Here is a 121,896-nt window from a genome sequence, read left to right as displayed (position 1 = left end):
AAAAATCACTTACCTTGGGACTTTTTTGGCGATTTCCAGCCACTCATTCCAGTTTTGGGGCTTTTTCAGGCACTCACTCCATTTCCAGGGCGGTCTAAAATCACTTACCCCTTTCTTTGCGTTTAAAATGATTTATGATGGGGTTTTTTTGGCTGTTCAAACCACCCATCCCACTCTGGGGGTATCGAAAACCCTAAACCCCATTTTTGGGGCTTTTCAGAGGATTTTCCTGGGGTTTCAATTGTTTGTAAAAGCACTTTGCCTCTTTTTCCTTTTTTTTTTTTTTTTTTTCTTTTAAAATGTCTTATCCCATTTTATTTTGCTTTTAAAACCACTTACCGCGGAGTTTTGGGTTTGTTACAGCCGCCGACGCCTCCTTTGTGCCTTTTTCACCCAATTTCCCTTTTCGGGGTTTTTAACCCCTTCACCCCGGGTTCGGAGGGAGGGGCGGTGGATGCGTTGCCATGGGAACGGGATGCAGCCGTGGAGTTTTTTGGGGGGGGGGGGGGGGGTGTCCAAGACCCCTTTCCATGCGGATCCGGGGGTCGGCGCCCCGTTCCCATGGCGACGGGCGGGCCGGGGACGCGTTGCCATGGGGACGGGATGCGGCCGTGGGATGGAGGCCGCGGGTCCGTTTCCCTGCGGGTTTTTTTGGGGGTGGGGGCGTCGGGGGCGCTGCTGGGAGCCCGAGGGGCTCCGGGGGGGGGCTCGGAGCGCCCCCGGCCCGCCCCACACCCCGCGGCTCCCGCGGCATCTCCCGGAATTCGATCGCTCCGAGCGGGGGGACAACGACCGGGCGGCCCCGGTGATCATTAACCCGCGGAGGGCGGGGCCGGACCGGGGTCGGTACCGGGGGTCCCTCCCGCGCCCCCCCGGCGATGCGGCGGAGAGAGCGAAGGTGCGGATTGGGGGTGCGGGGGACACAGCCCTGCAGGGACAGCGGGGACAGCGGGGACAGCGGGGACACGGCCCTGCCGGTGGCCTTGACCCCGGGCCGGCTCGGGGGGCGGGGAGGGGGTGGGGAGGGGGCGTCAGTGCCCCTGGGGGCGGGGAGGGGGGGTCAGTGCCCCAGAGGGGGGGACAGAGCCGCAGGGCTCGGCACAGAGCGGCAGCGCTGCTCGCACGGGGCGGCAGAGCCAGCGCGGGTGAGTGGGGGGCGCGGGGGGCTCCCTAAGGTGGGGGGGCCCCGACATTGGGGGTTCAGCAGCCGCAATGAGAGGGGGTTTGGGGGTGCTGAGGGGCTCCGGGCTGGGGGGAGGTTTTTTGAAGTCACCCCATGGTGTCCTCAGTTCCCCCGGGGTCACCCCATAGTGCGCCGTTTTTCGGGGTTCACTCCATGGTATCCTCAGGTTTTTGGGAGTCACTCCATGGTGTCCCCAGTTTTTTGAGGGTCACCCCATGGTGTCCCCATTTTTTGGGGGGGGTCACCCCAAGGTGTCCCCATTTCCCCTGGGGACATCCCACGGTGTCCCCAGTTTTTCGGGGATCATCCCATAGTGTCCTCAGTTTTTTGGGAGTCACCCTATGGTGTCCCAGTTTTTCGGGTGTCACCCCATGACGTCCCCAGTTTCTCGGGGTTCACCCCACGGTGTCCCCATTTCCCCATGGGACATCCATGGTGTCTCTGGTTTCCCTGGGGGTCACCCCAGGGCCCGCCTGTTTTTTCTGGGAGCTCTGCTCCTCCCCGCGGTGGTTCCAGTTGTGCTGGGGATCCCGCCTTGGCCCCCCCGGTTCTCCTGGGGGTCACCCCGCGGTCTCCCCGCTTTGCTGGGATCGCGGCACTGCTGGAGCGGGGGCGATGTGCTGACCGGCGCTGACCCCTGTCCCCGTGTCCCCAGGATGTGGCTGCCGGGGCTCCCCTGGGCTCTGGCCCTGCTGCTCACCGCGGCCGCCTCCGGCCCCTCGGCGGAGCCCGCGGACCCCGCGTCCATCTTCGCCGACCTGTCCCCGGCGGAGCTGCGGGCCGTGCGCGCCTTCCTGATGGAGCGGCCGGAGCTGGGGCTGTCCCCGAGCCGGGGGGGCCCCCTGGCCAAGAACTCGCTGTTCCTGGTGGAGCTGCTGCCGCCGCCCAAGCGCTCGGCGCTGCGCTTCCTGGAGCACGGCGGGGCGCGCCCGCGGCGCGAGGCCCGGGCCGTCATCTTCTTCGGGGCGCAGGCGGAGCCCAACGTGACCGAGCTGGCCGTGGGGCCGCTGCCGCGCCCCGCCTCCTACCGGGCGCTGCCGCCGCGGGGCGGCCGGGCCGTGCCCTTCTGGGCGCGCCCCATGACCCGCCTGGAGTACGAGCTGCTGCACCGGGCGCTGGTGGCCGCGCTGGCCCCGCTGGAGCCGCTGCTGCGCGAGGCCACCGGCTTCGGCTTCCAGAACTGCTCGGAGCGCTGCCTGACCTTCTCGGATGTGGCCCCGCGCGGGCTGGGCCCCGGCGAGCGCCGCACGTGGCTGGTGATCCAGCGCTTCGTCGAGGGCTTCTTCCTGCACCCCGCGGGGCTGGAGGTGCTGCTGGACCACCGGGACCGCGACCCGCGGCGCTGGGCCGTGCTGCGGCTCTGGTACAACGGGCGCTACTTCGGCAGCGTGCGGGAGCTGGCCGAGAGCCACGCGCGGGGCGCGCTGCCCCTGGCCCGCCTGCCCGAGCCCCCCGCCCGCCAGCTCTTCTCCAGCTACGAGCCCCGCGGGCGCTTCTCCGCCGGGACGCCCACGGACGCGCACGGCGCCAAGGTGTGCGAGCCGCAGGGCCGGCGCTACCGCCTGCGCGGCAACCGGCTGGAGTACGGCGGCTGGAGCCTGGCCTTCCGCCTGCGCTCCTCGGCCGGCCTGCAGCTCTTCGACGTGCGCTTCGACGGCGAGCGCGTGGCCTACGAGCTGAGCGTGCAGGAGGCCGTCGCCTTCTACGGCGGCCACTCGCCCGCCGCCATGCAGACCAAGTACATGGACGCGGGCTGGGCCATGGGCGCCTCCAGCTACGAGCTGGCCCGCGGCGTGGACTGCCCCGAGACCGCGGCCTTCCTGGACGCCCACCACCTGCTGGACGCCGACGGGCCCGTGCGCTTCCGCCGCGCCCTGTGCGTGTTCGAGCTGCCCACGGGCGTGCCCCTGCGCCGCCACTTCGACAGCGACTTCCAGGGCGGCTTCCACTTCTACGCGGGGCTGGAGGGGCGGGCGCTGGTGCTCAGGACCACCTCCACCGTCTACAACTACGACTACATCTGGGACTTCCTGCTCTACCCCAACGGCGTGCTGGAGAGCAAGGTGCACGCCACCGGCTACATCCACGCCACCTTCTACACGCCCGAGGGCCGGCGCTACGGCAGCCGCGTGCACAGCCACCTCCTGGGCAACGTCCACACGCACCTGGTGCACTACAAGGTGGACCTGGATGTCGCAGGTGAAGGCTCCCGGCGGCCCCTGGCCGTGGGAGGGTGATGGGAGAGGGCTGGACCCGCGGGGGGCTCCGGGGGCTCGGGTGCTTTGTTTCTGGAAGGGTGGTGTCACCTGGGTGTCACCCGCACCCCGAGATGGTGATCCCCTCCATGGTGGCATCTCTGCAGGGTCACACCCCTCCACGGTGGTGGGATCTCCCAGCCCTGGTGACATCTGGGGGGCTTCAGCCCTCTATGGCGTCTCTGCAGGGTCCCAGCCCCTCATGGGTGGTGGCATCTGCGTGGGGTCCCAGCCCCTCATGGGTGGTGGCATCTGCCTGGGGTCCCAGCCCCTCATGGGTGGTGGCATCTGCGTGGGGTCCCAGCCCCTCATGGTGGCATCTCTGTGGAGTCCCAGTCCCCCAGGGTGATATTTCCCGGGCCACATCCACGGTAGCATCTCCTGGTGCCTCAGTCCCTTGTGGTGGTGGTGGTGGTGGTGGCATCTCCAAGGTGTCTCCAGCCCACCATGGTGGCATCTCCAAGGTGTCCCCAGCCCACCATGGTGGCATCTCCTCAAAGGCCCTCCTCTCCATGCTGGTGTACCAAACTGGACCCCAACCCACCACGATGGCTTGGTTGTGGGGTCACAGCCTTCCATGGGGGTGGCATCTCAGCCCTCCATGTTGGTATCTCCATGAGGTCCCTATCCATGTCCATGGTGTCCCCCCTGATGTGTCCCACCCCTCCATGGTGACATGCCTGCTGTGTCCCACCATGGTGACACCTTGGCAGTGTCCCATCCCTCCATGGTGTCACCCCTGATGTGTCCCATTCCTCCACGGTGACACGCCTGTGGTGTCCCATCCCTCCATGGTGTCACCCCTGATGTGTCCCATTCCTCCACGGTGACACCCCTGTGGTGTCCCATCCCCCCATGGTGACATCCCTGCAGTGTCCCACCACGGTGACACCTTGGCAGTGTCCCATCCCTCCATGGTGTCACTCCTGCTGTGTCCCACCACGATGACACCTTGGCAGTGTCCCATCCCTCCATGGTGTCACCCCTCATGTGTCCCACCACGCTGACACCTCGGCGGTCCCACCCTCACCCCGGGTCGGGGCCGTGCCGCCGTGTCCCCCGCACCGACGCGCGGTCCCCGCAGGCTCCGGGAACAGCTTCGAGACGATGGACATCCGCTTCGAGAACATCTCGAGCCCCTGGAGCGCGGGCGCGCGCGTGGTGCAGCCGTGGCTGCACCGGGAGCCGCGGCGGCGGGAGCGCGAGGCCGCGCTGCCGCTGCACCGGCCCGCGCCGCGCTACCTGCTCTTCTCCAACCCGCGCCGGCGGAACCGCTGGGGCCACCGCCGCACCTTCCGCCTGCAGCTCAGCTCGCACGCCGGGCCCGTGCTGCCCCGCGGCTGGCAGGAGGAGCGCGGCGTCACCTGGGCCAGGTGAATGGGGGTGCGGTGCCACCAGGGTGTCACCTGCGGGGGCGCGGGGTCCCTGCCCTGGGCACACCGTCCTGGGGTGGCGCCTCGCCCTGCTGGCACCTCCCCGTGCTGCGCTGGAGATGGAGGGGGTTCCTGGGAGCTGGGGAACATCCAGAGCTGGGAGATCCTCCGGAGCAGCCCATGGGAGTTTGGGAAACTTCAGGGCTGAGGGAGCTGTTTGAGCTGGGGAACCCCTTTGGGAATTCGGGACACCCCGAGGCTGAGGGAGCTGTCAGAGATGGGGAACCCCTTTGGGAATTCGGGACACCCCAGGGCTGAGGGGGCTGTCAGAGATGGGGAACCCCTTTGGGAATTCGGGACACCCCAGGGCTGAGGGGGCTGTCAGAGATGGGGAACCCCTTTGGGAATTCGGGACACCCCGAGGCTGAGGGAGCTGTCAGAGATGGGGAACCCCTTTGGGGATTCGGGACACCCCAGGGCTGAGGGGGCTGTTGGAGCTGGGGAACCCCTTTGGGAATTCGGGACACCCTGGGGCTGAGGGAGCTGCTGGAGCTGGAGCAGCCCATGGCGGTTTGGGACACCGAGGGCTGAGGGGGCTGTCGGAGCTGGAGAACCCCCATGGGGGTTTGGGACACCCGGGGCTGTCGGAGCTGGAGAAACCCTGGAAGCCGAAGAGTCTCCAGGAGCTGTAAAACACCCTGAGAGATGAGGAAGCCCTGGAAATTGGAACCCCTCGAGATCTGGGGATCCTCGAGGATTGGGAAGGCCCTCAGGAGCTGGGGAGTCCCTCTGGGGACCTGGGGAGTCCCCCTGGACGTGGGGAACCCCTCAGGAGCTGAGGAGAGCACAAAGCTGGGGACCCCCGTGCCCCTTGCCAGCCCTGTGGGTGGCACCGGGAAGGGACCAGGGCAGGGGCGGGACAGGAACCCCCCGCCCCCAGGCTGACCCCACCCCTCACCTGCGGCAGGTACCACCTGGCCGTGACACGGCGCCACGAGAACGAGCCCAGCAGCAGCAGCATCTACACCCAGAACAACCCCTGGGACCCGCCGGTCACCTTCGAGAGCTTCATCCGTGACAACGAGACCATCGAGGACCAGGTGACACGCGGGGGGACCCTGGGCACGCGGGGCTGGTGGCTGCTGGGGGGTTCCATCCCCAGAGCGGGCCCATCTCCGGGGGTTCCCCAGCTCCCAGGGTCACCCCAGCTCCCACGGGGCACCCACGGTGCCGCTGACACCGCGCTGTGTCCCCCCCGTCCCCCCAGGACCTGGTGGCCTGGGTGACCGTGGGCTTCCTGCACGTGCCCCACGCCGAGGACATCCCCAACACGGCCACCCCCGGCAACGCCGTCGGCTTCTTCCTGCGCCCCTTCAACTTCTTCGGCGAGGACCCGTCGGTGGCGTCGCGGGCGCCGGTGATCGTGCGGCCCCTGGACCCGCCCGCCTGCTCCCGCCTGCACATCCAGCGCTGGACCCCGGCCAGCCCCGGGCCCTGCGTGGACCCCGAGCCCTTCACCTACAACGGCACCTACCGCGAGGTGTGACAGGACAGGGACAGGGGACACCGGCCAGCCCCGAGCCCTGTGTGCACCCCGGGCCCTTCACCTACAATGGCACCTACCGCGAGGTGTGACAGGACAGGGACACCGGCCAGCCCCGGGCCCTGTGTGCACCCTGAGCCCTTCACCCACAACGGCACCTACCGCGAGGTGGGACAGGGACAGGGACAGGGGACACCGGCAGGGCCGGGCCGTGCGCCGCAGGACAGAGGCGGCACAGGCGGTGTCACCTCCCCAGCCCCGGCACCACGGGGACGCGGTGCCACCGGGGCGTGGGACATGTCACACCGTGTCACACGCTGCCACGGGCCAGGCCCAGCACAGGCGGTGTCACCTCCTCTGGCCCCGGAACCGTGTGGCACCCGAGGGACACTGGGACACTGCGGTGCGGGATGTGTCACACTGTGCCACCTGTCAGGATCAGTAAAGGCCATGCCAACCTTTCCACCACCATGCGGGTCATTGGTGCCACCAGGACACCGGGCTTTGGGACACTGCACAGCGTCACACACAATGTCACAGTGTCACACAGTGCCAGTAAAGGCAATGTCACCTCCTCTGTTGGCACTGGCACCATGAGGACACTGGTGCCACCAGGACACCATGGCACAGCTCACGTCACATTGTGACATATGGTACCCTCCACTGGGCCCAGTAAAGGTGATGCCACCCCTTCTGCCACCACAGTGTCACAGGGACGCCACGGTGTGGGACATGTCACACGATGCCGTGTGCTGGGCTCAGTAAAGGTGATGTCACCTCCCCTGTCCCCGTGTCTCTGCCAGTGCTGTGGCCCAACCCGTCCCCAGTGTCACAGCGTTCAACCACGGTGACACCCGAGGCCACTGTCCCTCCCGCCAGCCCGCAGGAGGTGACACACAGAGCCGGGGGTCTCTGTCTGGTTTATTGGGGGCACCTACGCGGGGGTGACATGCAGGGGTGACACGGGACAAACACAGCACACGCTACGGGGCGGCCGGGCCATGCGGCCCCTGAGCCCTGCGTCCCCTCCCTGGGAGGGGTGACACTGCCGTGTGTCCCCTCGCTGTGCGGGGTGACACTGCCGTGTGTCCTCTCCCTATGCGGGGGTGACACTGCCATGTGTCCCCTCCCTGTGCGGGGTGACACTGCCGTGTGTCCCCTCGCTGTGAGGGGGTGACACTGCCGTGTGTCCCCTCGCTGTGCGGGGTGACACTGCCGTGTGTCCCCTCCCTATGCGGGGGGGGTGACACTGCCGTGTGTCCCCTCGCTGTGCGGGGTGACACTGCCGTGTGTCCCCTCCCTATGCGGGGGGGTGACACTGCCGTGTGTCCCCTCGCTGTGCGGGGTGACACTGCCGTGTGTCCCCTCCCTATGCGGGGGGGGTGACACTGCCGTGTGTCCCCTCGCTGTGCAGGGTGGGGGCTCGGGGACGCACGGCCCGGCCGGACGGGGGTGGGGGGCACACGGAGGGTCCCGACCCTCCCTCAGCCGGGCCGTCCCTGGGGACACGGGGGGCACACACGGAGCCACCGGGCCCCGCAGCCACCGGGGGGACACGGCGGGGACACGGGGGCACACACACACACACACACACACACACACGGACGGGGGGGCAACACGCGTGTCCCAGCGCAGCGGGACCCCCCCAACACACGCGTGACATCCTGGGACAGGAGCCGGGGACACAACTGTGCACACCTGTACACGCACACACCTGTGCACGCCTGTGCACACACACACCTGTGCACGCACACACCTGTGCACGCCTGTGCACACACACACCTGTGCACACCTGTGCACGCACACACTTGTGCACACCTGTGCACACACACACCTGTGCACACCTGTGCACGCACACACCTGTGCACGCCTGTGCACACACACACCTGTTCACGCACACACCTGTGCACGCCTGTGCACACACACACCTGTGCACACCTGTGCACGCACACACTTGTGCACGCCTGTGCACACACACACCTGTGCACGCACACACCTGTGCACCCCCCCGCCGCCCCGGGGCTCGGGGAGCAGCACGAGGAGGAGGAGGAGGAGGAGGAAGAGCAGCACAGTCTGACAGCCCGGGGCAGGGCCCGGGTGAGGCGGGGATCGGGGGGGTCCCCGAGCTCCCCCCCGGCCGCCGGTACCGAGGGCAGTGTCCGTGGGGCCGGAGCCCCGGTGGGCCGGGCCCGGGAGGGCTCTGGGCACCCTGGGCTGGGGGCTCTGTGTGCCCCCATTGCGGGCTCAGGGGTCCCAGGGCTGGGGGCTCTGTGTGCCCCCATTGCGGGCTCAGGGGTCCCAGGGCTGGGGGCTCTGTGTGCCCCCATTGCGGGCTCAGGGGTCCCAGGGCTGGGGGCTCTGTGTGCCCCCATTGCGGGCTCAGGGGTCCCAGGGCTGGGGGCTCTGTGTGCCCCCATTGCGGGCTCAGGGGTCCCAGGGCTGGGGGCTCTGTGTGCCCCCATTGCGGGCTCAGGGGTCCCAGGGCTCTGCACGTCCCACGGCCTGGGCTCTGGGGGTCCCACATGCTGGGGACAGGGGTCCTGTGGCTCCGGGGGTCCCACGTTCCGGGGCTGGGGGTCCCAGGGCTCCGGGGGTCCCGGGCGGAGGCGTCCTGGGCTCTGGAGGTCCGGGGGTCCGGGGGTCCCCCGTCCTGGGCTCGGGGGTCGCACACTCCGGGGCTCCGGGGGTCCCCCGTTCTGGGCTCGGGGGTCGCACACTCCGGGGCTCCGGGGGTCCCCCGTTCTGGGCTCGGGGGTCGCACACTCCGGGGCCGGGGTCCCCCGTCCCGGGCTCGGGGGTCCCGTCTCTCGCGCTCTGGGGGCTCCAGGGCTGCCCCGCCCTGGGCTCCGGGGGCCGCGGGGGTCCCGTGGCTCGGGGGTCCCGCCGCGCCCCGTCGCTCCCATTAGCTGCCGGGGTCGGAGCAGTGTCTCTGCAGCGGGGGCGTGCCCGGGGGGGTCCCCGCGGGCGGGGGCAGCGCCCCGGGCAGGGAGCGGCGCCGCGGGGGGGGCGGCTCCAGCAGCAGCACCACGTCCGGGGGGTCGGGGGCGCGCGGGGGGCGCGGGACCTGCGGAACGGGCGAGGGGTCAGTGGCGGGGGGGGGGACACCGGCACGGGGGGGGGCTCGGGGTGCGCCCCCCTCCCAATACCGGGGGCAGGGGGACACAGGAGAGCGGCACCCCCAGGCCGGGGGGCTCCGGGGTGACCCCAGCCCCCAGAGCGGGACAGTGGAGCCCCCCCCAGCCCAGGTGTGCCCCCGGTGCCTCACCTGAGCGAGCGGGCGGATGGGGGTGATGGGCAGGGTGGGGGGCAGCGGCCCCGGGGGGGGCTGGTGCGGGGAGGTCACGGCGCTGTAGGCGGGGGGCACCAGCACCTGGCGCTGCAGCAGGTGCACGATGGACGAGATGTCCGAGCTCAGCCGCGACTCCAGCCTGCGGGACGGCGGGGTGAGAGGGGAGAGCCCCAGCCCATCCTTCCCATTGTCCCCACGACCCCCAGCCCATCCCTCCCCTCGCCCTCAGCACCCCCGGCATCCCCAGCCCATCCCGCCCCTGCCCTCAGGACCCCCAGCACTGCCCCTGTCCCACCCCTCTCTCAGCTGGCTCGGGGGGCTCAGCTTGGCCTGGGGGTCTCCCCTTCTTTTCCTGCTCGTGGTTCTCCAGATCCCTTTGGCCATGGGGGCGCTCCCAGAGGTCCCAGCGGCCCCCCTCGGGTGCCCCCCGACCCCCCGATTTACCTGTTGAGCTGTTTCTGCAGCAGGTCCAGGCGGGATTCCAGGTCGGAGCGCTGGCGGCGGGTCAGGGTCGGGGTGGGGTTTGGGGGGCCCCCGTGGGAACAGCGGGGCAGCTCCTGGTACTGGCGGCCCCGGGCGTCACCCCAAAAACTGAAGATGTTGGAGACCCCCGAGAAGGCGCCTGGAACAGGAGGGGGGGCGAACGGGTTTGGAGGGTGGGGAAATGAGGGGGGAGGTTTGGGGGTCCAGGGGCCTGGGGGAGGGGTGGGGAGAGGGGGCTGGGGCTTTTGGGGGGGCTTCATAGCCTTAAACAGGGAGGGGAAGATTGGGACCCCCTGCCCAACCAGAGACCCCCATCCCCACCTGAGGGGGTGCAGGGGCACTGGGGGGGCGGGCTGAGAATGGAGGGGGGGGATTAAAGGTTTGGGGGGCAGCTCTGGAACCCTGAGTGAGGGGAGCAGGAGAGGGGAACCCCCACCCCACCCCAACTTTCACCCGGAGGGCTCCCGGGGTGCGGGGGCGGTGTGAGAGGGGGGTCAGGGCTGGGTGTGCTGCAGCTTTGGGGGGTCTGCAGGACCCCGAGCGGGCAGGGAAGGAATGGGGGACTCCCCAACCCCAGCTGAGGGGGGCACAGGGGATGGGGCAGGGGCAGGACTGGGGACAGCAGTGCCACGGTTTGGGGGATCCAGGGGCAGGGGGGGATGGCTGTCGGGGTTTGGGGGTGTCCTCTGAGCCCCGAGTGAGCAGTGGGGAAGGGGCCGCCCCCCGGAGCCCCCCGACCCACCTGAGAGCGGGTTGCAGGTGTCGCTGCCGCCGCGCTCCTCGGGCTCGGGGGGCGCGGGGGGCGCGCTGCGGAACGGGGACAGCGCGGTGGCGCCCGGGGGGGGCGCGGGCGGCTCCTCCTCGTCGCTGGAGCCGCAGCTGGAGGGGCTGGGGGGGGGGTCCCACTCGGCCGGGCCGGGGGGCGCTCCGGGCGCTTGGCCGTCCCCGCGCATCGCCCGGGGCTCGCCGGGGCTGGCGGCGTCTGCGGGGCACGGAGCGGGCTCAGGGCCGGGCCGGGACACCCCGGGGGTCCCGGCCGCCCCCCCGAGCCCCCGCACCTTTCTCGGGGCGCCGGCGGAAGGAGAGCTTGCGGCGCCGCAGCCGGGAGAAGCCGTCGTCCAGCTCGTCGCTGCCCGGGGAGCCGGGGATCATGTTGGTCTGCGGGGCGCGGGGGGCACCGTCGGGGGCTGCGGACCCTCCCCGAGCTCGGGACCCCCCCAGAGCTCCCCCAGCTCCTCACAGCTGGCTCAGCGTCCCCTCCCTTGCTCAGGACCCCCACCCAAAACTGCACAGAATCCCCCAGCCTGCTCAGGACCCCCCAGCCTGTTCAGGACCCCCCACCCAAAACTGCACAGAATCCCCCAGCCTGCTCAGGACCCCCAACCTAATCAGGACCCTCCCCAAGCTGCTCAGGACCCCCCCCCCCAACCTGATCAGGACCCCCCAATCTGCTCAGGACCCTCAGCCTGCTCAGGATCCCCAACCTGCTCAGGAACCCCAGCCTCTCTCGGGGCTCTCCTGGCTTGCTCAGAACCCCCCAAGACCCCTTGAAACCCCCCAACAACCTGCTCCCAACTCCCTCAACTCCCTCAAGACCCCCAGTTCGCTCAGGACCCCCCTCAGCTTGCTCTGAACCCCCTTACTGGTTCAGGACCCCCCATTTCCAGGACCCCCCTGTTCACTGGGACCCCCCGGCTCGCTCGGCTCTCCCCTCCCCCCCATTTTTGGAGCCGCCCTCACGTCGCGCAGGTTGAAGGTGATCTCGAGGGTGCCCCAGAAGCGGTCGGAGAACTCGGGGTACATGTCGAGCACCTCGAGCAGGTCCTCGCGCAGGATCTTGTGCAGGTCGCAGTAGGTGAGAGCGCGCACGTCCGCCCGCGACTTCCCGGGCCGGGCGTGCAGGTGCAGCGGCTCCCCGAAGGTGTCGTTCTTACCTGGGGGCACGGGGGGAAAACGGGGATCAGAGCTGCCCCCGGCACCCTAGGGTGTCGTTCTTACCTGGGGGGGGGGGGGGTACGGGGGGGGAACGGGGATCAGAGCTGCCCCCGGCACCCTAGGGTGTCGTTCTTACCTGGGGGGCACGGGGGGGACCGGGGGGACATGCAGGGTGTGCACAGGGCTGGGGGGGCCTCGGGGGAAGGGGGTCCCCAAGAGGGGGGGGTCAGTCTGGGCTTTGGGGATCCCCAAGAGGGGGGGTCAGTCTGGGCTTTGGGGGTCCCCAGGAGATGGGGGTCAGTCTGGGCTTTGGGGGGTCCCCAAGACGGGGGAGGGTCCGTTTGGGCTTTCCCCAGCACTGGGGGTCCCCAAGAGGGGGGGGGTCAGTCTGGGCTTTGGGAATCCCCAAGAGAGGAGGTCAGCCTGGCCTTTGGGGGATCCCCAAAAGGGGGAGGTCAGTCTGGGCTTTGGGGGTCCCCAAGAGGGGGGGTCAGTCTGGCCTTTGGGGGATCCCCAGAAGGGGGAGGTCAGTCTGGGCTTTGGGGGTCCCCAGGAGATGGGGGTCAGTCTGGCCTTTCCCCAGCACTGGGGGGGTCCCAGGATGGGGGGAATCCCTCGGGAGGCACCCGAGGAGCACCGGGGGTCTCCAGGACACGGGCTGTCACCCTGGGGGCACCCGGCACCCCCAAAGGCAGCGGCTGCTGCCCCACAGGCACTGCGGGACCCCCGGGTTCCTTCTGGGGGGCTCACCCAGGATGGCGACCACGACGTCGCCGCGCAGGATCTCGATGGAGCCGCGGGAGATGAAGTAGAGCGCGGTGAGCACGTCCCCGGCGTGCACCAGCGTGTCCCCGGGGGGCGCGTGGGTGGTCTTGAACTTCATGGCCAGGGCGCGCAGGCAGCCCTTGGTGGCGCCGCGGAACGGGGCGCAGTTCTGCAGCAGGCTGCGGTTCAGGTGCAGGCAGATGTCGGCCTGCAGGCACTCGGGGAACCCCTTCAGCACCTGCGGGGAGCGGGGGGTCACGGGGGCACGGGGGTGGGGGGTACCAGGGGTCAGGGCGGGTTTTAGGGGTCCCGGAGGGTCTCGCTGCGGTCACGCCAATGCTGCTGGTGCTGGAAACGCTCCCTGAGGAGGGGGGCTGAGGGCCAGGGGAGGTCGGGGTGTTTTTGGGACTTTTTGGGAGTCTCACTGTGTTCATGTTGGTGTAGGACCAAGTGTGCTGAAAGAGGGGCTGAGGGCCAGAGGGGTTTAGGGGTCCCATGGGGGTTTGGGGTGTTTCTGGGGTTTCTCAGGGTCTCACTGCGTTCATGTCGATGCCGTTGGTGTAGGGCCAGGTGTGCTGGAAGTGCTCCCTGAGGAGGGGGAGCTGAGGGCCAGGGGAGGTTTGGGGGTCTCAGGGGGCTTTTGGGGTGTTTGGGGATTTCTCGGGGGTCACACCATGGTCATGCCGATGCCACTGGTGTAGGACCAGGCATGCTGGAAGTGCTCCCTGAGGAGGGGGGCTGAGGGCCAGGTGGGGTTTGGGGTGTTTCTGGGGTTTTTGGGGGGGTCTCTCCATGTTCATGTTTGTGCCATTGATGTAGGACCAGGCATGCTGGAAATGCTCCTGAGGAGGGGGAGCTGAGGGCTGGAGGGGCTTGGGGGTCCCAGGGGGTTTGGGGTGTTTCTGGGTTGTTTCTGGGTGTTTTTGGGGTCTCACCGCGTTCATGTCGATGCCGTTGGTGCAGGACCAGGTGTGCTGGAAGAGGGGCTGAGGGCTGGGGGGTTTGGGTGGTTTTGGTGTGTTTTGGGGTGTTTTGGGCTCTCACCGCGTTCATGTCGATGCCGTTGGTGTAGGACCAGGCGTGCTGGAAGTACTCCTCGAGGCGCTGGCGCAGCGGGTTGGGGATCTGGTGGAAGCGGATGAACTCGCGCACGCGCAGCATCTGCGTGTGGTAGCGCGCCGTGCCCGAGTACAGCCGCTGGATGATGGCCGACACGTTCCCGAAGATGCTGGCGTACATCAGCGCTGGGGGGACAGCGTCAGGATGGCACCCCCGAGCCCCAGAGCCCAACTGACACCCCCCGGGCTGGGGGACAGGGTCCCTGTGTCCCTGTGTCCCCAAGAATGAGCACCGGGTGATGACCAAGGTGCTCCCAAGGATGCTGCCCCACATCGGTGTTGGGGGGACTTGTTGGGGGGCTCAGCACCCCCAAACCTCCACTGCTGCCAGGGCTGTAGTGTGGGGTACCCATTATTGGGCAGGGTGCCCATTGTCATGGGGTCCCCACTGTCACTGGGGGTCCCCACTGTCACAGGGGGGTGTCTGTCACCACAGAGTGCCCTTTGTCACAGGGGTCCCATCAGCACAGGAGTGTCCCCATCACCACAGAGTGCCCATTGTCACAGCAGTCCCCATCACCACACGGGTTCCCACTGTCACCAGACCCCATAGTTGTGAGGGTCCCCATTGTCATGGAGGTCCCCATGGTCACGGAGGGGCGTCATTGTCAGTGCCAAGAGTCATCCAGGGAGTTCTCAGGTGCCTGAGCCCACCTGTCCCCCAGCAGTGCCAAGGCCACCATTGACCATGTCCCCAAGTGCCACATCCACTTTTAAATCCCTCCAGTGATGGAGACTCCACCATGCCCTGGGCAGCTGGGCCAGGGCTGGGCAGACTTTTTGGGGAAGGAATTTTCCCAATATCCAACCTGAGCCTGCCCTGGCCCAGCCTGGAGCCGTTCCCTCTGCTCCTGTCCCTGTTCCCTGGGATAAGATCCCAAATCCCCCCGGCTGTGCCCTCCTGGCAGGAGCTGTGCAGAGCCACAAGGGCCCCTGAGCCTCCTTTGCTCCAGCTGAGCCCCTGCCCAGCTCCTCAGGGATTCTGCAGCCCCTGCCCAGCTCCCTCAGGGATTCTGCAGCCCCTGCCCAGCTCCTCAGGGATTCTGCAGCCCCTGCCCAGCTCCCTCAGGGATTCTGCAGCCCCTGCCCAGCTCCTCAGGGATTCTGCAGCCCCTGCCCAGCTCCATTCCCTGGACTCTCTCCAGCCCCTCCAGGTCTCTCCTGCTGGAGGGGCCCAGAGCTGCCCCCAGGATTCCAGGGGGTCCCTCAGCAGGGCCAGCACAGGGGACAATCCCTGCCCTGGGCTGTGCCCACCTGGGCACCCCTGGGCTCGTGTCCAGCCGCCGTCACCATCAGCCCAAGGACCTGTCCCAGGTTTCCAGCCTCTGTGCCCAGCCTGGATGTTCCATGGGGCTGGTGTGACCCACAGGTGTCCCCAGCCCGTGGATCTCTGCAGAGCCTCCTGTCCCCAGCAGAGCCACCTCCCACCCAGCTGTGTCACCTGAGGACAGGCCACGAGGGGCCACCAATCCCCAGAGCATCAGTGAAGGTGTCAAACAGGGACAGCCCCAAAACTGAGCCTGGGGGTGATCCTGCACCCCCCGTGTGTGTGGGTGCAGATACAGGTGTCACACACAGGTGTGACGATACACACTCACGGGTGATCACACACACACAGGTGTGCAGACTCACAGGTGTGTGGATATACACACAGGTCTGCACACACAGGGGAGTGTGCACACACACACACACAGGTTTGCATACTTACAGGGGTGCACACTCACAGGTATGAGGGTACACACATAGCTCTGCACACTCACGGGTGCTCTCACGCCCCATGGCCGCTCACACCCAGTCAGCCCGATGCAGACAGAGATCTCCTGGAGCTGGTGTTGGGGGACAGGTTGCCAAAGCCCCCGGGGCTCTCACACACACCTGGCTGCACACGCAGGTGCTCACACACACCAGGTGTGCAGCACACACTCACACAGCTCTCACACACAGGTGCTCACACACACACCCAGGTGTGCAGCACACACTCACACAGCTCTCACACACAGGTGCCCATGCACACCCAGGTGTGCAGCACACACAGCTCTCACACCCGCTCACAGCCGGGGCACTCACATCCGATGAGCATATACAGATGGAGAAGATCTCGGAGTTGGTGTTGGGGGACACGCTGCCGAAGCCCCAAGGGCTCTCACACACACCTGGCTGCACACACACAGGTGCTCACACACACCTGGGTGTGCAGCACTCACACAGCTCTGACACACACACAGGTTCTCACACACACACAGAGCTGTGCAGGCACACACTCACACAGCTCTCACACACACCCGGGTGTGCAGCACTCACACAGCTCTCACACACACCCCCAGGTGTGCAGCACACACCGAGGTGTGCAGCACACACTCACACACAGGTGCTCTCACACACCCCCAGGTGTGCAGCACACACTCACACAGCTCTGACACACATCCAGGTGTGCAGCACTCACACAGCTCTCACACACACCCGGGTGCGCAGCACTCACACAGCTCTCACACCCTGGGGCTCTCACACACACCCAGGTGTGCAGCACACACAGCTCTCACACCCGCTCACACCCGGGGCACTCACATCCGATGAGCATGACGCAGATGGAGAAGATCTTCTCGGAGTTGGTGTTGGGGGACACGTTGCCGAAGCCCACGCTGGTGAGGCTGCTGAAGGTGAAGTAGAGCGCCGTGACGTACTTGTCCTTGATGGAGGGCCCGAAGCTGCCGTTGAGGGGCTTGCCGATCTGCTGGCCCAGCGCGTGCAGCCAGCCCGTGCGCTGCCCCTCCACGTTGCCGATGGCGTACCAGATGCAGGCCAGCCAGTGCGCGATCAGCGCGAAGGTGCACATCAGCAGGAACAGCACGGCCGCGCCGTACTCCGAGTAGCGGTCCAGCTTCCTGGCCACCCGCACCAGCCGCAGCAGCCGCGCCGTCTTCAGCAGCCCGATCAGCGTCGTGGTCTGGGGACGGCAGGGAAAGGGTTACAGGGGGTGGGGATACCCTGGGGACACACACAGGGGTGAGATTGCATTCGGCAGGGAAAGGGTTACGGGGGATGGGGACACACAGAGGGCTGAGGTTCCATCCTCTCTACCCGATCAGTGTTGTGGTCTGGGAACGGCAGGGAAAGGGTTACGGGGGTGGGGATACCCTGGGGACCCTGGAGTGAGGAGGGGTGTGGGGTTCCATCCTCTCTCCCCATATCAGCAGCCCGATCAGCGTTGTGGTCTGGAGAACAGCAGGGAAAGGGTTACGAGGGGCGGGAATACCCCAGGAAAACCCCAAAGGGCTGAGGTTCCATCCTCTCTCCCCACAACAGCAGCCCCAGCAGCGTCATGGTCTGGGGAACGGCACAGAAAGGGTTACAGGGGTGGGGATATGCCAGGGACCCCCAGAACAGAGAGGGGGGCTCCATGCTGTCTCCCCATATCAGCAGCCCCACTAGTGTTGTTGTCTGGGGAACGGCAGGGAAAGGGTTATGAGGGTGGGGATACCCCGGGGACCCCCAAAAGGGAGAGAGAGGTTCCACATCAGCAGCCCGATGAGTGTCATTGCCTGGGGAGCGGCACAGAAAGGGTTACGGGGGTGGGGATAGCCCGGGGACCCCCAGAACAGAGAGGGGGGCTCCATCCTCTCTCCCCCCATCAGCAGTCCCAGCAGTGTCATGGCCTGGGGGACAGGAAAAAGTGGGGGGTCAACAATGAAAAGATGCCCTCAGAACCCCAAAAGTGTGGGGGGCCCTCGCCCCAAGGCAGGCACCTCCATTCTGGGGTCTCCCCCTGCCCCAGGTACCCCCAGGCTGAGGGTGGAGGGAGGAAAGGGGGCTCAGCAGAGCCAGAGAGCCCCCCAGACCCCTAGCAGGGCACAGGGGGCCGTGAGCCCCTGGACCCCTCCCCACACCAGCCCCAGTGTCCCTGCTGTCCCACCCAGAGCACAGGGGGTCAGGGCAGGGGTTCAGGGGGGTCTGGGCAGGAGGATCAGGGGGTTCTGGGCAGGGGATTTCAGGGGGGTCTGGGCAGGGGGTTCAGGGGGGTCTGGAAAGGAGGTTCAGGGGGGGTCTGGGAAGGAGGTTTGGGGTGGTCTGGGAAGGAGGTTCACAGGGGTCACCAGGGGCACTGTGGTGTCTTTGTATGGGAGGGCATGTGGGACCCCCAGGCACTCCCCACGGGCAGACCCAGCACCCAGGAACAGCCCCCACCACTCCAACACCCACCCCAGCACTGCGGGCATGGGTGGGACCCCCAGACACAGCGCAGACCCCCAGAGCAGCACTGCCCAGCCGCGGGGCTGGCACCCCGTGTCCCCACGTCCCCGCGTCCCCTGTCACCTCCTCGGAGCCGGAGCCGAAGATGAGCAGGTCGAAGGGGATGGCGGCCACCATGTCGATGAGGAACCAGCCCTTGAAGTAGTGGATGGCGATCTTGGCGGGGTGGCTGACCACCTCCTCGTTGGAGTTGACGTAGGTGGTGCGGAAGTTGATGAGGATGTCGATGATGAACATGATGTCCACGATGAGGTCCACCACGTTGAGCGGGCTGCACGAGTAGCCGCAGTGGTGCCGCTGCGCCTCCTCCGAGTCGCTGAGCAGGAAGGCGGCCGAGTAGGGCGTGAAGATGGCCGTGTAGATGACCAGCAGCAGGATCAGCCAGTCCCACACGGCCTTGAAGGGGCTGTAGTGCAGGATGGTCCAGCGGTGGATGCGCGGCGCCTGCAGCTTGTACTCGGGGAGCACGTCGGCGCCCAGGGACAGCACCTGGGACGGGGGGGGACACGGGGCTCAGCCGGCAGCCCAGCACCCCACAGCACCCCACAGCACCCCGCCCCTGCCACCCCACAGCACCCCAGAGCACCTCACAGCACCCCAGCACCCCACAGCACCCCACAGCACCCCACAGCACCCCGCCCCTGCCACCCCAACCCCAACCAATGTGGTGCCTGGGCTGTGGGATGGTGCCCTTGGCCATGGTGGGTCAGTGCTGGACCTTGGCCAGGGTGGGTCAGGGCTGGACCCAGGGGTTCTGGGGAGCCTTCACAGCCTCAGCAGCGCTGTGACACTCTGGGGTGAGGTGTGACCCCCAACAAGGGCATGTGGGGGGCTGCAGGCCTCACACCTCCAGCCTGGGGAGGGGTGGGCACCTGGGTCAGGAGCCTCCTGCCCAGACCCTCTGAACCCCCTGCCCAGACCCCCCTGAACCCCTGCCCAGACCCCCTGAACCCCCTGCCCTGCCCAGACCCCCCTGAACTTTCTGCCCAGACCCCCTGAACCCCCTGCCCAGGCCCCCTCTGCTCTGGGTGCCCATCACTGGACCTCGTGCTTTCAAAGGTCCTTCCCAAACCCAACATTCTGTGACTCTGGGGGTGCAGAGGGAGCCCAGCACAGGCAATGGGGGGTGCAGGGACACCACCACGTGTGACCAGGGGTGCCAGGAGGGGACAAAGCCCCCTGACACCACAGAGCCCCACAACCCCCTCCTGCCCCACAAATACCAGCAGGGCAGCTCCCACCCTCCGATGCTGCCCTGTGCCCCAGATCTGTGTCCCCAGCCATTGCCATCCCACCGAGGGGCACGGCCTCCCCCTGGCATTCCCACCTGGAGGGCACAGCCCCCTCCCCAGTGCCAGTCCCTGTGCACAGCACCCGGGGGCACAACCCCAGGGGTCCTTGTGGGGTCCTGGTCACCCTTGGGGGTGCCTGGGGGGGCCCACAGGGTCCCTCACCCCGCACAGCCCCACGGCAGGGGTGAGAGGTGACAGGGCTGACCCAGGGCCCCCCGCCCTGTGCCCCACAGGGGTCGCAGCCCCCGTTCTGCCCCACAGGGGTCGCAGCCCCCGTTCTGCCCCACAGGGGGTCACGGCGCCCCTGCCCCCCCCGGGGGTCCCCCTTGCCCCCCGAGGCCCATCGTGGGGCTCCATCTGGTGCCGCAGCCCCGGGAGGGGATGGGTGCCATCCCCCTGCCCCCGAGGGGACGCTGGGGGTCCGGGTGCCCCCGTCACGCAGAGCCAGAGCTTTATGTAAGCCCCGAACCCCCCCGAACCACGCCGAGGACACGGACGCGGCCCCCGCAGCCGCCGCCAGGGCTCGGGTGGGCGCAGAGCCCCCCTCCCCCCCCGCGGCACCCCCGCCGCACCGGCCGGGTCGGGGGCGCGGGGAGGGCGGTGCCGGTACCTGCTCCTGCTGTCGGCGCCCGGTGCCGTCGCGGCGGAGCCCCAGACAGGCGCTGCAGAGCGGGACCCCGGGCATGGGGCAGGGCCCGGGGGGCGGCCCGGCCCGGGGGGGCGCGGGGGACGCGCCCGGCAGCTCCTGCAGCAGCCGCAGGAGCGCGGGCAGCATCCTCGGGATGGGAGGGGATGGGATGGGGGCGGCGGGGTCAGCCCGCGCCGGCCCGGGGCTGCCGGGGACCCCCCCGGGCCGGCCCCGCGCCCATGGCGTGCCCCGGGACCCCCGGCGGGAGCGGGGACCCCCGGCGGCGATGGGGACCCCCGGCGGCGATGGGGACCCCCGGCGCCGTGCGCCAGCCGCGCTCCGCCGGAGCCGACAGGAATTATTGGGGCGGAAATTTTCCCAGGCTGCTCCGCTGCCGCCGCCACGGCCACGGCCAGGGCTGCCCCCCCGGCCCCCCAGCGCCCCCCCAGCGCCCCCCGGGCCCCCTGCCCGCGGGGACAGCGCCGCGGCCGGGCGTGCCCTCGGGCGGCACGGCACCGGGTGCGGCAGTCACAGCCCCTGGGCACCCCTGGGCACCCCCAGGGCACCCCCAGGGCACCCCCACCTGGCCAGGTGTGCGGGACAGCGCTGCCCGTGGCAACCAGCAGGGCGTCACGGGCCACACCCGTGCCAGGGACCACACTCGCGACAGGGACACGGCGGGGATGTCCCTCACCCATGCGGTGCCCACAGGCCGGGATGCGGGACCCATTCCAGCCAGAACATGTCCCCCACTGCCACAGCCCCCCAGGACACAGGCCCCGTCACCTCTGTCCCCAGGGCCACCAGCCGCGGTGGCCTCGTGGGGAACAGCCACGGGTGATGGGAGACGCGGTGCTGGGAACACACGGCGACACTGCGGGGACACGGGGTGATGGCACTGGGACACGCGGTGACACGCAGTGACACAGGCACACAGTGCCGGGCACACAGAGCGATGGTACCGGGACCCGCGGTGACACGCAGTGACACGCAGTGACACAGGCACACAGAGCGATGGCACTGGGACACGCGGCGGTGACAGCGCCGGGACACGCGGTGACACGCGATGACAGCACTGGGACACACGGCAGCTCCTGCGTCACAGCCGCCACCCCCACGCGGGGGATTCCCGCTGCCACCCGTGTCCCCGCGCACCGTGTGACAGAGGAACGAGGCCACCCGTGCCCTGCGTGCGGGGGTCCCCGCTGCCACCCCCTCCTGGGGGGCTGCACCCCGACACCCCCCGAGCCCCGGGGGTGGGACGGGTGCCACGGGGCCCTGGGGACACGGGGGGTGGCAGGTACGGGGACACGGTGGGTGACAGGTACCGGGGCACAGAGCCCCCCATCCCGGTGTCAGCAGGGAGCCCAGGGGTGTCCTCAGGGGGGGACCCCAATCCCGAGTGCCCCCCCGGCTGTGCCGGCCCGGAGGGAGGGGGAGGGCACGGGGTGGGGGGGCACAGCGGGGGAGGGGCTGGCACGGGGGGGGGGGCACACACAGCGGGGGAGGGGCGGGGGGCGTTCCCAGCCACCAGCCGCTCCTGCCGCTAAATTTATCGCAGCTGCCGCGGCAAAGTGGGACAAATCCCGGCCTGCGGCGCGGGGGGCGGGAGCCGCGCAAGGCCCCGGGGCCGGGGGAGGGTCCCGCCGTCTGCGGGGAGAGACCCCGGGACCCCCCGCTCCATCCCCGAGCCTGTGGCCCTCATGGGCTGGGGGTAGCCCAGAGCCCCCCAAATATACCCCCAGGCACGGGCCCCACAGGCACACCTGGAACCCCCCCAGAATGCGCCCTCCGCCCCAGCACCGGGCAGAGCAGCCCGCGCCCCTTCCCGGGGGTCCCGGCGAGGCCGAGGCACCGTCCTGGCACCCCCTTCCCCGTGCCAGCCCCCCGGACACATGGGGGACACGCGGGGTCCCCCTGACCCCAGCCGTGGGGTCCGCAGCCCCCCAAATGGCGGGGCAGCCCCCAGCCCAGCGTGTCCCCATGCACAGGGACAGCCCCCAGCCCAGCGTGTCCCCCCACCACGGGGACAATCCCCAGCCCAGCGTGTCCCCCAGCCCAGCGTGTCCCCATGCACAGGGACAGCCCCCAGCCCAGCGTGTCCCCCCGCCACGGGGACAGCCCCCAGCCCCTCCCCTGCCAGCAGGGTCGGGAGTACCATGAAGAGGGGTCGGGGACACCCCAAGCCCAGGTGGGTCCCCAGCCCCGGTGCGTATGTCGGGACAGAGCCGATTTGCGGCGAAATCCCGAGCGCCCCGGCCCGGTGCCACCCCTCGCCCCACAGCCGTCAGTCACGGTGACACAGATGGCGGCGGCGCCGGTGACACGTTCGGCAACACGCGGCGACACGTCCCGCCCCGGTGACGCGTCCCCGACACCTGCGGTGACACCGCCGCCCCCCGGGACAGCCGGCACCGCACCTGCCGCGACCCAGACACCTGCGCCCACGGGCACCCCAAATACGGGCCGGGACAGGGCGGGGGCAGGCGGCACCCCAAATACCGAATGGGACAGAAACAGGGGCAGGCTGCACCCCAAATACCCAACGGGACAGGGGCAGGGGCAGGCTGCACCCCAAATACCCAACGGGACAGAAACAGGGGCAGGCTGCACCCCAAATACCCAACGGGACAGGGGCAGGGGCAGGCGGCACCCCAAATACCCAACGGGACAGAAACAGGGGCAGGCTGCACCCCAAATACCCAACGGGACAGAAACAGGGGCAGGCGGCACCCCCGAGAGCCCCCCGAGACCGTGAGTGAGCCCCCTGCGCCCCCCAGGGCACCGACACCCCCTCTGTCACTGCCCTGTCCCTGCTCCCCCCCGGGCCCCCCCAGCAGGGACCCCCAGCACCCGGCAGGGACCCCAACACCTGCTCCGAGGGGTACCTGACAGTCCCAGAGCCCCAAATCCTGCCCCAGTGAGTGCCCCTCAGCCACAGAGTCCCAAATCCTGCCCCAGTGAGTGCCCCACAGCCACAGAGCCCCAAATCCTGCCCCAGCAGGGACCCCACAGCCACAGAGCCCCAAATCCTGCCCCAGTGAGTGCCCCTCAGCCACAGAACCCCAAATCCTGCCCCAGTGAGTGCCCCACAGTCCCAGAGCCCCAAATCCTGCCCCAGTGAGTGCCCCTCAGCCACAGAGCCCCAAATCCTGCCCCAGCAGGGACCCCACAGCCACAGAGTCCCAAATCCTGCCCCAGCAAGTACCAGCACCCACAGGCACCCAACACCAGCCCTGGCAGGCACCCCACACCTCCCCGGGTACCCCATACCTGCCCTAAGCAGGCCCTGGCACCCACCCAATGCCCGCGTCCAAGACCCCCAGACGTCCCCTGGGGCCCCGGGACACCCCCAGGCAGGGGGACACTGACCCCCATGACATCCCTGCCCCCTGGCAGCTGTCACCCGGGGTGGGCACGGCCAGGGCAGTGCCAGCCATCGCCAGGTGACACCAGAGCAGTGTGGGGACACCCCACACAGGAGACACCCCGACACAGACACCCCGCGCTGGGGACCCCCCCATCCCATCCCATCCCCGGTGCCACGGGGTACTCACGGCGCCGAGCTGCGGCGTCGCAGCCCCCTCGGGACCCCTCGACATGGACACGGGGCACACGGAGCCGCCCGGGCGGGCAGCGACACCGGCACCCGCAGCCTCCGGCACCCGCGGCACGGCGGGGGACGGGCCCGTGACAGGGGGACGGCCCGGGGGGACGGGGGGACGGCCCGGGGGGCGGCGCGCCCGCCCCGGCCCCGACCCCGGCCCGGTGACGCTGGCACTGACCCACACCCGCGCCAAAAGGGAACGGCTGCCAGGACCTGGGACACACGCTGGGGACAACCTGGGACACCTGGAGACCGCCTGGGACACCCTGGCGACCCCCTGGGACACGCTGGGGACCAATGGGAACACTCTGAGGACCGCCTGGGACACCTGGGGACCAACGGGAACACTCTGGAGACCGCCAGGGACACCTGGGGACCACCCGGGACACGCTGGGGACCGCCAGGGACACTCTGGGGACCAACGGGAACACGCTGGGGACCGCCAGGGACACTCTGGGGACCGCCTGGGACACCTGGGGACCAACGGGAACACTCTGGGGACCGCCAGGGACACCCTGGGGACCGCCAGGGACACACTGGGGACCAACGGGAACACTCTGGGGACCGCCAGGGACACTCTGGGGACCAACGGGAACACGCTGGGGACCACCAGGGACACGCTGGGGACCGCCAGGGACACTCTGGGGACCCCCAGGGACACGCTGGGGACCAACGGGAACACTCTGGGGACCGTCTGAGACACGCTGGGGACCAACGGGAACACGCTGGGGACCACCCGGGACACCTGGGGACCGCCCCGGACACAGCAGAGGCCATGGGACCCACGAGCCGGGACCCCTCGGCACACCACAGCCACCACGGCACAGCGGGACACAGCTCCGAGCCCGGCCGAGGCACCAGGTGGGCAGTGGGGACCCATGGGGGGTTATGGCCCCAACCCCCGGGGGGCACTGGGGGGCCTCAGATCGCCCTGGACCCCCAGAGCCGCCCTCCAGAACCGCCAGTGCCCCCCACTGCAAGCAGGGGGGCACCCCCGGTACCCCGCAGCCCCTGAGGGCGGGATGAGCCACAGGAGCCACTTCCCCAGGCCCCCTCGGGACCCCCAGCCCCCCGCAGCCCCTCAGAGCCGCTGCTGCGACCCCCAGCCCCTGCTCCGTGTCCCCCAGCCCGGCGTGGGGACACCCCGCACCCCCCATGGCAGGATAAATTGCGGGGCCCCGTTCCCACCGCGGGGGGACCCCCGGAGCCCCCCGGAGCCCCCGGAGCCGCCCGCAGCGCCCACCGCTGTGCCAGCGCTCCGTGCCCTCCATCCCGGCATGGGGACAGCCCCGCGCCCGCGCACGGGGAAGCGACAACGGCACCGCGATACCCCGGGGGGAGAGGGACCCTCCTCAGAGCCCCCCGATCCCCCCGGCGCCCCCCAGAGCCGCCCCCCAGGACCCCCGGTGCCCCCCGGCCCCGGCCCCCGAGCCCACGTGCGCCGGTACAAAGCGGGGGTCCCGCTCTCCCCCCGGTGAGACCCCCGCCCCCCGGCCGTACCTCCTGTGCCACCAGGCTGGAGACGCGCACGGCGCGGCGGACCCGCTCCCGCCGCTCCCCGTCGGGGCGCTCGGGGCGCTCCCCGCTGTCGCGCCGCGCCGGGGCCATGGCCGCGCTCGGGGGTCCCCGCGCCCCCCCGGCCCCGCGCGCGGCAGATGGAGCGGGGCGGGACCCCCCGAGCCCCCCCCGCCGCTCGCCCCCGCCGGGCCCCCCCGGCGCGGCCCTCGCCACTCCCCGGGGGAGGGACCGGGAGCGCCCGGAACGGCCCCGCGGGGGCTCCGGGGCGCGGCGGGGCACGGGGGGGGGCCCGCGGAACCGGCGCGCTCCCCGCCCGCCGCACCGGCACCCCCTGCGGGACCCCGGGATCCGGGAGGGATCCCCCAAGTGTGACCGGCACGGCGCTGGCACGGGGGATGGGGACGGGGACGGAGGATGACGGGCACGGGGACAGCGGTGGGGGGGACATGGACAGTGACGGTAGCGGTGAGCTGGCCCTGGCAGCCCCGGCTGATTCACGGTGTCCCCGCGTCCCCGTGTCCCTGGCCACTGCCCAGCCCTGGCACTGCCCCACGGCTGCGCACCCCCAGCCCCGACGAGAGGGAGCTGGGGGGCAGCGGGGCCGGGGTCGGCAGGACTCGTCCCGCACTGGGGGTCCCCGGTGTCCCCAGCCCGCTGTCCCCAAGAGCCAGCGATGCCCCAGTGACATGTCCTGGCTGGTGGCACCGCCGGCTCCCCACTCCCCCTGAGTGGGGCTGGGGTCCCCCCGCCCGATCGTGCCCCACGCAGGGATCCCCCCCAGAACGGAGCAGGAGTTCCCGAGGGTCCCATGAGCCCTAGGGGTGTCACGGCCACACCAGGCCTCTGTCACTGTCACCCAGAGCGCGGTGACCTTGACGGGCGCTTGGCTCCGGCCCCGCGGGTGAATCACGGTGCCGCTGCAGGGACACCCTGTCCCCAGCGCCACCGACCCGAGGTGCCGAGCCGGGGACAGCCCCACGTCCTCTGCGTCCGTGTCCCCTGTGTCCGTGTCCCCCCGTTACCCCGAGGCTCCCCCAGCCGGGACACCCCGAGGCTCCCCCGCCGTGCTGGGCGCACAGCCCGGCCCGGTGACCGCAGCCGTGTCCCCTCCTGGCCCCGTGGCAGCGGCGGCGAAGCGAGAGCGCAGCGTCACCCTGGCGGCACAATTAACCACGGCCGGGGCAACCGAGAGGTTCCGTCAGGAGCTGGGGGGGCGGGGATGCGGAGTGAGGGGTGTGCCACCCCCAGAAGGGTCCCTGCAGCCCCCAGAAAGGTCCCTGCAGCCCCCAGAGGGTCCCTGCAGCCCCCACAGGGTCCCTGCAGCCCACCGAGGGCCCTGCGGCTGCCCCAGGGCCCGGCCTGGAGCTCGGGGTGGGAGCGGGGGTCCCCAAGGGGCCCCTCACGTGTGCGGGCAGGTGCGGGGCCGGGGGGCCCGGGGGGGGCCGGGCAGACGCGCCGGGGCCGCTCCGTCCCCCGGCAGCTGCCGGGGAGCCCGGGGACACCGCGGGGCGGGACACGCGGCGGTGCCCACCCCGCACGGCCCTCCGGGGATGCCCGGGCCCGCCGCCCCCCCGGATCATTAGCGGAGGGAAATGAGGGTGTAATTAAGCGGCGCCTCCCGCTCCCGCGGCAGATGGCGGTTACACAACGGGCCGCGGATTAGCGGCGGCCGCCAGCGCCCGGCACCCGGCAGGCACGGCACCGGGGCCGGGGGCAGCGCGGTGAGGGGCACAACGGCACCGGGGTCAGGGGCACAGAGGTACCGGGGCCGGGGGGTACAACGGCACCAGGGCAAGGGGGTACAACGGCACCGGAGCCGGGAGCAGCGCGGTGAGGGGCACAACGGCACCAGGGCAAGGGGGTACAACGGCACAACGGCACTGGGGAGTGTCTGCCCCCTGCATCCCGCTGGGAGCGCCCCAGGGGCTGTCCCAGACCCGGCTGTCCCCGGGCACGGCATCCACCGGCCCAGAACACCATGGTCACGACCCCCGGCCAGTCCCCCCAGCACCACTGAGCCACCTTGGCACTGCCCGGTCACCTTGGCACCATCCCGACACTTTGGCACCACCCGGACGCTTCTGGCACCACCCGGACACTTTGGCACCACCCGGACGCTTCTGGCATCACTCGGCCACCTCCAGCACTGCCTGCACATTTTGTCACAGCTCGGACACTTTGTCACTGCTGGGCCATGCTGGCACAGCCTGGCCACGCCATCACTGAAACCGCCCGGACGCCTCGGTACAGCCCAGCCGTGTCTGCACCACGTGCCTGCCACCTCTGGCACGTCCCGGGCACCTGGTGGCACCTGGTGGCACCTGGCCACCTCCAGCAGCACCTGGCCACCGTGGCATTCCCCACTAACCTTTGTCACCACCTGGCCACCTCTGGCATCACCTCCAGCATCACCCAGTCAGCTCCCCTCCACAGCCCGCGGGGCTCACCGTGTCACCGTGTCACCTGTGTCACCTGTGTCACCTGTCCCCCGTGCGGGTCTCACCTGTGTGACCTTCTCGGTGACGTTGTGGGTGCGGTCGCGCAGCTTGGTGGGGGCGATGATGGGCCGGGGGGCGGGGGGCGGTGCCAGGAGCGCCCCCGGCTGCAGGTCCATGAAGTTGAGGGTGATCTGCGGGATGCGGCCGATGGCCCGGAACCGCGCCAGGTCCGAGTCCGACGTGGAGTTGAGCAGCGCGCTGCGCACGGCGGCCACGGCGCCTGCAGGGGGACACGCGGGCACCGTGCTGTCACACGGCGGGGGGACCGTCACACGGCACGGAGCCGGGATCCGCGGGGCAGCGGTCCCACAACTCCCAGGGCAGGGGTCCCACAGCTCCCCTGGGATCCTGGGGCAGGGGTCCCACAGCTCCCCTGGGATCCTGGGGTTCCACAGCTCCCAGGGCAGGGGTCCCACAGCTCCCAGGGCGGGGGTCCCAGGGCAGGTGAAGGGAATGTGGAGCCCCAGGGCGGGGACAGACCCCCAGCCCCTGTGCCACCAGCCCGTGTGCCACCGCCCCCCCAGGGGCCTGCAGAGCTGCTCTCAGTTACCTTTAATGGCATTACAATAATTGTCCCTTATCCTATTACCCTTAACGAGCTCTGGGGCCAACGAGGTGACTCCCGAGGGGATTCCCAGGGTGACCGCACCCTGTGGCTCAGGGGGCTGCGGGATGGGCCAGGAGGGTCTGGGGTCATGGGGGGGGGGTCCCCAGCCCCTGCTGTGGGGCGGTGGGATGGGGGTCACCAGCCCCCGATGGCTGTGGCTGTCCCCATGTCCCCAGCCCCGCTGGCCGCTCCATGTCCCCAGTCCCGATGGCTGTGTCTCCATGTCCCTAGCCCGATGGCTGTCCCCGTGTCCCCAGCCCCGATGGCTGCGGCTGTTCCCATGTCCCTAGCCCGATGGCTGTCCCCGTGTCCCCTCCCCGATGGCTGCCCCGTGTCCCCAGCCCCGATGGCTGTCCCCATGTCCCCACCCCGATGGCTGCCCCGTGTCCCGTGCCCCTCTGGCTGTCCCCGTGTCCCCTCCCCGATGGCTGCCCCGTGTCCCGTGCCCCTCTGGCAGTCCCCGTGTCCCCAGCCCCGATGGCTGTGGCTGTTCCCGTGTCCCCTCCCCTCTGGCTGTCCCCGTGTCCCCAGCCCCTCTGGCTGTCCCCGTGTCCCCTCCCCGATGGCTGCCCCGTGTCCCCAGCCCCGATGGCTGTCCCCATGTCCCCACCCCGATGGCTGCCCCGTGTCCCGTGCCCCTCTGGCTGTCCCCGTATCCCCTCCCCGATGGCTGCCCCGTGTCCCGTGCCCCTCTGGCTGTCCCCGTGTCCCCAGCCCCGATGGCTGTGGCTGTTCCCGTGTCCCCTCCCCTCTGGCTGTCCCCGTGTCCCCAGCCCCTCTGGCTGTCCCCGTGTCCCCTCCCCGATGGCTGCCCCGTGCCCCCATCCCCGATGGCTGTGGCTGTTCCCATGTCCCCTCCCCTCTGGCTGTCCCCGTGTCCCCGTGTCCCGTGCCCGTACCGGTGCTGGAGCCGCGGTGCAGGCCGGTGCCGGCGCTGGCGCTGGCGTGGCGGCTGTGGCAGCGCTTGTCCCCGTCGCCCTTCATGGCCTCGATGTCATCGACGGACGAGGCGCGGCGGAGGCTGCGGAGGCTCTCTCGGGACCGGCGCTCCCGGGAGCGGCTCCGGGCCAGGCTGTGGTTGGCGAAGGCCAGCGCCAGGCGCTCGGCCCGCGGCGACGGCGGCGGCACCGGCGGCTCGGGGTCCCCCATCAGCGCCGCCTCGTCCTCGGCGCGGTCCCCGGCCTCCAGCGACGAGGAGGCGTCCTCGGGGCCCGAATCGCTGCCAGGCGGGCCGGGCTCCGGGGCCGGCGGGTCCGCGAGCCCCGGGTCCACGACCACCACGTCCGGGGGCTCCGGGGGCTCGGGGGGCAGCGACTGGCGGCTGCCCGTGAGCGCCAGCAGCTTCAGCCGCAGGGAGCGGCTGCGACCTGGGGGGGACAGGGCCGGGTCACACCGGGGCTGGGACAGGGACAGGGGCAGCTCCACAGCCCCACATGGTGCTGCTCCAGCCGCAGGGACCGGCTGCGCCCCGAGGGCAGGGCTGGGGCCGGGGGCAGCGTCTGACCCCTCCTCACAGTGCTGCCACTGTCCCCATGTGCCCCAAAGCAACACCTGGGACGTGGGGGCCGCAGGACATGGGCTGACACCAGCCTGGTGGCACTGACCCCATTGCCCCTGCAGGAACCCAGGAGGAGGGTGTGACCCCGGTGTCCCTGCCCCTTCACACCTGGGGCTGACCCGGTGTCCCCGTCCCCATACCTGGGGTGACCCGGTGTCCCTGTGTCCCCTGCTACCTGGGGTGACCTGGTGTCCCTGTCCCCCACACCTGGCGTGACCCGGTGTCCCTGCCCCCTCACACCTGGGGCTGACCCGGTGTCCCTGTCCCCATACCTGGGGTGACCCCGTGTTCCTGTTCCCCACAACTGGATGTGACCCGGTGTCCCTGTGTCCCCCGCTACCTGGGGGTGACCCAGTGTCCCTGTCCCCATAGCTGGGATGACCCGGTGTCCCTGTCCCCATACCTGAGGTGACCCAGTGTCCCTGTCCCCATAGCTGGGGTGACCCGGTGTCCCTGTCCCCCATACCTGGGGTGACCCAGTGTCCCTGTGTCCCCGTACCTGGGGTGATCCTGTGTCCCTGTCCCCCTACCTGGGGTGACCCGGTGTCCCTGTCCCCATAGCTGGGCTGACCCGGTGTCCCTGTCCCCGGTGTCCCTGTCCCCGTACCTGGGGGTGACCCCGTGTTCCTGTTCCCCACAACTGGATGTGACCCGGTGTCCCTGTGTCCCCCGCTACCTGGGGGTGACCCGGTGTCCCTGTCCCCATAGCTGGGGTGACCCGGTGTCCCTGTCCCCCATACCTGGGGTGACCCGGTGTCCCTGTCCCCGTACCTGGGGTGACCCAGTGTCCCTGTGTCCCCGTACCTGGGGTGATCCTGTGTCCCTGTCCCCCACACCTGAGGTGACCCGGTGTCCCTGTCCCCATACCTGAGGTGACCCGGTGTCCCTGTCCCCATAGCTGGGCTGACCCGGTGTCCCTGTCCCCGGTGTCCCTGTCCCCGTACCTGGGGGTGACCCCGTGTTCCTGTTCCCCACAACTGGATGTGACCCAGTGTCCCTGTGTCCCCATACCTGGGCTGACCCGGTGTCTCTGTCCCCGGTGTCCCTGTCCCCGTACCTGCAGGCCCCCAGGGGGCCGGGGTGACCCAGTGGTTGGTGCTGGGGGCCGGGGCCTCCCCGGGCTCGGGCTCCCTCACGGCCTCGAAGTTGAGGATGAACATGATGACGGTGCCATCCTCGTTCTTCACCGGCACCACGTCCACCAGGCACGGGAAGGAGCTGCCTGCGGGGAGGGGGGACAGCGACATGGGGGGGTGGCACTGCCACCCGGGAGGGCACCCCGCCTGGCCCCGGACATCCCTGCTGGGCACCCCCTCCCTCCTGCCCCCCCGGTATCAGCCCCGCCTGCCCCCAACGCTGACCCCACCGCGGGGGAAACTGAGGCACGGGAGGGCGGGGGTGCCCCTTTCTCCCCCCAACGCCGTGGCGCGTCTGTGCGTGGGCAGCGGCGCCGGGGGGGCTCCGGGGGTGCCGGGCAGGGTTAATCCGCTCAGAACTCGTTAACAGCTGTGGCGTTAATCCGGTGCCGCAGCTGGAGGCGGGGGGGGAATTGGGGGTGCTCGGGGCAGCCCGGGGCACCCTCTGGGGGACGGGGGGGCATCCTGCTGCCCCCGGCACCCCTCACTGAGTGGACACGGGCGGAGGCGCCAGGGGACGCGCGGGTGGCGCCGAGCACCGAGTCCCGCAGACGGTGTCCCCCCGGCTGGCACCGGGCCCGGCCGCCTGGCACGGCGGGTGCCAGCTGGCACCGTCCCCGCTCCCGTGCCCGCGGCGGGGGGATTCCCTGACGCACGCGGGGCCGCGGGCCAGCACGGGGCGGCACGGGGCGGCACGGGGCGGCACGGGGCGGCCGCGGGGTCCTGGCAGAGCCGGCGCTGTGAGGGGATCAGCGCCACCGAACTGGGATCGCTGCGGCTCCATCCGTCCCCCCGGGAGCCTTGGGGCCCCGGGCCGAGAGCTCCGGTCCAGCTGCCCGTGAGGGGGGCACAGGGGGCACGGGGGGACCGCAGGGGCACGGGGGTACCCCCCTGCAATGGGAACCGTCCCCCTTGCCCCCCTCACCCTAAGTGCACTGCCGACCTCCAGAGCTGTACCCCAAATCCCCTCGCACCCCCACACTGCACCCCCTGCACCCACACTGTTCCCCGTGACCCCCAAAGCGGAGGGACCCCCCTGGCCCCCCATCCCTGCTCCCCCCACTGCACCCCTGCCCTGGGACCCGCACCCCCGCACCAGGAGCCAGCTGCACCCCCAGGCCCGCAGCCAGGCTGGGGACACCCCCATGGCACAGGGGGACCCCGCATCCCGGGGTGTCACAGCGACAGGGCCCCGTTCAGCCCCTGCTGCTCCCGCCCCGCACCGACACCGGGGCCACGCACGGGGTGGGGGTCCCCAAAGGCCACCGGGGGTGTCTGTGCCCTGTCCCCACCCCGCCCCGGGTCCCTGCGGTGTCCCTGCGGGGACACAGGTGCCCCACGGGCGCCGAGACCTCGGCGCGTCCCCGGCACCGTAAACAACCCGTCCGCAAGACAAATGGCTGCAGCAGCAGCAGCGCGGAGCCGCGGCGGCTCCGGGGCTCCAGCGCGGCCCCAGCGCGGCCCCGGCCAGCAGCGCACGGCACCGGCACTGTCCGGGGGCGCGGGGCGGGGGCGGCAGGCCGCCGGTGGGCACCGCCGCACGGCCCCGAGGGACGGCAGCGACACCGCGGGCACCGGAGCCACGGCAGCAACGCCCCTGCCCCACCGAGCCTGGGGGCCCAGTGCAGTGAGGGGAGCACCCAGCACCCCCACACCGGGGCTGGCACCATGGGGAGGAGACCCCTGTGGTGGCACCACTGCACCCCCAGGGCTGGCACCCCCACACCGGGGCTGGTACCATGGGGAGGAGACCCCCGTGGTGGCACCACTGCACCCCCAGGGCCGGCACCCCTGCAGCACCAGAACCCCCCAGACCCAACTCGCTGCCGAGGGTCCCTCCCCATCCCGAGGGACAGCCGGACCCCATGGACTGCCCCTGTCCCGGTGGGGGCTCCCAGAGCCCCCCAGACCCCCACCACACCTCCCCATGGGCCCCACAGAGGGTGCCAAGGGCTGGCAGGGGCAAGGACCCCTCACCACTCCTGGGAACCCCCTGTCCCTCCTCTCCCTGGCAGCACAGGGGCGCTGGTGAGGGGTAAGACCCCCACGCTGCTCAGGGGATGTCGAGGTCTCTGGGCACCCAGGGAAGGCCCCCGGCAGGCGCCCCCTTTCCCCCAGCCCTGTGGCACCCGGCAGGCCGAGCAGCGTCACCCTAACGAGGGCACAACGCGGCTCCAGGGGGGCACCGCGTCCCCCCGTGCCCCAGAGCCCTGGCACCGCACAGTCCGAGGGGCACGGGGCCGCGCCGGGCACAGCCACGCAGCAGGGTGGGGGTGCCAGGGCCGGGGGGGAGCCTCTGCCCCCAGCCCAGCCCACAGGGCACCCGGGGCCACGCCGGCAGCTGGCACCGGCTTTGTTTACTCCAGCACCGGAACCGGGGCCGTGTGCCCGGAGCCGGGACAGCTGCGGTGACAGCCGGGACACCTGGCACTGGCACGGGGCCACGCCGAGGGAAAGCACCGGCACTAGCAAGGCGGGGAGCCAGCCCTGCCCGGGTTCTGCGGGCACAGGGACCGGGGATGGCACCTGCCAGGGTGCTCCACACAACACAGGGACCCGGGATGGCACAGGGACTCCGGGATGGCACCTGCCAGGGCGTTCCACACAACCCCGCGGGGATGGTGGCACTGTGACACCAGCTCAGCCCCCTCCAGGTGACACAGCCCCCTGCATCCCCGTTTGTGGGGATCACTGCACCCCACAACCCCGCACCCACGACACGTGGTGGCTCCCTGGGCCCACCTGGCGGCCACCGTGGCACCAGGAGGGGCTGAGGGCTCACAGGGGGCTGGTGCCCATCTGGAGCCACCAGTGCCAGGCTCGCACCCTGGGGCTGGAGAGCGTTGCGAGCCCGCGGGGCTGCCAGGGTCTGCTGGGTCCCCATGTGTGCCAACAGCCCCTGCCACCCAGCCATGTCCCTGTGCCCACAGACCCTGCCACCCAACCGTGTCCCTGTGCCAACAGCCCCTGCCACCCAGCCGTGTCCCTGTGCCCACAGCCCCTGCCACCCAGCCGGGTCCCTGTGCCCACAGCCCCTGCCACCCAGCCAGGTCCCTGTGCCCACAGCTCCTGCCACCCAGCCGTGTCCCTGTGCCCACAGCCCCTGCCACCCAGCCGTGTCCCTGTGCCCCTGTCCCAGCGTAGGCCTCCGGGGTGTCAGTGCCCCCCTTGCCGCGGTGCCCAGCGCAGCCCCCTGTCCTGCTGTCCCGCTGTCCCCGCTGTCCCCCTATCCCCGCTGTCCCCCTGTCCCGCTGTCCCCCTATCCCCGGTGTCCCTGCTGTCCCCCTGTCCCCGCTGTCCCCCTGTCCGTACCATCCTTGCGGTAGAAGCAGATCTCCACCTTGCGCTCCTCGGCGCCCAGCAGCGCCTGTGCGATCTGGGCGGCGGCGCGGCGCTGCGTGCGGGGCCCGTGCAGGAAGTCGCAGGTGCTGGGCTGCTGCATCACCTCGGCCCGCGAGTAGCCGCAGAGCCGGCAGAAGCCCTCGTTGCAGTAGATCACGGCGCAGTTCTCCACTCGCGCGTTGCCGATGATGAACTTGCGGCCTGCGGGGACAGGGGGGCGCGGGTCAGCCCGGAGCGGGGGTCCCTCCACCCACCCATTCACGCGCGGCTCCGGGTTTCCCAGGGACACCAGGCCGTGAATCATCCTGCTCGCTCCCCAGGGACCCCCCCAGGCTGGTGCCATCACCACCGTGGGGACCCCAGAACCGCTGGGATCCCTGCGTCACAGGGACCCCAGAACCACAGGGACCCAGGGGCTCCCAGCACGGCAGGGACCCCCCAAGAGCAGGGACCCCCCAAGAGCAGGGACCCCCCAAGAGCTACAGACACCTCACAGGAACCCCCAAGAGCTACAGACACCTCTTAGGGACCCCCCCCCAACAGCAGGGAACCCCCAACAGCAGGGACCCTACAACAGCTACAGACACCTCACAGGAACCCCCAAGAGCTACAGACACCTCACAGGGACCCCCAAGAGCAGGGACCCTACAACAGCTACAGACACCTCACAGGAACCCCCAAGAGCTACAGACACCTCACAGGAACCCCCAAGAGCAGGGACTCTGGGACCCCCTCATCACCACAGGGACCCCCACAACTGCAGAGACCCCTCGGGGACACCACTACCACGGGGACCCTGGGACCCCCAGCACCCCACCGTGAGGGCAGCGGCTCAGCCAGGCCAGCCCCCCGAGCACAGCCTGTCCCCAGCAGGTGACACCCCCAGCCCGACCAAGGGGCAGCATCCCCCCCCACATCCCTGCCCTGTCTCCAGCCCGGGGGTGCCCAGGGCCTGACCCCAGAGGAACTCCCCGATTTTCAGTGTCCCGGAGCCCCCGCTCTGCCAGGCCGCCCTGCAGTAGCTGCTGGGCAGTGTGGGGGGCACAGCCAGGGGAACCCCCAGCCCCACAGCAGCCTGAGCGGGTGCTGGGGGCTCCATGCCTCGGGGACTGGGCAAGGCCCAATTCTGGCAGCGCAGAGCCGGGGCTGCCGGGGGTCAGGGCGGGCAGGAACCCCCCGCCAGCCGGGCTGTCCCTGTCACCCCAAGCCCACCCGAGCTGGGGACTCGCCAGGGCGAGCAGGGTCCCTCCTGCCGGGCTGGTTCCCGCCGCCTCAAACCCACGCAGGGCCCCCGTGCCGGGTGCTCCCCGGTGTCTCCCGGTGTCTCCCATCCCCTCCCCCGCGCGGATCCCGCTCGGGCCCCCCCAGCCCCGCTCCCGGTGCCCCCGGCGCCCCTCACTCACTCTGCCCCTCGAACTTGCGGATGATGGTGTCCAGGAAGGTGTTCTGGGGGGCGACGTGCCCCCGCCGCACCGGCATCGTGCCGGGCCCATGGGCAGCGCCGGCGGGGCGGGGGGGCCGGGCCCGGGGTGGCCCCGCGCCGCGGGGGGTCCCGCTGCCCTTGAGCCAAGGACGGCGCCGCTCCGGGGGGCCCCGGCACCGGCACCGGCACCGGGGGGGCCCTCCCGGCCCGCGGCCGGCCCCCGCCCGCCCCGGTGCGGCTGCGCTGCGCGGCCGGGGGGGTCCGGGGCGGGAGCCGGAGGGGGCGGCGGGGCCGAGCCCCCCCGCGCTACCCGCCCGGTGCGCGCCGCGCCATCGGCCTTATTTAGTCACGGAGCGGCCGGGGGGGACCGGGACCCGCCCCGCGCGCTCGCCGCCGCTCGGAACAGGTCGCAACGGCTCGGCTCCGCTCGGAACGGCCGGGCTGAGCCGGGCTCGGCCGGTTCGGTGCGGCGGGGTTCGGCCCGCTCCGCTCCGGTTCGGTTCGGTTCGGGTCGGGTCGGTTCGGCTGGGTCGGCTCGGCCCGGCCCGGTTCGGCTGAGCTCGGGAGGGCTCGGCTGGGTTCGGCCGGGTTCGGCTGTGCTCGGCTGCACTGGGTTCGGCCGGGCTCGGCTCGGCTCGGCCCCGTTCGGCTGCGCTCGGGCGCGGCGCGGCCCGGCTCGGGCGGGCCGAGCTCGGCTCGGTTCGGCTCGGCTCGGTTCGGCTCGGCTCGGCTCGGCTCGGGCTGGTCCCTGCGCTCGGCCCGGCCCGGCCCGGCCCCGCGGGCGCGGCGGGCGCTGCGTGTTGACAGCGGGGCCGGGGCGGGGCCAGCGCGGGCGCAGCCAATGGCCGCGGGGGGGCCCGGGACCCCCGCCCCGCCCCGCCCGGGGGCGCCCAGCGCGCCCTTGGCCACGCCCCGCCTCGGCCACGCCCACCGGCACCGGGCCACGCCCCCTCCCGGATCCCCGCAACGCCCCGCGACCCCCGTGGGACGCTCCGGTCACAGCCACGCTCTACAACGGGGCCGCGCTCCCGGACAGGTGGGACACGGGGACACCGGGACACGGGGACACCGGGATACCGGGACACGGGGACATGGGGACACCTGAGGACACCGGGACACAGGGACACAAGGACATGGGGACACTGGGTCACCAGGACATCGGGACGCTGGGACACACGGACATGGGTACATTTAGACACCAAGATACCAGAATAAAGCACAGTGGGACACCGTGACACTGGGAGAGCTGGATATGGGGACACTGGCCCACCAGGACAGTGGGACACAGGGACAAGGGCCATGTGGGGCAGCAGCAGAGCATCCAGGCGCAGCCCCAGCTGGGTCCTGGGGGAGCCTCCCTGCCCCAGTCCTGCCATCCTGGCCCAGCCTAACCCTCTTCCCAGGCTGGTTCCAGCATCAGCCCCAGACCAGCCCTTGCCCTAGGCCCGATCCCAGCCTAATCCTGATCCCTATCCAACCCTAATTCTAGTCTCTGTCGCAGTCCTAGTTCTGCCCCACTCACAGTCCTGTCCCATCCCAGTCTCACCCCAGACCTCATCCAGTCCCTGTCCTGTCCAGTTGTGGTCCCAGTCCCAGTCTAGTCACAGTCCCGGTTAAATCCTAATCCCAGTCTCCTTTCTAGGCCAGACCCAGTGCAGTCTGGTCCCTGTACCAGTCTCTACTCAGTCCAAATCTCAGTTCCAGTCCAGTCCAAGTCCCAGTCCCAGTTCAAACCCCAGCCCTGTCCACTTCCAGACCAGCCCAGTTCCTTCACAGACCAGTGCAATCCCAGTTCACTCCCAGTCCGTTTCTGGCCCAGGCCCGATCCCAGTCGCAGTCAGAGATCAGCCCCAGCCCAGTCTGGGTCTCAGCTCTGTCCCAGTCCTGACCAATCCCAGTCCCAGCCACGGTTCTGGTCCCGGTGCCGATCCCAGTCCCATGTCAGCCCAATCCGGTCCCAGTTCTGTTCCAGCCCTGGTGTCGGTCCCGGTCAGAGCCCCGTCCAGCCCCGGTTCCGTACCGGTTCCGCGCCGTTCCAGCCCGGTCCCGGTGCCGGTTGCGGTGCCGGTTCCACGCCGTTCCAGCCCCGGTTCCGGTGCCTGTTCCGCGCCGTTCCAGCCCGGTCCCGGTCTCCTCCCAGCCCGGCGCTGCCCGGGATGCTCCCGGTCTCTGTCCCAGGTGCTGAAAATGGCTCCGCCCCGGGGCTGCGACCGCCGGGACCGGCCGGGGTGACCGGACCCGAACGGACCAACCGGACCCGAGCGGGCCCGAACAGACCGACGGAACCGGCTGGGCTGGCTCCGCCAACCGGACCCGACCGGATCCAGCCAGTCCCGACCCGACCGGCTGGACCGACCGGCTGCGAGCGGCTCCCAGTGGCCTCAAACGGACCCGAACGGACCCGAGCGGGCGTGAATGGACCCGAACGGACCGACCGGGACCGACCGGACCCGAACGGGCGTGAATGGACCCGAACGGACCGACCGGGACCGACCGGACCGACCGGACACAAATGGATCCACTGGACTGACCAGACCGAGCAAGTCTGACCAGACGTGACCGGACAGAGCAGAACAAACGGGGCTGAGCCGAGCCGGGCGGGAGTCTGTGGGGTACGGGGGGCTGTGGGGTACGGGGGGCTCTGTGGGGTACGGAGGGGTTTGTGGGGTGAGGAGGGGTTTGTGGGGTGCGGGAGGCTGTGGGGTACGGGGGATCTGTGAGGTTCGGGGGGCTGTGAGGTACGGGGGGGTCTGTGAGGCACGGGGGGTCTGTGGGGTGCGGGGGTCTTTGGGGTGTGGGAGGGCTGTGGGGTGCGGGAGGGCTGTGGGGTACGGGGGTCTTTGGGGTGCGGGGGGCTGTGGGGTACGGGGGGTCTGTGGGGTATGGGGGGTCTGCGAGGTAGGGGGGTCTGCGAGGTACGGGGGGCTGTGGGGTACGGGGGTCTGTGGGGTGCGGGGGTCTTTGGGGTGCGGGAGGGCTGTGGGGTGCGGGGGGCTGTGGGGTGCGGGGGTGCTGTGGGGTACGGGGGTCTGTGAGGTGCGGGGGTCTGTGGGATGAGGGGGTCTGTGAGGTGCGGGGGTGCTGTGGGGTGCGGGGGTCTGTGGGGTGCGGGGGTGCTGTGGGGTGCGGGGGGCGTTGTGGGATACGGAGGGACTGTAGGGTCTGTGGGGTACTGGGGGGCTCTGGGGCTGGACGAGGCCGAGGCACGGGGGACGCTGTGGATTTGGAGGGGCTGTGGGGCGGGGGGAGCTGGGGGGGTCAAGGCCTGACCCCCATCACCCCCGCCCACCCGTGACCGAGTCCCGCCCCCGGGCAGGGCGGGCGATCCGGTCGGTGGGCGCTCCGCCGTGACCGACAGGCCCGGCCCGCCCCGCGGTGATGGACCCGCGCCCCGCGTGGGTCCCCGCGGCGCCCCGGGCCCGGCCGTGCCCCCGCGCCGTGCCCCGGTGCCGCCCCGCGGTGCCCCCGCCCCGCTCTCCCCCGCAGGAAGGAACCGCCGGGCCGGCACCGGGCGCGGTTTCCCGTCGCTGCGTGAGCCGCGGGCTGCGCCCCTCCGCGGCCTCCGGGGGTCTCACCCGCCGGGATTCGGGGGACCCGGTACCCCCCGCACCCCCGCACCCCAACAGCGCCCCCGTCCCGGACCCCCACCCCCCGCGACCCCCGCGACCCCCGCCCCGCTCCGGGGTCACCGCAGGACCCTCCCCGCCCGCAGCTGGGGTGAGCCCCCCCCACCCCGCGCGGGTTCCCAGGGCCCCCCGAGGGTCGCGAGGTGCAGCCCCCCCCCGGCATGGCTTCCCCAGGGACGCTGACCCGGGGGTCCCCGCAGCGCCCAGCGCGTCAATGGCCGGAACTGGGTGGAAGCAGCGGGAAGTGGGGGGGTCCCGCAGGACATCCGCCCCACGGCCGGGGGGCTGGGGGCGGCCCGGGAGCCCCCCGAGGCACCCGATCGCCCGGTGAAAAGGTGAGAGGAGGGTACAGTGTCCTACAGCGGCCAGGGTGGGGGTCCCTGCCACCACCGCGGCCCCCCAGGTGCTGCTGTGTGTCCCCCATGAGCGCTGTGTCCTCCCTGTGGTGCCATCGCACGCCACGTGTGAGTCCCCAGTTCCATGTCCCCATGGGTGCCGTGTCCTCTTCAGTGCTGTGTCCCCCCCTAGGTGCCATGTGTCCCCCAGGGCCATATATCCCCCCCAGTGCCATATATCCCCCCCAGCTCCATATATCCCCCCCCAGTTCCATATATCCCCCCAGTGCCATATATCCCCCCCAGTGCCATATATCCCCCCAGTTCCATATATCCCCCTCAGTTCCATATATCCCCCCCAGCTCCATATATCCCCCCAGTTCCATATATCCCCCCAGCTCCATATATCCCCCCAAGGGCCATATATCCCCCCCAGCTCCATATATTCCCCCAGTTCCATATATCCCCCCCAGCTCCATATAGTCCCCCAGTTCCATATATCCCCCCCAGCTCCATATATCCCCCCCAGTTCCATGTCCCCCCCAGGGCTGTGTCCCACCCGGGTGCCATGTGTGTTCCCAAGCCCCCCCAAGGCCATGTCCCCTCTCCGGGTGCCATCGCTCCCTCCCCACGGCCACATGCCGGGGCCCGCGGGGCAGATCGGGCTCCAGTGCCCCCGCGGGGTTCCCGGTGTGTCCCGGTGCCGGTGACGGTGGCGATGTCGGTGGCGGTGCCCATTGTGTGCGGGGCGGGGGCGTCGCGGCCTCGTCACCACTTCCCCGGGCGGTAGGAAGCGGGAAGCGGCCGCTCCCGGCTCAGAGGGGCCGCGATGGGGAACCTGCCGGGGGTCCTGCCCGGAGCCCCCCGCGCCTGCCCCGGCCTCGGCCTCTGCTCGCGCCCGCGCGGCCCCGCACCCGAGGACCCCCCCGGCCCCGCCGCGCCCGCCGCCGTCACCGAGCCCCCCAGGTAGGAGCCCGGGCGGGACGGGGAGAGCGGGCTGGGAAGGACGGACGGGGCGGCGGGGCACCGGCACTCACCTGCCGCAGCCCCGAGCCTCGGCGGGGACCCCTCCTCGCTCGCGGGCACCTTCGCACATGGCCCGAGCCCACCGGAGACGTGTCCCGGCCGTGGGGGTGGAGGTGTCCCCGCTGTAGGGGTGTCCCGGCCGCGGAGGTGTCCCCGCCATGGAGGTGTCCCGGCCGCGGAGGTGTCCCCACGGTGGAGGTGTCCCCACGGTGGAGGAGTCCCCGCCATGGAGGTGTCCCCGATTCCCCGATGGGGTGGCTGGCGTGGGGCACTGGGGCAGAACACGGAGCCCGCCGGCGGCAGAGCGCTGTGCCCGCTGCCCGTGGCGTCGTGACAGTGTCCCCTGTCCCACGGCATGGCCCGGGGACCCGCGGGGCTGCGCTGGCCCGAGCGGCATCTGGGGGCCCATGGGGGACATTTGGGGAGGGGTCTGTGGGGCGCAGTGGGGATGGAGGCGCGGGGACCCCACGCCTCGGAGGGGCTTGGAAGGGACGGGCATGGGCCGGGGGCGTGTCGTGTCCCCCCCCCGCGGTGGCCCGGAGCCCGCTGTGACTCATGGCCATTGTTCCACTCACACGAGGGCCAGGAACGCCCCGCGCCCCCTCCGCCCTCTGACCCCTCAACTCCTGACCCCTCCGACTCAGACCCCATATCCTGATCCCCCATTTCGGCACTTCCCAGCTCAGCCCCCATCCCCTGATCCCCGCACCCCCTGACCCCCCCAGCTCAGCCCCCCATATCCTGATCGCCCATCCCCTGATCCCCACTGAGACAGAGTAAAAATCTGTCTATATCTCCGCAAAACACCACATCCCCTGATCCCACATCCCCTGATCCCCCGTCCCCTGATCCCCTGCCCCCTGATCCCCACATCCCCTGATCCCCGCACCCCCTGATCCCCCATCCCCTGATCCCTGCACCCCCTGACGCCCCCAGCTCAGCCCCCCAGCCTGTGTCCCCCGCTCCGAGGCCCCCCCATCCTCTGAGCCTCCCCATCGCCTGCCCTCCATCCCCTGCCGCTCCCCATCCCCCGGGGGTGCATCGGGACCCCCAGCAGCAGCAGATGTTGGGGGAGCCCCTGGCCCTGCCCCGCTGTCCCCGCCACAGCCCGGGCCCGCTCCCCTCCCCGGTGCCCTCCTGTCCCGCACCGAGGGGTCCCGGTGCCCGAGCCGCGGGAGCAAGTACGGAGGGGGGCACGCGTTGTTCCCCAAGCCCCCCGGGACCCCCGGCTGGGCCCCCCGTGCCCGGGCAGCTCTCAGGGGTGCCCCGTGTCCCCCCCCAGCCCGGTGCCCTCTTCCCCGGCCGAGCCGCCCCGCTTCGCCCGCCTGAAGAACTGGGAGACCGGGAGCATCAGCTACGACACGCTCTGTGCCACGGCCGGGCAGGTACGGGCGGGGGAGCGGCTGGGGGGCACGGGAGAGGGGGCACGGGAGAGGGGGCATGGGCATGGAGGGCACGGGGGCACGGGGGCACGGGGGCACGGGAGTGGGGTGTGCGGCTGGGGGGCACAGGAGCGGGGACATGGGCGCGGGGGCATAGGGGCACGGGAGTGGTGGCACGGGAGTGGGGGAACGGGAACCGGGACATGGGCATGGGAGGCATGGGGGCACGGGAGTGGGGACACGGGCACGGGGACACGGGAGCAGCGTGTAAGGCTGAAGGGAAAAGGCGGCCGGAGGGCAGGGAGAGCGGCAGGGGATGGCGGTGCAGGTTGGATTTGCAGACGGGGGGCTGCAGGACAGGAGGCAGATGGGGGGCAGTCAGCGGCAGGGCGGGGGTGCGGGTTTGTGGGTGACAGGCGTGGGCGGGGCAGGGTGCGGGAGGGGACACAGGGACGGGGGCTCACCCGGTGCCCCCAGGAGCTGCCCTGCTCGGGGCTGCGCTGCCTGGGCTCGCTGGTGCTGCCGCGGCCGCTGCCCGCGCCCACCCCCGAGGGGACGCGACCGCCCGAGGAGCTGCTGGAGCTGGCCCGGGACTTCATCACCCAGTACTACGTGTCCCTGCGGCGGTGAGCGCGGGCGGGACCCCGCAGCGGGCACGGGCACCCCCAGAGCGGGCACGGGCACACACAGCCCGGCCCCAGCCCTGCCCCATCTCCGCCCCAGAGCACCCCACAGCCTGGACCTCCCCTGAGCCTGGGCACACCACAGCCCCACCCCTGCCCAAAACACCTCCATATCCCTATCCTTGTGCTGGGACACCCCCAAACCCACCCCACAGCCCCAGGGCACCCCACAGCCCCACCCCTGCCCAAAACACCTCCCATCCCTATCCCTGTCCTGGGACACCCCCAAACCCACCCCTGCCGCAGAGCACCCCCAGCCCCATCGCTGCCCAGGGCACTCCACATCCCCACCTGCAGGCCAGGGTACCCCCCCCATAGCTCCCGAGGTGCCCTGGGGTGCCCCACGTCCCCACCTCTCCCCCAAAGCACCCCCAGATCCCCCATCCCTGCCTGGGCCATCCCGTATCCCCATCCTCACCCCAGAGCACCCACACCCGGGTCACCGCTCGGCCCCCCGACCCCCGGGGGTGCCCGCGTCTAGGGGTGCCGGGGGTGCTCCCGGCGGGTGCTGAGGGTGCCCCCGCAGGGAGAACTCGGCGGCGCACACGCAGCGGCTGCGGGAGGTGGCGGCGGACATCGCGGCCTCGGGCTCGTACCGGCTGCGGGAGCCCGAGCTGGCCTTCGGCGCCAAGCAGGCCTGGCGGAACGCGGCGCGCTGCGTGGGCCGCATCCAGTGGAACAAGCTGCAGGTGCGGGAGCCTCGGCCAGCGCAGCCACGGGGACAGCGCGCGCCTCAAACCCCCGGGGACACCTCAAACCCCCGGGGACACCGCACACATCAGCCTCCCGGGGACACCGCGCACCTCAAACCCCTGGGGACACCTCTCACATCAAACCCCCGGGGACACCAAAGCAGAGACAGCCCAACTCACCCCACCCCAGCTCACCCCACAGGCGCCAACACCCCCATGGTCACCCCCACACCGCGGGGACCCCCATCCCAAGTCCCGTGTCCCGTTGTGACCCCCGCCCCACCCCACGGAGACCCTGCCTCGCACCTGTAGCCCGGGACCCTGACTCATGGAACCCCATCCTACGGGACCCCGGTTCCACAGGGAGCTCCCGCCCCTACAAAGACCCCACGGCGCCCCCGCCCCATGGGGACCCCTCCCAAAGGATGGGAGCCGCAGATTCCTCCCAGGGGGCTCTCCCATCCCAGCTGTCCCCCACCCCTGTCCCCCGCAGGTGTTCGATGCCCGGGACTGCGCGGGGCTGCCGGAGATGTTCAGCCTCCTCTGCTCGCACATCCAGTTCGCCACCAACCGCGGCAACATCCGGTGAGCGTCCCCCGGCCCCTCCCGGCCCCCCCGGCCCCCGCGGCCGCAGGGTGTCCCTGACGGCCCCCCCGGCCCCCCCAGGTCCGCCATCACCATCTTCCCCCCGCGGGCTCCGGGCCGCGGCGATTTCCGCATCTGGAACCCGCAGCTGATCCGCTACGCGGGCTACCGGCAGCCCGACGGCTCCGTGATGGGAGACCCTGCCAACGTGGACATCACCGAGGTGGGGGCACCCCTGCGCCCGCAGAACCCCTCAGCGCCTCCTCACCCTCCTCTCTTCCCTCTCCATCCCCACCTCAGTGCTCCCTGCACGCCGCCCTCCATTCCCACTCCATCTCTCCCTTCTCCCCCCTCATACTGCTCCATCCCCCTCCATCCCCCCATCCCTTCATCTCCCCCCAATCCCCGCGCCCCCAACACCTCCTGGAGCCCTCCCTGACGCTGTCCCCCCCCAGCTCTGCATCCAACACGGCTGGACCCCCGGCGGGGGCCGCTTCGACGTGCTGCCGCTGCTGCTGCAGGGCCCCGACGAGTCCCCCGAGCTGTTCCCGCTGCCGCCGGAGCTGGTGCTCGAGGTGCCGCTGCACCACCCCACGTGAGTGCGGCTGCGACCCCCGGAACCCCCCGGGCCGAGGGACTGCCCCGGTGACCGGGCTGGGGTCCCAGGGGTCACCCTTGGGGAGGGGATGGAGAGGGGATGAAGTGGGGATGAGGGTGGGGATGAGGGTGGGGATGAGGTTGGGGATGAGGGTGGGGATGAGGGTGGAGAAGAGCGCTGGGGACAGGGAGCAACTGTGGGGTCTGGAGAGGGGAAGGAGGGGGGGACAAGGATGGGACACCGTGCTGGGGACGCGGAACAGCCGCGGGGCTTGGAGAGGGGATGGAGGATGGGACGCCGCGCTGGGGACAGGGAGCAGCCGCGGGTCCGATCCCGTCCCTGACGGGCACTGGAAAGCCGGCTCCTTCCCGGGCTGGGGTACCGGGTTGTTGAGCCCCTCCTGGGCCGGATGCTGGAGTACCGGGGTGCTGATCCCCCCTGAGGAGCCGTGGGTGTGTGACCCTCCCCGGGCGGGGTGCGGGGATGGGACGCAGGCCGGGTGCCCGCTCGGGGGGCTCCGGGGCAGCGTGGGTGTGCGGGAAACCTGACCGTGCCCGCAGGCTGGAGTGGTTCTCGGAGCTGGGGCTGCGCTGGCACGCCCTGCCGGCCGTGGCCAACCTGCTGCTGGAGATCGGGGGGCTCGAGTTCCCCGCCGCGCCCTTCAACGGCTGGTACATGGGCACCGAGATCGGCTCCCGCAACCTCTGCGACCGACACCGCTACGACGTGCTACCCGTGAGCCGCGCGGGGACCGCGGGGCTGCGCTGGGACCCCGGGGCTGCGCTGGGACCCCGGGGCTGTGCTGGGACCCCTGGGATGGCTCTGGGACCCCGGGGCTGTGCTGGGATCCTGGGGCTGAACTGGGACCCCACAGGGACCCCGGGACAGCGCTGGGACCACACAGGGATGGCCCTGGACCCCCCCTGGGACTCCACTGGGGTCCCCCCAGGACCCCTCCTGGGAGCCCCCAGTAGTCCCCAGTATTTCCCTTGGAACCCACATTGAGCCCCCCCGAGACTCTCCTGAGACCCCCACTGGGACCACTCTGGGCCCCCCTTCAGGCCCATCCAGGGACCCTCATCAGAACCCCCTAGACCCCCACCAGGACAATGCTTGGATCACTCCTGGGAGCCCCCCAGGATTCCCCCCAGAGCCCCCTGGTACCCCGAACAGGACCCCACTGGGACCCCTCGGGGACCCCCTGGCCGAGCCTGCCCTGCTGCCCCCGCAGGAGGTGGCCCGGCGCATGGGGCTGGACACGGGCACCAGCTCGTCCCTCTGGAAGGACCGGGCGGCTGTGGAGGTGAACGTGGCCGTGCTGCACAGCTTCCAGGTGGGACCCCCGTGGGACCCCCAGCGCCGGGACCCCCGCATTGCTGAGACCCCCAGCGCCGGGACCCCCACACTGCCGGGACCCCCTGTGCCGGGACCCCCACACTGCTGGGACCCCCACACTGCTGGGACCCCCAGAACCAGGACTCCCACACTGCTGGGACCCCCACCCTGCTGGGACCCCCAGCGCCGGGACCCCCGCATTGCTGAGACCCCCTGTGCCGAGACCCCCGCATTGCCGAGACCCCCTGTGCCGGGACCCCCACACTGCTGGGACCCCCACACTGCTGGGATCATCCTTTCTGGGACCCCCACACTGCTGGGACCCCCACACTGCTGGAATCACCCTTTCTGGGACCCCCACACTGCTGGGACCCCCTGTGCCAGGACCCCCACACTGCTGGGACCCCCACACTGCTGGAATCACCCTTTCTGGGACCCCCACACTGCTGGGACCCCCTGTGCCAGGACCCCCACACTGCTGGGACCCCCACACTGCTGGGATCCCCCTAATGGGACACTCTCAGGGCCACGGGATCCCCCCCATCCCTGTGCCCCCGTCCCCAGAGCAGCCCCCGTGCCCACGGCCCCTGTCCCCGCAGGTGGCCCAGGTGACCATCGTGGACCACCACGCGGCCACCGAGTCGTTCATGAAGCACCTGGCGGCGGAGGGGCGGGCGCGGGGCGGGTGTCCCGCGGACTGGGCCTGGATCGTGCCGCCGCTCTCGGGCAGCCTCACGCCCGTGTTCCACCAGGAGATGGTCAACTACCAGCTGAGCCCCGCCTTCCGCTACCAGGTGGGACCCCGCCCCGCAGGTGTGCCCCAGAGATCTGCCCTGCAGATCTGCCCCACGGATCTGCCCCACGGATCTGCCCCACGGATCTGCCCCTCAGATCTGCCCCACAGCTCCTGCCCCACAGCCCCCTCCTGCTGCGGGGTGTGGGGTTGGACCCACAGAACCTCCGTGCCCCCCCAGCCCCCGTGCCCCCTGCCAGGGCTGGAGGTGCAGCCCCAGGGCGCTGCGCCCCCCGGGCAGCTGGCACTGAGCCTCCTGGAGCCCCCAGGACCCTCTGGGACTGCCCAGATGGGCACTGCTGATCCCTGCGGGACCCCCAACCCTCTGCATCCCCCTGCACTGGCATCCACCCCACAGGGGCACTGGGGCACCCCCAGCAGCCCCTGAGCCCCCCCTGAGCCAGGCCAGCCCCAGCTGGGCTCTCCCTCAGCCCCTTCCAGACCCCCAGGAGCCCTCACGACCCCCAGGACCCCTATTTCACATCCTGGTGCCAGGTGGGTCCAGCCCCTCACGACCCACGACCCCTGTTCCCCACAGCCAACCCCTAATCCCCAATCCCACAGACCCCAATCCCTCCCCTCACAATGCCCCTCCAGACCCCCTGCCCCACAACCGCCCCCTCCTGCCCCACAACCGCCCCCTCCTGCCCCACAACTGCCCCGTCCTGCCCCACAACCGCCCCGTCCTGCCCCACAACTGCCCCGTCCTGCCCCACAACCGCCCCGTCCTGCCCCACAACCACCCCTCCTGCCCCACAAACGCCCCCTCCTGCCCCACAACCACCCCTCCTGCCCCACAATCTCCCCGTCCTGCCCCACAACCGCCCTGTCCTGCCCCACAACTGCAGTGTCCTGCCCCACAACCGCCCTGTCCTGCCCCACAACTGCCCCGTCCTGCCCCACAACCGCCCCATCCTGCCCCACAACCGCCCCATCGTGCCCCACAACCGCCCTGTCCCGCCCCCAGCCCGACGCCTGGAAGGTTTACGTGTCCAAGGGCACCACTGTCACCCGGAGGAAGACCTTCAAGGAGGTGGCCAAGTAGGTGCACCCCAGGGTTCTGGGGATCCCATGGGAATTCTGGGGTCTCGGGGGTCCCATGGGAATCCTGGGGTCCTGGGGGTCCCGTGGGAGTTCTGGGGTCCCGGGGACCCCGTGCTGACCCCGCGGCGCCCCGCAGCGCCGTCAAGATCTCGGCCAAGCTGATGGGGCAGGTGATGGCGCGGCGCGTCAAGGCCACCGTCCTGTACGGCACCGAGACCGGCAAGTCGCGCACCTACGCCTGGAACCTGTGCCAGCTCTTCCGCCGCGCCTTCGACCCCAAGGTCTGCACAGAGGGCACGGGGGGCAGGGCCGGGGCGGCTCCCCTCGCCCACCGCCCCACAAAGGGCCCAGGGGGCTTTGGGTGAGGGGAGGAGCGGCGCTGGGGGGGATCCTGACCCTGCCGTGCCATCAAGGTGCTGTGCATGGATGAGTACGACGTGGTGGCCCTGGAGCACGAGAGCCTGGTCTTGGTGGTCACCAGCACGTTTGGGAATGGGGACCCTCCAGAGTGTGCTGAGGTACGGGTGGGAGGGGATAATGGGATGGGATGGGATAATGGGATGGGATAATGAGATACTGGGATGGGATGGGATGGGATAATGGGATGGGATGGGATAATGGGATATTGGGATACTGGGATACTGGGATACTGGGATACTGGGATAATGGGATACTGGGATGGGATGGGAATGCGGATGGGATAATGGGATTGGATGGGATGGGATGGGATGGGATGGGATAATGGGATGGGATAATGGGATGGGATGGGATGGGATGGGATAATGGGATGGGATAATGGGATTGGATGGGATGGGATAATGGGATATTGGGATACTGGGATGGGATGGGATAATGGGATATTGGGATACTGGGATACTGGGATACTGGGATACTGGGATGGGATAATGGGATGGGATGCGATAATGGGATAATGGGATACTGGGATACTGGGATACTGGGATACTGGGATGGGATGGGATGGGAATGGGGATAGGGATAAGGATGAGGATGGGGATGTGCTGGGGCTGTGATAGGGATGGGATCGAGGTTGGAGATGAGATGGGGCTGGGGATGGAGATGGGATGAAGATGGCATGGGGTTGTGGATGAGGATGGGGATGGGATGGGATGGGGATATGATTGGGATGTGACAGGATGGGGTTGAGGTTGAAGATGGAATAGGTTTGGGGATAGAATGGGATGAGGATGGGACGTGGGGATGGGACACGGGGGTGACATCCTGCCCCCACAGAGCTTCTCCAAGGCGCTGATGGAGATGACATCGCCCTACACTGGCACCTCCCAGGCAGAGCCGCCCATGTGAGCACCCCGGGGGTCCCGGGGGTCCCTGCTGGGCCCGGGCAGGACCCCCCGACCCCCCTGACCCTGCTCACACCCCCAGGAGCTACAAGCTGCGCTTCAACAGCGTCTCCCAGTCCGACCAGCTCGTGTCCTCCTGGAAGAAGAAGCGGCGGCAGCTGAGCAACACAGACAGTGCAGGACACCTGGGAGCCCTGCGGTACGGAGGGCATGGGATGGGCATGGGAGTGGGCACAGGGTGTGCACGGGGTGGGCATGGAGTGGTCACGGGATGGGCACAGGATGGGCACGGGATGGGCATGGGAATGGGCACGGGGTGGGCATGGGGTGGGCATGGCCACAGGGATGGGCACGGGATGGGCATGTCTGCCCTGCAGGTGTGGGTGGGGGCAGGAGCTGCCCCGAGGTGCCCCCTCGACCCCCTCATGTAACGGCCTGATAATGGCCAGAGCCCTTTGGGGATCCCCCCTAGTTCATCCCCGCCCAGGTTGGTGGTGCCCAGACTGGGGTCCCGGGCACACCCCACACCCTGGGCACCCCCCATTCCCCAGGTTCGCGGTGTTCGGGCTGGGCTCCCGGGCGTACCCCCACTTCTGCGCCTTCGCGCGGGCCGTGGACACGCGGCTGGAGGAGCTGGGCGGGGAGCGGCTGCTGCCCCTGGGCGAGGGCGACGAGCTGTGCGCGCAGGAGGAGTCGTTCCGCACCTGGGCCCGCCAGGTGTTCCAGGTACGGGGGCCGCTCCGCCCCTGGGCACCCCCGCTCCTCCAGGGACCGGGCTGGGGGCACGCACCGTCCCCCGCCCGGCACCCACGGCCCCCCGTTCCCCCAGGCCGCCTGCGAGACGTTCTGCGTGGGGGACGGGGCGGGGGGCGCCGAGGAGCTGTTCGCGCCCCCCCAGGGCTGGAAGCGCCAGAGGCACCGGCTGGTGCCGCAGCCCCAGGCCACCGAGACCCTGGCCGGTACCGACTGCCCCGGGACCCCCCAGACCCTGCGGGACCCCCGGCTGCCCGTGCCACCCCCACCGAGCACCGACCCCTGCCCCGGGGCACCCCCGAGCACCCTGGGGATCCCCTCGCACCCCACAGCTCTGTGGGGTCGGCCCCCAGACCCTCCGGGACTCCTCCGGCCCCCTCATGCCCTCCTCAAGACCTTTGGTTCCCCCCAGCCTTCTCATGACCCCATAACTCCCAGCCCCCCTGACCCCTCCGTGTCCCCCCAAACCCCTGTCCCACCCCAGCCCCCCATGCCCCCCAAACCCCTGTCCCACCCCAGCCCCTCTGAGTCCCCTCAGCACCATCCAGTCCCACGATGTCCCCCAGCCCCACATGTCCCCCTGTGTCCCCCCCGTGTCCCCCAACCCTCCGTGCCTCCCCGCGCGTTCCGTGCCCCCCGTGACCCCCCTGACCCCCTCACGCCCCCCAGGGCTGTCCCAGCTGCACAAGCGCCAGGTGTTCCCCTGCTCGGTGCTGTCCGTGGAGAACCTGCAGAGTGAGGAGTCCAGGTGAGGTCTCCCCGCTATCACGGGGATCCCCCCCTGCCCGCCCCCGGGATCTCCCGTCCCCCTCCGCTCTCCCGGCACCCCGGGGTCCCCAAATCCGCAGGGCGCCCCCATTGCCGGGACCCCCGGGGCGCTTTCCCCCGTGCCCCCATCCCGTGTCTGCCCCTGCCCCGTGCTCCCCTGACCGCTCCTTCACCCCGCCCCTGGCACCCCCCTTGCCCCCCTGAGCCCTCCCTCATCCCCCTGGCACCCCCCGTGCCCCCCGTGCCCGCTGACCGCTGCCCGCAGCCGGCAGACGCTGCTGGTGCGGGTGGGCTGCGCGGAGCAGGCGGGGCCGCCGCACCTGCCCGGGGACCACCTGGGCGTGTTCCCCGCCAACCGCGAGGAGCTGGTGCGGGCCGTGCTGGACAGGGTGGAGGATGCGCCGGGCCCCGAGCAGCCCCTGGGCCTGGAGAGCCGCGACGGGGACCCCGCCGGTACGGGGGGCACGGGGGGAACCCCGCCGGTACGGGGGGCACGGGAGACTGGGGGGATCTCACTGGTACGGGGGGCACGGGGGGATTGGGGGAACCCCTCGGGCACGGAGGGATTGGGGGAGCACAATCACAAGAGGGTAGTGGACCGGTACCGGAGGAGGACAGAAGGGGACAGGAGGGGGACAGGAGGGGGACAGGAGGGGACAGAAGGGGGACAGGAGGGGGACAGAAGGGGGACAGGAGGGGACAGAAGGGGGACAGGAGGGGACAGGAGGGGGTCCCGCTGTCCCGGACGGCGGGAATATGGGGAGGGGCTGAGGATTGGGAAGAGGAAGAGGAAGGGGAAAGGGAATAAATTGGGGCAGGGGAAGAGAGAGGAGGCGGCTGGGGAAAGGAATGGGAAGGCACTGAGGAAGAGGAAGAGGAAGAGGAAAAGGAAGGGGTTAGGACTTGGCGGGGGGAGGGAGGAAGACGGAGAAGAGGAAGGCCCTGGGCAGGCCACAGGACAGACCCGAGCCACAATCCCCCGTCCCCAGGCGGGTCCAGCCCCGGGCCCCGCTGGGTGCTGCAGCCCCGGCTGCCCCCCTGCACCCTGGCCCAGGCTCTCACCTTCTACCTGGACGTGGCGGCGCCCCCGACGCCGCAGTTCCTGCAGCTCCTGGGCTCGCTGGCGCGGGACCCCGCCGAGCGGGAGCGGCTGCAGCGCCTGGCGCAGGTCAGGGCAACGGGGGGACGGCCCGGAGAGGGGCTGGGGGCTGGGGGGGCTGGGAGATACGGGGGGGCCGGCTCCCCCTCTCTGACCGGGATACTGGGCTGCTGGGATGGCAGCTAACTCGCAGTCGGGATACCGGGCTGCTGACCCCCTCCCTGATCCCGAGATGCTGACCCCCTCCCTGATCCCGGGATGCTGATCCCATCCCTGATCCCGGGACGCTGATCCCGTCCCTGACACCGGGACGCTGCCCCCCTGCCTCACTGGATCCCGGGTGCTGCCCCTCTCCCCGGGCCGGTGCCCGGGACTGGGGATGCCCGGTGCCCGGCGCTGGGGTGCCCGGTGCCCGAGACTGGGGATGCCCGGTGCCCGGCGCTGGCGGTGCCCGGTGCCCGGGACTGGGGATGCCCGGCGCTGGGGTGCCCGGTGCCCGCGCTGGCGGTGCCCGGTGCCCGGCGCTGGGGTGCCCGGTGCCCAGCGCTGGCGGTGCCCGGTACCCGGCGCTGGGGTGCCCGGTGCCCGGCACTGGCGGTGCCCGGTGCCCAGCGCTGGGGTGCCCGGTGCCCGCGCTGGCGGTGCCCGGTGCCCGGCGCTGGGGTGCCCGGTGCCCGAGACTGGGGATGCCCGGTGCCCGGCGCTGGCGGTGCCCGGTGCCCAGCGCTGGGGTGCCCGGTGCCCGGCACTGGCGGTGCCCGGTGCCCAGCGCTGGGGTGCCCGGTGCCCGCGCTGGCGGTGCCCGGTGCCCGGCGCTGGGGTGCCCGCTGTGCCAGCCCGGTGCCCGCAGGACGCGCGGCTGTACGAGGAGTGGAAGTGGTTCCGGTGCCCGACGCTGCCCGAGGTGCTGGCCGAGTTCCCGTCCGTGGCTCTGCCCGCCGCGCTGCTGCTCTCCCAGCTCCCGCTGCTCCAGCCCCGCTACTACTCCATCAGCTCCGCGCCCGGCGCCCACCCGGGCGAGATTCACCTCACCGTGGCCGTGGTCACCTACCACAGCGAGAGTGAGCGGGCCGGGGTGGGCACGGGCGGGGGGCACGGCCGAGGGCACCTTCAGGGGCTCCAGGGCACCTCCAGGGGCTCCAGCACATCCCCAGTGTCCCCAGAACATCTTCGGGTCCCCCCATCCGGGCACAGAGGGGTCCCCATCCCCTGCGGGGGCTCTGTGAGGGGCTGCCTTGGGGCCGGCCCCCCAGCACAGCCCCACCGGCCCCCTCTGGTCCCCACAGACGGGCAGGGCCCGCTCCACTACGGCGTCTGCTCCACGTGGCTGGCGCGGCTGCAGCCGGGGGACACCGTGCCAGCCTTCATCCGGGGGTGAGGCATCGCTGTCCTGCCGCGTGTCCCCATACCTGCCATCCCTGTCCCCTGCCTGCCATCCCTGTCCCTGCCATCCCTGTTCCATCCCTGTCCCCTGCCTGCCCTCCCTGTCCCCTGCCTGCCATCCCTGTCTCTGCCCTCCCTGTTCCCATCCCTGTCCCCACCCTGCCCTCCCTGTCCCCTGCCCGCCATCCCTGTCCCCACCCTGCCCTCCCTGTCCCCTGCATGTCCCATCCTACCCCCCCCGCTCCCAGCCCACCCCCCGCCCCATTTCCCGCCCCCCCGGCCGGGTCTGGCCCGAGCCCCCCCGGTGACCCCCGGCTCCCGCAGGGCCCCCTCGTTCCGGCTGCCGCCCGCCCCCGACACCCCCTGCATCCTCGTGGGGCCCGGCACCGGCGTGGCGCCCTTCCGCAGCTTCTGGCAGCACCGGCTGCAGCTCCTGCGCGACGGAGGTGGGACACGGGGACATGGGGGACATGGGGGGGCACAGGGGACATGGGCGGGCACAGGGACACTGGGGACATGGGGGACACGGGGAACACTGGGGACACGGGGCACACAAGGGACAGTAACAGGGGACACGGGCCACACGGGACACATGGGGGACAAAGGGAACACAGGGCACACAGGGGACACGGGGGATGCGAAGGGGACACAGGGGACACGTGGCACACGGGGGACACGGGACACACGGCGGGCTGGGGCAGGGGACAGGGGCCATGGGGGGCCCGGGAGAAGAGGATGGAGAAATAGCGACATGAGAGTGGGGAGCGGGACAGGGACAGGGACCTGGGGATGGGAGGGATGCGGGGATGCGGGGGACATGAGCACAGGGACACGGTGGCACTAGGATGGGGGACAAGAGATGTGGCGACGGTGACGAAAAGGTTGGGGACGTGGGGAAGGGGGAAGGGGATGGGGACCGGGGACACGGGGAAAAGGGGGCTGCGGGGCAGGGCCGAGCGGGGCCGTGGGACACGAGGCCGCTGTCCCCCGCAGGTGGCCCCCTGGGCCCCATGGTGCTGGTGTTCGGGTGCCGCTCCTCCGCCCTGGACCACATCTACCGCGAGGAGATGGAGGAGGCGCGGCGGCAGGGCGCGCTCAGCCGGGTGCTCACCGCCTTCTCCCGGGAGCCCGGCTGCCCCAAGGTAGCGGGGACCGAGGGGGACCGAGGGGGACGGGCCGGGGTGGGCACGGAGCTGGGGACGGGCTGGGATGGGCACGGAGCCGGGGACAAGGACAGGGTGGGCACAGAGCTGGGGACAAGGACAGGGTGGGCACGGAGCCGGGGACAAGGACAGGGTGGGCACAGAGCTGGGGAAAAGGACAGGGTGGGGATGGAAACGGAGGGGACAGGGATTGCTAGGGGACACAACCCCAGAGCTGCAGGTGGCACAGACAAGGACAGGGACAGCACACCGAGGCTCAGGGCGGCGATGGGCACCGGGCACAGGCTGCCACGGTGCCCGCTTGTCCCCAGACGTACGTGCAGGACGTGCTGCGGGCACAGCTGGCGGCCGAGGTGCACCAGGTGCTCTGCCAGCGCGGGGGCCACATGTACGTGTGCGGGGATGTCACCATGGCCACCGAGGTGCTGCAGACCGTGCAGCACATCCTGGCCCAGGAGGGCCACATGACGCTGGGCCAGGCGGGGGACGTCATCAGCGAGCTGAGGGTAAGGGCTGGGACCGGGGGCACCCGGGGGACACCCTGGGGACACACTCGGGGACAAACCCTGGGGACATCCTGGGGACACCCCTGGGGACAAACCCTGGGGACATCCTGGGGACAAACCCTGGGGACAAACCCTGGGGACATCCTGGGGACACACCCTGGGGACACACCCTGGGGACACACCCTGGGGACACACCGGGGACACACCGGGGACACCCTGGGGACAAACCCTGGGGACATCCTGGGGACACCCCTGGGGACACACCCGGGGGACATCCTGGGGACACACCGGGGACACCCCTGAGGACATCCTGGGGACACACCCTGGGGACACACCCTGGGGACACGCCTGGGGACACACCGGGGACACCCTGGGGACAAACCCCGGGGACACCCCTGGGGACACACCCGGGGGACACCCTGGGGACACCCTGGGGACACACCTGGGGACACACCGGGGACACCCCTGGGGACACGCCTGGGGACAAACCCTGGGGACATCCTGGGGACACACCCTGGGGACACGCCCTGGGGACACCCTGGGGACACACCCGGGGACAAACCCTGGGGACACCCTGGGGACACCCCTGGGGACACCCTGGGGACACACCGGGGACACCCCTGGGGACATCCTGGGGACACCCTTGGGGACAAACCCTGGGGACACACCGGGGACACCCCTGGGGACATCCCCTGGGGACACACCGGGGACACCCCTGGGGACATCCTGGGGACACCCCTGGGGACAAACTCTGGGGACAGCCGGCGGGGGTGGCCGGCCCCGGCCTGACGCCTGTCCCGCAGGACAAGAACCGCTACCACGAGGACATCTTCGGGCTGACGTTCCGCACGCAGGAGGTGGCCCTGCGCATCCGCAGCCAGTCCTTCTCCCTGCAGGAGCGGCGCCCGCCGGGGCCCGGCCCCTGAGCACGGGGACGCGGGGACACGGGGGACAGCGGGCCCTGCGGCCGGGCCCCCGCCCGCCACCCCCAGTAAAGGTTTAGTTTTGATACCCCCGGCCCGACACTTCGGCTCCTGCGCTGGCACCGGGGGCAGGGGAGGTGGCACGGGGAGGGACGGGCTTTGTGACACTGCCGGGGGCACCTGGCCACGCTCCAGACACGGGGGTGGGAAACGGGGGCAAAAGGACACGGACTGTGGCTCTGAGGGGTGGGAAACGGGGGAGGGCCATTGTCCTGTGGTTCCCATCTGTGTGGCTGCAGGTGAGTGCACCCCTGCCAGCCCCACTGCTGCCACCTGCCCAGAACCCCCAGTGTCACCCCAAACTGCCCCAGCCCCATCCACGGCATCAATGCCCCCCAGTGTCACCCCAAACTGCCACAGCCCCATCCATGGCATTGCTGCCCCCCAGTGTCACCCCAAACTGCCACAGCCCCATCCACGGCATCGCCCCCCGGGACCCCCAGCCCAGCCCAGGCACAGCCAGCGGGCACAGCCCCTCTGTAAACCTTTATTTCAGCTGGTGCTCGGGGCACCACGGGGGGCACCAGCGCTGTGCCCCCCAAAATCAGCACCTGGGGGGGCCCTGGCAGCACCCCTGGCCCTGCACCGTAGCGGGGGCACCAGGGACGGCCCGAGCAGGGGGCCCCGACAGACGGGGCCCCCCTGGCAGCATAGTGGGCACGGCGAGCCCCCCACTGTGCCCCTGGCGGCTCCCCCGGCACCTCCGGGGGCTCTCGGCACACCCAGGACCCTGCGGAGGGAACGGCGGGTCAGCAGGGACCACGGAGCGGGGACCCCAGGGCGGGGACCCCAGAGCGGAGATCCCGCAGTGGGGTCCCTGGCACTTGGGGACCCCAACACTGAGGACCCCAGAAACTGGGCACCCCGGCACACGTGGCAGCCAGGCCCCACTGAACCCCAGCCCCGGGGGTCCCTGTCCCCCCGCCCCTCCATGTCCCAGGGTTAGGAGTCCCTGTACCCCCAGCCCCGGGGGTCCCTGTGCCCCAGCCCCTCCGTGTCCCAGGCCATGAGTCCCTGTACCCTCAGCCCCGGGGTTTCCATGTCCCATCGCGGGGGTCCCCCCTCCCCCGTGTCCCCACCCACCGGCGCCGGGCCCGGCTACGTCATCGTCTCCGCTTCCTCCTCCTCCTCCTCGTCCTCCTCGGCCCAGCCGCCCAGCGGCATCTCCCGCAGCTGCGAGGCGCGGGCAGCCGAGCCTGGGGGGCACAGGGGGGTCAGGAGCTCAGAGCCCCCTGCCCGGCCCCGGGCTCAGCCCCGTGCTGGGGGCGGCGTGCCAGCAGTGCCCCCCAGCCCCCGGACACCCCCGGGCTCACCTGTGGTCACCAAGGGGTGTTTGGGTGCCCCCGCGGGCTGGGGGCCCTGCGGCTGCTGCTGCTGCTGCTGGTGGAGCTGGGGGGGCCAGGGAAGAGCAGAGAGCCGGGGTGAGCGCTCAGAGCCCCCCCAGAGCCCCCGCACGGCTCTGGAGCCCCCCAGCACAGCACAGCCCCCATATTGCTGTGGAGCCCCCCAGCACAGCACAGCCCCCACGCGGGTCTGGAGCCCCTCACCACAGCACAGCCCCCGTGCTGGCACTGGAGCCCCCCTGGGGCAGCAGGACAGGGGTCCCTCGGCCCGGGACCCTCCCAGCCCCGGAGCGGTGGCACAAGGGGCACCGTGGGTGACACCAGCTGCGGTGTCGCGTCCCAGCACCCTGTCAGGCTGAGAACACAGGGTGGGTGTCACCCAGCGGGCTGGGAGGGTGGGGACAGCCTGGAATGGGGACAAGGGACGGGGGACAAGGGGCCAGGGCCAGGCAGAGCACACAGACAGCGACACTGTGGTGACACAGAGACACCAGGGAACCCGAGGGATCTGTGTGCCGGAGTGCTGCGGGCAGGGGGACCCGGGCACGGCGGTGACACACCTGGTGCAGGTAGATGGCGTGCAGGCTCATCTCGGCAGAGGCCACCTCGGCCAGCAGCGCCGAGCGGCTCAGGCTGCGCAGCCGCGACTCGCTCAGCGCCGGCCTGGGGCACGGAGGGGCGGTGACAGCCCCGCCGCAGCGCCCTCCGAGCTGGGACACCCTGAGTGCCACCCCTTCCCTGCCACCGCATCCCTCCCTGACGCCCCTCCGAGCTGGGACACCCCCGAGTGCCACCGCATCCCTCCGTGTCACCCCCGAGTGCCACCGCATTCCCCCCGTGCCACCGCATCCCCCCGTGCCACCCCTGAGCTGCCCGACAACCCTCCCTGCCACCCCTTCCACTGTGACACCCCTGAGTGCCACCGCATCCCGCCCCTCCCGACCCCCGTCCCACCATGCCAGCCCCCCTCAGTGACACCCCCGACACCCTTCCCAGCCCCGTCCCCCCTCCCCACGCCCCCCATGCCCCTCCCATGTCCCCCTGCGGACGCCCCCCGTGCCGTGTCCCACCTGTCCTCGGGGTGCTCGCCGGGGCTCTCGGGGGCCGCGCAGGTGCCCAGGGGGGTCCGCAGGGACGCCAGCAGGCTGGCGGTGGCGCTGGCCGTGCTGCAGGGCGGCCCGAGGCGCGGGTCCCGGGCCACCAGCCCGCTGGCCGCCAGGACACTGCTGAGCAGCGCCTCGGGCTATGGGGACACCCGTCAGGGACACACAAACACCCCCGGCAGCCCCCCGAGGCACCAGGACACTGCTCACTGCTGCGGGGACACGGTCAGGGACACACAAACACCCCCGGGCGCCCCCACTCACCGCCAGGGCCGACTCCTCGGACAGCAGGGACGCGGGCAGCGGCCCCTCGGGCAGCAGGTGCCGCGGGCCGGGCGCGGTGGCCGCGTCGCGGGTCACCTGCGCCTGCAGGTGGCCGAGGAAGCGGCGGGCGGGCGGCGGCGGCCGCCAGCGGGGGTTGCTCAGCGCGAAGCGCATCAGCGACAGCTCCGTCTTGCCGTGCTCCGCCTGGCGCTCCGGCGGCGCCTCCGTGTGTCCCTCGGACAGCCACCGCGGGTCGCCGTGGTGGCGCACGTCCAGCTGCGCGAAGGAGCAGATGTCGCCCACGCCCGCCACCTCCACCGTGAAGTTGCGGAAGAAGTCCACGATGTCCAGGGCGCGGGGGGGGAAGGCGAAGATGAGGATCAAGGGCGTCACCAGGGGGCTCAGCAGCTCCTCCAGGATGAAAACCTGCGGTGGGGGGCAGCGGGATTGGGGGTGTCCCGCGGCGGAGGGGACAGATTGGGAAGCCCTGGGGCGGGATGGCCGGGGTGGGGGTATCGGGGCAGTAGGTCCTGAGCAGGGCAGTCCTTGGGCTGGGGGGATCTCAGCCTGGGGGATTCCAGAGCAGGAGGCTCCTGGATGGGGGTGCCTCGAGAATGGGGAGTCCTGGTGCAGGAGGGTCCCAGTGTGGGGGATCCAGGGTACGGGACCCTGGCACAGTAAGCTCCTGCTCTGAGGGGTCCTGGGGGGTCCCAGGGCAGGGGATTGGGACAGGGAGTCCCAGGGCAATGGGGTCTTGGAGCACACTGTTGAGGGGTCCAGGCTGGGGATCCAGATGTGGGGCTGGGAAGTCCCAGGAATGGGGGCTCCCAGTCTGTGGGGTGCTAGGGGTGGGGAGCAGGGGCAGAGGGTGGTCCCAGGGGAGCAGGGTCCTGGGGAGGAGGGTCTCGGGCAGTGGGGGCTGCACGCACCGCCTTGTACTGGAAGAGCTGTGCCATCTCTGCTCGTGTCTCGGCACGGCCAGCACGGCCCTGCCAGTGCTCGGGCAGGTAATGAACGTGCGCCAGGACCCGCTGCAGCAGCTGCTCCGGGCACCACACCGCATGCTCGTCCGGGATGAAGGACCTGGGGGGCACAGGCAGGGCCCCACCTCAGCCACCTGCTGCCTACCTGGCCCCCACGGCATGGCACAGGGTCTGCCCCGTCCACCTGGCCACTGTGACCCCAGCATCCACCTGGCCACCGTGATCCCAGCACCCACCCGGCCACCGTGACCCCAATACCCACCTGGCCATGGTGACCCCAGCACCCACCTGTTCACCATGACCCCAACACCCACCAGGCCACCGTGACCCCAACACCCACCTGGCCACCGTGACCCCAGCACCCACCTGGCCACCGTGACCCCAGCACCCACCTGGCCATGGTGACCCCAGCACCCACCTGGCCACGGTGACCACGAGCCCCAGCAGGGTGATGGCCGTGAGGATGTGCTGCACGGTCAGCACGTCCTCGTCGTACACGGTGAGCACGATGAGCACGGCCAGCACGGAGCCGGCGAAGAAGCCGACGTGGCGGGCCAGCACGGCCAGCAGCGGGCTGCTGAACGAGTCCATGTAGCGGGTGGCGGGCGCGTGGCCGCGGCCCAGGCGCGCCCGCAGCTCGTGGCCCAGCTCGTTGAAGTGGCGCAGGTAGTGGCGCGCGTAGAGCGACCAGCGGCGCGCGCCCAGGCTGCCCGGCGCCCGCTTCAGCCCCTCGGCGTAGCTGAAGAAGGCGAGCAGCAGGCGCCAGCCCAGCACGCAGGGGCACAGCGCCAGGTTGGCCACCCCCAGCAGCACGGCCGCCCGCGCCAGCCCCCGCGCCAGCGCCCGCCGCGCGCCCGCCCGCTTCACCTGCGGCCGCAGGCTCCAGGTGTTCTGGAAGAGCGCGGCCGGGCCGCGGAACAGCAGCAGCTCCAGGTTGAACTGCAGCCCGCGCGTCAGGAACACCACGGGGCCCAGCAGCGGCAGGCGGAAGCGCACGGGCAGCAGGGACTTGTTGACCATGGCCACGGTGTAGTTGCGGAAGCGCAGGATGCGGTGGTGGATGTCGAGCTCCGTCAGCTCCCGGCGCGGCACGCACAGGGGCTGGCGCCGCTGCAGGGCCAGCAGCCGGGCCTGCACCGACTGCCAGCTGTGGTTACACAGCTCCTCCTGCGGCAACGGCACGGGCGTGGGCACGGGGCGCCCGCGGCACGGCGCGGCGCTGCTCGGCGCTGGTGTCGCTCGGCACGGCCCCGTGCCCCGCGGCACCTTACGGCCCAGCCTGGATCCCAGCCCCCTCAGTGGCACCTTACGGCCCAGCTCAGACCCCGGTCCCCCCAGTGTCACCTGGCAGCCCACCCCGGACCCCAGCCCTCTCCCAGGGACACCTGACAGCCCAGCCCAGCGCGGCCCCAGCCCAGCCCGGCCCCCTCACCGCGGGGATGCCCAGCGCTCGGATGTAGAAGCTGCGGATCTCCCAGTAGCCCACGAGGCGCCGCAGCGCCGTGACCAGGCGGCACAGCCACACCGCGCCCGCCAGCACCAGCAGGAACAGCAGCCACCCGCTGCCACGGAGCCTGCGGGGACACACGGGTGTTACAGTGCCAGCAAGCCCCCGTGGCCACCTGCCAACCAGTGCCACAGGGCCTGCCAAGGAGACACAGGTGTCACCAGTGCCACCGGCACCCCCCACAGCCACACCGGTGCCAGCAAATCCAGAAGGCACCTGCTGACACAAAACCTGTGGGGACACAAGTGTCAGCAGGGCCACCAAACCCTTCACAGGCAGCAGCCACCCACTGCCATGGAGCCTGCAGAAACACAGGTGTCGCCACTGCCACCAACCGCCTCACTGCCATCTGCAGCCTCAGAGACTCCTGGGGACATGTCACCCACAGCGCCAGGACGCGATGCAGCCACACCAGCGGCACCCTGACCCCGCAAAGCCACGCTGGTGGCACTGGCACCTCTGCACGGGCACGCAGGCAGCGGCTGGCACCGCAGCCACCCACAGCCACCGACCCTTTGGGGACACGCGTGTCACCCCCGCCGCCGGGAGCCCAGGTGTCCCCGGTGTCCCCACCTGCGGGCGCACTGCGGGGCGGGCAGCACGGCGTCGGGCAGCGTCACCTTGGCGCGCTCGGGAACGTGGCTGTGGTTGAGCGGGCGCGTGGCGAACAGCATGTCGTAGTCCACGCAGCACAGCAGGAACGTGCTGAAGGTGACCACGAACAGGAACTGCCTGGGGGCGCGGGGGGTCAGCGGAGCCCGGGGGCACTCACGGCCGCCTGGCACCGCACGGTGACACCGTGGCAGCACTTACACCAGCTCCAGCACGTCCGAGAGCAGCACGCAGGCAAAGCCATTCCTCTGGTGGAACTGGTAGATGTGCGGGGGGGTTAAGGAGGTTATGAAGGGGTGATGGACCCCCCCATGTCCCTCCTCCCACCCCCTGAGTCACCCCATGCTCCCCCCTGTCCCCCACAGTGCCACCAGGGGCTGTGCCAGGATGTCTTGGTGAAGAAACTGTCCAGGTCCTTAATGTGGTGCCACGAGTCTGGGGGGAAAAACACGGGGGGTCAGGTGGGAATGTGGTACCGGCCCCCTCCCCGGGACCCCCGCACCCCACCCAGGACCCAGAAACACCTCCTGCGTCCCCAAACAGCCCACGGGACCCGGAATCCCCGCCAGACGGCACCCCAGTACCTGTCGGTCCTTCGGTGACGTGCAGCAGCAGCTGCTCCTCCTCCTCCTCGCCGGGGGGCGAGTCCTCTTCACAGTCCTCCAGCCGCCGGTACTCCCGGTGGTCCCGGTGCTCCTCTGCGTGCTCCGCCATCACCTGCCGGGGCACGGGAGCGCCTGCCGCCGCCGCGGGGCCGCCGCCGTGGGGCCGGTGAGGCGCGGAGGGGCCGGGGCAGATGTGGGGCACCGGAAATGCCGCCGGGGCGCCGCCCGCATGCCCCGGATTCGGGTGGCCTGAGCTGGCCCCGGCCGCGGGCAGTGACACCGCAGGTGACACCGCAGCTGCCACCGGCCCGTCCTGTCCCACCGGCCGGGCCGGTGCCAGAGCCTGCCGCGACCCCGCGGGGCTCCCCGGGACGGACCCCCTGAAAGGTCCCAGGGACCCCAATACTCCCCCAGCCCTCCCCCGGGCCACGCTGTGCTGCCCAGCCCGAGCGGGGCGGACGCCTCTCCCCACGGACCCCCGTGTCTACAGCCCCCCACAGCCTTCACCCACAGAGCCGCCCTCCCCACGGACTCGTGCGCCCACAGACAGCCCGCAGCCCCCACTAGCACAGACACACCGCCCCCGGAGCCGGGACCAGCTCGGGAGCGGTGCCGAGCCCTGGCGGCCTCTCTGTGCCTTGCGGATCCCGGGGGGGAAGGACTGGAGCCCGCCGCCCCTCTGGGGCAGGGCAGCACCCCGGACCCTGGGGCAGGACTGGAACCCGCGCCCCTTTGGGGCAGGACAGGACCCCCCCCCCGGGGAAGGACTGGAGCCCGCGCCCCTCTGGGGCAGGGCAGGACCCCGGACCCTGGGGCAGGAGGACGCCCCCCCACAGGGGAGGACGGGACCCAAAACTCTTGGAACGGACCCCAAACCCCTGGATGGGACCATCGCCCCCCGGGGAAGGACGGGATCCCCACGCCTGGAGCAGGACGGGACCCCCGTTCACCCCCCCGGTCCCCCCTTACCGCCGCCCGCAGCGCCGCGCGTCACCAGCGTCCCCCGCGGTGGCCGCAGCCGCTGTCCGGCCGGGCCGGTGGCCGCGGGTGACACCGTCCGGCCCCACGTGTCCGGGGCTGACTCACGCGCGGGGCTGATGCAGCGGGAGGGACGCGACCCCGCTTGTGCAACACCCCTGGGGGCAGCGGCCGCGGCCCCCGGGATCGGGTGTCCCGGCGGGTGACGCCGGCACGGCCCGTCCCCGACCCGCTCCGCATCGCGAGGCCAAAAATACCCGCGGAGCCCGAAAATAGCCCCGGAGGGTAAATAGCCCCGGTGGGGGGGCGGGGGATCCCCGGGCCGGGCGGCAGGGACACCCCCGGGGCCAGGGACACAGCCCGGGGGACACGGCGGCACCCGAGGGACACGGCGGCCTCGGCAGTGGCCCCGGTGACCCTGCCGGGACACGCGTGTGTTTCCGCAGCGTCACCTGTGTCACGGGCACACGGACACCTGCCCGTGGGGACAGAGCAGGGTGACACCCCCGAGTGACACGAGCCCCGGTGGTGACACATGGCTGTGCCGTGCGGGGCCCGTCAGTGACCCCGTGTGCCCCGGGAGCACACGTGGGGACACGGCACGGCCGCAGGGGACACACCGGCCCGGTGTCCCCGCGCAGCCCGGCTGGGGGTCCCGGGGCAGCGGCCGGGCTGCGGGAGCCCGGGGAGGAGCGGCGTGACCGCGCTCCGGGCACAGCGGGGCTCGGCCGCCCCGGTACCGCCGCCCGTCGCTGCTCACCTGGCGCTCGGTGCCGGCCCGGTCCCGCCGGTGCCGGGCGCTCAGGCGGCGCCGCGCCCGCCCCGGGCCCCGCCGCCGGCCATGGCCGCACCGTCAGCAGCCCGGGCAGCGGCGGGGTCGGGGGTGCCGGGGCGCGCTCCGAGCTCCGCCGCGGGTTCCGGGGCGGGTCCGGCGGTCCGGGGGCGGCCCCGGGGGGGAGCGGCTGTGCCGGGCCCGGGAATCGGCGGGGTCGGGGCGCGGAGCCCGGGAAGGGCCCGAGGCGGCGGAGCGGGGCCGGGGCGGGTTGGGGCCGGCGCAGGGCCCGGGCCACGGTGTCGGGCTCCGCCCGCCCGGTCCCGCCCCGCGCCCGCCCCGCGCCGCCCGGAGCCGCCCCCGGAGCCGCCCCCGCCCGGAGCCGCCATGCCGCTGCCGGTGCTCTTGCTGCGGGCGGCGGGCGCCTGGACCCGGCTCCGGCCGCTCTCCGTGCCGGGCCGCAGGTACCGGGGGGCGCGGGGCATCCCGGGCGGATCCCGGAGCCTCGGCTCCCTTGGGAACCCCAACTCCGGCTGGGAGCAGCCCCGGCTCGGGGGTCGCGGGGGTCCCGGGGCGCGAGTGGGGCTGCGGGGCAGCCAGGGGTGCCGGGAACTCGCGGGGGTCCCGGACACCCGGATCCCTGCGCGGGGACCGGGGGAGGCCGGGGCTCCCGGGGGGCTGAGGGGTCCGTGGAGCAGCGGGACGGGAACCGGGGCGGGGGCAACGCGTGGGCAGGTATTGGGGTGCCCCGGGCTGCCCTGGGAGGAGGAGCCGCCTCTGGGTGCGGGGCGGGGCGGGGACCTCGCGCTCTGCAGCCTGCGGCGTCCGGGGCTTCCCGGAGTCACGGGAAGGAGGGAGCGCCCCAACTCCTGGCGGGGGATTGCACTGCGGGATCCCGGGCGGTCCTGGGGGGTCCCCGCTCCCCTGGGGGCGGGAACACAACTCCTGAAGGGAAACGTGGGATTCTGAGGTGCCGGGGCTGGTCTCTGCGGGCCCCCCAGGTTCGCTCACCCCTCTCCCCAGTTTCAGGTATGGGGGGCGCCTGGGGCTGGCCGTGCCCCCCCGGCCGCCCCCCGCGCCCCCGGCCCCGCGCTCCCGGCTGCTCCTGGTGGGCTCGGCCTCGGGCTGCGTGCTGCTGGGGCTGCTGCGCACGGCCGCGCGCTGCCAGGAGGCCACCGCTGTCCCCGCTGTCCCTGCTGTCCCCCCTGCCGCTGCCGGGCCGCCTGAGCCCCCCCCGGAGACCCCCTTTGACTGGCCCCTGTTCTGGACCTTCCTGCGCCCGCAGCTCCTGGCGCTCTCCGCCGCTGTCGTGGTGAGCAGGCTGGGTGGGTGGCCATGGGTGCCCTTGTCCCCACTGTCCCCGTGTCACACCTGTGCTGTGGAGTAACACACTGTCCCAGTGCAACAGCGTGATGGCCACAGTCCCTGTTCAGGGTGTGGCATGTCCCCATGGCATGGTGTGGCAGCCACTGTCCTGGTATCTGCTGCTGTGTGACACGTGCTGTCCCAGTGGCACAGTGTGACAGCCACCATCCCAGTGCTGACACAAGATAGCCACTGTCCAGTGCCATGGCATGACCCCTGCTGTCCCAGTGCCACGGTGTGACACCCGCTGTCCCAGTGACACAGTGTGACCCCCACTGTCCCAGTGCCACGGTGTGACACCCGCTGTCCCAGTGCCATGGCATGACACCCGCTGTCCCAGTGCCACGGTGTGATACCCGCTGTCCCAGTGCCATGGCGTGGCGCCCCGTGCTGCTGTCCCGGTGCGGTGACAGCCTTGTCCCTGTCCCTGCGTGTCCCCGCAGCTGGCGCTGGGCGCAGCCCTGCTCAACGTGCGCATCCCGGTGCTGCTGGGCCAGCTGGTGGACGTGGTGGCGCGCTGTGCCCGCGGCCACGTGGCCACCTACCTGCGGGAGGTGCGGCGCCCGGCCCTGCGCCTCCTCGCCGTCTACTGCCTGCAGGTGAGCGCCGACCCCCCCCAAAGGTGGGTGGGGGTCCCGCGGGTGCCTCCGGCCCCGCTGACCCCCCCGTCCCGCAGGGCCTGCTGACCTTCGGGTACATCGCGCTGCTGGCCCGCGTGGGCGAGCGGGTGGCCGGCGACATGCGCAAGGCTCTCTTCAGCGCCCTGCTCAGGTAACCCCGGCACGGGGGGCGCGGGAGAGGGGGTGCCCGGGGCGCCCCACCCACCGCTGCCCCGGCAGGCAGGCAGGAGGTGGCCTTCTTTGACGCCACGCGCACGGGGCAGCTGGTGACACGGCTGACGGCCGACATCCAGGAGTTCAAGTCTTCCTTCAAGCTGGCCGTCTCCCAGGTGAGCCCGGCCTCTCCCAGGTGAGTCCGGCCATGTCCCGGGCCAGCCCGGCGGTGCCCCCAGCCTCTGTGTCCCCAGGGCCTGCGCAGCGGCACGCAGACCGCCGGCTGCTTCGTGTCGCTGTACCTGCTCTCGCCCAAGCTCACGGGGCTGCTGCTGGTGGCGCTGCCGGCGCTCGTGGGCGCCGGTGCCTTCATCGGCGCCTTCCTGCGCGGCCTGTCCCGCCGGGCGCAGGAGCAGGTAACCCTCGCCGAGAGCCCCTGCCCTGCCGGCCCTCGGCGCGGCCGTGGCGCGTCTCTGATGTCCCCGCCGTCCCCGCAGGTGGCCAAGGCCACCGTGGTGGCCGACGAGGCGCTGGGCAACGTGCGGACGGTGCGCGCCTTCGCCATGGAGGAGCAGCAGGCGGGGTAAGGGCGAGGGTGGGCCCTGGGGGGGCGGGCGTGGGGCGGAGGGACCCCGGCCCACCCCTGCCCCAGGCTGTTCCGTGCCGAGGTGGACCGCGCCGGATGTCTGAGCGAGCGGCTGGGACTGGGCATCGCCGCCTTCCAGGGGCTCTCCAACCTGGCGCTCAACGGTCAGTGGGGGTCACGCGGTGCGCCCTGGGGTGGCACTCCCTTGGGCAGGACCTCCTCCGTGCCCCTTCTGCACGTCCCCTTCAAATCCAGCTCTGCCCCCACCCCGCAGGCATCGTCCTGGGAACCATCTTCGTGGGTGGCTCCCTGATGGCTGGAGACCAGCTCTCCCCCGGTGACCTCATGTCCTTCCTGGTGGCCTCGCAGACAGTGCAAAGGTCAGGGCAGGTGCCTGTGGTGCCCCCAGAACCCCTGGCACCCCCTGTACCCCCGCAGCCTGCCTGGGCACAGCCCTGAGCTCAGCCTCTGCCCTTGTGCATCCCAGATCCTTGGCCAGCATCTCCATCCTGATGGGCCAGGTAGGTGGGGTGAGGGGTCCTGGCACCCCCTGAGGCTGGGGATTCAGGTTTGGGGCTCCGGGGCTGCTTTCACCACCCTCCCTGTGGGTGAGGTGGGGTCTGGGGGCCATGGGGTGCTCCTGCTGTCCCGCCACAGGTGGTGCGGGGTCTGAGTGCTGGTGCCCGTGTCCTCGAGCTGCTGAGACTGGAGCCCCTCGTGCCCCTGCAGGGGGGGGGCACCATCCCTGCCCACTCCCTGCTCGGACGCATCTCCTTCAGTCATGTCTCCTTCAGGTGGGTCCCAGCAGGCCCCTGCCTGGCCCCCATGGCTCTGAGCCACCCCATGGATGGGGGAATTGGCACCATGTCCCCATAGCTCTGCAGCCCCCTCGAGCCCCTGCTCCTCTCCCTGCAGTTATCCCACCCGGCCTGGCTACCCTGTCCTGCAGGACTTCAGCCTCACCCTGCCCCCCTGCCAGACCGTGGCCATCGTGGGCCCCTCAGGAGGAGGTACCGGCACCCCCCACCCTCCCTGGGCACCTCCTCCTGCGCCCCAGGGCTCTGCCCAGTGTGTGCCAGGGACTGGAGTCCCCCAGTGCTGCTGGAGCCAGGGCTCCGGAGCAGGGGGGCTCAGGGGTCCCCTCCCCAGGGAAGTCAACGGTGGCAGCGCTGCTGGAGCGGTTCTACGAGCCCACGGCAGGAACCATCACCCTGGACGGGCACGACATCGCCGGCCTGGACCCCTCCTGGCTGCGGGGGCAGGTCATCGGCTTCATCAGCCAGGTGAAGGGGACAGGAGTGCTGCTGGCCGGGGTCCCCTGGCTGCCCAGGGCAGGGGGAGGGAGCTGGGGCCGGCCGGGCTCGGCGCTGAGGGCCGGGTGTGCCGCAGGAGCCGGTGCTGTTCGGCACCACCATCATGGAGAACATCCGCTTCGGGAAGCCGGGAGCCTCCGATGCCGAGGTGTACGAGGCCGCCCGGCTGGCCGACGCCGACGGCTTCATCCGCAGCTTCCCCGAGGGCTACGACACCGTCGTGGGTATGGCCGGGCGGGAGGGCTCAGCCCAGCTGAGGCGGTCCGGGCCCTGCGGGGACACCGGTGCCGGTCACCGCTGAGGTTCCCAGGGAGCCGTGGCCGCGCTGGGCTCTGAGCAGGAGCGATGGCTCCGGGTGGGGGGGGTCCTTGGCCGCGGGCCGGGGCGGCGTCCCCGGGCTCTGCACATTCTGGGGGTGCCCTGGGCTGGCGCAGCACAGCATCCCCACGGTGTGCCCGCGGTGTGCCCGCGGTGCCCCGCAGGCGAGCGCGGCACGGCGCTGTCCGGGGGGCAGAAGCAGCGCATCGCCATCGCCCGGGCGCTGCTCAAGGACCCGGCCGTGCTGATCCTGGACGAGGCCACGAGCGCGCTGGACGCGCAGGCGGAGCGGGCGGTGCAGGCGGCGCTGGAGCGCGCTGCCGCCGGCCGCACCGTGCTGCTCATCGCGCACCGCCTCAGCACCATCCGCGGCGCGCACCTCATCGCCGTGCTGGCCCGCGGCCGCGTGGCCGAGGTGAGGCAGGCGCGGGGCGGGCGCGGCCCCGCGGGTGACGCCCGGGTGCGGCCCGCCGGTGACACCGTCGGCCGTCCCCCTGTCTCCGCAGGCGGGGACCCACGAGGAGCTGCTGCGGCGGGGGGGTCTCTACGCCGAGCTCATCCGACGGCAGACGAAGGAGGGGTCCTGAGGGGTACCCGCGCTGCTCCCCCCCCAATAAAGCGGCGCTGCCGGGCGGACCGGGCTGCGCTCTGTGGCGGGCGTTGCGATGGCTCCTCCGGGCCGCGGGGGGGCGCCCTTGGCTGCGGGCGGGGGCGGGGCGAGTGACGTTGGCTTGTGGGCGTGACCGATGGCGCTGACCCCCCCCCCCGCCGCGCTGCCCCACGGGGCGGGGGTGTCCCCTGTGTCACCCCCTGTGTCACCCCCTGTGTCACCCCCCCGGTGTCACCCCCCCGGTGTCACCCCCTGTGCCACCCCTGCTCGGTGCCAGCCCCTGCCGAGGTGCGGAGCCCTGCCGCGGTGAGCGTTCCCCGTGTGACCCTGGGGTGTCCCGTGTGTCACCGGGCAGTGTGGCACCCCTGTCTCTCCGAGTGAGGAAACGCTGCAAGACCCCCGGGGGCTGGAGGGGTGAACCCCTACGTGACCCCGGGATGGGGGACCCCTGCACCCCCCGGGATGGAGGAGCCCCTGCGTGATTTCTGTCAGGGGGCCCCGATAATACCCCCGGGGCAGGGGGCCTCATGTGTCACCCCTGGGTGACCTCTGGGGTGGGGAGACCCCAGTGTGACCCCCGCTGGAACGAGGGGGTGGCCTGTGTCACCCTCCAGAAGCGGAGGGACCCTGTGTCATTTGCTGGGGTAGGGACCCTCTGTGTGACCCCGGGACGGGGGACCCTGGAATGGGGCTACCCCTCTGTAACGCCACTGGAGGGACTGTCCCCTGTCCCCTGTGCTGCCCCCCAAGGGAGGGGACCCTTGTGTCACCCCCCAGGCGGGGGAGCCCCGGTGTGACCCCCCGGATCAGCCCTGCAGGACTCTCGGGGGGTGGGGGTCCCACGGGTCAGCCTCTGGATGGGAGCCCCCTGTGCCACCCCCGGAGTGGGGGGACCCTGCCACATCCTTCTGGCTCCCCTGCATCCCTGCCGGGGTGGGGGACCCCTGTGTGACCCCGGGGCGGGGGGACCGCGGTGTGACCCGCGGGCCGGGCTCCGCGGGCTGCCCGTGCAGGGGCGCTTTCTGCGCCCCCTCCCGGGGGTCCCGGCCCCCCGTACCCCAAGGCGCGGCCGCCGGCGGGGGCGGCGGGTGGAGCCGCGGGAGGGGCGGGGGCGGCCGCGGCGGGGGACGGCGGGGACCGGCGGCGGCTGCGCCGCGGCGGGAGCGGAGCCGGGGCCGGGAGCGGGGCTGGGGCTGGGACCGGAGCCGGGACAGGGAGGGGACCGAGGCTGGGATCGGGACCGGATCCGGGACCAGGGCTCGAACCGGGACCGGGATCGGAGCCGAGACCGCGGCCGGGGCCGGGGCTGGGAGCGGGACGGGGGCTGCGCTGCGCTGCCCGCGGCTCCGCGGCACCGGCACCGGCACCGGCAGCGTGAGGGACCGGGGGCAGCGCGGCGGCCGCTCCTGCCCCCCCCTCCCCGCCTCCCCATCCCCTGCCCACCCTCCTCCTCCTCCCCCGTCGCCTCCCGCCGGCGGCACCCCGAGCCCGGCGCGGCGATGGGCTGAGGCTGCGGGGCAGCACGGGGCCCCGGCCGCGGCAGGATGAGGAGGGGCTCGGAGGGCAGCGGGGAGGGCGAGGGGCTCTCGAGCCTGCGGGCGTTCGCCCACAGCTCCTCGCTGCACGGCATCAGCCACGTCTTCGCCTACGGGGCCGTGTCCCTGCGCCGCGTGCTCTGGGGCGGCTTCTTCCTGGGCTCGCTGGGGCTGCTGCTGCTCGTGTGCGCCGAGCGCGTCGCCTACTTCCTCACCTACCCGCACGTCACCAAGCTGGACGAGGTGGCCGCCCGCAACCTCACCTTCCCGGCCATCACCATCTGCAACCTCAACGAGTTCCGCTTCTCCAAAATCACCCGCAACGACATGTACCACGTGGGCGAGCTGCTGGCGCTGCTCAACGAGCGCTACGAGATCAGCAACCCGCAGCTGGCCGAGCCCCACGTCCTGGCCGCGCTTCGCGACAAGGCCAACTTCAAGAACTTCAAGGCGAAGCCCTTCAGCATGGCCGAGTTCTACAACCGCACGGGCCACGACCTGGCCGACATGCTGCTGCAGTGCTCCTTCCGCGGCACCGGCTGCACCGCCCGCAACTTCACCGTGGTGAGCGCCCGGGGCCGGGAGGGACCGCGGCGGGCCCGGGGCCGCGGGGGCACCGGGGAGTCCTGCTGGGAGCGGGCGCCGGCGGGCGATGCCCCTCGCTCACCCCGGCCCGCGGCGCTCTCAGCCCTGCCCGCCCCGCCGGGGACGGCGCCCGCGCCGGGATGTGCCCACCCTGGTGCTGCAGGGTGCCAGGCGGCTGCGGGCAGTGCCAGCAGGGAGCGGGGCTGGGCTGGGCACTCTGGGCTGCCCGCGGTCTCTGCTGGCACGCAGGGCTGTGGTGGGCACAGGATGCTCAGGGTTGCGGGGTGCTCACAGGCACAGGATGCTCAGGGTTGCGGGGTGCTCACGGTCACAGGATGCTCAGGGTTGCGGGGTGCTCACGGTCACAGGATGCTCAGGGTTGCGGGATGCCCACAGGCACAGGATGCTCAGGGTTGCGGGGTGCTCACAGGCACAGGGTGCTCACAGCTGTGCTCTCCCGTACGGGGTGTCACATGGACAGGTGCTCACAGGCGCACCCTCACTGCCTGAGCCAGCCTCAGGTGCCACTGGGCAGTGCCAGCAGCAGCCCTGCCCTGACTGTTGGCACAGAGGCTGCCATGGGCAGGGCTCCCATGGGTGCGGGTCCCCGTGCCAGCCCTGCTGGGACCCCGTGCTGCTGCTCCCAGCACCTTCCACCCCTACCCCAGCAGCCCCGTTCCTGCCCCCAGCAGCCCCCAGAACAGCACAGGGACAGTGGCACAGGCAGGGACAGTGGCACAGACAGGACAGGGACAGTGGCACAGGCAGGACAGGGGCAGTGGCACAGGCAGGGTGGACAGGGCAGTGGCACGGGCAGGACAGGCAGGGACATGGGCACAGGCAGTGATGGCGGCATGGGCAGCAGACACTCCCCTCCTGCCACAGCAGCAGCGTGGGCGCTGGGCAGCTCACGTCTGCCATGCCAGCTCTGCCCAGTGCCATCGCTGTCCCCTTAATGCTCTTGGAGCACTAATTAATTCACCACGCAGCTGAGGGATGAGCTGTCCTTTCACAGGTCTGTGCCCCCCCGTGCCCCCCGTGCCCCTCTGTTCCCCCCGTGCCTGTGGCCAGAGCTGCTCCCCCAGTGTCCCCATAGCCCGGCAGGCAGCGGTGACGGCTGGGTTTGAGGGCTGGGACATGGGACAGCAGGGCTGAGGGTCCCCAGGACAGAATTTGGGGTGGGTGGCATGTGCGTGACTAGGCAGCAGGGTCCTGGTTCAGCCCCCCAGAATCCCCAGGCTCAGTCTCAGGGACTGGGATCCCCAGCTTGGGCTCCTGTGCCCCAGGCCACGGCCCTGATCTCTGGCCCCGTGTCCCTGACCTCACCCCAGCCCAGGCCCAGTGTCCCCGAGGTTCCTGGACTCGCGGTGGGGCCCGAGGCCCACGGGGTGAGCTGAGTCCCCTCTCACATCCCCAGGGCTGTTGGATGGGGCAGGGCGGGCTGTGGGGACGGGGGATCCTCGGGGAGCAGGGCTGGGGGTCCCCGGGGCTGGGGGTCCCCGTGTGACCCCGAGCGCAGCGCAGGAGGGCTGGCACTGCCGGGGACGCGTCCCCACGGCCGTCCCCACCCGTGCCCCCCCCAGCATCCCCGTGCCGGGCAGCCGTTGCCATGACACCCGCCCCCCCCTTTCCTCCTTGGGCACCGCATCGCCATGGCAACGGGTCCCCACTTTGGGAGCAGCCGGTTGCCACGGCAACGCCCCCTCCGCTCCCCCCATGGGACATCACCCCGGGTGGGGCAGGGGCTGGGGGCCGTGGGACCGGGCTGGGGCTCGGGGGTCCCGGGGTCCCGGCTGGGGGCTCCATCCCCGGGGACTCAAGGTCACCCCAGGGCTCTGCTGGGGCTGCGGGACCCGGGGGGGCTGCCCAGGACAAGCTCTGGGGTCTGGGGGGACACGGTGGCCTCTGCCGCCGTGACAGAGAGTTCTGGTCTCCATCCCTGCTCTGCCTTGTGCCCTCCCGTCTCGAGTGTCCCCACATGTTCCCTGGAACTGTGACGAAACCCAATATCCCTGCAGAGCCGCAGCAGCACAGGCCGGGCACCATCAACGCCCTCGCCTGCTTCTGGCAGCACTGGCATCCTGTGCTGGGGCACTGGGATCCTGTCCTGGGGCACTGGGACCCCACCCTGGGTCCTGCAGGGCACTGGGACCCTGTCCTGGGGCACTGGGACCCTGTCCTGGGGCACTGGCATCCTGTGCTGGGGCACTGGCATCCTGTCCTGGTCCTGCAGGGCACTGGCATCCTGTCCTGGGTCCTGTGGGGCGCTGGAATCCCCACTCCCATGTCCCCGTGTGTGTCCCCGTGTCCCCACAGGGTCCCCAGAGTGGCAGTGAATGTCCACAGGGGTCCCTGCAGCGGCAGTGACAGTGACAGCCCTGTCCCCATGTCCCCCGTGTGTCCCCCATGTGTCTCCCGTGTGTCCCATGTGTGTCCCATGTGTGTCCCTGCAGATCTTCACCCGCCTGGGCAAGTGCTACACGTTCAACCCGGGCGGGCCGGGCCGGGAGGTGCTGACCACGCTGCAGGGCGGCTCCGGCAACGGCCTGGAGCTCATGCTCAACGTGCAGCAGGAGGAGTACCTGCCCGTCTGGGGGGACACAGGTGAGATACCCTGCCCGTCTGGGGGGACAGAGGGGGGACATGCCCGTCTGGGCAGGCACAGGTGAGCGCGTGTCCATCTTGGGGGACACGGGTGAGATCCCTGCCCCGCACCTGACCCCTGTCCCCTGCTCTGCAGATGAGACCTCGTTTGAGGTGGGGGTGAAGGTGCAGATCCACAGCCAGGACGAGCCTCCCTTCATCGACCAGCTGGGCTTTGGCGTCGCCCCCGGCTTCCAGACCTTCGTCTCTTGCCAGCAGCAGCGGGTATCCGGGCACGGCGCCCGGGGCTGGGCACGCACCCCGAGGGACCGGGATGGGCCCGAGAGACCGGGATGGACCCTCACGGGGCCCAGGATGGGACCCAAAGGGATTGGGATGGGCCCAGAGGGACTGGGATGGACCCTCACGGGGCCGGGGTGGCAGCCAAAGGGACCAGAAGGGACCCCCAGAGGGCTTGGGATGGGACCCAAAGGGACCAGGATGGACCCTCACAGGGCCTGGGTGGGCCCCGAGAGACTGGGATGGACCCCCACAGGACCCAGGATGGGGCCCAAGGGACCAGAACAGACCCTTACTGGGCCTGGGATGGGACCCAAAGGGACCAGAACGGACCCCCAAAGGGTTCAGAATGGCCACAGCCAGCCCGGTGGGGACATTCCAAGCCGCGGGCACCCCAGCCATGCCCATAGGGACCAGCCCTGCCCAGCCCTGCCATGGGTGCCGTGGCACCGCGCAGCACAGCACAGGCTGTGGGGCGGCCCCAGGCGGCAGCGGCTCCGGCAGCGACCCCCGGCTCCGCGGAGCAGCCGCCGGGGGGTGGCGGCACGGCCCCCGCAGCCAGACACCTAAATTTAGGTGCCCGGGGTGGGCGTCACCACGTGTGCCGGCACATGGGCGGCAGGAGCGCGGCGGCAGCAGGAGCGGCCCTGGCGCCCACGGGCGGGGGCGCTGGGCCCGAGCCAGGCACCGTCCCCGCACCGAGGGCAGGGCAGGGGTCCGCGCTGAGCCCCCCGCCCGGCGCGTCCCGCCCCGGCCAGTGCCGCCTGCCGGACCTCGCTGCGGCACCGGTACCGGTGACAGCTGCTGCGAGAGCCATCCCCGTGCCCGACAGGAGGGGACGGGACGGGGCTCGGGGGGGCGGCACCCGCGTTGCGGGGGTGCGGGGTGAGCTCTGCCCGGGGCGGCACCGCCGCGGGCCGGGCACGACAGCGGGGACGGCGGGGCTGGCCCGGGGCCCCAGGACGCCGTGTTTTCCTTAGCGGGTGCCCGGCAGCTGGTGTACCTGCCCCCGCCCTGGGGGGACTGCAAGGCCACCCCCATCGAGTCCGACTTCTTCACCAACTACAGCCTGACGGCGTGCCGCCTGGACTGCGAGACGCGCTACCTGGCCGAGAACTGCAACTGCCGCATGGTGCACATGCCGGGTGAGCGGGGGGCGCCCGGGGGCCGCGGGGCTGCGGCGCCACGGCACCAACCGGGCCCGCCGCCGCCGCCTCCCCGCAGGCAATGCCAACGTCTGCACCCCCGAGCAGTACAAGGAGTGCGCCGACCCCGCGCTGGGTACGTACACCGAGCCCCCGGCGGCCCCGGGCACCCCTGAGCCTCCCCGTGCCCCCATTGCTGTGAGTGCGGCTCCCTGCCCCTGTCCCTGCGCCCCCACCAGTGTGAGGGTGGCTCCGGTGTCCCTGTGCCCCCACCATTGCTGTAAGTGCAGCTCCAGTGTCCCTGTGCCCCCTCCACTGTGAGGGTGGCTCTGGTGTCCCTGTGCCCTCGCTGGGGTTGGGGGTCACTGCTGTCCCCAGATGCACCGGGCCGGGTCCCCTCCCTGTGCCACCGACAGTGCCCATGGCACACTCGTCCCGGGTGGCACACTTGTCCCGGGTGGCACGCTCGTCCCGAGTGGCACACTCGTCCCGGGTGGGGGGACAGCACCCAGCTCTGTCCCCGGAGCATCCCGCACCCCCCCCGCCCCGGGCAGGGGTCTGGGGTCCCGGTGCCACCCGCGCCCCCCCAGACTTCCTGGTGACGAAGGACAGCGAGTACTGCGCGTGCCGCACGCCCTGCGCCATGGTGCGCTACGGCAAGGAGCTCTCCATGGTCAAGATCCCCAGCAAGGCCTCGGCCAAGTACCTGGCCAAGAAGTTCAACAAGACGGAGCAGTACATCGCGTGAGTGACACCGCCACCTCCGCTGCCACTGCCACCGCGCTGCCACCGCGCTGCCACCCGCCGCCTCGCCAGCGCACGGCATGACACAGCCCCGCAGCCCAGCATGACGGTGCCATCACAGGGCACGGTGTGACAGTGTGACATGGCACAGCATGGCCCCGTGACATGAACCAGCAGTGTGACACAGGGGCCCCAGCATCACACACAGCCCAGAGTGACAGTGACAGGGCACACCCACCCAGCACCCCCAGCATGAACTGGGACAGCACGGCAGTGACACAGCAGCACGGCACAGCCACGCACGGCATCCCCATCACACACCAACTGACAGGCCAAAGTGACGTGTGACACGCCGTGGCATGGACTGACAGCATGGCACGGCATGGCACGGCACGGCCTCCCTGTGCAGACATGCCCCAGATACAGGAAACCCACACGGCACGGCCTGGCATGGCCGGTGCACAGCACGGCCTGGCACAGCACAGCCCAGTATGGCTCAGCATGGCCTGGCACACCCTTGTGCCCCCTCTGCCCCGTCCCACGGAACCCCATGGCACAGCACAGCCAGGCACGGCACAGCCCGGCACACCCATGTGCCCCTCTGCCCTGCCCCGCGGTACCCCATGGCACAGCCATAGTACCCCATGGCACAGTGCAGCCCCCAGCCTGGCGCGGCACAGCCCGGCACGGCACAGCCCGGCACCCCTCTACAGCTGACAGTGCCCCCTTGTCCCGTGTCCCCCCAGGGACAACGTGCTGGTCCTGGACATCTTCTTCGAGGCGCTCAACTACGAGATGATCGAGCAGAAGAAGGCGTACGAGGTGGCGGGGCTGCTGGGTGAGGGACAGGGACCCGGGGGTGCCAGGGGGGCACGGGCTGTGCCCTCGCTGACGTCCCCTCCCGCACAGGTGACATCGGGGGGCAGATGGGGCTCTTCATCGGCGCCAGCCTGCTCACCATCCTGGAGATCTTTGATTACCTGTACGAGGTGAGCGCCCCCGGCCCGGCCTCCCCCTGCGCGGGGCTCTGCGGGCCGGGAGCCTGACCCGTGCCCCCCCAGGTGTTCCGGGACAAACTGCTCAGCCTGTACAAGGAGAAGAAGCGGAGCCCGCGGAGCGACGGCGGCACCCTGGTAACCCCCCCGCGCCCCCGCCCCCAGCCCCCCGCCCGGGGGTCGCACCCCATCCTCCCCCCGCTCACCGCTCGCTCTCTCGTCCCTCCGTGCGCCCGTCCAGGAGCACCCGGCGGTCCCGGGCAGCCCCGCGGCCCCGCGCCCACCCAGGTACACGGGGGGGGCACCCGGAGTCACCGGGAGGAGATGGGGGTCCCTGGGGGGGTCCCTGGGAGCTCCCCGGGGCCAGCGCGGGGGTGCGGGGCCATTCCCTGCAGATCCCCCCCATTCCCTGCAGACCCCCCGCATTCTCTGCAGATCCCCCCCATTCCCTGCAGACCCCCCGCATTCCCTGCAGACCCCCCCATTCTCTGCGAACCCCCCATTCCCTGCAGATCCCCCCGCATTCTCTGCAGACCCCCCCATTCCCTGCAGATCCCCCCCATTCCCTGCGAACCCCCCGCATTCCCTGCAGACCCCCCCATTCCCTGCAGACCCCCCCCATTCCCTGCAGACCCCCCCATTCCCTGCAGACATCCCCCATCCTCATCATCCCCACAGCGCCTCGTTCCGGGGTACCCCGACACCCTCGGGCGGGCTGGGGTCCCGCGGGGCGGGAGGGGGTCCCTGTGGGGACACGGGAGGGGCCGGCCCGGCTCCAGGCTGGGACACCCTTTGCGGCGCCCCCTGCCAAAGGGGGGCTCCGGGGGCACACGGGGAGGGGAGGGGGCGCGGGGCAGAGCCCCCAGGGGCAGGGCACGGCGATGGCAGCAGCGCTGACCCCCGCTCCCCGCAGGGCGCCCGGCCCCCCGTGCCCGGCCCCGCGCCCCGTCTCGGCGTCGCCCCGCACCTGCTACCTCGTCACCCGGCTCTAGGGCCCCCCCGCGCCCCCCGCGGAGCCCAGCCCGCCCCCCCGCCGGCCGGGGGGCTGGGGGGACACCCCCGGGCCGCGGGGCGGCCTCCAGGCCTCCCCCGCTCCCTGAGGGGGCGCCGGGGGGCTGGGGGTGAGGGGCCCCCCGGCCCCGCTCCCACCTCCTGCATGCGCTGCCTGTGCCCCCCGCGCTGGACATGCAACCCCTCCCCACCGCCCCCCCAATAAAGAGGTGCCCAAAACCCTGGCTCCAGGCTGCTCGGGGGGACCAGGGGGGCTCAGGGGTCTAGGGTGCTCAGGGGGCCTGGGGTGCTCAGGGGGTCTGGGGGGCTCAGTGGGGCCTGGGGTGCTCAGTGGGGCCTGGGGTGCTCAGGGGGCCTGGGGTGCTCAGAGATGCTGGGGTGCTCAATGGGTCCTGGGGTGCTCAATGGGGTCTGGGGTGCTCAGGGGGCCTGGGGGGCTCAGTGGGGCCTGGGGTGCTCATGGGGGGTCTGGGGTGCTCAGTGGGGCCTGGGGTGCTCAGGGGGCCTGGGGTGCTCAGAGATGCTGGGGTGCTCAATGGGGCCTGGGGTGCTCAGGGGGTCTGGGGTGCTCAGTGGGGCCTGGGGTGCTCAGGGGGGTCTGGGGTGCTCAGAGATGCTGGGGTGCTCAATGGGGCCTGGGGTGCTCAGGGGGCCTGGGGTGCTCAGGGGGTCTGGGGTGCTCAGTGGGGCCTGGGGTGCTCAGGGGGCCTGGGGTGCTCAGAGATCCTGGGGGGCTCAGGGGGTCTGGGGTGCTCAGGGGGCCTGGGGTGCTCAGGGGGCCTGGGGTGCTCAGGGGGGTCTGGGGTGCTCAGAGATGCTGGGGTGCTCAATGGGGCCTGGGGTGCTCAGGGGGCCTGGGGTGCTCAGGGGGTCTGGGGTGCTCAGTGGGGCCTGGGGTGCTCAGGGGGCCTGGGGTGCTCAGAGATCCTGGGGGGCTCAGGGGGTCTGGGGTGCTCAGGGGGCCTGGGGTGCTCAATGGGGCCTGGGGTGCTCAGAGATCCTGGGGTGCTCAGGGGTCTGGGGTGCTCAATGGGGTCTGGGGTGCTCAGGGGTCTGGGGTGCTCAGGGGGCCTGGGGTGCTCAGGGGTCTGGGGTGCTCAATGGGGCCTGGGGTGCTCAATGGGGCCTGGGGTGCTCAGGGGTCTGGGGGCTCCAGGAAGGAGGAGGCAGCACTGGGGGTCCCAGGGCTGGGCTGAGCTGTGGGGGGGTCTGTCCCATGGCAGTGGGGGTCCCCAACACCCAGGAAGGAGGAGGCGGCACGGGGTGGGGGAAGCTCTTTATGGGACACGGCACGCACATCACCCACGCACAGCAGGCCCTGGCGGGGGGCACGCCCCCCAGCAGAGGGGGCTCGGGGGAGTAGGGAGAGGAGAGGGGGCGCGTTCCCCCTGGCGTCCCTGCCCCTGGTCCCGGAGGGTCCTGCCCCTCCACCAGCGCTGTGGCCCCATCTCGGGGGGCTCCCGTGCCCTCGGGGAGCCCCCGGCGAGTCCTGTGTCCCGGGGGAGCCCCAGCCCTCTCATCCCCCCCGCACGGGGGGCCCGGGGGTGGTGCCAGCCCCCTGCAGCCGGGGCAGAACCTAATAAATACTGGGGGGGCTGCAGTCGGGGGGCTGGCACGGGCTGGCACCCCCTCAGGGGGTCCGGGGCCTCGGGGGGCCCTAGGGGGGGCAGAAGTCGGTGAAGTAGGGGTGCTGCAGGGCCTCCTCCGCCGAGATGCGCTGCACCGGATTGCACTTGAGCAGGTTCTGGGGGGCACGGGGGGCTGAGGGGGACGGCACCGAGCCTCCCAGCCCACAGCCCCCCAAGCCAGGCGGGCAGGGGGCTGCGAGGGGGAGGGCAGGGGTGACAGGGACAGGGGGGCAGGGGGGCACAGGGGCTGGGGGGCACAGGGGCTGAGGGGCATAGGCAGGGGCACAGGGGCAGGGGGGCACAGGGCCAGGGGGCACAGGGGCAGGGGGGCACAGGGGCAGGAGGGCAGAGGCAGGGAGGCAGAGGGGCATGGGGACAGGGGGGCACAGGCAGGGGGGCACAGGGGCAGGGGGCACAAGGGCAGGGGGGCACAGGGGCTGGGGGGCACAGGGGCTGGGGGGCACAGGGCCAGGGGGCACAGGGGCAGGGGGGCAGAGGCAGGGAGGCAGAGGGGCATGGGGACAGGGGGGCAGGGGGGCACAGGCAGGGGGGCACAGGGGCTGGGGGGCACAGGGACAGGGGGGCACAGGCGCTGGGGGGCACAGGGACAGAGACACAGGGACAGGGACACAGGGGCTGGGGGGCACAGGGGCTGGGGACACGGGCAGGGGGCACAAGCAAGGGGGCAGGGGGGCACAGGGGCTGGGGGGCACAGGGGCAGGGGGGCACAGGGCCAGGGGGCACAGGGGCTGGGGGGCACAGGGGCAGGGGGGCACAGGGGCAGGGGGCACAGGGGCTGGGGGGCACAGGGGCAGGGGGGCACAGGGCCAGGGGGCACAGGGGCAGGGGGACACGGGTACAGAGCACGGCTCTCACCTGCAGCAGGTCCCGGCCGGTGGCATTCAGCTTGGGCACCACGTTGACCAGGGAGGTGGTAGCTGGGTACATGGGGTAGGGCTGGGGACACACGGATGACCCCCAGCTCCCCCAGACCCCTCATCCCCTCTGACCCCCCAGTCCCCTGCCCTCACCTTGTAGTCCGGCAGCTTGGCCATGGCCGGCCACTGCTCCTCCGTGGGGGTCCCCAGCAGCGTGGGGACAGTCAAGGGCCACCGGGGGACACGCAGCACCTGCCCCTGCCCCCTGCCCAGCCCAGGGGGCTCCCATTCCAGGGGATCCTCATTCTCAGAGCTCTCCATTCCAAGGGGTCCCTACTCTGCAGGGCTCCCCATTCCCAGGGAAGTCTCCATTGCAGGATTTCCCCAATCCCCCATTCTGGGGTCCCTGTTCCAGAGGGGTCAGCATGCCCGGGGGGATCAGCATGCAGGGCTCCCCTTCCCATGGGATTCCCCATTCCCAGGGGCAGTCCCCGTTCCTTTGGGCTCCCCACTCCCAAGGATATCTGAAGATCCTCTTCAGCTGGTCGTCCACGTCGTTGCCCGGGAAGAGGGGCCGCCCGGCGTTGGCCAGCTCTGGGGGGACAGGGATGGTTCCCAGAGGCCCCCGTGGCCCCCCAGGCCCTCTCCAGCCCCCAGGCCCCCCAGTGTACCCGCAAAGATGCACCCAGCTGACCACATGTCGATGGAGGTGGAGTAGAGCTTGGCCCCAAAGAGAACGTCCGGGGGCCGGTACCACAGAGTGACCACCTGGGAGGGACAGGGACGCTGGCACAGGGACAGCCCCGGCGGGCAGGGCAGGGCCAGGAGCCCCAGCCCCAGCCCCAGGAGCCCCAGGAGCCCCAGCCCCAGCAGCCCCAGGGCCCCGCTCACCTCGGCCGAGTAGCAGCGCACAGGGATGCCGAAGGCCCGAGCCAGCCCGAAATCTGCCAGCTTGAGCTCCCCGTTCTGGGGGGACAGAGGGCTCAGCCTGAGGGGCCCCACTGTGTCCCCCAACCCCAGGGACAGCGGCACTGCTGCCTGCCCATCGCTGGGAACATGGCAGAGATTGCAAATGGGGCTGGACAGACACCAGGACAGACGCACAGCCTCCGCTTCCAAGTGTGACACCTGAGCACAGCCCTGCTCCCAGGTGTGAGTGCCCAGGACACACACACAGACAGTCCCCATTCCCAGGTGTGAGTGCCCAGGATAGACAGACAGCCCTGCTCGCAGGTTTGACTGCCCAGGACAGACGGACAGACAGACAGACAGCCAGCCCCCATTTCCAAGTGCCATCCCGGAGCACAGCCCCGCTCGCAGGTGTGAGTGCCCAGGACAGACAGACAACCCCATTCCCAAATGCCACCCCTGCTCCCAGCCCCGCTCGCAGGTGTGAGTGCCCAGCCCGTCACCCCGTGTCCCGCCCGTGTCCCCGCCGTGCCCACCCGGTTGATGAGCAGGTTCTGCGGTTTCAGGTCGCGGTGCAGCACGTTGCGGCTGTGGCAGAAGGCGAGCCCCTTCAGCAGCTGGTACATGAAGGACTGCGGGCACGGGCGGCTCCGTCAGCACCGGGCACCCCCGGGCACACCCGGGCACCCCCCGGGCCCCCGGCACCGCCACACCCACCTTGACGATCTCGGGGTCCAGATCCCCGTTACAGCTGTCAAAGTATTTCTTCAGGTCCTGGGGAGAGCGAGGGGGGCAGCAGGCAGCGGTGACCCTCAGAGACCCCCGGGGTCCCCGTGCCCCTCCCGGAGTCCCGTATCCCCCCAGTCCCCGGTGCCTCCGGTGCTCACCTGGTCGCAAAACTCAAAGACCAGGGTCAGCTTCTTGTCGCTGTGCAGAACGTCATGGAGCCTGCGGGGCAGGGGTCCCTGAGCCCCCAGCGCGCGGGGCACCGGCAGGAGCAGCCCCCGAGCCCAGCCCCCGGTAGTCCCGGTGCCCCCGGTACCTGACAATGTTCTTGTGCTTGAGCTCCTTGAGCAGGCAGATCTCCCGCAGCGCCGAGCTGGGCACCCCCTGCGGGACACGCGGGTTGTGGGAGCCGGGGGTCCCCGGGGATACCGGGGGTACCGGGAGGGTCCCGGCCCCGGCCCCCCCCCACCTCATCATCGTCGTCCAGCCGCACCCGCTTCAGCGCCACGATTTCGTGCGTCTCCCGGTTCTTGGCCTTGAACACGGTCCCATAGGTGCCTGCGGGGACGGAACGGGGTCATGGCCGAGCCCCCGGTACCGGTACCGACACCGCCGCCGGGCCCCGCATGCACCCGCTCCCTCGGTACGGCCCCGGCCCTGCCGCACCTTCGCCGATCTTCTCCAGCTTCTCGTATTTCTGCATCGCGCCGCGATCGGTCCCGGCCCGGCCCGGCCCCGGTACCGGCCCCACCACCGGCCCCCGCCCGCCCGCCCGCCACACCTCCCGGCAGCCCCCGCGCGTCCCGGCCCCGCCACACCTCCCGGCAGCCCCCGCGCGTCCCGGACCTGCCACACCTCCCGGCAGCCCCCGCGCGTCCCTGTCCCGCCACACCTCCCGGCAGCCCCCGCGCGTCCCGGTCCCGCCACACCTCTCGGCAACCCCGCCACACCTCCCGGCAGCCCCCGCGCGGCCCCGCCCCGCCACACCCCCGCGGTGGCCCCGCCCCCGAGCCCCGCCCCTGCCCCGTGGTTCCGGGTTCGATCCCCGGCCCCGCCCGCCGCGTCCCCGCCGGACCCCCCGGCCCCCCGCCCGCCTTCCCCGGGACAGCGCCCCTGCGCGGGCGGCCTGAGGGGATCCCTTGCGGGGACGGTATCCGCTCCCGCTGGGTCGGTGCCGGAAGCGGTGCGGACCCGCCCGGTGCCGCCCCGCCCCGGCGCGCTCCCGCCGTTCCGCCCCGCGGGGACGCGCAGACCCGCCCGGCGCGGCTGGACTGTCCGGTAAGCAGCGGCACCGGCAGCGGGATCGTGAACGGAGGCGGTGAGGCTGGCGGGGCGCAGCACGGCTGGTCCGGTCCCGGTCCCCTCCCAGTGCTCTTACTCTCCCGGTGCCGCCCGTCCCAGTCGGTGCTGTCCCCGCTCCCCGCACGCTGCTCTCACCGAGCCCCCTCCGTTCCGCTCCCTCCGCTCCCTCCTCTCCCGCCCCGCCCGCCCGCGGCAGGCCCGGTCCCGGTCTCGGTCCCGGTCGGGTCCCGCCCCGCCCTGGCAGCCGCAGGTCCCGGCGCGGCCGCGGCTCTGCTTTCCCCGGTTCCTCCCGGGGTCCCAGCCGCGCTGCGGGGGTTCACGGGGCTGTGCCGTGTCCCGGGACCCGGGCTCTCCCGGTACATGCTCCGGTGCCTCGGCTCCTTCGGCTGCAGGTGGAGCGATACCCAGCCCGGGCACTCCCGGACACCCCGGCACCCCCGGCCCCCTCCCGGCCACCCCGGCACCATCCCCCGGCCGGCAGCGGTGCCGCCCGGGACGCTGAGCCCCGGTCCCGCCCCGGAGCTCCGTGCGGGGCGGTCCCGGGGCAGCGGGAGCCCCCTGACCCACGCCTGTCCCTCTCTTGCAGCGAGGCCGCTCCATGCGCTTGCCCCGCGGCGCCTGAGCCCGGCAGCCCTCGGCAGGTGAGTGACCGGGCCGGGACCCGCTCCGTGTCCCCGTCGCACGCCCGGAGCCCCCCGCACCCCCCGCTCCCCGCCTGCGGAGCGCTCCGGGGGTCCCCGGGGCCGGGAAGGGCTCTGGGCCATCCAGCCGCCCCCACCGTCCGACGGGGGCTCCGGGGGGCCCGGGGAGCCGCGCGGTGCCCGCCGAGCGCCGCCGGTGCCGGGGCACTGCCCCTTGCGAAACCGTCCGGGGTTGAGCAACGCCGGGCACGGCTCCAGCCCGGGCTCTCCCACGGAGCGTGGGCTCCCGTGGCCCCGCAGCGCTCCCCGGGGACGGGGCAGCAGCTTTGGGGTGCGCGCAGGTTTGGGGGGCTGCGGTGCCTCTCGCCAGGCGCACGGACCCTTTTGCTCTGCGGCACGGTGTCGGGATTTGGGGTCGCTCCGCAGGGGAATTTCGTTGGCAGCTCGCGGTGCTGCGGGAAGGGCTCCGTGCCTGCCCCGTCCCCGGGCGGAGGGGGCTCTAGCTGGGAACCTGCTGTCGAGCCCTTCGGGGTCGCTGCACCGCTTCAAGCGCTTGCCAAAAAGCCGGGATTTGATCGTTCTAACGATCCGCTGGCACCGGCGGCCGCGCCTCCCCGCCGGCAGCCCTTCCGCCGCTCCTCGGGGAGCACCGTACCTGCCTCGTCACCTGTGCCGGGCGGGCGGCGACACTGCGGGACGCGAGGCTGCGGGAGGGCTCCGAAGCACGGGCTTGGGCACCCTCCCGGCGCCTCCCGTGCCCCGGGCAGGGCCGAGGGTGGCCCGGGTGCCGCCGTGCCTGAGCGCCGTCCCGGGCGGCGGCAGGAGGGGACCGTGGGAGCCGTGTCCCCGCGCCGTCCCCGTTTCAGCCCCCACAGCGGCAGCCTGTCATTAGGCGAGACGGGGCGGCCGCAGGGCCGGGCCGGCTGCCCGAGGGCGCCGCGCTGGGGCATTCCAGGGGCGCCGGGCCAAGGGGGTGGCACTGCCCTCCCCGGGGTGGGACCCTGCGCTCGCCGAGGGGGTCGTGTCCCCCGTGTCCCCAAACACGCCTGGGGCGGGAGCGGGGTCGCCACGGGAGCCGCGGCGGAGGACTTGGCAGCGCTTCAGTGTTTGGATCCGGGCTGCTCCAGGGAACAAAGGCTCGCGCTCCCGCCGCAGCTCCCGCGGCTTGTTTTCCTCCGGAGCCGGTATAAAACTGCGGGCAGCGCTCGGCAGCCCCGGGCACGGCGCCGCTGCCCGCGCTCCTGCTCCGGGCCCGCCTCGCCCCTGCCGGGCCGGGGGTCCCGGTCCCTCCCGCCGGGCAGGACCCCGGCCGGGGCAGCTGCCGGAGCCTCGGCGGAGCGGCTCGCGGGTGATGGGGTGAGTGCGGCCGGCCGGTCCGGGACCGGGGCTGGCACAGCGGCAGCGACCCCTCCGCGGTGGGCTCCGACAGCCGAGGGGGGTGGGCGGCGGCCAGCCCTGCCGCAGGGGACAGAGTGGCTGTCCCTGTGTCCAGACCACCCCTCCACGATCCCGTCCTGCAGGAACCAAGCTGTCAGTGCTGTCAGTGCTGGCAGCTGTGCCTGTCCCCTCCTGGGCTGGGATGGGGACGGTGGCAGGAGGCTCCTGCAGGTCTGGTGCTGTGGGGGCATCCCGGCCGCTCTGAGGTGGCAGAGGGGTGCTGGAGGGTGCCTGGCACATCGGCGACAGTGGCAATGACCGCGGTGGTGGCACCATGTGGGTGCAGAGCTGTGACTCATCTCCAGATCCGGTGGTTTGAGGTCGTGGGCAGGGGTGTGGGCAGGGGGAGGTGAACATTTTTGGTGTTGGTTTCTGGAGTTTCAGCATGGGAAACTCTGCCGGGTGGGAGCCCGGGGTGTCTGGCCAAGCTCTGTCCCGTGGTGACGAGGGGCTGCAGGGTCCCAAGTGCCCCTGTTGGATGGCATCTGGGGGCACACTGGGTGCCAGTGACACCCAGGGCTTTCCCGGGGAAGCCAGGTGAGATGGGGCAGGGAGCAAGGGGCTGCGGGGAGCTGGGGTCCTCCCATCTTTGAGGGTGGCAGAGTGCTGGAGCGCCCACTGGTCCTCCATTTCGGGGTGCAGGGCACTGGGGGTCTCCTGACTTCCCTGTTCCATGGGCACGTCTGCCCAGGGGATGGGCACAGCCTGAGCTGTGCTGGCCTCGCCCCAGCCATTCCTCCTGCCTGGCACATGCCGTGCTGGAGGTGCTGCCAGCCAGGAAGCAACAACAGACACGGTGTGCTGTTCCTTGTCACCAAGGGGGCAGCTGGTGTCACCACCAAGGCTGGGGAACGTGCCACGGGGCTCACCATCAGCCTTGATGCCAACGTGGGCGCAAGAATGGGTGGCACATGTGTGTGCACTGAGCCCAGGCCAGGGATCTGCCCGGTGACACGGTGGTGGCAGGAGATGTTCTGGCAGGAGTCCTGGTGCTGCTGCTAGTGGGGGCACTGGCATGGCAGAGTGGGCAGGAGGACACTTGCTGCCCTGGGGGTCCCCCGCCCCCAGTCTTGTCTCTTCTCATGGGGTCTTGGCTCTGTGCTATGGACGTGGCTGTCCTGGTGTGGATGTGTGCCCTGGCTGCCCAGGCCGTGGGTGCCTCAGTGTGGTTGTGGCTGTCCTGGCTGTGATTGTCCAGGATGTCCTGTTGTGGCTGCCCGGGATGTGATTGTCCCAGTGCAGCTGTGGTTGTCCCGCTGTGGACGGGCTGTCCAGGACATAACTGTGCAGGTGTGGGCAGGTGTATCCCGCTGTGAATGCCAGCACCCTTGTCCCACTTCCCACCGGTGCTGGCGGTGCCGGAGGTGGCTCCCGGCACAGGCTGGGTCCGGGAGCTCCGGGGCGGCCCCGAGGCGGTGTGGGGCCGGGGCCGAGCCCTGTAATCGCCTCAGCAGCTCAGGCAGGCCGGGGCCGGTCCCAGGAATGTGACTCCGGCGGCGCGGGAGCGGCCGTGGCAGCGGCGCTGGGCGCCCGTGGCAGCGGCAGGTCATTCCCAGCGCCCGGAGCGCTCCCGCCCCGCTTATCGCTTATCGGGGCGGCCCGGCCTGCACAAGGGCCCATTGTGCCGCGGGGCGCGGCCGGTGCCGGTGCCAGCACCGACACCGGCACGGTGCCGTCGCCGCCGTGGGCTCGGGTGCGTGTCCTGTCCCCTCTGCCCGGCGGCAGGGCGAGGCGGCGGCGCTGCGGCTGCCGCGTGGTGGCCGTGGGACGGTCCTGGCGTGTCTGCTCTGGACCCGGCCCCCGTGCCAGAGTGCCAGAGCGTCCCGGGAGTGGGGCTGGCCGCAGGGCACCGACCAAGGCTTGTTCTGGCCCCTTTCCACGGGGCTGGCGCGAGCCCTGAGCCGTTCCCGGCCGCCACTCGTCCGTGACTCAGCGATGGAAAGCAGAAGTGTCCCCCTGTCCCCCCCAGCTCTCCATCATCCTTTCCAGCGGGGTCATGCCCCCGGCTCCCGGGAGCCACATGTCCCCAGTGTCACCATCCCGCCGGGCCCGTGCTGTGGCACCTGGGGGCCGGGACCCCCGTTTCGGGCGTTTTGGTGAAAGCGCGACGTTCCCGAGAACAATCCCAGTGTGTTCCCAAACTAATCCCGAGCTGCCCACGAGATTAAGCCCAAAAAGCTGCTTAGTGCCCGCAGCGGCGGCACCGTTCTGTGCGCCCGGCGAGGCGGTGGCCCAGCCGCGGGTCCCCCCGAGGGAGGGTCCCATGCCGAGTTTGGGGGGGTTGAGCGCTGGCGGCGGCTTGGCGGGCGCCCCGGGAGAGCGGCGTGGCAGGGCGGATAATCTGCCTGCTGGAATGTGGATGTGCTGGCTCCGGCCCCGGACGGGAGCGGCGATTAGGGGGAAGCCGGAGCAGGGTAGCACCGAATTTTGGGAATAAGTGGGATTCGGGGCTGCGGTGAGGCTCGGAGCCGCAGCCTCGGCACTCGCCGAGCGCAGCTCCTGCAGCCTCGCCGCGGCCGCCGTGCCGGCACCCCAGCGGTGCCGGTGACGGGACGGCGATGCCACCCATGTGAGACGCAGTCATCCGTCACCACCCTCCCCGGTGCCCCCGTCACGTGGGCCACCTCCCGTGGCGATAAACGCGGCACGCCGGTGCCACGGGGGTCAGCGCGGGGCCGGGCAGCTGCCGAGGGGCAAACGTGGGTGGAAGCCGGGCCGGGCCGGGGAGACGGGGGAAGGCTGCGGGCGTTCGGCAGGGTCGGGAGCCGCGGTGCCCCCCGAGCGTGGCACGCTGCCCGCACCCCGCAGGGTTGGGTGCCTGCCCGGGGTCCCGCTGCCCCGACTCCGCTCCCCTCCCCGCGTTTGTCTTGGCCGCGGCTCTGCCATTCCAGCCGGTGGCCAAGACAAACCGGCCCGGAGCCAGCGCGGCCCGAGGAGGGGCAGCCCCGGCCCCGCCCGCGGCACGGCCCGGGGCACCCCTGATCCCCCGTGTGCCCCCAGGTTATGCTGCCCCGAGAGCGTCCCCTGAGCCCCCGCGAGAAGGAAAAGGGCTAAGCCGGCCGCGCCGGGGGCCGTGCCAGCGCCATGACCCACTCCCAGGTGTCTTCCGAGCTTCACCACATCGTCTCCTCCGCCTTCCAGAGCGTAAGTGCCACAGCGGGGCGGGGGGTGAGAGGCTGCAGCCCCCGACAGTGCCTGGAGGGGGGACGGGTGTCGTGGCACAGCCCCCGACAGTGCCTGGAGGGGGGACAGGTGTCATGGCACAGCCCCTGGCAGTGCCTGGAGGGGGGACAGGTGTCATGGCACAGCCCCTGGCAGTGTCCGGAGGGGGGACAGGTGTCATGGCACAGCCCCTGGCAGTGTCCGGAGGGGGGACAGGTGTCATGGCACAGCCCCGGCAGTGCCTGGAGGGGGGACGGCTGTCATGGCACAGCCCGTGGTGCACCGGGGGATGCCCGACTGCGGGGCTGTGGGTGCTGGCAGTGCCCAGTGCACCTGCCCTAGCTCTTGTTCAGGTGTGGGGCAGGGCTGCGGGTGCTGGCAGTGCCCAGTGCCACCTGCCCCATAGCTCAGTCCCCCGGGGCAGGGCTGCGGGCGCTGGCAGTGCCCAGTGCCACCTGCCCCATAGCTCAGTCCCCCGGGGCAGGGCTGCGGGCGCTGGCAGTGCCCAGTGCCACCTGCCCCATTGCTCAGCCCCCAGGGGCAGGGCTGTGGGTGCTGGCAGTGCCCAGTGCCACCTGCCCCATTGCTCAGCCCCCCGGGGCAGGCCAGGCCAGCCGTGCCAGGGTGCCGGGCGCCCTTGGGGCCGCGCGGTGCCAGCGCCGCCGGTGGCCGGGCGGTGGCGGTGCCCGCGGTGCCAGCGCTGCCCTGGCGGCCGTTCCTGGCCGGGTTAATGATTGAGCCCCGTGTCACGCCGCGGCCGCCCGGTGCTGCTGGCGAGCCCCGCCGCCCGCACGTGACCGGGGATGGGACCGGCCCCATCCTAATGGAGTTCCTCCGGGGCTCCCGGGTAAGCTGCGGCCTAGGGGGGGTCTGGGGGCTCTCTGTGCGCTGCCAGCCCAGGGCACCGTGCCCACCTGTGCCACGGTGACGCCAGGTGCCCGACAAAGGTGGGGTGGGGGCTGCTGGGGTGCAGGATGGAGCCCGGCAGGTTTGGGGCCATGGGGCCGGGGCCAAAGGGGCTTGGGGGTCTGGGGGATCAAAGGGGGCACGGGGATGGTGGGAGGGATGCGGCAGGAGGGGGAGATGCAGGTGCAGGATGTGCTCTGATGCCACCCCTGCCATCACGTGGCAGCCTGTGTGCCGGGGTGTGATGGGGTGGTGTGGGCCATCACCTGGGTCACCCCACTGCAGAGTGACCCCCTGTGTCACCCTCTGGGTAACGCCCCTGGGAGCCCAGGGTCACTGTGCAGTGGGGACGGGTATGGGGCACCTGTGCCCAGACTGGATACCTGGGCTGGGGTTCATGTGGGGTGGCCATGGCACAGCCCTGGACCCGCAGGTGCTGCTGGGGTGCCCAATCGGGGCGCTGGCAGCTCCCCCTCGCTGTCCCTGCAGGCAGACCCTGGTGCCTGGGGTGCCCCTGTACCCCCCTGCCCCCCCACTCCGGGGGTCCCGGGGTCACTGGGTGGGGCCGTGGTGGGGGGTTCGGCTGTGCAGCCCCCGCCGGGGCTGAGGGGTGCAAGGCTGGGGGGATTTACCCGGGGTGCGTGCAGCCCCGGGGATGGGAGCGCGGTGCTCTCGGGGCAATGGGAGCCGGGCCGGGGGAGCCGGTGGTTCGGGGGCCGGGGCTCGGAGGAGGGGCCGGTGGGTCCCGGGTGTTGGTGCGTCCCGAGGGGCCGGAGGTGGGGGGGGATCGGCGCATCCCGGGCGGGCCCGGTGCATCCCGGGGCGCCTCGGTGCGTTCCGGGGGGGGCGGTCGCTCGGGGCCGCCGCCGGTGCCGCGGTGCCGCCGGTGCCCTCTGCGTTCGCCGTCACCTTGAGACGGGCGCGAGGCGGCTCCGTCAATATTTGGCAAGGCCGGGACGGGGCCGCCGCCCCCCCGGTTCCCTCCCCCGCCCCCCCCCCCCGCTCTCCCCCCACCCCCGGCCCCATCCCCGGCCGGTCCCGCCGCTCCGATAAAGCGCTGCGGGAGCTGCGGAGGGAGCGGCTCCGCCATGACTCAGGTAGGACCGGCCGGGGACGCGCCCCCCGCAGCCCCCGCAGCCGCCAGCCCCGCATCCTCCGCACCCCCGGCTCCGCAGCCCCCGCGTCCCCGCAGCCCCCGGTGCCGCGTTACCCCCGCAGCCCCCCCGCACCTGCACATCCCTCTGCGCCCCCAGCCCCGCATCCCCTCCCGCCCCCAGCCCCGCCCCCTGCCCCCGCAGCCCCTCCCCCCGAGCCCACCCTTGGCACCCCCCGGCTGGGGGACAGCGGCAGCGCGGGGCGGGGGGCACAGAGCCGGGGGCTCTGCGGGCAGGGGCTGGGACAGCACTGAGGGGGGCACGGCACGGGGGAACAGCACTGGGGAGGGGCACGGCACCGGGGCACAGCACTGGGGAGGGGCACGGCACCGGGGCACAGAACTGGGGGTGCTGGGGCTGTCCAGGGACACAGCACTGAAGGGCTGGGGTGGTACAGGGGCACGGCACTGGGGGGGCTGGGGTGGTACAGGGGCACAGCACTGGGGGGGCTGGGGCTGTCCAGGGGCACAGCACTGTAGGGCTGGGGTGGTACAGGGGCACAGCACTGAAGGGCTGGGGTGGTACAGGGGCACAGCACTGGGGGGGGGCTGGTCCCATTCTGAGGAGAGCAGGGCAGAGGATACCCGGGGCACAGCCCAGGGCCCGGAGCTGGGCTGCTGTGGCACATGGGGTGCTGTGCCACGTAGGGTAGAGGTGACACCGGCGCACAGCGCTGAGGCCGGGAGTGCTGGGATGCGTAGGGTGGGATGATGCAGGGGATGCCCAGCCCAGAGCAGGGGTGCGCAGGGCAGGGGTGCTCAGCCCAGGGCAGGGGGTGCCCAGACGAGGACAGGGGTGCCCAGGACAGGGCAGGGGTGCCCAGCCCCTGGGTGCCTCCGGGGTTCAGACAGCCCCTCGGGGCACCCATCTCGCGGGGCTGCGTGGCCGGGGCGCGCTGGGGCCGGGGCACAGTGAGCAGCGGTGCCGCCGTGTGCCCGCTCATCCCCGCTGCCCTCCCGCAGCCCGAGCAGGAGGCGCTGGGCGCCAGCTCACCTGCCTTCGGGGAGGAGGAGGAGGAGAAGGACCTGAACAAGGCCCTGGGCGTGGAGCGCTTCGAGGAGATCCTGAACGACGCCCACCCCCGCAACGCCGAGGAGGCCGGGCGCAGCTACGGCGAGGAGGACTTCGAGTGTGAGCGGGGCCAAGGGCGGGCACGGAGCAGGGAACGGGCAGGGGGCGGACAGGGGACAGGCAGGGAGTGGGGAGCTGGCGGGAAATGGGCAGGGAGCACAGCACCAACTCCTGGTCCCCCCAGACCACCGCCAGTCGTCCCACCACATCCACCACCCGCTCTCCACGCACCTGCCCTCGGACGCCCGCCGCAAGAAGGGCATCCCGAAAAAGGGCAAAAAGAAGGCCCGGCGTGCCTCTGTCCCCGGAGAGACCCCCACCATCGAGGAGGCTGAGGAGGATGAGGATGACACGGGTGACACGGAGACGGAGCGGTCGGCGGAGGAGCTGCGGCAGCCCGGGCCGGCCGAGGCGGTGCAGGTGAGGGCCGGGCTGGGGCGGGGGCAGCGCTGTGCCCCCCTGGCTCAGCGCTGTGCCCCCCTGGCTCAGCACTGTGCCCCCTGCTCAGTGCTGTGCCCCCTGGCTCAGCTCTGTGCCCCCTGCTCAGTGCTGTGCCCCCCTGGCTCAGCACTGTGCCCCCTGGCTCAGTGCTGTGCCCCCCAGCTCAGCATGCCTGGGCACAGCTGGGCACCGGAGGAGCCGGGGCCGGTGCTGCCATGGCCAGGCAGACGCGGCTCCCCAGCAGCCGGCTCACCCGCTGCCCCCCCAGTTCTTCCTGCAGGAGGATGAGGCGAGCGACCGGCCGGCAGAGGAGCCGGCGGCCCCCGCGGCACTGCCCGGCTCCCCCCCTGAGCCCCGAGGGGGCACGGCCCCGAAGGAAGCCCAGGCCAGCAGGTGAGCCGGGGTTGGGCCGTGCTGGGGCTCTTGGGAGCGGGCGGTGTCCTCTGGCCGCCCCATGGCAGAGTGGGGCTGGACGGCCCCTTCCCGTACCCCGTGGCAGGCCTGGGGTGCAGAGGGGGCTCGGCACTGAGCTGGGCTCCTGCCTTGCAGCCCTGATGCCGAGCAGGGGGTCCTGGGGGAGGGGGCGGCCGCCGAGGCCGGGTCCCCGGGCCGCCCTGCGCCGAAATCCCAGCCGGGGCACCGCAGCTACAACCTGCACGAGCGGCGTTGCATCGGCAGCATGACGGCTGCGGAGCAGGACCGCTACCAGAAAATGCCCACGGACGAGTCGGAGGCACAGACGCTGGCCTCGGCTGACCTGGACTACATGAAGAGTGAGTGGGGCTGTGCCCCGGGGGCTGCCCTGGTGGCCACTCTGTGTTGGGAGAGTGGGCTGGGGCAGTGGAGCGGGGCTGGGGACGGTGGGGCTGGCATTGCTGGGGATGGTGGGTTTGGGACAGTGGGGCTGGCAGTGCCAGGTTGCCTTGTGGCTGCAGCCAAGCTGGGCTGGGTGCAGGCACTGACCCTGCTCCCAGTGCTAGGCACAGCCACAGGGGACCCATCCCTGGCGCCAGGGCTGGGCTGAGTCCCTGTGAAATGGCCAGGAGCCACGAGCTGGGCAGCTGGAGCCAGTGACAGCGGTAGCAGTGGTGGTGGCTCCCCTGGGCACTCAGCAGCCCCAGGGATTCACAGCCCAGGACTCTCAGGGTGGTGGGTCATGCTTTTGCTGTGGAGCCCCCAGGGGAGCGCAGCCAGGGCAGAGCCCAAGTGCCAGTGGCCATGGGTGGGCCTTGGCACATAGGGAACAGGTGACCCTGGTGCCAGGAGCCACCTCGATTGGTGGCATTGCTGGCGGTGACCAAGTGACCCCCCCAAATGTGCAGCACTTGCCCCCAGCAGTGGGATGATGGCTCTGCCCTAAGCTGTCCCTGGCAGGACACATCCCACAGCTCCACGGGCACCTGTGCCAGGGCTCAGCGTCCCCCGTGCTGGGATCTGAGGTGCGGGGCTGCCCGTGCCAGGGCTCAGTGTCTCGTCTCCAGTGCTGGGGTCTGAGGTGTAGGGCCCCACAGAGCGGTCACTCCCCATTGCTGACGCCCCCAGGTCACCGGTTCGAGGACGTGCCGGGCGTGCGCCGGCACCTGGTGCGGAAGAGCGCCAAGGCACAGGTGGTGCACGTCAGCAAGGACCACAAGGAGCCCAGCACGCGGCAGCGCAAGCAGGACCGGCAGCCCCACGAGGTGCGGGGTCCTGGGCAGGGCACGGGCAGGACGGGGTCTGGGGTCCTGGGCAGGGCACGGGCAGGGACAGGCCCCAGGGTGCCAGCACTGACCCTGCTGTGCTGCAGGTGTTCGTGGAGCTGAACGAGCTGGTGGTGGACAAGAACCAGGAGCTGCAGTGGAAGGAGACGGCGCGCTGGATCAAGTTCGAGGAGGACGTGGAGGAGGAGACAGACCGCTGGGGCAAGCCCCACGTGGCCTCCCTCTCCTTCCGCAGCCTCCTGGAGCTCCGCAAGACCCTGGCCCACGGTAGGGAGGGGGGTACCACCCTGTGGGCCCCACAGGGAGTGAGGTGGGGTCCTGTCCCTGCTGGCCCCAGCACCCCCTCTGTTGTCCAGGGGCCGTGCTCCTGGACCTGGACCAAAAGACGCTGCCGGGGGTGGCTCACCAGGTGGTGGAGCAGATGGTGATCACGGACCAGATCCGGGCCGAGGACCGTGCCAACGTGCTGCGGGCGCTGCTGCTCAAGCACAGGTGGGCGTGGGGGGCACGGACACAGCCCCTTGCCGCCGGGCTCTGCTCCCTGAGCTGTGGGGCTGATGCTGTCCCTGGGATCCTGGCAATGGCTGTGCCACCGGGCACCACGGACAGCCCTGGCCCTGTCCCGCAGCCACCCGAGCGACGAGAAGGAGTTCTCCTTCCCGCGGAACATCTCGGCGGGCAGCCTGGGCTCCCTGCTCGTGCACCACCACAGCACCAACCACGTGGCCGAGGGCAGCGAGCCGGCCGTCACCGAGCCCCTCATCGCCGGCCACGCCGGCGAGCACGACACGCGCATCGACGTGGAGCGGGAGGTGGGTGCCACGGGCCCCGCCCTGCCCGTGCCCTGGAAGGGCTCTGACCCTGTCCCCCACTCTGCCCCACAGAGGGAGGTCCTCACCCCCACAGCCCCGGCCGGCATCACTCGCTCCAAGTCAAAGCACGAGCTGAAGCTGCTGGAGAAGATCCCGGACAACGCTGAGGCCACAGTGGTGCTCGTGGGTATGGAGGGGTGGGCAGGCCAGGGCTGTGGGCACCGCATGCCAGGCACCCTGGTGACCCCTGTGCCCCCTGTGCCCCCAGGCTGTGTGGAGTTCCTGGACCAGCCCACCATGGCCTTTGTGCGACTGCAGGAGGCCGTGGAGCTGGACGCGGTGCTGGAGGTGCCCGTGCCTGTGCGCTTCCTCTTCGTGCTGCTGGGCCCCAGCAGCACCCACATGGACTATCACGAGATTGGGCGCTCCATCTCCACACTCATGTCCGACAAGGTCCCTGCCCGGGGGCACGGGGGTCCTGTGGGCGGGGGGCTCGGGCTGTGCCCGGCTGAGGGGTTTGGGGCTGTGCCAGGATGGGGTTCAGGGCTCTGCTGGGGCGGGGGCTCGGGCTGTGCCCTGTGAGGGGTTTGGGGCTGTGCCAGGATGGGGTTCAGGGGCTTGAAGCTGTGCTGGGCAGGGGGCTCAGGGTTTTTGTGCCAGGGCTGGGGGTTCGGGGTCGTGCTGGCACTAAGCTCTTGAGACAGCACTGGACTGGGGGTTTGGGGCTGTGATGGGGCAGGCAGGTCAGGACTCAGATGGGATGGGCTGGAGGGCTCAGATTGTGCCGGTGCTGGGGTCTCAGAAAAATGCCAGGATGAGGGCTTGGAGTCCTGTCAGGGCTAGGGAATGTGGGGCAATGCCAGGATGCCAGTTAGCCTTGCCATACTGGGGTCTTGTGGCCATCCTGGGGTGGGGCTCAGGGCTGTGCCAGGACCAGGGCCATGCTGAGGCCTTGGGGTCAGGGCTGTGGAATACCGGGCTCTCAGGAGCCACAGGGCTGTGCTGTGGGCACTGACCCTGCCATGGCCCCCCAGCAATTCCATGAGGCTGCCTACCTGGCCGACGACCGTCACGACCTTCTGAATGCCATCAACGAGTTCCTGGACTGCAGCGTGGTGCTGCCACCCTCCGAGGTGCAGGGCGAGGAGCTGCTGCGCAGCGTCGCCCACTTCCAGCGCGAGATGCTGAAGAAGAGGATGGAGCAGGAGCGGAGGCTGCTGCTGGAGCCCAAGTCCCTTGAGGAAAAAGGTGCCAGGGCCAGGGCTGGGGCCGGGTCACAGCTTGGGGTGTCCCAGCTGTTGGGGTCTCACTGTCTGTCTGTCTGTCCGTGCATCCGCTCGCCCCCAGCTCTGCTGAAGCTGAAGGTGGTGGAGGACGAGGCCGAGGAGGACGACGATCCCCTGAGGCGCACGGGCCGCCCCTTCGGGGGGCTGATCCGGGACGTGCGGCGGAGATACCCCCACTACCTGAGCGACTTCCGCGACGCGCTGGACCCCCAGTGCATCGCTGCCGTCATCTTCATCTACTTCGCTGCGCTGTCGCCCGCCATCACCTTCGGGGGGCTGCTGGGTGAGTGACGGTGTGGAGCCTTCGGGGGGCTATGGGTGAGTGCGGGTGTGGAGCCTGTGGGGGGCTCTGGGTGAGTGTGGTTGTGAAGCCTGCAGGGGGCTGCAGCGATGCCCCCTGTGTGTGTGTGCTGCGGGGCAGGGCCGTGCCCGAGGGCCCATCCTGATGGGGTGCCTGAGCCTGTGCTGCCGCAGGGGAGAAGACGCAGGACCTGATCGGGGTGTCGGAGCTGATCATCTCCACGTCGCTGCAGGGCGTCCTGTTCTGCCTGCTGGGTGCTCAGCCCCTGCTGGTCATCGGCTTCTCGGGGCCACTGCTGGTCTTTGAGGAAGCCTTCTTCACGGTGAGCTGCTGGGGTCTGCCCTGGGGCTGGGGAGACACCCCCACCCCAGCCCCACTGCCCAGGGCAGACATCCCCACGGCCCTCCTGCCAGGGCTCTGCCCCATTGCCCAGGCTCTGTCCAGCCCCGTGACCATCCTGACACCTGTCTGTCCATCTGTCTGTCTGCACGGCATGGCAGTTCTGCACGTCCAACGAGCTGGAGTACCTGGTGGGGCGTGTCTGGATTGGCTTTTGGCTCATCCTCATTGTGCTGGTCATGGTGGCCTTTGAGGGCAGCTTCCTGGTGCGTTTTGTCTCCCGCTTCACCCAGGAGATCTTTGCCTTTCTCATCTCCCTCATCTTCATCTATGAGACCTTTTCCAAGCTGGCCAAGGTGAGCTGTGGGGGTGAGCCGGAGGGGCTGGGGCAGGGCCAGGCAGGATGGGGCTGAACATCCCACCCTCCTGCTCCAGATCTTCCAGGAGCACCCTCTGCATGGCTGCCTGAGCGCCAACAGCTCGGCCGAGGCCTGGGGCAATGGCACTGTGGCCAACACCACAGCCCTGGCCACCAGCCCGGCTGCCCGCAGTGCCACCAAGGTCACGGGGCAGCCCAACACGGCGCTGCTCTCACTCGTGCTCATGGCCGGCACCTTCTTCATCGCCTTCTTCCTGCGCAAGTTCAAGAACAGCCGCTTCTTCCCCGGACGGGTGCGTGGGGACGGCCCTGGGGCTGGGGGCCGTGGGGCTGGGCTGAGCCCAGGGCGACTGGGCTGAGCCTGGGGGCCGTGGGGTGAACCAGGAGGGCTGTGGCCAGGCTGGCACTGGTGTTCCCCCAGATCCGGAGGCTCATCGGGGACTTTGGTGTGCCCATCGCCATCCTGGTGATGGTGCTGGTGGACTACAGCATCCAGGACACCTACACACAGGTGAGCAGCGACGCATCCACTGCCTGGGCAGTACACCTAACCCCACACCCTCCTAGGGATCCCTGTGCCCCGTCCCACTGTCCTGGCTGTGGGTCAGCAGCTCCATCTGCTCCCAGCAGGGCTGCACCTGCTCGGTGCCAGCATCTGACCTTCTCTCTCCCTCTCACTATGGCTTCTGGAGGTCACGGTGCCTCCATGGCCCCCTCACTCTGTGGGGCACAGCCAGTGCTCTCTGAACATTTGTGTCCCCCTCCCCCTGTAGAAGCTGAGTGTGCCCAGTGGGTTCTCGGTGACAGCCCCAGACAAGCGGGGTTGGGTGATCAACCCCCTGGGTGTGCAGAGTGCCTTCCCCGTGTGGATGATGGTGGCCAGCGGCCTCCCCGCCATCCTCGTCTTCATCCTCATCTTCATGGAGACCCAGATCACCACGTGAGCGCACTGGGGGCGGGCAGGGGGCATTGGCGGGACAGGGGGAGCCCGTGCTGTGCCAACTGTCTGTGCTGGTTCCAGGCTGATCATCAGCAAGAAGGAGCGGATGCTGCAGAAGGGTTCCGGGTTCCACCTCGACCTCCTGCTCATCGTGGCCATGGGCGGCTTCTTCGCGCTCTTCGGGCTGCCCTGGCTCGCCGCAGCCACCGTGCGCTCCGTCACCCACGCCAACGCCCTCACCGTCATGAGCAAGGCCGTGGCGCCTGGGGACAAGCCCAAGATCCAGGAGGTGAAGGAGCAGCGGGTCACCGGGCTGCTGGTGGCCGTGCTGGTCGGTAGGTCCGGCCCTCAGGTCCTGGGGGACTGCAGTGCAGTGGGGAGGGGGCTGGGGGGCCGTGGGGGGCTGCGGTGGGGAGGGGGCAGCGTGGGGAATGGAGCTGGGGCACTCTGAGCCCCAGCCAGATTGGTGTGGCCATCCCGTCCCCAGTGGGCACAGGGATGTGGGACCCTCCCCGTGTGAGGGGGTTAAGCAGGCAGGGGGAGGTGGGGCTGGAGGGCTGTGCTGAGCCCCCTCCCCAGGCTGACGCTGCTCTGGCCCAGGGCTGTCCATCGTCATCGGGGACCTGCTGCGGCAGATACCACTGGCCGTGCTCTTCGGCATCTTCCTCTACATGGGCGTCACCTCCCTCAATGGCATCCAGTTCTACGAGCGCCTGCAGCTGCTGCTGATGCCCCCCAAGCACCACCCTGATGTCACCTATGTCAAAAAGGTGGGGAGGGGGCCTGGGGAGGATCCTTGGGGCAGGACCGTTGTCTGGGACAGCGGCCAGGCTGGGGTACCCTTGTGTGGGAGCACTGCGGTGTCTGCAGGACAGGCTGTGGCAGAGCCTGGTTTAGGGGGCACAGGGGGACAGAGTGGGGACTCGGGCGCCGTGTCTGGGGGTGTGGGTACCCCGGGCCAGGCTGTGCCCGTGGTGGGAGGGCGATACAGAGCCTGGCTGGGGGACACAGTGCCCAGCCCTGACAGCCCTCTGTGCCCAGGTGCGCACGCTGCGCATGCACCTGTTCACCGGGCTGCAGTTGGCCTGCCTGGCCGTGCTCTGGGCCGTCATGTCCACTGTGGCCTCCCTCGCCTTCCCCTTCATCCTCATCCTCACGGTGCCGCTCCGCATGTGCCTGCTCAGCCGCATCTTCACCGACCGGGAAATGAAGTGTGTAAGTGGCGGCGTCGCTTGTCTCCCGGGAGCGGTGGGCCCGGGGGGCTCTGGGGACCGGAGGGCGGAGGGCTCCGGGGGCCGGGGGGCAGTGGGCTCCCGAGACCGGGGGGCTCCGGAGGGCTCCCGTGGGGCCCTGGCCGCCCCTCAGCCGCCGTGTCCCGCAGCTGGATGCAGCCGAGGCCGAGCCCATCCTGGACGAGCGGGAAGGTGTGGACGAGTACAACGAGATGCCGATGCCGGTGTGAGGGCGCCGGCGGCTCACGGCTGGCGGTGGAGCCCGCGCGGGGCCGGGGCAGCGGCCGTGCCGCGGAGACGGGGCCCTGCGCCCTCAGGCCCTCGGAGGGCACTGCCAAAGAGACGCCGGCCCCAGGCTCGGCCCCTCAGACACCTGCTGCCCGTGTCCCGGGACAGGGCCCCCCGGGGCAGAACCCCCTGGAACAGGGCCCTCCCGGGTCAGGGCCCCTCACGGGACAAGCCCTCCTGGGACAGGGCCCCCCGGGACAGGGCCCTCCCGGGACAGGGCTCCTCCCGGGACAGAACCCCCTGGGACAGGGCCCTCCCGGGTCAGGGCCCCTCACGGGACAAGCCCTCCAGGGGCAGGGCCCCCCGGGACAGAGCCCCTCACGGGACAGGGCTGTCTGGGACAGGACCCCCCGGGACAGGGTGCTCCAGGGACAGGCCCTCCTGGGACAGGGCTCCTCCCGGGACAGAACCCCCTGGGACAGGGCTGTCTGGGACAGGGCCCCTTGGCCCCTCAGCAGCCCCTTGGCTCCCGCCCCACCCTCAGGCGTTGGCTGAAGCCGCCGGGGTTTATGGATCAGGCAATTCAAAGGCAATAAACGGCTTTATTCCGATCATGGGCCCAGGGCAGAGGTGCTGGGAGAGCCCCCTGCCAGGGGAGCCTGCTCCGAGCAGTCCCTGGGGGGCTACCGAGCTGGGGCCCCCCCGCTGCCTTCAACTAATAAAGAGACTGGACTTTGCACACTTTTCACCAGTTTTATTGGAAAGTTCCCCTTTCCCTAACACCCCCCTCCTCCAGGCCCAGGCCCTGGGAACAGCCCCCTGTGCACACCCGCTCCCGGCCCTGCACAGATTCTCCACCACAGCCCCCTGGGATCCTGGAGGGGCCAGGCCCAGTGCCATGGCCCAGCAGCCGTGCTGGGGACACAGGGACAGCCCCCAGTGCCCCGGCTGGGCCATGCTGGGGACACAGGGACAGCCCTGGTGCCCACGCCAGGCCCAGCAGCAGCAACAGACCAGGCTGAGGTGGCAGAGCCGGGGCAGGGGGGCCATGAGGGACCTTCCCCAGTAACTCCCCCCACCCCCGGCACCCCCCAAGTCACACCCTGGCCCCCCATAACGGCAATAAATAATCTCACACTCCCCCAGCCCCACAGCAGGAGCAGTGCCCACGGCCTGGCCCCACAGCCTGGCTCCCCAAGATGGGGAGCATCTCCATATCCCCCGACCCCCCGGGATGGGGGGCAGCTCCGTATCCCCCGGCACAGGGGAAGGGGCTGGCAGCACCCACCTGGCCCCCCACACCCCCCGGATCCGTCCCTCAGAAGCGCAGCTCCCTCAGCTTCTGCCGCAGGTAGTGCTTGGCCTCCTCGATGCCACTCACCTTCTCCAGCTCCGTGTAGGGCAGCTGTGAGGGGACAGGGACCATGTCAGAGCAGTGACAGCATGCCTGGCCCCACCTGTATCCCCAGTATCTCCAGCCCCCAGCCCCACTCAGCCTTCTGTGCTGGTGGGAGGAAGAACCAGGACGCAGATCCCTCCCTGGAGGAGGAGGGCACAGACAGAAGTATGGACAATAGCAGGGCAAGCGCAGACAATGCCCAGCTGCTGGCTCGTCCAGCCTGAGCTCAGCCCTGGACAGGTGCTGTAGGCACACAGAGGGAGGAACTCAATCCTCACGCCACCCTCAAGCCCCTGCCAGCACCCTCCATGGAAGCTGACAGGGGACTGGGGGGCTGCAGCGAGTCTAACAGCCCTGAGGGGACTGGGGGGCTGCAAACCCTGAAACCTGCGGGTCCAACAGCCCTGAGGGCACCAGCAGCACTCACAGAGCAGGACTGAGGGTCATTGGGACCCATGCTCCAGCCACTGGCAGCACACAGGAAGAATAAAGGTTCCGAGGGCTGGAGGCCCTCAACCCACAGGTTTTCACCTGAAAAAAGAAGGCTCTGGGGAGACCCTTTAGAGCCCCTTCCAGTGCCTAAAGGGGCTCCAAGAGAGCTGGAGAGGGACTTAGGTCAACAGCCTGGAGAGACAAAACAATGGGGAATGGCTTCCCACTGCCAGAGGGCAGGGCTGGATGGGATACTGGGAAGGAATTCCTGGCTGGAGGGTGGGCAGGCCCTGGCACAGGTGCCCAGAGCAGCTGTGGCTGTCCCTGGAAGTGTCCCAGGCCAGGTTGGACACTGGGGTTTGGAGCAGCCTGGGACAGCTGAAGGTGTTCCTGCCCGTGGCAGGGGCTGGCACTGGATGGCCTTTAAGGTCCCTTCAGCTGGGTCCCTGCTGTGCCTTCTGCAGGAGGGACACTGACAGCCCTGGCCAGCCCAGCCCAGCCCTAACACCAGCTCAAGGGAGAGCTGGCCCTGCTCCCAGCCCAGCTACACTGCTCTCAGGTGATTCCTCAGCAGTCATAGGACTCTGGAGCTCTGCACAAACACGAAGCTCTGGGCTGCTAGGCTCTAGGACGAGGAGGGAGCTGCGGCTGGCACAGCCTGGCGGCAGCACGGAGTGAAACTTTGGGAATGGCTGTGGGATGGCACGGTGGAGGCACTGCTGCAATCCTGGTCCTCTCTGCAGTGCAAGAGTGAACAGGACAGAGGGCTCCTTTCCAGTGCCGTTCTCCTCAGAAAGACATCCTCAGGCTAAAACCACCCACAGAGAAGCACGTGGGAGCTGCACATCCTAAACCAACACCTGGAGTTTGCCAAAGGAGCTGCACACCTGAGGGCTCTCCCAGCCCCAGCACTCGGCAGGGAACACCTGGGGCTGGAACAGGGCGGGCAGGGCTCTGGCACAGGTGGTGACCCAATCTCCTTCCTGCCCCTCGGCACACGGGATCACAGGTCACCACACGTGGGCCCGTGTGTGTCCCCCCCACCTGATTCTACCCCGAGGCCCCACACCCAAAGCTGCCCCTGTGGCTGCGTCTGCCAGCCTGGGCTGAACACCCTCCCCTTCCCCTTCCCCTCACTCAGGTCAGGTCTTAGCGCACAGGACAAACTGTCCCTTGTCTCTGCTTTCCATCAGGGCTGGTGTCACCCACCAGCTGCATGGAAAAAGTCCTGCATGGGGTGGGGGAGGGCGAGGAGACATGAGGATGAGTCATCCCTGCTTCCTCTCACAGGGACAGGAGTGTTTACACTGGGGATGCCAGGCCCATCCTTGCAGGGGGATGCCAGCGCCCAGCCCATCACCCACCGCGTGCCCTGGCCCCGAGGAGGCGGGTACAGCCCCCTTACCTGCACCAGACAGTATCCCAGCAGCCGCAGGTGCCGGTCCCGCATGGCCCGGGAGCCCACCAGGATGTCGGAGTTCTGGCAGTAGTGCCACTTGTCATTGACCGACAGCACCACCCTGCACAGGGGACAGCACGGAGGGCGGCGTCAGCCCACAGTGCCACCCCACCCACGGACCCTGCTCCCCAGCACCGTGGCAGCTCAAGGGCAGCACCCAGCTGAGCCCAGACCCTGCTGGTGGCAGGCACAGCTGTATGCAGCACCCAGTGCAGTGGGGACTGGGTCTGTGTGTGCCCCCTGGCACCGGGCAGGAAGGGGCCAGGGCTGAGTGTCTCATCGGGCAGGAGCCAGGGCAGTGCCAGGGTGGCTGTGCTGCTGGAGGGGACCAGGGCCAGGGCAGTGCCAGGGTGGCTGTGCTGCTGGAACAGACCAGAGTCAGGGCAGTGCCAGGGGGGCTGTGCTGCTGGAAGGGAGCAGGGCCAGGGCTGTGCCAGGGTGGCTGCGCTGTGGGAAGGGAGCAGAGCCAGGGCAGTGCCAGGGGGGCTGTGGGAAGGGAGCAGGGCCAGGGCAGTGCCAGGGGGGCTGTGCTGCTGGAACAGACCAGAGTCAGGGCAGTGCCAGGGTGGCTGTGCTGCTGGAAGGGAGCAGGGCCAGGGCTGTGCCAGGGTGGCTGTGCTGCAGGAGGGGATCAGGGCAGTGCCAGGGGGGCTGTGGGAAGGGAGCAGAGCCAGGGCAGTGCCAGGGTGGCTGTGCTGCTGGAGGGGACCAGGGACACGCGCGGGGTGTGGCCCTGCCCGTACCTCTGGATCTCCTCGGCTCCCTGCGGCCCTTCCTGGGGGCCCCGCTTGGGGCTGGGCCGGCACGGCGAGGGCGGGGGCGCGGCGTCCTCGCTGGCCGGGGGGCTGCGCTCCTCGGGCTGCTCCTGGGCCTGCTCCCCCTGGAAGCAGCCGCGCTCCTGGCCGGGGCAGCCGGCCGCCTCCTCCTCCTCCTCCAGGATTTTGCCGATGGGGAACTGGAAGAGGGAGGCGGCGGAGGCGCGCGGGGAGCAGTCGGGGGTGCCGGGCGGCGGCGCCGAGAGGCACTCGGAGGGGCTGCTGAGCGCGGAGCTGCCCGGGCTGGCCAGGGAGGGTTCCTTGCTCAGCCCGCAGTAATAGTCCGAGGGGGGCTGGAAGCAGGGCCCCCCCGGGGCCGGGCACAGCGCCGGCAGGAACCGCCCGGCCCGGCCGCCCTCCCGGGGGCCCGGGGGGCTGCTGGGCGCCTCCGCAGCAAACGGGGCAAAGTCCTGCAAATCTGAGGTGAGGGCGAGCACGCTGGAGCGCAGGGACATGGTGACGGGGGATGTGGCTGGGGGCGCCCTGGAAGCTGCTGGAACGCGGGAGAGAGGCAGCACCGTGCCTGAGCGGTTGATCCACAGCAGGAAGTCTGCGGGAGAGAGAACAGGGATCGGCTACTGATGGGATACGGCTCGGGAACTCTGCGCCCCAGCTGGGACTCTGAGCCAGCAAACAGAGACAGGGGAACCCCCGTTCTGCAGCGGGAGCTTTGTCCCAAAGGCAGTGTCACAGGACAGGCAGTGACAAAGCAGCCAGAGCTCATTCTGCCCCACAGGAGCTCCCACCCCCAGCCCCCCGATGCCACTGGCAGCCCACAGCCCGGGGGTTACCTGTGCAGTACCCAGGGGGCAGCACCTCGTCCTGCCGGTAGCATTCCTCCCCCACCAGCTGCCGCAGGGCCTCGGCCACCAGCCCCTTGTAGCTGCAAGGAGGGGACAGTCAGGGGGGCACTGCAGGGGCTGGCATGTGTCCCCAGAACTGTTGGTGCTGAGTACATCAACGTGGAGATGGGAACCCCCAGGAGTGGGACACCCAGGCCTGGAGTTTTGGGCTCAGCTGTTGGGAGTCAAGAGGGGACGGGCTCCAGTTCCTTTTGCAGGAAAGCTCCTCACAGTATTGGGACACCAAAAGCCCCCAAAAGGGCTGCCCAGCCCTGGCACCGCTGCCCAGGGCAGGGGGGAGTCCCCATCTCTGAGCCATGTGGATGTGGCACTTGGGGACAGGTCAGTGGTGGCCTTAGCAGTGCTGGGGGACAGGTGGGCTTAGAGGCTAGGTGACCCAGCATTGTTATGACATCTTCGTCCAGATGTGCAGCCCCTTCATGCAAACACCCTTCCTCCTCCTCTGCCCAGGTCCTGCTGGGGAAATGGGGTGTGCAGGATGCATTTCCATCAAGCGATTTTTTGCTCTCCTCATTGTGATTCTGAAAGCCTTCATCCATATGCCAGTCTTCTGACCTCCTGTACATCCTGCTTCCAGCAGGTGGTACCCCCGACATGCGTGGGGTGCGGTGAGGCTGGCGTGGCACAGAGAGGGCATTGACTGCAAGAATGCCTTGGGAAGGGAGCCTCTGCACCCAGCCTCTACCCCCTGCTGTTGGTATCTCTGGCTGGATTTGGAGACCCTTCCAAACCAGCTCTCCCTGTATGAATATCACCTCTTCTCCACTGAGGTCTCCGAGGCGTTCCCAACCCAAACAATTCTGCAATTCTAAATAATGCTGTGATTTTACCCCACAGGCTTTGCAGCTGCCGTAGGGGCCTCCATCCCGGCACCCTGCGGGATGCTGCCAGAGCAGGTGACAGAGCAGGCTCCCCCAGCCCCTCACCTGTACTTTCTGTTGGCCTCGTCGGCGGTCAGGGCGTGCTCGAACATGAGCACGCGGTAGCGCGGGTCCAGCCGGGGGCCGCTGTACTCGCGGAACTCCAGCTCCACGGCCGCGTCCAGCAGCGACAGGTACCGGCGCACGATCAGCGCGTACGGGCTGCCTGCGGGGAGGGGGGCATGGAGACTATGGGCACCGAGGCTACCACGGGCACCCCCTGCCCAGCCCTGCCCCAGCAGAGTACGGGCTGCCTGCGGAGCAGGGTGTGCATAGAGACCACGGGCACCAAGGGCACCACGGGCACCCCCTGCCCAGCCCTGCCCCAGCAGAGTACGGGCTGCCTGCGGGGCGGGGTGTGCATGGAGACCATGGGCACCACGGGCACCCCCTGCCCAGCCCTGCCCCAGCAGAGTACGGGCTGCCTGCGGGGCGGGGTGTGCATGGAGACCATGGGCACCAAGGGCACCCCCTGCCCAGCCCTGCCCCAGCAGAGTACGGGCTGCCTGCGGGGCGGGGTGTGCATGGAGACCATGGGAATCATGGGCACCCCTGCCCAGCCCTGCCCCAGCAGCGTACGGGCTGCCTGCGGGGCGGGGTGTGCATGGAGACCATGGGCATCACGGGCACCCCCTGCCCTGCCCTGCCCCAGCAGTGTACGGGCTGCCTGCGGAGCGGGGTGTGCATGGAGACCATGGGCATCACGGGCACCCCCTGCCCTGCCCTGCCCCAGCAGTGTACGGGCTGCCTGCGGAGCGGGGTGTGCATGGAGACCGCGCCACGGGAACCCCCACCCAGCCGTGCCCCAGGAGCGTAGGGGCTGCCTGTTGGGCAGGGTGTGCATGGAGATCACACCACAGGCACCATGGGCACCCCCTGCCCAGCCGTGCCACCAGGGAGCACCCCTACCCCAGCTGGGGCTCTGCCAGCCGGGAGCACCCGCATGGAGCCCATGCCACGGGCACCCCCTGCCCAGCAGTACCACTGGGGACTGCCCTCACCCCAGCTGGGAGCACCCCAGCAATGGCCCCACGTACTCATGACATTGGTGATGAAGCCTGGGGAGAAGACCTGGTGCAGGACGGTCTGCGGGAAGTGGCTGAGCTGGAACATGGACATGAGGATGTTGACGGTGGCCAGGGGGGAGCTGCCGGCCTTCTGCTCCAGGATGGCCTCCAGCTTGGGGAAGAGCTCGCCGTGGTTCGAGGGGCGGTAGTTCATCCGGCTGAAGGGAAACACCAACTTCTGGATCACCTGTGGCAAGAGAGGCGTGTGGGGCTGGGCTGGGACAAGGGACAGGTCGGGGCCACCTGCCCGGTGCCATGAAGAGACAGATGCTCAGAACCCGCCGGGACTGGGGCACGGCCCCTGGCTCCCTGGAATGCCCCTTCACGATGGAGAAGGGCCGTGGCTGCTGTGCCCAGGCGTGCCCACAGACGGAGGGGAGCGCTCACCTTGCTGTCGAGCTGCTCGCCGCGCTTCAGCAGGAAGTTGGCGATGGTGTCGAGCAGGCGCGGCTCACGCAGCCGGTGCCGTGCCACGTACTTGGCGATGAGGGCCATGGTGTAGGGGGTCAGGTTCTCCGCCTTCCGGGGCAGCCACTCTGCGAGCCAACACAGCGGGGAGGCCGTCACAGGGCCAGCTCTGTCCCCAGCCCAGGTCCTCTGCAGCCACCACAACCTGGGCAGCTGGGAGCACAGGACCGGACAGGAGGGCCAGTCTCAAAAACCTCAAAAGCCAGGCAGCTCCTAAAACCCTCAGGTATGTGTCAGGTGAGAGGCTGACACAGATTCCTGTCACACACAGCCAGAAGGCACAGATGAAGCACAGCCGGAATGTGCACAAGTGGGGCCTTCTGCAAAACCCCACCAAAACTCTGCTGTGCCCAGCCTGGAGGCACTGTGGGAAAACAGCCCCTGAAGGAAAGAGGGGTTCCCAGTCCCTCCCAGGCCCTAGAGGAACGGGGGGCTCCCAGCCTGTCAAAGGGCTGGGCTGTCAGTGACAAGGGTGGCCATGACACAGGGCTCCTTCTGCTCCACTTCTGGGGCTCAGCAGGGCCCCAGCTGAGGCTGCACCACCCGAACACGTCTAGGGCCAGGCTGGAGGCTGCCCCCCACCCGGCCAGAGGCCCCCACGTCCCCTGGCTGACCAGAGCCCTGCACCCCCAATGAGGGGGCAGCGCCGGACCCCCCCGGGCGCCCCTCACCTGCCATGCTGCGAATGAAGCGCTCCTGCCGGTTCTCGTAGAAGAGCTGGGAGCTGAAGATGGCCTCCAGGGCCTTGTTGTTGGCCTCCTGGGCACACAGGGCCAGCATCTCGTCCAGCAGCGCCAGCTCGTGCTCCCTCATGGCGCTCACCTGGCCCAGCGTGTGCCGCACCAGGCGCAGGATCTTGCGGTTGTTGATGAGCTGCTGGTCGGAGGCCGCGTGGCCCTGCAGCGCCTGCGCCCGCAGCCGGTAGTAGGAGAGCAGCAGGAACAGGGTCTGGGGGTGCCGCTCCTTCTCCAGGTGCCGCTCCAGGCTGCTGAGGCACGACTCCACCAGTGGGTGCGGGCTGGAGGGGTGCAGCCGCATCACGCTGCTGAACACCATCGACACATCCTTCTGGTTGAAGCGGCCCAGGCGGCTGCGGGACTCGTCCTCCAGCACCCGCACCAGCGGCGACTCCCCGGGCAGCCCTGCGGGGGAACGGGCACGGGCACGGCTCAGATCTGGGCATGGGATGGCATGGATCAGATCCTGGCATGGGTCAGACCCCAGCACGGGATGGCATGGATCAGATCCGGGCATGGGTCAGATCTGGGCATGGCTCAGATCAGGGCACAGCTCGGATCCCAGCATGGCTCAGATCAGGGCACGGGATGGCATGGATCAGATCCTGGCACGGCTCAGAGCAGGGCACGGCATGGCATGGATCAGATCCTGGCACGGGTCAGACCCCAGCACGGCTCAGATCAGGGCACGGCTCGGATCCCGGCACGGCTCAGATCTGGGTATGGGTCAGATCCCGGCACGGCTCGGATCCCGGCACGGCTCACACCTGGGCACAGCTCGGATCCTGGCACGGCTCAGCCCCACGGCACAAGGGCCTCACAGCTCAGGCAGGAGGCCACTGCCACGACTGGACGGATGTGCTGGGTCAGTGCCCAAACCGAGCAGGGGAAGGGAGGGGAAGGCAAAGCACGGGCACAACATCAGAGCATCCGCACCACGGCAAACACTGCGGGGAGCTGTGGGTCATTCCCACCCGTCCCACTGCAATGGGAGCACTGCAGCTCACCTGCAGTGGCAAGGTTCATTTCCGAAGTCTCAGACATCTCAAAGACAAGGAATTCATAGAATCCCAAAATCTCAGGCTGTTTTGGTTTGGAAGGAACCTTAAATCCCACTCAGTTCCACACCTCTGCCATGGGCAGGGACACTTCCACTAGACCAGGTTGCTCCAACCTGGAGCACTGGAGCACTTCCAGGGGCTCTGGGCACTCAAAAAACTCACATCAAAAAGTTCATTAAAAAAAGTTGTGGTTGGAAAACAACTGTGCCATCCCATGTGACAAAACTAAACCCTGTTTGTTCCAGCAGAGACTAATCCTTTGGCTTTTTTGACCTTCTCCTGTTTCCCAGCTCAGCTTTGGCTTGTGCTAAAGACCTGGCTCCCAGGGAAACACTTCCCTGTAGCTCAGGCCGTGTTATCCAGGCCTGGGCACAGGCTCAGTGCCTCGGCTGTCAGGAGGGATCTCCTCAGCAGAGGCAAGGAGCACTGGGGGGGCCTGGAGTTCCCCATCACGGCAGGATTTGGGCGGGCTCGGGCCGCAGGGCAGCGCAGGGCCAGTCACTGCGGGTTATTGTTAATCAGAACTCAGCTGGGGGAACGAGCGGAATTGGTCTGAGCAGCCGCTTTGTTCCACGAAAAGGCCTCAAAGGAGAGCTGGAGTTTGCGTTAATGAGGGACAAGGGGGCAGAGCAAGGTGGGGGGCCCAGCACGGGGAGCCTGGCGAGGGCAGGCAGCCCCGCTCAGCGTCAACAAACAGCCGGCGCCGCCGCCCGGGACCGCGGGCAGGGCTCGGGTTACTGCCTCAAGCACCGGCCCCGGCCCAGGGCTGCGGGGAACGGGAACGGGATGGGGGAGCCAGGCAAGGAGGGCAGGCACCCGCCAGATCGCCGAATCCTGGAATTGTTTGGGTTGGAAGGGACCTTAGGGATCATCCAGTTACAACCTCCTGCCGTGACCAGGGACACCTTCCACCAGACCAGGCTGCTCCAAGCCCCTGGCCTTGAACACCTCTAGGGATGGGGCAGCAACAGCTCCTCTGAGCAACTCGTGCCAGGGCCTCCCCACCCTCGCAGGGAAGAATTCCTACCCAATATCCCATCCAACCCTGCCCTCTGGCTGTGGGAAACCATTCCCCCTCGTCCTGCCTCTCCAGGCCCTTGTCCCAAGTCCCTCTCCAGCTCTCAGAGCATCTCTGTGGCCTCCTCTGGGCTCGCTTCATGGCTGCCTGCTGGTGGGTTTCAGAGCAGGAAGCAGCACTGCAGGTAGGGCCTCACCTGAGTGGGACAGAGGGGAAGATTCCCCCTCCTGCCCTGCTGTCCCCTCCTCTTTGGATGTGGATCCCACCCCCTTGCTTGCAGCAGAACTTGCAGGGTCACCCTGGCCCAGAGACGGAGGAGCCTCTGGGATGCAGCCTTCCCTGGGACACAGCCTCCCCAGCTCAGCAGCACGCCAAGGAAGCTGCACAGGAACCCAAATACCTCAAACCCTCTCTCGCACACAGCAACACCTGGTGCTATGGGGCCTGTGCCCTCCGAGAGTGCAGCCAAACCCATGGTGTCCCCCATTGGTGCTCGGGTGGTTCCTGGTTTTCAGGGCCTGGAACTCAAGCTGGAGCTAGACACGGCCCAGGAGACGCTGACACACGCGCCGCCAAGCAGAGCTGCCCAGCACCAGCCTCCTGGCCAGGCAGGGACACTCAGTCCTCCTGCCCTGGAGGAGCAGAGCATCGCTGCCGCGCTGAGCCCCCTGCCCAGAGCCCCAAGGGTCACAGCCCCGCGTGCCCCGGACCCAGCGGTGCCCAGGGCCCGGGCTGGCCCCGCGGCAGTGCCGCGCTCCCCACCCTGCGTGCGCCACCCCGGGAGCTCACCCAGCGCGGCCGCCGCGTACAGGCAGTTGACGATGCTGAAGTTGTCGAACTTGGCGCAGCCGCTGACGATGGCCTGGCACAGCACGTGGAACTCGGGCTGCTCCAGCACCTGCCCCGCGGGCCCGCGCCCGTCCCCGGCCCCCGTGGGCGGCCCCGGCTGCTGCTGCAGGAGCTGCCCCAGCTTGTGCAGCGCTATGGGGTAGTGGCTGGCCGACACCTTGCCCGGGTTCTGCGTGACCCAGCGCAGCACCTCGCCCACGCTGCGCGAGCGCTCGATCAGCCGCTTCATGGTGAAGAAGGTGTCGTAGCTCATCTTCTCGTGGATGAAGTTCCAGCTCTTCCTCTTGCCGTGGACCCGGCCTCGGCCGCCGTCCGGGTGCACGGCGGGCAGCAGCCCATGGCCGTAGGGGTCCAGGGGCAGCAGCAGCCGCGGCCTGGCCTTGCCGGCGCAGCAGCAGGCGGGGAACATCGCGGCACCGCGGCGCTCACGGGCAGCCGGGCCCCGCGGGCCCGCCCGGGTCAGAGCGCGGAGCCATGGGCACAGCAGCGGGCACAGCATGGCGGGGGCGGCGCGGCGCGGGGGGCTCCGCGGCTCCGGAGGACCCTGCGGGACAGAGCGGCGGGGCCGTGACGGGGAGACCGGCGGGACGGCCGGGCCGGCGGGGGGCACGGGCGGCCGCGGGCACTCCCCCCACCCACCCACCGGGATCCCCGCCCCCGCGACTCCCCGGCACCGGGCCCGCCGCCCTGTTTGGGCCCGCATCCCGCCCGGCCCCGCGGTGCCGGGACCTCCCGCCCGCCCGGTGTCCCCCGCCCCTCTCCCGGGCATACCCTGACCTCCACCGGCACCGGGCCCGCCCCGGTCCCCCCGGCGGGACTCCCTGCCACCCCCACCCGGCCCGGCCGTACATGGCGCTGGCGGCCGCTCGCTCCCGCCGCCACCGCCGCCGCTCAGCGCCGCCGGGACACGGACCCGGCCCGGGAGCGCAGCCCCGCCGCCATCTTCCTGCGGCCCCGCCCCACGCGCGGCACTTCCGGGGCGGGGCCGGCGCGCGCTGCATGCAAATCAGCGCCGCGTCCCCGCCAATGAGCGAGAGCTCCGCTGAGCGCGGGGCCGGGCCGCCGGCGCAGGCGCGCTGCGGCCCTGCGGAGCGCGTGGCGGGAGGAGCCGGGCCCCACCCCCCGAAGCCCCGCCCCGATCCCGGAGCCCCGCCCCCAGCCCGGTCACACCGGGCGCCGCCACCCCTCCGACCCGCGGCGCAGCACAGCCGGGACGCCACGGCCGCTCACAGTCTGTCCGCTTTAATCGGAACGGCGGTGGGGGGTGGCACCCCCAACACAGCCTCGGGACCCCGGCACAGTGGGGAGTGCAGCCACCCCCGGCACCGGGGCCGCCGGGGGGCACTGAGCTCCTCCGGCACAGGGACCTCAGGAGCGCCTCCCGCCGGCACCAGGACCCTCGGCACGCCAGGGCTCATGTCCCTCCCCAGGCACCGGGACCCGGGAGCAGCCCCCGGGAGGGGCGAGGCCGCATTCCCACGAGGAGAAGCTCCGCGGGCACGGACACCGGCTCGGGCAGGACCGCACCCGAGGAGCTTCTGCACGCGGAGCGGCTGGGGGGATGCTCCATGCAGGGACAGGGGGCAGCGGGGCCCCCCCGAGGTAGCTGAGCCCCCACTCCCGCCACAGCCCCTGTGTGCAGACAGGGCGTGGGCGGGCACCTGGGCCCGCGGGGGACACAGTCCGAGGCCAGCCCCCCTTCAGGGGCAGGGCAGGCCCCACGTGCCCCCGATATGCTGTGGGCCGAATGCAGAGCCCTCCACGTCCCAGGCAGGCTGGGCAGGCCCTGAGGGTCCCGCGTGTCCTCGGTGCGGGTGCGGCCGCGCTATCTGCGGTACATGGCGAAGGCCACGAAGGTGACGAGCAGGGTGAGGCCGGCCAGGCAGGTGGTGGCGGTAGCGGTGAAGACGTGCCGGTGCTGCAGCTGCAGGTACCAGAGCAGGGCCAGCAGCAGCACGAAGAGCGGCAGCGCCAGGCTGCCCACGCCCAGCGCGGCGGGCGCGGGGCTGCGGGGGCCGGGGCTGCCGGGGGCCGTGGCGGCCGCGCTGGGCGGCGACAGGTGGCAGTGCAGGACGCTCAGGTGGCCCAGGTGCAGCCCCGCCAGGCTCTGGGTGTCGTCACGCAGCAGCTGTCCCTGGTAGATCAAGCGCACCTGCTGCTCCTGCCCCGGGAAGTAGGTCCTGCAGGAGACAGGGACAGCGGTCACACCGCTGACGGGACAGGCCCTGTGACCCACCTCCTGTGCCCACCCCGAGCTCTCACCCACCCGCACAGCTGAGCCTGTGTGTCCCCATCAGCCGCCCGGAGTGTCACCTGCCAGCTCAGTTTCTTCATCCACATCCTATGGGTGTGCCCACCCAGACCCCCACCGTGCCTTGCACACCTGACCCCACACACCTGTGCCTGTCACCTGCCGGGACAGTCCCCTCTGCCAACGCACCCACCGTGACCCTCCCGCCCTGCCCTGCCCACACACCCGAGCGTGCCTTTGCCCATCAGCGACCCCAGGTGTCCCCTGCGAGCCTGGGCTGTCCCGCGGCCCCGCCAGGGACGGCCACGGCTACCCGGGCACAGGGACCCCGGCACAGCCACCCGGGCACGGGCCGCTCGTCCCGGGACAGCGCTGTCCCCTGCCGGGTGCTGCGGGGAGGGGCCCGGGACCCTGCCCGCACGCCCTCACCTCTTGAGCGCACCGACGGTGTCCCCGGGGCGCACCCGCGCCAGGCGCTCCGTGTCGTTCAGGAACTTGAGCCGCAGCACCAGCGTGGGCTCGGCGGGGCCCTCGGCGGTGGCCGCGGGAGGGCTCCGGTGCCGCAGCCCCTCCGCCTCATCGGAGGCCGCCGCTCCCTCGGCCGGGGCCGGGGGAGGGGTCGCGGCCGGGTTGGGGGTCGAGGTCTTGCGCTCGGCGGGGGCCGTGCTCGGGGCCGCCTCAGCCGGCGGCGCCGCGGGCTCGGGGGCGCGCGTGGAGGCCCAGGCGAGCCCCAGCACGGCGGCCGCCAGCAGCAGCGCGAACAGCACCGTCACCTCATCGCCGACGCCCTCGATGAGCGCCATGGCGGCGGCAGGATCGGGAGCGCACCGGGAGAGGGCAGCGGGCGGGCGCGGCCTCAGCCCGCGGGGCCGCGGGGAACCGGGGCCACGGCCGCACCGGGCCGAGCTCGGGCCGCCATCGCGCCGCTTCCGGCCGGGCGCGGGGGGCCATGGGACACGTAGTCCTGGCTGTAGGCGCCATGACAGGGCGCGGCCGCCGCGCGGGGCACGCCGGGAGCTGTAGTCCCGGCCCGGTGGAGGCGCGGCCAGGGCAATCCCAGTTATTCCCAGTGTGATCCCAGCTCCTCCTGGACACTCCCGGTACTACTCCAGTAACCGCAGTGTGTTTCCACACAGTCCCAGTGGCGTCAGTTCTCCCCAGCATGGGCCCAGGTGCTCCAAATATGATCTCCGTTGCTGCCAGTATGGTTTCAGTTGCTCCTAGCGTAATTCTAATTTACCCAGTTAACCCCAGTATGATGCCATTTGTCCCCAGTGTAGTTCCAGTTGCTACCAGTCACCCCCAGTATGGCTCCAGTCACTCCCAGGTTTAAATTCCTGTGGCTGTGTCGCTTGGGAACATGGGCAGTGGTGGCCATGGCCGTGCTGAGGGTGGTGGGCTAAGGTATCTCTGAGAGTTTCCTGCCCTCAGTGATTCTGGAGCTGTGAATCCCCAGGAGTGCCCAAAGCCACCTGCAGACTCTGATTAAAATATTTTATATTAGGTGAAAAATCCTTAATTTTAGGTTAAAAATTGTTAATTTTATGTGAAAATGTCTTAATTTTAGGCTAGAAATTGATCATTTTAAGGTAAAGATTCTTAATTTTAAGTGAAAAGTTCTTAGTTTTAAGTCAAAAATTCTTACTTTTAGGTGAAGAGGTCCAACCATGGAAACACAGCAACAGGGATGGGGGAGATGGGGACAAACTGACTCTCCCATAAAGTGCAATTGAGGGTGGAGGAGAAATTCTGGGCAACAATGTCCCCTGTCCCCAGGGGTGGTGACTGGGGGTGACTGGTAGCAACCTCCTCAGGTCCCTCGCTGCTGTGGCACTGACATTTCCTGGGATGAGATGAAGAGGATTTTCTCCTCTATATTATTTTTCCTGGGAAGAAAATCAGGATGAAATCAGGACAAAGGCAGGAGCATCAGCGAGCCAGGGCAGCCCCTTCCTGCTGAGGGTACCTGGGGCTGGGGCCCTCCCAGGAGGGAATCCCTGATTTCTGTGCAGGGATTCTGGGAGGGAGCTGCAGGTGCGGGATCCCCGCTCCAGGTGAGGCAGGGATGCTAGGGGGAGCTGCAGGTGAGAGATCCCGGCTCCAGGTGAGGGATCCCTGCTCCAGGTGAGGCAGGGATTCTGGGAGGGAGCTGCAGGTGAGGGATCCCCGCCCCAGGTGAAGGATCTTCGCCCCAGGTGAGGGATCCCGGCTCCAGGTGAGGGATCCCGGCTCCAGGTGAGGCAGGGATCCCCGCCCCAGGTGAGGGATCCCCACTCCAGGTGAAGGATCCCCGCCCCAGGTGAGGGATCCCCGCTCCAGGTGAAGGATCCCCGCCCCAGGTGAAGGATCCCCCCCCCCCCAGGTGAGGGATCCCCGCTCCAGGTGAGGGATCCCCGCTCCAGGTGAGGGATCTCTGCCCCAGGTGAAGGATCCCCGCCCCCCAGGTGAGGGATCTCCGCCCCAGGTGAGGGATCCCCGCCCCCCAGGTGAGGGATCTCTGCCCCAGGTGAAGGATCCCCGCCCCAGGTGAGGGATCCCCGCCCCAGGTGAGGGATCTCTGCCCCAGGTGAAGGATCCCCGCTCCAGGTGAAGGATCCCCGCCCCAGGTGAGGGATCCCCACCCCAGGTGAGGGATCTCTGCCCCAGGTGAAGGATCCCCGCCCCAGGTGAGGGATCCCCGCCCCAGGTGAAGGATCCCCGCTCCAGGTGAAGGATCCCCGCCCCAGGTGAGGGATCCCCGCCCCAGGTGAGGGATCTCTGCCCCAGGTGAAGGATCCCCGCTCCAGGTGAAGGATCCCCGCCCCAGGTGAGGGATCCCCGCCCCAGGTGAGGGATCTCTGCCCCAGGTGAGGGATCCCCGCTCCAGGTGAAGGATCCCCGCCCCAGGTGAGGGATCCCCGCCCCAGGTGAAGGATCCCCGCTCCAGGTGAAGGATCCCCGCCCCAGGTGAGGGATCCCCGCTCCAGGTGAAGGATCCCCGCCCCAGGTGAAGGATCCCCGCCCCAGGTGAGGGATCCCCGCCCCAGGTGAAGGATCCCCGCCCCAGGTGAGGGATCCCCGCCCCAGGTGAGGCAGAGCCGTGCGAGCCTCGGCTCCCGAGGAGCCCAGTGCACCCCGGGCTGTCAGAGCAGCGGATGTGACACAGCAGCAGATTTAAAGCACGGCTGATCCCTGCAGGCACAGAACGGGATTTTTCCCTTCCCGACGCTGGAATGAGCCCGGATCCGCCGCTGCAGGGGCTGTGTCTGCTCAGATTTGAGCGTTTATCCCGCGGTTCATCCCCTCCCTGATAAATCCCCTGTCTGCTTGTCACCGCGGATTTGTCTGGCTTCAGCTCCCAGAGAGTGAGGCTTTTCCATCCTCCCTGCCCCGATTAAGAAGCTGTTTAATATTTTCCTGAAAGCGCTTCCCCAGTGCCATCCAGCCACCCAGGAAAAGGCAGATTGTGCTCCTTAGCTCAGCCTGGAGCAAAGGAGGCTCAGGGGACCTTGTGGCTCTGCGCAGCTCCTGCCAGGAGGGATAACCAAGGGGAAACCCTCCTGCTCCCAGGGAACGGGGACAGGAGCAGAGGGAACGGCCCCAAGTTGTGCCAGAGGAGGTTTAGGTTGGATATTGGGGAAATATTTTCATGAGAAGGGCTGCCCCATTGGGTTATTGCCAGGGTTCACGGTCCCCTCCTCCTGGTTCCTCTTTACTCGCCATTTCACCTTCCCTCTGTGCTTCTCCCTGTTTGTCCCCCATGACTGGGCCGGGCCCTCCTGTCCCACAGGCCTTGCTGGGATTGTTGTTCAGGCCCCCACAGAGCCCAGGGGGTTTAATGCCCCTTGTTCCACTTCCAGCCTCTTTTCCCAGAGCCCACACCATCGGGCAGCCCAGCTGCTCGGGGCTGTGGCCAGAGAGGGGCACAGAGGGATCCTGCCCGGTGGGGCACTGGGGACACTGTGACACCACCCAGACGTGCATGCCCACCCTGTGCTGGCCCTGTCTGTGCAGAGGCAGCGCTGGTGGGAGCCACCCACCCATCCCACAAGAGCCCTTCAAGGTGCCTGCAGTGGCACAGCTCCCTGCTGTCCCCAAAATCCACGGGGTGGCATGAGGTGGCTGGTGGCATCACGGTGGGTGACAACAAGGGACACAGCCAGCCGTGGGACACAGCCAGCTGTGGTCCTGCATATACCTGGCAAAAAAATAACAGTAAAGTTAGGACTAAGTCTTTTGTCCTTGGGTGTGTGTAGCAGCCATCTTGACATCTTCAGTGCCATGCTTTTTATAAGCTACAAGAACGTAAAATTTGGTGGGTGATTGGTTGATTATTTATCATCATGGTTTGTATTTTTGTTTGTTTTTTTTTGGGGGGGGGGTTAGTTCTGGGGTTAATTCTATGCTTGTTTGGGGGTGGTTGTGGAGTGACGATCACAGTTGGTTATTGTTTTTGATGCTAGGAAATATAGAGGAAGGCTAATTGAAAGTGTATTGATGACACATGATTTGGATAATGCTGGACACCCCACGAAGCCAGAAGCCGTGCTGTGTGCCTGCCCCAGCGAGGGACGTGACTCTGGGTGGGAGCCTGCCCCTCTCTGCCCCTCTCTGCTCCCCCAGACCCCAGGCAGGGCACAGCAGAGGGTTTCAGTCTGCCCCCTGGCAGCCGCGTGCTGCGGATCTGGGGGGATTAGCGGGGCAGCCTCGGTGCTGCAGAGCGAGGTCAGAGAGCTGCAGCTATTCCGGGAGAGCTGCTGGCTGATCCCTGCCCGGGGAACAGCCCCTGCCGTGGAGGGTGACGTCCAACACCCCCGGTGTCCCCAAAGCAGCGCTGCCTTTAGGAGCAGGAGCCGCAGCTCAGAGGGGGCACAGGGCTGCCCCAGCCTCCCAGAGATGAGATGGATGGAGTTTGCTGCTCCCCTTGGTCTGGGAAGGGCAGCAGGGCCCCCCAGCTGTGTTCTCAGCTCTCCCAACGTTGGTGTCCCCACAGAAAGAAAGCCCCAGTTTTTATTGCAGAAGGGATCAAACTCCTCAGTGTCCCAGGGCCTGAGAAGCCATGAAGGCCTGGGGAACCCCTGGGACCCCCTCTCTGCCTGTTTTGCTCTGACACTGACTGAAGCTCAGCTCTGGGCCCTGGCCTCCCCTCAGCTCTGTTCTGGGGGTGCTGCTCCAGCTCCACATCCTGGGTGGGCACTGGGGTTCAGCTGTGGGGACCCTCCTGCTGTGGTGGGCACTGGGATTAAACTGTGGGGACCCTCCTGCTGTGGTGGGCACTGGGGTTCAGCTCTGGGGACCCTCCTGCTGTGGTGGGCATTGGGATTAAACTGTGGGGACCCTCCTGCTGTGGTGGGCACTGGGGTTCAGCTCTGGGGACCCTCCTGCTGCCCCCACGGGCCCTGGGACTGTCCGGTGTCACGAGAAGGTTTGGGTGGGAAGGGACCCTCAACACCCATCCTGTTCCACCCCACTGCCATGGGCACCACAGGTACCAGGGTGGCTGCTCCAGGGGTGGGAACAGCAGCAGCAAAAGGAGCGGGAGGAAGAGGAGGAGGAGGAGGAGGAGGTGGCAGCTCCTCTTGGCAGCAGCGCCGCAGCGTCAGATGGGAGGGCTGCAGATGGAGCAGAGAAAGTTCAGGATGTGAGGGTGAAACCCCTCCTGAAAAGCAGTTTACATCCTCAAGAGGCCTGTGTCTGCAGGAGGCAGGTGGTGGCCATCCCTGAGGGAACGCTTGCTCCCGAAAGCCTCGGCTTGTCCCCACCCGCTCCTGCCTTTTCAGCATGCTGAGCTTCTCTCCCGGGTTCTCCCATCCCTTTGCTCAGCCCCAGCTCCATCTGTTTGCTCTGCTCCCTCTGCAGCGCTCCAGGCTCCGGTTCCCCAGCGCTGGCCCCGGGGCTGCCTGGGGTCCCAGGGGACAGGGCTGGCAGGGACAGGACCCTCTGTGCTGCCTGGGGGTCTCACTCCAATGGGGCTGGCAGGGACAGGGCTCTCTGTGCCCACTGGGGCTGGGTGATGCTCCATTCGTGCGTCCTGTGCCATGTGTCCTGTGCCCTCTGCCCTGTGCTCTGTGCCCTGTGTGTACCCTGTGTCCTGTGCTCTCTGCCCTGCACCCTGTGCCCTCTGTCCTGTGCCCTGTGTGTGCCCTCTGTCCTGTGCCCTGTGTGTGCCCTGTGTCCCATGTCCTGTGCCCTGTGCCCTGTGTGTGCCCTGTGTCCTGTGCTCTCTGCCCTGCACCCTGTGCCCTCTGTCCTGTGCCCTGTGTGTGCCCTCTGTCCTGTGCCCTGTGTGTGCCCTGTGTCCCATGTCCTGTGCCCTGTGTGTGCCCTCTGCCCTGTGCTCTGTGCCCTGTGTGTACCCTGTGTCCTGTGCTCTCTGCCCTGCACCCTGTGCCCTCTGTCCTGTGCCCTGTGTGTGCCCTCTGTCCCGTGCCCTGTGTTCCGTGTCCTGTGCCCTGTGTGTGCCCTGTGTCCCGTGCCCTGTGCCCTGTGTCCTGCTGGCTGTGGGGGGCAGTGGGACCCTGGGGTCAGTGCTGGGGGCACTGGTGGCACAGGGACACCCCAGCTGTCCCCTCAGGGCAGTCTGTATGAGCAGCAGGGCTGCAGGGCAGGGCGGGCACCGCTCATCCCTGCCGGGGGAGGAGGCGCAGGGGGCAAAGGAGCAGGGGGCAGGGGGTGTGGGGAGGCCAGAGCCCACCTGTCAGGGCAAAGCCACCTCGACTGGTGCAGGCTGCATCACTGAGGGTGAGGGAGGGATGAGGGATGATGTCCCTTCCTTCATGAGGGATAAATCCTGGAATCCCTCACCGAGAGGGTGCCGCGGCGGAGGCGGCTGCACCTGGGGTGTCTGGGCAGTCAAAGGCGCTGGAATGGAGACAATTTACAAATGTTTGTGTGATAACTGACTGAGGGCAAGGTTCAGTGGGGCACTGGGGAGAAATTCTTCCCTGTCAGGGTGGTGAGGCCCTGGCACAGGTTACCCAGAGAAGCGGTGGCTGCTCCATCCCTGGAAGAATTCAAGGCTGGGTTGGAGGGGGCGTGGGGCAGCCTGGCCTGGTGGAAGGTGTGCCTGTCTGCAGCAGGGGGAACTGGATGGGCTTTAAGGTCCCTTCCCCCCCAAACCATCCTGGGATGGTGCTGTAGATGCTGGTGATGATGGAAGATGGAGAAAAAGGCCATGAGCAAGGACCAAGACACCCAAACAAAAAGCAGGCTGAGAAAGGCCATTGCACAGCCAGGCACTGCTGTGTTGGGGTGGTGGGATGTAATCCCCTCAGACTCGTCAGGGAAGCTCCTGCTGAGCAGAGCTGTGACCGACACATCTTCCAAAGACCTTGGGGAGCCTTGGGGAGCGCACAGGGTGAGGGAGCATGCAGGGTGAGGGGAGCTCGGTGCTGTAACAGATACAGATTTTCTAAATGCTTTCAGAAAACCCTCATAAAAGCTGTTTTCTAGCAAACCCCGTCTCGTGGCAGAGGCAGTAGGGATGCACTCAAGGAATCCTGGAAGGGCACAAGAAGGAGGGGAAGAGGGCAGGGAGGTGCTTCTCCCACCCACACACCCAGCACGCACTGCCGAGGAGTCACAGAGGATTCCAGAGCCCGGGGGCATTTGGAAACTTCCCAGGGATCTCTCCTCCTCCTTTCCTCCTTGCCGTCCTCCTCCTCCTCCCCCAACCCTGCCCACCGTCACCCAGAGGGGGCAGAGGGTGGGAACCAGCCCCAGCTGCCCCCTGAGCCCCCTGGCACTGGGGCGTTGCTGCACACCGTGACTGGTCCCAGTGGGACTGAGGGAGAAATCCACTGCAATCCTGGTTCTCCCAGCTGCTCACCTTTCTGTTCCTTCTCCTCTTCCAAATTCCACTTTTTTATTTAATCTGCCAGGACCTATGATCCTGTTTTTTACGTTTCTCAGCCATTTGGAAGATTTCAGCTAGACCCCAATGATGCCCCAGCAAGCTCCACTGGCCCCCAGGGTGCAGCCAGGGGCTGCCAGCCCTGTGCCCATCCAGAGCCTTGCTGTGGCCCAGGTACCCCATGCCAGCTGATTTAGGGATGGGCACAACGGGAGGGGTGTAACCAGTCCCTGCCCAGCAGCATCCCCCGAGATGGCCGGACTGGCACCAAGCTGGTGCCCTGGGCAGCTCCATCACTCTGGTAGCCGGGCAGGGGGCAATGCCCACCCCCGGGGTGCCGAGCGAGCAGGGGCCGCGGCGGGGCGGGCAGGACGGGCACCGACAGCGCTGCGCTCCCGGTCCCAGCTGCCCCCGCTCCCCTCGGGCTGCCCGTGCCCCGGTCCCTTCCCGGTGCCGTTCCGCTCCCCGCTCTGCCCGTGCCCCGGTCCCCTCCCGGGGCCGCTGCGCTCCCCGCTCAGCCCGGCCCGCTCCCCGCCCGCCGCGGGGCCGGTCCCGCTGACGCGGGCGGGGCGGGGCGGGGCGGGGCGGAGCGGGCGGGAGGCGGGCGGGGGCGGCGGCGCAGCCCGGGGACCCGCGGACGGACGCGGCTGCGGCCATGCAGCGGCTGCCCGGAGCGCCGCGCCGCTGACCGGCCGTGCCGCCGCCGCGATGAACTTCCCGGGCGGCGCCGGGCAGAGCCCCGGGCAGCAGCAGAGCCTTGCGGCGCCGGGCGGGCCGGTGCCGGTGCCCGTGCCCGGGCCCTCGGGGCCGCAGCCCGGCGGGCCGCCCCCGCCGCAGTTCGGGCTCTCCAACTCGGCCGCGATCCGCGCCGAAATCGGGCGCTTCGAGTCCGTGCACCCCAATATCTACGCGATCTACGACCTCATCGAGCGCGTGGAGGACCTGGCGCTGCAGAGCCAGATCCGCGAGCACGTCATCTCCATCGAGGGTGAGCACCGGGCACCGAGCGGTCACCGGAACGGGCACCGAGCGGCCCGCCCGCGCCGCCGCCTTTGTCCCCGCCGCCGCCGCACCTGCGCCCGCTGCCGCCCGCGGGGCCCGGCGGAGCCCGGCCCGGCCCGGCCCTGCCCGCGGCGCCGGGATCGCGCCGGGCCCTGCGGCGGCGGGGCCGGGGGCGCGGGGCGCCGGGCGCGGCCTGCGCGGGCCGGGGCTCACGGGCTGCGCCCCCGCCGCCGGCAGCGGGCCCGGGCTCGGCGGGGCTGCGGGGGCCGGGCGGCAGGCAGGGAGCGAGCGGAGCGGAGCGGAGCGGACACGCTCGTCAGCCGCCCCCGCCCCGGCCCCGGCCGGCCC

At 70.4% G+C, this 121,896-nt stretch overlaps 13 protein-coding genes across 25 annotated transcripts in view; 7 read left to right on the top strand and 6 right to left on the bottom strand.

Annotated features, from left to right (window-relative positions):
- The first annotated feature begins 834 nt into the window (after nucleotides 1–834).
- AOC1 (amine oxidase copper containing 1) lies at nucleotides 835–6,378 on the top strand. Its single transcript, XM_054273164.1, has 5 exons — nucleotides 835–898; nucleotides 1,839–3,382; nucleotides 4,523–4,811; nucleotides 5,779–5,911; nucleotides 6,079–6,378. The coding sequence occupies exons 1-5, from the start codon at nucleotides 879–881 to the stop codon at nucleotides 6,355–6,357; spliced, it is 2,265 nt and encodes a 754-aa protein (XP_054129139.1). The 5' UTR covers nucleotides 835–878; the 3' UTR covers nucleotides 6,358–6,378.
- An 881-nt stretch (nucleotides 6,379–7,259) lies between these two features.
- Nucleotides 7,260–8,950, bottom strand: LOC128935143 (uncharacterized). Of its 9 annotated transcripts, none has more exons than XR_008482926.1 (5): nucleotides 8,335–8,950; nucleotides 7,742–8,136; nucleotides 7,636–7,705; nucleotides 7,499–7,566; nucleotides 7,260–7,432 (listed from the first exon to the last, which is right to left on the bottom strand). XR_008482926.1 is itself a non-coding variant. In XM_054273179.1 (5 exons), exons 1-5 carry the CDS (start codon nucleotides 8,814–8,816, stop codon nucleotides 7,276–7,278), a joined length of 1,299 nt encoding a protein of 432 aa, XP_054129154.1. In that variant the 5' UTR covers nucleotides 8,817–8,950; the 3' UTR covers nucleotides 7,260–7,275. The 9 variants fall into 9 exon arrangements, 4 of the variants coding, with proteins under 4 accessions (XP_054129154.1, XP_054129155.1, XP_054129157.1 ...); XM_054273179.1 differs by adding an exon at nucleotides 8,199–8,214 and having other exon boundaries at nucleotides 7,603–8,136; nucleotides 8,293–8,950; XM_054273180.1 differs by adding an exon at nucleotides 8,199–8,214 and having other exon boundaries at nucleotides 7,603–8,068; nucleotides 8,293–8,950.
- Nucleotides 8,951–9,109: 159 nt separating this feature from the next.
- Nucleotides 9,110–35,857, bottom strand: KCNH2 (potassium voltage-gated channel subfamily H member 2). Its single transcript, XM_054273157.1, has 15 exons — nucleotides 35,782–35,857; nucleotides 34,349–34,579; nucleotides 30,958–31,122; nucleotides 29,242–29,709; nucleotides 27,741–27,955; nucleotides 18,256–18,681; nucleotides 16,510–16,888; nucleotides 13,871–14,070; nucleotides 12,812–13,064; nucleotides 11,867–12,060; nucleotides 11,185–11,284; nucleotides 10,869–11,108; nucleotides 10,088–10,265; nucleotides 9,620–9,782; nucleotides 9,110–9,418 (listed from the first exon to the last, which is right to left on the bottom strand). The coding sequence occupies exons 1-15, from the start codon at nucleotides 35,855–35,857 to the stop codon at nucleotides 9,257–9,259; spliced, it is 3,450 nt and encodes a 1,149-aa protein (XP_054129132.1). The 3' UTR covers nucleotides 9,110–9,256.
- Nucleotides 35,858–35,869: 12 nt separating this feature from the next.
- On the top strand, nucleotides 35,870–40,552 carry LOC128935221 (collagen alpha-1(I) chain-like). Its single transcript, XM_054273368.1, has 7 exons — nucleotides 35,870–36,265; nucleotides 36,361–36,837; nucleotides 37,886–38,340; nucleotides 39,118–39,332; nucleotides 39,428–39,518; nucleotides 39,628–39,762; nucleotides 40,309–40,552. Exons 1-7 carry the CDS (start codon nucleotides 35,870–35,872, stop codon nucleotides 40,550–40,552), a joined length of 2,013 nt encoding a protein of 670 aa, XP_054129343.1.
- Nucleotides 40,553–43,445: 2,893 nt separating this feature from the next.
- NOS3 (nitric oxide synthase 3) lies at nucleotides 43,446–55,817 on the top strand. The gene is made up of 23 exons (XM_054273351.1): nucleotides 43,446–43,542; nucleotides 44,039–44,130; nucleotides 44,212–44,353; nucleotides 44,586–44,725; nucleotides 45,289–45,463; nucleotides 45,960–46,061; nucleotides 46,663–46,857; nucleotides 47,824–47,897; nucleotides 48,037–48,181; nucleotides 48,314–48,418; nucleotides 49,152–49,219; nucleotides 49,302–49,418; nucleotides 49,771–49,945; nucleotides 50,049–50,178; nucleotides 50,642–50,720; nucleotides 51,006–51,193; nucleotides 51,730–51,908; nucleotides 52,690–52,900; nucleotides 53,126–53,213; nucleotides 53,547–53,668; nucleotides 54,216–54,364; nucleotides 54,697–54,891; nucleotides 55,695–55,817. Exons 2-23 carry the CDS (start codon nucleotides 44,075–44,077, stop codon nucleotides 55,815–55,817), a joined length of 2,958 nt encoding a protein of 985 aa, XP_054129326.1. The 5' UTR covers nucleotides 43,446–43,542; nucleotides 44,039–44,074.
- Nucleotides 55,818–56,354: 537 nt separating this feature from the next.
- ATG9B (autophagy related 9B) lies at nucleotides 56,355–64,089 on the bottom strand. 2 transcript variants are annotated; one of them, XM_054273778.1, is made up of 14 exons: nucleotides 64,030–64,089; nucleotides 62,271–62,403; nucleotides 62,078–62,121; nucleotides 61,888–61,952; nucleotides 61,648–61,806; nucleotides 61,000–61,141; nucleotides 59,986–60,734; nucleotides 59,514–59,667; nucleotides 58,585–59,010; nucleotides 58,288–58,460; nucleotides 57,778–57,880; nucleotides 57,188–57,263; nucleotides 56,958–57,070; nucleotides 56,355–56,604 (listed from the first exon to the last, which is right to left on the bottom strand). In XM_054273778.1, exons 2-13 carry the CDS (start codon nucleotides 62,398–62,400, stop codon nucleotides 56,973–56,975), a joined length of 2,319 nt encoding a protein of 772 aa, XP_054129753.1. In that variant the 5' UTR covers nucleotides 62,401–62,403; nucleotides 64,030–64,089; the 3' UTR covers nucleotides 56,355–56,604; nucleotides 56,958–56,972. The 2 variants fall into 2 exon arrangements, with proteins under 2 accessions (XP_054129753.1, XP_054129754.1); XM_054273779.1 differs by lacking the exons at nucleotides 56,355–56,604; nucleotides 56,958–57,070; nucleotides 57,188–57,263 and having other exon boundaries at nucleotides 57,788–57,927.
- Nucleotides 64,090–64,428: 339 nt separating this feature from the next.
- Nucleotides 64,429–69,034, top strand: ABCB8 (ATP binding cassette subfamily B member 8). Its single transcript, XM_054273367.1, has 16 exons — nucleotides 64,429–64,505; nucleotides 64,993–65,353; nucleotides 65,850–66,005; nucleotides 66,083–66,177; nucleotides 66,250–66,355; nucleotides 66,434–66,595; nucleotides 66,677–66,762; nucleotides 66,832–66,929; nucleotides 67,040–67,145; nucleotides 67,253–67,286; nucleotides 67,423–67,559; nucleotides 67,681–67,775; nucleotides 67,915–68,048; nucleotides 68,155–68,302; nucleotides 68,561–68,811; nucleotides 68,903–69,034. Exons 1-16 carry the CDS (start codon nucleotides 64,429–64,431, stop codon nucleotides 68,981–68,983), a joined length of 2,127 nt encoding a protein of 708 aa, XP_054129342.1. The 3' UTR covers nucleotides 68,984–69,034.
- A 1,372-nt stretch (nucleotides 69,035–70,406) lies between these two features.
- Nucleotides 70,407–77,900, top strand: ASIC3 (acid sensing ion channel subunit 3). The gene is made up of 11 exons (XM_054273644.1): nucleotides 70,407–71,105; nucleotides 73,580–73,730; nucleotides 73,867–73,994; nucleotides 75,004–75,154; nucleotides 75,234–75,290; nucleotides 75,745–75,898; nucleotides 76,645–76,736; nucleotides 76,808–76,887; nucleotides 76,960–77,031; nucleotides 77,135–77,181; nucleotides 77,807–77,900. The coding sequence occupies exons 1-11, from the start codon at nucleotides 70,551–70,553 to the stop codon at nucleotides 77,883–77,885; spliced, it is 1,566 nt and encodes a 521-aa protein (XP_054129619.1). The 5' UTR covers nucleotides 70,407–70,550; the 3' UTR covers nucleotides 77,886–77,900.
- Nucleotides 77,901–79,273: 1,373 nt separating this feature from the next.
- On the bottom strand, nucleotides 79,274–82,797 carry CDK5 (cyclin dependent kinase 5). Its single transcript, XM_054273914.1, has 12 exons — nucleotides 82,712–82,797; nucleotides 82,515–82,603; nucleotides 82,362–82,429; nucleotides 82,207–82,267; nucleotides 82,037–82,093; nucleotides 81,856–81,951; nucleotides 81,302–81,376; nucleotides 81,082–81,178; nucleotides 80,935–81,004; nucleotides 80,564–80,624; nucleotides 80,409–80,489; nucleotides 79,274–79,648 (listed from the first exon to the last, which is right to left on the bottom strand). The coding sequence occupies exons 1-12, from the start codon at nucleotides 82,746–82,748 to the stop codon at nucleotides 79,562–79,564; spliced, it is 879 nt and encodes a 292-aa protein (XP_054129889.1). The 5' UTR covers nucleotides 82,749–82,797; the 3' UTR covers nucleotides 79,274–79,561.
- Nucleotides 82,798–83,280: 483 nt separating this feature from the next.
- On the top strand, nucleotides 83,281–99,636 carry SLC4A2 (solute carrier family 4 member 2). Of its 3 annotated transcripts, XM_054273908.1 has the most exons (24): nucleotides 83,281–83,323; nucleotides 83,934–83,988; nucleotides 88,426–88,569; nucleotides 91,610–91,778; nucleotides 91,903–92,138; nucleotides 92,428–92,552; nucleotides 92,709–92,932; nucleotides 93,702–93,838; nucleotides 93,946–94,126; nucleotides 94,216–94,351; nucleotides 94,488–94,671; nucleotides 94,744–94,858; nucleotides 94,940–95,124; nucleotides 95,706–95,919; nucleotides 96,019–96,240; nucleotides 96,432–96,580; nucleotides 96,759–96,953; nucleotides 97,033–97,269; nucleotides 97,398–97,487; nucleotides 97,750–97,916; nucleotides 97,998–98,251; nucleotides 98,517–98,686; nucleotides 98,958–99,131; nucleotides 99,298–99,636. In XM_054273908.1, the coding sequence occupies exons 3-24, from the start codon at nucleotides 88,510–88,512 to the stop codon at nucleotides 99,376–99,378; spliced, it is 3,705 nt and encodes a 1,234-aa protein (XP_054129883.1). In that variant the 5' UTR covers nucleotides 83,281–83,323; nucleotides 83,934–83,988; nucleotides 88,426–88,509; the 3' UTR covers nucleotides 99,379–99,636. The 3 variants fall into 3 exon arrangements, with proteins under 3 accessions (XP_054129883.1, XP_054129881.1, XP_054129882.1); XM_054273906.1 differs by having other exon boundaries at nucleotides 95,706–96,240; XM_054273907.1 differs by lacking the exons at nucleotides 83,281–83,323; nucleotides 83,934–83,988; nucleotides 88,426–88,569 and adding an exon at nucleotides 90,528–90,590 and having other exon boundaries at nucleotides 95,706–96,240.
- Nucleotides 99,637–100,492: 856 nt separating this feature from the next.
- On the bottom strand, nucleotides 100,493–110,922 carry FASTK (Fas activated serine/threonine kinase). Its single transcript, XM_054273913.1, has 9 exons — nucleotides 110,405–110,922; nucleotides 107,471–107,941; nucleotides 106,719–106,867; nucleotides 106,302–106,518; nucleotides 105,271–105,430; nucleotides 104,273–104,364; nucleotides 103,410–104,031; nucleotides 102,613–102,727; nucleotides 100,493–100,781 (listed from the first exon to the last, which is right to left on the bottom strand). Exons 1-9 carry the CDS (start codon nucleotides 110,871–110,873, stop codon nucleotides 100,695–100,697), a joined length of 2,382 nt encoding a protein of 793 aa, XP_054129888.1. The 5' UTR covers nucleotides 110,874–110,922; the 3' UTR covers nucleotides 100,493–100,694.
- Nucleotides 110,923–111,690: 768 nt separating this feature from the next.
- Nucleotides 111,691–113,518, bottom strand: TMUB1 (transmembrane and ubiquitin like domain containing 1). Its single transcript, XM_054273915.1, has 2 exons — nucleotides 113,145–113,518; nucleotides 111,691–112,644 (listed from the first exon to the last, which is right to left on the bottom strand). The coding sequence occupies exons 1-2, from the start codon at nucleotides 113,516–113,518 to the stop codon at nucleotides 112,290–112,292; spliced, it is 729 nt and encodes a 242-aa protein (XP_054129890.1). The 3' UTR covers nucleotides 111,691–112,289.
- Nucleotides 113,519–121,254: 7,736 nt separating this feature from the next.
- The window catches only part of AGAP3 (ArfGAP with GTPase domain, ankyrin repeat and PH domain 3), a 118,744-nt gene continuing 118,102 nt past the window's right edge, over nucleotides 121,255–121,896 (top strand). For both annotated transcript variants that reach the window (XM_054273911.1, XM_054273912.1), the window contains exon 1: nucleotides 121,255–121,534. In XM_054273911.1, the coding sequence (XP_054129886.1) occupies nucleotides 121,255–121,534 (280 nt within the window). The remainder of the gene's footprint in view (nucleotides 121,535–121,896) is intronic.

Source organism: Melozone crissalis, unplaced genomic scaffold (genome assembly GCF_028551555.1).
Source record: "Melozone crissalis strain CALT ecotype California unplaced genomic scaffold, PUWL_Pcris_2 ptg000016l_1, whole genome shotgun sequence".
Lineage (NCBI taxonomy): Eukaryota > Metazoa > Chordata > Aves > Passeriformes > Passerellidae > Melozone > Melozone crissalis.
Note: the sequence above shows the minus strand (reverse complement) of the source record. Positions and strands in the feature narration are given on the sequence as shown.

Bases quoted from the DNA above. Each gene is read 5' to 3' on its own strand.
- AOC1 (XM_054273164.1), top strand. From the start codon at position 879: ATGCGGCGGAGAGAGCGAAG. The intron at 899-1,838 runs GTGCGGATTGGG...CCGTGTCCCCAG, and splicing joins ATGCGGCGGAGAGAGCGAAG to GATGTGGCTGCCGGGGCTCC. The intron at 5,912-6,078 runs GTGACACGCGGG...CCGTCCCCCCAG, and splicing joins ACGAGACCATCGAGGACCAG to GACCTGGTGGCCTGGGTGAC.
- LOC128935143 (XM_054273179.1), bottom strand. From the start codon at position 8,816: ATGGGGGCACACAGAGCCCCCAGCCCTGGGACCCCTGAGCCCGCAATG. The intron at 7,567-7,602 runs GTCACCCCCCCC...GACACACGGCAG, and splicing joins GCGAGGGGACACACGGCAGT to TGTCACCCCGCACAGCGAGG. The intron at 7,433-7,498 runs GTCACCCCGCAC...GACACACGGCAG, and splicing joins GCGAGGGGACACACGGCAGT to TGTCACCCCGCACAGCGAGG.
- KCNH2 (XM_054273157.1), bottom strand. From the start codon at position 35,857: ATGCCGGTGCGGCGGGGGCACGTCGCCCCCCAGAACACCTTCCTGGAC. The intron at 14,071-16,509 runs GTGAGTGCCCCG...CTGTCCCCCCAG, and splicing joins CTGCGTCATGCTCATCGGAT to CGCTGATGTACGCCAGCATC. The intron at 9,783-10,087 runs GTAAATCGGGGG...GCCGTCCCGCAG, and splicing joins CTGCAGAAACAGCTCAACAG to GCTGGAGTCGCGGCTGAGCT.
- LOC128935221 (XM_054273368.1), top strand. From the start codon at position 35,870: ATGGGCAGCGCCGGCGGGGCGGGGGGGCCGGGCCCGGGGTGGCCCCGC. The intron at 39,333-39,427 runs GTGAGCCGCGGG...GCACCCCAACAG, and splicing joins GCGCGGTTTCCCGTCGCTGC to CGCCCCCGTCCCGGACCCCC. The intron at 39,519-39,627 runs GTGAGCCCCCCC...GGGTCCCCGCAG, and splicing joins CCTCCCCGCCCGCAGCTGGG to CGCCCAGCGCGTCAATGGCC.
- NOS3 (XM_054273351.1), top strand. From the start codon at position 44,075: ATGTTCAGCCTCCTCTGCTCGCACATCCAGTTCGCCACCAACCGCGGC. The intron at 51,909-52,689 runs GTCAGGGCAACG...CGGTGCCCGCAG, and splicing joins GGCTGCAGCGCCTGGCGCAG to GACGCGCGGCTGTACGAGGA. The intron at 53,214-53,546 runs GTGAGGCATCGC...CGGCTCCCGCAG, and splicing joins GTGCCAGCCTTCATCCGGGG to GGCCCCCTCGTTCCGGCTGC.
- ATG9B (XM_054273778.1), bottom strand. From the start codon at position 62,400: ATGGCGGAGCACGCAGAGGAGCACCGGGACCACCGGGAGTACCGGCGG. The intron at 62,122-62,270 runs GTACTGGGGTGC...TTTTCCCCCCAG, and splicing joins CGTCACCGAAGGACCGACAG to ACTCGTGGCACCACATTAAG. The intron at 59,668-59,985 runs GTGGGTGCTGGG...TGTGCCCCCCAG, and splicing joins CTCGTGGTCACCGTGGCCAG to GTCCTTCATCCCGGACGAGC.
- ABCB8 (XM_054273367.1), top strand. From the start codon at position 64,429: ATGCCGCTGCCGGTGCTCTTGCTGCGGGCGGCGGGCGCCTGGACCCGG. The intron at 66,006-66,082 runs GTGAGCGCCGAC...CCCGTCCCGCAG, and splicing joins TCGCCGTCTACTGCCTGCAG to GGCCTGCTGACCTTCGGGTA. The intron at 68,303-68,560 runs GTATGGCCGGGC...GGTGCCCCGCAG, and splicing joins GGGCTACGACACCGTCGTGG to GCGAGCGCGGCACGGCGCTG.
- ASIC3 (XM_054273644.1), top strand. From the start codon at position 70,551: ATGAGGAGGGGCTCGGAGGGCAGCGGGGAGGGCGAGGGGCTCTCGAGC. The intron at 75,155-75,233 runs GTGAGCGGGGGG...GCCTCCCCGCAG, and splicing joins CCGCATGGTGCACATGCCGG to GCAATGCCAACGTCTGCACC. The intron at 76,737-76,807 runs GTGAGGGACAGG...CCTCCCGCACAG, and splicing joins CGAGGTGGCGGGGCTGCTGG to GTGACATCGGGGGGCAGATG.
- CDK5 (XM_054273914.1), bottom strand. From the start codon at position 82,748: ATGCAGAAATACGAGAAGCTGGAGAAGATCGGCGAAG. The intron at 82,604-82,711 runs GTGCGGCAGGGC...CCGTCCCCGCAG, and splicing joins GCTGGAGAAGATCGGCGAAG to GCACCTATGGGACCGTGTTC. The intron at 80,625-80,934 runs ATATCCTTGGGA...GACTGTCCCCAC, and splicing joins CAGCTGAAGAGGATCTTCAG to GCTGCTGGGGACCCCCACGG.
- SLC4A2 (XM_054273906.1), top strand. From the start codon at position 88,510: ATGACCCACTCCCAGGTGTCTTCCGAGCTTCACCACATCGTCTCCTCC. The intron at 91,779-91,902 runs GTGAGCGGGGCC...TGGTCCCCCCAG, and splicing joins CGGCGAGGAGGACTTCGAGT to ACCACCGCCAGTCGTCCCAC. The intron at 97,917-97,997 runs GTGAGCGCACTG...TGCTGGTTCCAG, and splicing joins ATGGAGACCCAGATCACCAC to GCTGATCATCAGCAAGAAGG.
- FASTK (XM_054273913.1), bottom strand. From the start codon at position 110,873: ATGTTCCCCGCCTGCTGCTGCGCCGGCAAGGCCAGGCCGCGGCTGCTG. The intron at 106,868-107,470 runs GTGAGGGGCGCC...GTTGGCTCGCAG, and splicing joins CTTCATTCGCAGCATGGCAG to AGTGGCTGCCCCGGAAGGCG. The intron at 106,519-106,718 runs GTGAGCGCTCCC...CTCTTGCCACAG, and splicing joins GCGAGCAGCTCGACAGCAAG to GTGATCCAGAAGTTGGTGTT.
- TMUB1 (XM_054273915.1), bottom strand. From the start codon at position 113,518: ATGGCGCTCATCGAGGGCGTCGGCGATGAGGTGACGGTGCTGTTCGCG. The intron at 112,645-113,144 runs GTGAGGGCGTGC...TGTCTCCTGCAG, and splicing joins ACCGTCGGTGCGCTCAAGAG to GACCTACTTCCCGGGGCAGG.